The 144,179-nt window shown below is 36.3% G+C and overlaps 5 protein-coding genes, 1 long non-coding RNA gene and 2 pseudogenes across 11 annotated transcripts; 3 read left to right on the forward strand and 5 right to left on the reverse strand.

Moving 5' to 3' along the window:
* Positions 1-1,317: 1,317 nt before the first annotated feature.
* LOC148920894 (uncharacterized) lies at positions 1,318-5,205 on the forward strand. Of its 3 annotated transcripts, XR_016123286.1 has the most exons (6): positions 1,318-2,085; positions 2,180-2,234; positions 2,388-2,446; positions 2,550-2,622; positions 4,368-4,425; positions 4,873-5,205. It is a non-coding gene; the product is annotated as an uncharacterized LOC148920894 (long non-coding RNA). The 3 variants fall into 3 exon arrangements; XR_016123287.1 differs by lacking the exon at positions 4,368-4,425; XR_016123288.1 differs by lacking the exons at positions 2,388-2,446; positions 2,550-2,622; positions 4,368-4,425.
* A 22,118-nt stretch (positions 5,206-27,323) lies between these two features.
* On the reverse strand, positions 27,324-30,803 carry LOC103343746 (Transcription elongation factor (TFIIS) family protein). 3 transcript variants are annotated; one of them, XR_016125975.1, is made up of 10 exons: positions 30,622-30,762; positions 29,241-30,066; positions 29,061-29,129; positions 28,775-28,860; positions 28,603-28,670; positions 28,427-28,476; positions 28,305-28,338; positions 27,916-28,180; positions 27,719-27,812; positions 27,324-27,624 (listed from the first exon to the last, which is right to left on the reverse strand). XR_016125975.1 is itself a non-coding variant. In XM_008247385.3 (10 exons), exons 2-10 carry the CDS (start codon positions 29,598-29,600, stop codon positions 27,503-27,505), a joined length of 1,008 nt encoding a protein of 335 aa, XP_008245607.1. In that variant the 5' UTR covers positions 29,601-30,063; positions 30,622-30,803; the 3' UTR covers positions 27,324-27,502. The 3 variants fall into 3 exon arrangements, 2 of the variants coding, with proteins under 2 accessions (XP_008245607.1, XP_008245606.1); XM_008247385.3 differs by having other exon boundaries at positions 28,056-28,180; positions 29,241-30,063; positions 30,622-30,803; XM_008247384.3 differs by having other exon boundaries at positions 28,056-28,180.
* A 10,970-nt stretch (positions 30,804-41,773) lies between these two features.
* On the reverse strand, positions 41,774-46,131 carry LOC148920895 (uncharacterized; annotated as a pseudogene). Its single transcript, XR_016122597.1, has 3 exons — positions 43,787-46,131; positions 43,538-43,645; positions 41,774-42,275 (listed from the first exon to the last, which is right to left on the reverse strand). The product of XR_016122597.1 is annotated as an uncharacterized LOC148920895 (transcript).
* A 13,612-nt stretch (positions 46,132-59,743) lies between these two features.
* On the reverse strand, positions 59,744-60,394 carry LOC103332528 (chaperone protein dnaJ 20, chloroplastic-like). Its single transcript, XM_008235271.3, has one exon. The coding sequence runs from the start codon at positions 60,367-60,369 to the stop codon at positions 59,848-59,850; it is 522 nt and encodes a 173-aa protein (XP_008233493.3). The 5' UTR covers positions 60,370-60,394; the 3' UTR covers positions 59,744-59,847.
* A 7,712-nt stretch (positions 60,395-68,106) lies between these two features.
* On the forward strand, positions 68,107-68,668 carry LOC148920896 (26S proteasome non-ATPase regulatory subunit 11 homolog pseudogene; annotated as a pseudogene).
* A 23,046-nt stretch (positions 68,669-91,714) lies between these two features.
* On the forward strand, positions 91,715-94,942 carry LOC103332694 (inositol-3-phosphate synthase). The gene is made up of 8 exons (XM_089044022.1): positions 91,715-92,033; positions 92,193-92,261; positions 92,464-92,599; positions 92,710-92,957; positions 93,084-93,310; positions 93,481-93,962; positions 94,162-94,224; positions 94,596-94,942. The coding sequence occupies exons 1-8, from the start codon at positions 91,846-91,848 to the stop codon at positions 94,713-94,715; spliced, it is 1,533 nt and encodes a 510-aa protein (XP_088900148.1). The 5' UTR covers positions 91,715-91,845; the 3' UTR covers positions 94,716-94,942.
* An 8,811-nt stretch (positions 94,943-103,753) lies between these two features.
* LOC103332683 (FCS-Like Zinc finger 5) lies at positions 103,754-105,114 on the reverse strand. The gene is made up of 2 exons (XM_016795606.2): positions 104,641-105,114; positions 103,754-104,218 (listed from the first exon to the last, which is right to left on the reverse strand). The coding sequence occupies exons 1-2, from the start codon at positions 105,015-105,017 to the stop codon at positions 104,047-104,049; spliced, it is 549 nt and encodes a 182-aa protein (XP_016651092.2). The 5' UTR covers positions 105,018-105,114; the 3' UTR covers positions 103,754-104,046.
* Positions 105,115-109,879: 4,765 nt separating this feature from the next.
* LOC148920897 (uncharacterized) lies at positions 109,880-115,549 on the reverse strand. The gene is made up of 4 exons (XM_089041403.1): positions 115,197-115,549; positions 115,035-115,095; positions 114,769-114,913; positions 109,880-110,318 (listed from the first exon to the last, which is right to left on the reverse strand). The coding sequence occupies exons 1-4, from the start codon at positions 115,411-115,413 to the stop codon at positions 110,067-110,069; spliced, it is 675 nt and encodes a 224-aa protein (XP_088897529.1). The 5' UTR covers positions 115,414-115,549; the 3' UTR covers positions 109,880-110,066.
* Positions 115,550-144,179: the final 28,630 nt, after the last annotated feature.

Raw genomic sequence — 144,179 nt, forward strand, 5'->3', positions numbered from 1 at the left:
AACTTGGATATGCAAGATTCCCACATATGGTGCCAACTGTTGGAGCAAGATTTCTTTTAGGAAGAAATGCCTCCACAGGTTCTTCACTAAAGTCTGCACACTTTCTTGGTTGAAAAATAACTTTGGATCGCGTCCCCGAGAGCAAATGATGGAAATGGGGTGAGTACCTGCAAAAGCCATTCCAACGCTCAAGTCAGTGTTTGTGTAGCGGACTCTTAGTGATCAATTGAATTTCTCATACCTTTGCTGGAGGTTTAGTCGGGTTTTTATAGCGTTTTGACTCTTTGGGTTTAGCCCTACTTCACTAGCTTTGTGCATCCTATTCTCCACTTCATGGTAATGGGGTTCAGATGACCGGGTTGTGTCTCCTCGCTCCACACTTCTTTAGTGGGAGAGAAGTTTGATCATTCCACGTTTTTTAATCATAGTGTTTCCTTTTTTTTCGGCTGAGGTGGCCAAAGGAAGGAACTTTTGGTTCTTCTTCTTTTGAGTGCAGGGCATGCCACCATGAAGCCTCGAATTTGGGCTTAAATGGAATGTGAGTATATGGGTGTGTTGCGCTTCTAACTTCTGATCAAATGTTTGATCGGCCAAGCAAGGAACCTCCTCTTGGCCTAGGTTCTTTCACTTCCTTAGGCTCGAGAATTGTTAGGCTTCGTACTGATGTTTTTGTGATTTTTAAGTGAAAATAATGCAATTAAACTAAATGTGCATTTAAATATAAAGACAAGAATTAAAGTGCAACAAAATAAATCGAAGCGATAAGTAAAGTAAGAACGAAATAAAAGCGATAAGAACGATAAAATAAAACAAACTTGAAATTATACTTAATTGAAGTGCGATAACAATGAAAGGTAAAGCAATTGGAATAAAGTTGAATTTAAATGACAAGAAAATATAACTTGAACAAGAATGTAAACTTACACTAAGAAAAGGAAGAACTTGTTACACTAGGTGCTTGAAAAGTAAAATCCTAAGTCTAGGAAAAGAAAAGTGCAAGACGAAAGATAAGTTCGTTTGTCTGATGTTGTGTGTCTATTTCCTTCGTTTGGTGAGGTTTATATAGGGCATTCGTCAGCCCATGGGCTGGCCATTGAATGGCCCGAGGTCAACTCTTTTCAAACTTCTTTTCTTCCGAGGCCCCCTAAATCCGTGGGATTGCATTGATTAAAATATTCTGATATACTTGATTCTTCCTTGCTTTGAAACATTCGAAGTTATTATCAAACTCCTTGATTTCTTTCCTTGTGAGGCCTCCATCACGTGCCCATAATCCCTCTGGAAATCCTGGGCTCGAATAAGTGGCTTGAACTTCACTACAAGAAAAAACCTCTTTCGCGACGAAATCTTTTGCGACCAACCCAAATTTGGTCGCCAATCAAGGTTATGGGAGACGAAGTTTTTTATTTCGTCGCCAATAATTTCGTCAAATTTATCAACTAATTGACCAGAAAATATGTCCGAATGGCGACCAAAAGATTTGGTCGCTAGGGGAGGAATTAGCGACCAATCACAAGATTGGTCGCCTTTAAGCTTGAAAATTATTGGCGACCAAATTATGTTGTCTCTAAGGTTGCCTGTGTCGTCTCTAAATTTGAGATGCCGCGAAAATATTTTGTGAGATACCGCCCAAATATTTCTTGAAACTTGGCGACCAATTTTTTTGGTCGCTGTTCCTGTGAAAAAGAATATAAAGTATTAAAACTGTGTCGTTTTCCTTATTTGACATGTTGGCAACCAAATAGCTTGGTGGCTGATTCTGGAAGACTATAAATTAAAAAAATTTCCCTAACCCGTTACTTCCCCCAATTTACTTCTCTCGTATCCACTCTCTCCGCCGTCTTCCACCACCGATGCCTTCAATTAAGTCCTCCACGGACGCTCGCAATGAAATCTTCCAACGATGCCGGCCAATCTCTTATGTACCCACTATCTCTTCATCCCCCTTCAGATTTCTCATGGCCCTTATTTCTCACTCTCTTTCCCAAAATCATCCTTCAACAATGCCAACCACTTGCTGCTACAGCAACATATACTAGAGATTCTCTGCAATGTGCTCAGGCACATACCAACTCTGATTCAAAGGTGCTTTTATGATTTTTTTGTTTATTTAGCTATTTTTCTGTAATTATTTGATTTTGATTCTGTAAAAATAAAATTTAGTTGGTTTTTGTCTTAGTAACGAGGTGGTCGACGACTCCTCAACCACTTCTCATCTGCTGCCTCTATGTTAGGTATGAAAACTTCTCTAAATATTTTGAGTTACGAGTTTGGAATCATGGAAATGTTAAGATTTACCTTTTTTTATTATTATGAAGATTTCTTGTGCTTGCGTTGCCTGGTGGTGTCTTGTATTTGATACTTAGTTTCTTTGCTGGATCTTGCAGTGATTCAGCATTTTTCAGATTTCTTTGCTAAGCCTTCATTCAAGAACTTAATTCTTAAGGTATTTTTATATTTTATTTATGTAAACTATGAGAAGAAATAAAAGAGAAGCAACCTTGATTGAGCACTGCCATTTGAGAATTTTCCATTATGGATAATTATAGCTATTAAAGACTTGAAGGCCCCTTCAGACAACCAAGAGACCAACGCTAGGCTATGAATCTATTGTTGCAGATGGTAGGTTTGAGCATCCTTTGTTTTCCCTCTTTATTAGAAATAAAAAATTATGCCACCATTTTATTTCTTTCTTGTGCCTTTTAAAAATTCTTGTTTGGCTCATATTCTTTTGAAACTTAATTTTTAAAGACCCTGCATTATATTTTTTTTTCCTTCTCTTTTCATATATCGGAGGACTTCAATGAATTCACTTAAATTGATAAGGTCTCTAGTCTGCAAGAGATATTTTGTTATGTATTGTGAATAAGTATATGTTATTGATGTAATTTTGTATTCCCCTGTTTCCACTTTAAAATATCTTTTTGCTAGTGTTTAAATTTCAACCGAGAAGAAGCGAGTATTCTAAAGGTTGTTGTTATACATTATACGTATGTCCTTTGGGAAAGTTTTTCTAACATGACTAGGATTTTGAAGTTGGACATTTATGTTTTTTGCTTTCTTGCTTGTAGGAAAATGCCTAAGAAAAGATTGGGTCTAACATGACTAGGATTTTGAAGTTGAACTTGCGTATATGATTTTCAAACATCTGAGATGAAATTTTACTCTCATTTTTGGCTAATGGAGATTGTGAATTAGCAATCAGGTTGAGGAGCTATTTAAAAACATACATTGCCTATTTGATTTGGATTTTCTATTTTTCTATTTTTCTATTTTTCTCTGGTTTGATGTAGCAGTAGCCATTTTGATTTGGCTAGAAGATTTAGCTATAAGGAATTGCTTTCTACTTTTTGAAACTAAACCAAATTCTCATTTGAAGCAATAAGTTTCTAAGAATCTGTTATACACGTGAACTTATTTGATGACTGCAAATACCTATATTAATTTCTTGGACATTGATTTGGAAAAGGGAGTGAGGGAGAGTGATTTCTAAACTGATTTTTAAGAGTTATATTCATTAACGAAAAGAGGTGTATCTCATTTTTGCTTAAAATTTTGTTCCCATTATCCAATTGAAACTGTTAGCTAAACAGTGTGTAGTTTGAAGATAAACAAGGTTGATCTTTTTCTCTTTATTTTAGTGTAGTATGGTGCTCCTATTTATGTGTTTGTAAATGTGCAAGATGAACTATAATAAGAAGAAATATTGTTAGGCACTAAGGTCTTCCAGTTAAGGTTGTGATTGATTACAAAATGATGGCAATCTAGTAATCACAGTGATGATTATAGTGATTTAGATTGATAAGGTAGTGTTTTGTGCTTTAACTTTCAAATGATATGGCATTGGCATTGCAGGTGGGTTAGAGTTCTTTCTTTGTAGGAAATGCAATTAAGTCTTAAGGTGCTTGGGTATTGCAGCTTGTTTTCACTTTACCTTGCTGCTGCCCCTTTGGTCCACAACATAATTTTTCTGTTTGAGCAATTAGATATATCATTGTCCTTGTGTTTTTATTAATTTTTAACACTAAAAAGAATTATATTTTAAATTAAAGCTGGTCCTAAACCAAAATACCTACATAGCTCTGCCAAGGACTTCTGCACTATTGTTGTTATTGTTTTTAGTTCACTAAACAGGTTGAATAGAATATGGGATGCTTCCTTTGTGAGAAAAAGCTCTATAACCTCTATGTACTCATATAACCATACCCACTGTCTTTCCCCAAAGATTTCTGATGGCTTAGAGTTATTTTCCATTATGCCCCCTGACCATCTACCCTTCAGTTCTCTTTATCTTATAATGTGTTTAGAACAATGTCATTTAGGTGTCTTTAACTTTACTAGGGTAGTATCCTGTTTTTCCATCTCAGATTTATTTGAGGAGGTGGAAGGATTTGGTTTGGGGTTTTAGACAGAGGACCATTTGAGGTAAGAACCTCTTCTTCCTATTACACTTAGTTCCATTTAACGTGTGGATTATACTTTGGATTTTATGATTTATGTTTTCTAATGGGTTTGTGCCATGCATCATATTAGTCTTTACATTGGTTTTTCGTAACTGTTTTCCTTATTTATTTGTGGTAATTGATGATTTGATTTCTGTTATTATCACAAAGGTATGCTTAGACAGTTGATATTGAGAGGTATGAAAAATGAATTCAATTTTTTTAAGTTGGTTTATTGATGACCTGCAATCAGTTTTCTTATGTCGAACTCTTTTTTGATGGCTTATTTAGTTAAGATTGTGAATTTCAGCTTTGCTCTCTCTCTCTCTCTCTCTCTCTCTCTCTCTCTTTATATATATTAATTTTAATTTTCTTGGTTTTGGCATCTTCTTGACCATTGACATTTCCTTATTTTGTTTCTTTTGTAAAGGAAAATGATGAGTTTGAGAAGATCAAGCAAACAATTGACAGTGTTTGGGAATTCCACGATATTAGATCACAATCCCTATTAAAGATCATGACTACAAAACTTGAGGATACAAAAGGCATAGTATACATGTATTTTGTTTTGTTGAAAATAGTATACAGGCTTGGTAATAGTCTTAGAGTGGAGAAATAATGATTGTAGAACTTGGGTTTACCAAGGGCAAGAATATATGGAGCTTGGCCTCCAGTCTTTCAGTGGAATTTGGATATGTTATGTGTACTTGAATCACTAGGATGCTTGTGTACTTTTGAATGAGAGAAATTTTTATTCATGTAAGTTTCTATTGATCTATTTATCTAAATGTATTGTTTTTCAAAATTACAATATGTTAATGCACAAAAGGTTAATATTATCATAAAATATAATATAAATAAAATAATTAAATATACATATTTTAGTGACCAACTAAGTAAGCCTTAGCGACCAAATCTGGTAGTCACCAAAAACTATTGGCGACGAACCAATCTATTTGGTCGCATACAATCCTTTCTCAGTTCGCGGCAAATTTTGGTATTTTTGCGGGAACCTGTCTTTATAGGCGACCAACTGATCATTGTAAGGCGACGAAACCAATTGGTCGCATAAAGGTTTTGGCGACGAAATTTTTTTTTTGTCGCCTTTTGTCACTTTTACTTTCAGCCACGAGCCTTAGGCGACCAAGCTATGCGACGAAATTATTTCGTCGCTAAAGGGGTTTGGCGACGAATTTACAGCTTTTAGCGACCAAAAGTGGTGGTCGCCAAAAGTGTTTTTCCTTGTAGTGCTTGGACCTCCCAGCTCTCTTAAGGGTCAACCATTTCATTACATATAATAAAACTCTCATATTTCAATTGCCCAAAATCCTTCAATCCAGCCCTATCAAAACTGAGCCGCATATTCATATTTATTTGCTTATATATATATATATATATATATATACATCTGAGAGCTTCCATTGAGGGATCCTCAAATAAGCTTATTTGAGGGACACCCCTTGTAGGGCCTACTCCGGATTGTATTTCACTAATTCATACCTTCTATTTTGTAGATACTCATTCAAAGATCATTTCTACAAAAAATCACTTGAATCCGATATTATTTGACCATTCAATTGAGTTATTGAAATTTTAGTACTTTCTTGAAGCACCGTGTTCATTGATTTTATAGGACACAATTGGATGTCGAAACGGTTTCCGATTTGTCTAATTTTTTGTAAGGATGATCTATGAATGAAGACCTGAAAAATAGATGGTTTGGATCATCGAAATAAAATTGTAGACTTAAAAGCGTCCCTCAATATAGATCACTGTATATATATATATATATATATATATATAAAATAAGGCAAGGAAGGTCCAACTTAAAGAAACTCTAGCCTAGCCCATTCTTGCAAAAACACTAAGCACCACAAAAATCCCAAGGCTCCAGCCACATAAATCTCGCAGCACCTGACTGCCTAAGCTCCCCAAATACTCTAGCCAACAGATTTTAAACACTCGGCCGCAACTCCAGCAAAACCCTAGGCTCTGGCCTGCTCCGTAGCCCTTCAAATACTATAGCCGCCAATAAGCCCAAGGCACTGGTTGCTTCAAATCTCGACCACCATGAGACTCCAGCCTAACAGACCTGGTCGCAGCACTCCTTTGAAAGCCAGCCGAGATCTCCCAACTCTTCCGGCCAGGCCCAACTGTCTCGCAAGCCATGGATTTTCCGGCCGTGCCCAGCTGTCTCGCAAGCCCGGCTTCCCCGACAAACCCCAACCGCATTCTCCAAGCATCAGAATTTGGCCGCAATCCTTCAACCCGGTCGTGCCCAGCCATATCTCGCAGCTCTGTGGTTCAAGTCCGGCAGCGGCTCCAACTTCCAAACCCGGTCGTACCTTTTAGCCACGTTTGAGCTATCCGACCTCACTTGAACAAAGCCCAGCCTCCTTCTTGTTTCCAGCCACAGTTCAAACAAAGCCTGGCCGCATTCAAACCATGCCTAGCAGCAACATTCCAGCAAACCCGGCCACTACACTCCAGTAGACCCGGCCGCTCATCCAGTTATAAAATCGGGCAACATTCTTTAGCCAAGCTTGAATGCAGCCCGGCTGAATTCAAGTCTCATATCCCTTTTGAGCTTCCAGCCATGGCCCACCCACAAGGACTCTAGCCACGCTCGAATTTAATCCGGCCGCTTGTATTTCGTAAAGTGCCCGGGTTTGATGAATTCTCACCCCCCCCCCCCAAAACACATAGCATATGGGTTAAGTCATGACACGTGAGATTTGGTCCCCACAGGTGCTTAATTCTTTGTTGACACATAGCTATGTTCGCAAGTTCCAAAGCAAGAATCCACACAAGCATTTGCTTTATCGCCATTTGAAACAAAAAAATGAAAAAATGAAAAAAAGAGTTTTTTATAGATTGCGCAATAGAAATTTTGATTCTAAAAACACACATAAAAGTTAGAAGAAAGAGAGAATTTACCTGCTGTGATGATGTTGGTACACAAGGAGGCAACACAACCAAGCTTGCAGAAGTGCTTGGGTCCTGTTTGGAAGCCCAGAGAAGAATGTAAGCCGAAGCACTCTTTCGTACATTTGACAGTGTAAGTGGAGGGTTTTTGGGTGGTTTATGAATGCATCCAGCAAAACAAACAAGATAGCAGCCCTTGAACAATGCTGTGGACTTGCCAATGAGCAATCCCAACACCAAACAAGCCACCATTGCAAACCTAACGATTTTGGTCTCCATTTCTCTCTTATCAAAGACCTAGCTAGCTACCATTGAATGCTGAATGGCAAACCTCCCTTGCTCCTAGAATGTCTTATGCAGGGTGAAGGGTGCATGCACTGCATTTTTAACTAATATAAAAGAAACCTGGAGCCATGTACCACATTTTTGTCTAATCATCTAATAGTTGATATTAGTCATTTGTTAAATATGAAAGATGGATTTCCTACAAATGATTGCTAACACTACTACATTTTTCACTTTGCGCGACGAAGAGAATTTCGTCGCGCAAAATACATTATAGTCGCACAAATTTTAGCGCGATGAAACTTCGTCGCGCAGATTCCGTCGCGCAAAGATCGTGGAGAAAGACTTTGCGACGAAATTTTTTATTCGTCGCACAAAGAGACTTTGTGCGAAATATTGGTCGCTCAAAGTGACTTTGCGCGACGAAACATATTGGTCGCGCAAAGTGACTTTGCGCGAAAATATTGGTCGCGCAGCGACTTTGCGACGAAAAATATTGGTCGCGCAAAACTTTGCGACGAAAAACTTTATAAAAAAAATTCCCGCCTCCCATTTTGGTACCCCCAAATTTTTAGAGTTTTGCAACGAATATTAATGTCGCGCAAATATTTGCGCGACGAAATATTTTGGTTTTTGACTTTTTGTTTTATTATTTCTTTAATATTAATTTAATTATATTAATTATTTTGAATTTTTAATTTTTAAATTTAATTTAATTGTATGATTTTTTTCGTTACTTTAATTTAAATTGATATTAATTTAATTATATTAATTTATTCAAATGTTTACTTTTTAAATTTAATTTAATTACTTTAATTTAAATTGACATATTCAAAATAAAATTACATATGAAAAATAGTGATCAAATTATCCAATAAATATATATATATATATATATACAATATTCAAAATGTACACATAAATTAACAAAGTACAATAAAAAAAAAGGGATAATCTCCCCTAAAATTGTTATACCACAAATCCAACCCAAACTTCAATCTCTCCCCTTTACTCAACCCCAAACCCCACACAAACTCAAAACTAACTCCAAAAACACATATTAATGAAAAAAAATTAAAATTTGGAGAGAATCTACCTTTTGGCAAGATTGAGAGTGAGTGAGAATGAGAGAGAGAAATGAGTGTGAGAGAATTAGAGAAGATAGTGATAGAGAGATGAGAGAGTGAGTGAGAGAGAGAGAGAGAGAGATAGTAAAAAGAGAGATGAGAGAGTGAGTGAGAGTGAGAGATAGTGAAGAGAGAGATGATGAGAGATTAAGTGAAAGGAGTGAGTGTGAGAGAAATGGTGGGATTTGGGGAGAGGGAAAGAGAGAGGAGAGGAAAGAGTAGAGAAAGACATTGAGAAAATGGTGGATGAGTTATTTTCATTTTAAAAACCGTATCACTTTGCGCGACGAACGACATTGTTGGTCGCGCAAAGTTTTGCGCGACGAAAAATATTAGAGTATTGGTCGCGCAAAGTTTTGCGCGACGAATATTAGTATATTGGTCTCGCAAAGTCAAAAAAAAATCCCGCCTCCCATTTTTGGTACCCGCCCAAATTTTGAAAATTTTGCACGATTTAATATTAGTATATTGGTCGCGCAAAGTCAAAAAAATCCCGCCTCCCATTTTTGGTACCCGCCCAAATTTTGAAATTTTTGCGCGAAAAATACATATTGGTCGCGCAAATTCTAAAAAATTATATAAAAAATTCCCTGTCCCATTTTTTGGTACCCGCCAAATTTTTTGCTGAAAATATATATTGGTCGCACAAGTCTAAAAAATATTTTTTTCATCCCGCATCCCATTTTTGGTACCCGCCCAAATTTTAGAGTTTTGCGTGATTTAATTGTTGGTCGCGCAAACTTTTGAGAGATGAAAAATTGGTTTGTAGCACGATATTTATAAAAATAATTGTTATGAATAATAAATTTTTTTTTTTTACGATTTAAAATATACATAAGGTTAAAGCTACTTAATAAATGTATATACCAATTTCTTAATAAGGAAATAAATATATATATATATATACACACACCATTCAACGATCCAACCGTCAGACTTGTTTGTATATACTTCAAGATCGTATACCCCAAAAATCGTAAAAAACAAACATTCGGAGACCTAGTAACGGGACAAAAAATTTCAACGGTTCTTAATGAAAAATCATGATTTAACGGTTATTTTAACTCCGATTTTGATGATTTTTTACAGCTACACTCCTTGACCCTATATGAATACAATGAACTAATTCGATCGTCAATTTAAAATATTTACACTAGTGGATACCACAAAATCTTATGTTATATTTAACAAAAGTATAAATAAACTCTTAATTGTTAGTGAATATAATGTTTTGATGGCATACGCATTCAAAAAACTAGTTTCAACGATCCAACCGTCAAACTTATTTGTTTATACTTCGAGATCATATACGCCAAAAATCGCAAAAAATAAACATTCAGAGATCAAGTAACGGGACAAAACTTTTCGACGGTTATAAATGAAAAATCTTGATTCAACGGTTATTTTAACTCCGATTTTGATGATTTTTTACCGCTACACTCCTTTACCCTATATGAATACAATGACTGAATTTGATCTTCAATTTAAAATATTTACACTAGTGGATACCACAAAATCTTATGTTATATTTAACAAAAGTATAAATAAACTCTTAATTGTTAGTGAATATATTGTTTTGATGGCATACGCATTCTACGAAACTAGTTTGAACGATCCAACCGTCAAACTTGTTTGTTTATACTTCGAGATCATATACGCCAAAAATCGCAAAAAATAAACATTCAGAGATCAAGTAACGGGACAAAACTTTTCGACGGTTATAAATGAAAAATCATGATTCAACGGTTATTTTAACTCCGATTTTGATGATTTTTTACTGCTACACTCCTTTACTCTATATGAATACAATGACTGAATTTGATCTTCAATTTAAAATATTTACACTAGTGGATACCACAAAATCTTATGTTATATTTAACAAAAGTATAAATAAACTCTTAATTGTTAGTGAATATATTGTTTTGATGGCATACGCATTCTACGAAACTAGTTTGAACGATCCAACCGTCAAACTTGTTTGTTTATACTTCGAGATCATATACGCCAAAAATCGAAAAAATAAACATTCAGAGATCAAGTAATGGGACAAAACTTTTCGACGGTTATAAATGAAAAATCACGATTTAACGGTTATTTTAACTCCGATTTTGATGATTTTTTATAGCTACACTCTTTGACCCTATATGAATACAATGAACTAATTCGATCGTCAATTTAAAAAATATATTTTCTAATAAAAACCCAATCCAAACAACAATAATATATTTTTCTAACAAAGATTTTAAAAAATAAATTTTTTATTTTATTTATTTTTATAAGGACTTTGCGCGACGAAGTTAATTGTTTCGTCGCGCAAAGTAGCTTTGCGTGACGAATTATTTTTCGTCGCGCAAAGTTACTTAGAGCGACGAATTTTTTTCGCGCAAAATTTGTCGCGAAGACTTTGAGCGACGACGTATTGTCGTCGCGCAAAGTTGGTCGCAAAGTCACTGAGCGACGAATTATTTTTCGTCGCGCAAGGTTTTTCACGACGGTTTTGAGTTTCGTCGCGCAAAAGTGTGTTTGCGCGACGAATAATTTTTTGTCGCGCAAAATTTGGTCGCGCAAGGGTTATTTTGTAGTAGTGTAATGGATTAGGTTTAAAATTAAAATTAAGTTGAGTTAAATTCGTTTCGATAATTAAAGAAAGTAATTGTTACTGTATATATCTCCTTGTCTTTGGAGTATGGAGGTTTAGGCATCAAATTTATTGTGGTATGGCCAATAATAAGAACTTGCACGACATCTTAAGAATTTGGGCTTCTTAAATCTAGGTCCAAAATGATTAGTTGTCATTAAGCTAAGTCCTCGCGCGTTTTGGTTTTAGATGCAGGTCCTTTAACTTTTATTACTTTTTTTATTGTGTCGATTTTACCCTTTGAGGTAAATAAGGAAACACATTGAAAATCCAAATTTAATCCATTATTTCATTGTAATTGAATTTCAGAATTTAAATTTTAAATTTTTTCTTGTGAATATTTACATAATATATGGATAAAATACAATTTAATCAATAAAAATAAAGACCCACATATTATACTAATCGTTGAGGCAAGCACCCACATGAGATTGTGTATTTATGCATAAGGTAAACACCCAAATATTGAAAACACAATATATGTTTAATACTTATCAAGTTGATTTGTGGTGTTTAAGCATAGCAACAAATAAAAACTTGAGAAAAACAAGATAAATAAGAGAATTATTGATGACGTTTTTATGTACCTAATATATAGGTACTATGAGCTAATGTGCTTTATATATTATGTATATATATATAGGTAGAATGCTTTAATGTACCTGGTTACTAGGTAAATATAAGATTATGTACCTAATTACTAGGTAAATGTGAGATTATTTACATGACTTACTAAGTAAATATAGGATTGTACCTGATTATCGGAGGAAATATGAGATAATATATAATCTACCTAACATATAGGTACTTTGTTATTTTCGATATACCTTTTTTTGGGTTTATTCAATTTACCTAATAAAGAGGTCGTAAACAATAAGAAAGAAAGCCAACGATTTTTTTGGGTTAATAGAAGGAAAAAAGAAGAAGACAACGTTAATATACAAAATCATGGCTGCAATTAATAGAATTCATGGATGCAATTATAAGAAGAAGAAAAAAAAAAGGTAAGTAATTAATATACCAAAATCATTATGGTTATAAGCACTTAAATTGTTAATTAATTATGGTTATAAACATTTCTTTCCTATAATTTATACCCGATTCAAGGCATAAAGGGCAGTATTGGAACAAAAAATAATTTAAAATAAAAATAAAAAGATTACATCAAAAAATATTTAAAAAAGAATGTAATCCTATGTGACACAAAAATCAAAACTTGTATCAAAGTCACCAACTCTGAGGATTAAAACCAACTTTTCTATTCTTTTAATTTGTGCACGGTTCAATGGGAAATGGTGGCAGCCACTAAGTAGTTTGTTTGTCCAACAAATTTCATGTCCAACATTAAGAATATTTGACCAACAAGGGCCAACCAATATATTTTCACCATGGCCGGCCCAAAAGCTCCTTTCATTAACCACTAAAACGTGCAGTGAAGCTAAGTTTTTTATTTTTATTTTTTTATTTTTTCTCTTTTTCCTTGGCCTGAGAATGGAAATCTTAGTGGCCTAGAGATGGAATTTGTAGGTTGAAATTTCAGCCGACAACTTGGTTCTTTTTGTGTGTGTGTGTTTTTTTTAAGAGTCATTATTTCCATGCCTGAAGTCATGTGTTCGAATCCCATATTCCCTTTTCAATATCACTTGTATTAAAAATAAAAATAAAAACTAAGAGGAGAGAAAAAAATATGCACGTAGGCAAGACTTACCCTTTGTTGAGAGACTTGGAGAGCATTAATTGGGACTCATTCTATTAAGATAAGATCACTTGCCTTATAATTTTGCAAATACAGAGATTGTCGAATTTTCTTGGTCAGACATCTTGTTCTAGGGATCATCCAAATATACAGAACTTAATATTACAGAAATCCCATTTTCAAGTCCTAGGCCCAACATACCACTGGGATCCTATCAGATATGGATGGATAACATTGTGGGTTTCTATGATTTTCTGAAGGAGTTCAATGTTTCAAGGCATACATCTATCTTTCTAATTTTATTTGCCCTCAGTATTCTTGTGCAAAAGTGTTATGCAAATATGCGTTGTGGACAAGATTACTCAAGGTTCCTAGAAACTAACATATGTACTGTATTAGTTTCTGCATGTATAAACATATATGTACTGTTCTTTATTAAATCTTCAGATAATATCCCCCTTTATATAAAAGCATATGTGCCTCTTCAAATGGTATGTAACTCTTCAAGTACACCCAATTGAATTCGAGACATTGCTTCACGGTTGCAACTTTTCACTCTTAAAATTTTGATGATCAATATAACAGAACCATGCACTTACGTCAAATTCATACAAAATCAAAGTTCATCGACTGGATGTTGGGGGATTGGAGAGCTGCACTGTTGCATCTCCTTGATTATGCATCTCTTCCTGCTTCTGCTTCCATCTGTCCATCTCCTTCAGCAACAAGCCCTTACTTTCCTTCTCCCCATTTCTGCCATCATCCTTCTGCTTATTGAATTTGTATCCCAAATTAAGACACATCTTTAATTTTTCTGATCACAATGGTTCATAGAAATCCAATGCAATGCATGGAAAGTTTAGATCTTCGCTTTTAATTATATATGTTTTGTTTTTCTTGCCTAGAGGGGCAAATAGTAGCTTTTTCGTTCTCTTAATTTGTCTGCTTTTGTGTGATGCCGGGGAATACAAGAAAAATCGTTTCTTTTTTGTTTAGGACAAACAGATGTGGAATCATATCCTTGGAGTAAGTTAACTGACTTGCTTACAAGTGCTAAATTTAAGCTTCTCATGCTTATCATCATCAACATTTCAACTAAGCCGCCACCCAATCCGTAATAGTGTTCATTCAAGTGCTAGACAGGCCGAAGTACAGTTGGAAATAAAATAAAACAAATAAACAACAACAGATCACTCCATTTTAATTAATACTAATCAATAAATTAACAAAATTAACAACACAAGCACAAGTCCAAGAAAGATGAAGACAAAAGAGTGTCGGGAAAAATAGGTTGAAAAATTATGTTTGAGCATCAATTATAGCGGCAAAAAAAGAAGCAAAGCATATTGTTTAGATTTTCGAGTTGCTTGAGCAACAAGCAAAGATGACTTCTCACAAGATTTATATTTACATTTTTATTTGTATTTCTAGAATAAATATTCTATTAGGATATTCTTTTTTTATATTATTTTATGATTAGGATTTTTAATATTTTCTTGTTAGTTAAGTTTACTATTTATGCAACCTTGTGGCGTTGTATTTGTAATCTTTGATCATATTATTAATTAAGTTTAGAGACTTTTCTCTATTTTCTGGTGGATTTCATATGCTCTAGTTTGTCCTTCCAGTTTAAAATTTAGACACATATTTTTTGTTTATTGTGTTTCTCGCTACGTCAGGTTATGAATTATATGTTTGGAACATGATCGTCCCTTTATATTTGTGAAGCTCAGGTCGACTATGTAAATATTTTCTAATAACAATTTCACTGTGAAAGTTTTAGAGAGAGATGTTCTTCTCTTCGTGATCGCCGATCCCTTTCTTGGGTGTGAGCGCAGGTGTTCCTTCTTTTTAACCATCTTTCAAGATTTGGTTCTTCGTGTCTACTATGTTGGTCTCGGCCCGATGGCAGTAGATTTGTAGCGCAGTCATTAGTGGACTATGATTTATGAAAAGGGAAAATTTACCTTTGGACCAGAGTATGATGAAAGTCTATTCAGATATCCTAGTGTTGTAGTAGGCTTATTAGTAGTCTGAATAAACAATCAACAAAGTTTGTTTCCATGCAAGCGTTAATTACATTTTTTATTGCATAATTCTAATTTAGGAGTATAATTAGAAAAATAAACAAATTTTGTTTCCAATTTCCGTATAAACCAAATATGAGAAAGAAAATAAAATGATTTCCACAAAAACATAATCTTCCATCTCTTTTCCAGTAAAAAAAGATATATAGATTGATTTTCAATCAACTTCTTTCCGTCTACAAAAACGGGTGAAATTACTTGAGAAATGCTAATTTTTGAACATATTAAATGCATAAATTTATGCGTTAGTAGAATACACGTGACACAAAATGAATAGGAAGGCAAGAAAAGGAATGAAAAAGGGAATATAGTTGTTTGCCCGTTTTGCGTTTACTCTTGTGATGGAAGGGCAAAGTTCCCCACGCCTTGAGAACCATAGACTGGTCAACAAGTCAGCTTTCTTTGGTGTGCGAGCGTGCCACTGCTAGTAATAAAAATTCTAGCAGACTTAGTTTGGAATAGATAACTTGCGCCCCAAGTTACTGATTTCTGCAAACAAACGATTGTGAATTTGGGTGAGGAATATCTCCCAAGTAAGTTCTTTTCTTGCCTCAGACTGGTGAGGACTTTAACAATTTATCTTAGTATAAAGAGGTTGTTTTGGCCGAATGGTTGATGGAATTTAAATTCTTAGCGCGCCTTTACAAAACTATAACAATAAATACTCATGCTAGAGAGATGAAGATACAGTTGGAACTCCATTTCGAGATGGAAGGTTCGCTACAGGTTGACTGAAATGTCCGGGCTGGATGGAGACGCTTGGGCTAGATCGAACGTTGACAACCTTGACTGCTAAGCTTCAACTATAAATCGATACCAAAGGTTGATTCGCAGAGTTTCAATGTACCTTAAGCTTTTGTGAAGCTTCGAGTGGGCGAATCTGCGGCTTCTTGATCTGTAAGGGCGAAGTGGTTGTTCTCGAGGACTTCAGTGGGCTAGAGACTGCACTGTGAAATTTGTTGAGGTTTTCACGTTTGGGAAAAGCTCAAGCTCTACCTGTCTTGGTCTTTTGCTAAACCAAATTTGTAACGAGAGAAATCTCGTTTTGAATGACTTATTTTCTAAGTCGAACCTTGGGAATTCTAATCTAAAGCTGGGTTTCACTTGGAATTCAAGTGAGCTTCTGGTTGATTTTGAGTTGTTTGTGTTGGTGTCTTGGCTCAATGAGCTTTGGTTGCTTCAGTGTTTTGAAGGTTTTTTGAGATTAAGTGATCATTTTGAGTTTTTGTTTTTGATTGATTTTTTGGTTGTGTTTTTTGAGTGTCCTTTCCCCTGTTTACTCCTTCTCGTATTTATAGTAAACTGTTTCTTCTCTGGAGTAAGGTGATTGTGTTTATTTATTGGGCGGCAAAGATATTTCCCCTTTTCCTCTTCTTCTTCAGTTTTGGCAGATAGGCTCTCAGATAGGCAATCACTTCCCTGATTTTCTTGAAAAGAACTTATTCTCTTTCCCAATTTCAGCTGCCCCTTGTGATATTTTACCCGTGATGGTTAGTTTGATTCCTTTTCTGGACAGCTCCCTGCTTTCCTTCTTATCCCTCTCTGAGCTTGTGACTTGCTTATCTCCTTGGGAGAATTACCTTCTCTGAAAGGACAGAAGAAAAATCTCTGAATATACATATATAAGAGGGATTTAATCTTCAGTTCTTCAGAATCAACTTGATGTCATGAACCCTTCAATCACTTCTTCTATGGCAGTTGTCATTGCTGACTTCCGCCATTGCTGACTTTCTTTATCCCAGAGATGTCACGTGGGATTGTTCCTATTCCTGGGCTCCCTTTTCCTATTATATTGGGCTGTGAGGCCCAATTCACTTTGTTTGCTCGATGAGCCTTTGGACTCTTACGGTTTTTGGGCTTCCATCTTTTTCTGGTGGGTGTGTCAATTTTGGCCCAAACAATGCCCCCTTAAGTCTGAATCGTTTTGGAACGGTTTTAGACTTAAATGACATGGCCATTAAATTACGCGTGGTAAATTTCCGTTAACAGAAAACAGAAGTAGAAGTACAACAAAGGGACAAACTCAAAGTAAATCTAAAACAAAGGTAATTTTGAAAGGAATCAAAAGTTTTCTAGTGTAATCTTGTGTCTATCCCAGGGTCTGTTTGTACAGCCTGCGAATCCCACATGGTTGGATAAACTTTTTTAACCATTTGCCATTGATTGGGGCCGTATGAATTTCTCCATCCCTATCCTGCAACCTTTGTATGCCCCCATTCCGAGGATCTGATTGATTATGAAAGGGCCTTCCCATGTAGGCGATCATTTTCCATAACCAGCCACATGGGTTCCGAGGGCGAACGCTTTCTAGACTATCTCCCTTCTTCAAAACTCTTGTTCTGACTCTCTTGTTGTAGGCCCTTGATACAGCCTGTTTTCTGCCAGAGTTTGTTGAGAGTGTCAAGTGCACTGCATCCATCCCTCAGTTCAGCAGCATGGCTCGGGAGTAGTTCTCTCCTACTAAGTCATGTTGGTGAGCAATTCTGAGGGACTGAACAGCTATCTCCATAGGCATAATTGCATCATGACCGTAGGTTAACGCATAGGAGTCATGCGTTGCTTCTCTTTTGAAGTTCTATATGCCTGAGTTTCTGACAGCTTCTCATGCCATTGTTTCGGATTCTTCTCAAGCATTTTCCTGATAATGTTGATGATCACTTTGTTGCTTGATTCTGCCTGTCCATTGGCTTGGGCATAATAAGGAGTGGATTAGAGCATGATTTTGAATGCCTCTGCCATGTCCAGCATTTCTCCGGATATGAAGGAGGATCCTCTATCAGTTGTGATTGATTCTGGGATGCCAAATCTTTGGATAATCTGCTCTTCTATGAAAATGATGATCTCTTGAGATGTAGTAGACTTAACAGCCTTGGCTTCCACCCACTTAGTGAAATAGTCTGTGGCAACAATGATAAAGCAGTCTGCTGGCTGCTGGCTGGATAGATCTTACCAATGAGATCCATTGCCCATCCTCTAAAGGGCCATGGTTTTACCACTGGATTCATGGGAACTGATGGAGCCTGCTGGACTGGGCCGTATCTTTGACAAGATTCACACCCCTTGGAATAGTTAATGCAATCTTTCATCATGGTTGGCCGAGTAGCCATATCTCCTAATTAACCAGCACATTTTTCTCCCACCTTGATGCGCTCCACAGACTCCTTCATGGGTTTCCCCCATAACTTTCATGTATTCTTTCTTTCCGAGGCACCTTAAAAGCACCTCATCCTTACTCTTTCGGACCAAATCTTCATTCCACATAAGGTAGTTTAAAGCCATGATTCTGACTCTCTTCTCAGAGGGCAAAGTTGGATATCGTAGATAGGTCATGATAGGATTTCTCCAATCATCTTCAGTGATTGTGGCAGAGTTGACATATATCTCCATCCCCCTGGCTAGAACAAATGGTAGGTTTTCTTTCCTATCCTGATGATTCTTTGTACACACCTTCGGGCATTTGTACACTGTTGCCACAGGCCAATTCATTGGCGCAAAATTTTCTTCCCTTGGGATATGTTCCCAAGTGGCTTCTCTGAATTCTGTCAGAAGATTCCTAGCTGCCACCAAGTAGACAGCCAAAGAAGGGCTTAGGCACTTGTATTCCCAGCAATTTGTTTCAAAACCAGCATGGAATCTCCGCATTTCCTGATTGGATTCCTAATTTTACCAGTATTTCTAAGCCAATGATTAAGGCCTCATATTCTGCCTGTTGTTGGTGCATTGGAAATCAATTGGAAAGATGTAGCATGTCGATTCAAGTTGTTCTTCTAAGACAATTCCGCCTTTGAAGTTGTATCGTTTTGATCCATCAAAGTATAACTTCCAAGGTGCAAGATGAACTGAGTAGATAGGATTGTTGAGGCAGGTGTGAGCTCTGGTCAATAGATCTGCATTTGCTATGTCTAAAGAGTCCATATTTTCAATCTCCTCTCCGGGATGATCTGCTAGGAAGTCTGCCACAGCTTGTCCTTTGACGGCTTTCTGAGGAACATATCTGAAGGCAAATTCTGTCAAGGCCAAGGTCCATTTTCCAATTCTGCCTCTTAGCATTGGTCTTGTTAGCATGTATTTGATCAGATCTGTTTTGGCAATGATATAGATGGTGTATGGCAGCATGTAATGTCTGAGCTTTACAGCAGTGAAGTACAAGGCTAGGCAAAGTCTTTCAATTGCAGAATATTTTCTTTCCACTTCTGTCAGAGTTCTGCTTAGGTAATAAACCGCCTGTTCCTTTCCTTCCTTGTTATCCTGAACCAATAAACTTCCAATGGATACTTCTGATGCAGATATATAAAGCTTGAGTGGTCTGCCTCTCCTTGGTGGGGACAGAACTGGTGGATTTGAGAGGTAATGCTTGATTTCCTCAAAAGCTTGTTGGTGCTGTTCTTCCCACTTAAAGGTTTGTTCTTGTTTTAATCTTAACAAAGAAGAAGAAAGGCTGGATCTTTCCTGCAGAATTGGATATAAATCTCCTCAAAAAATTAATTTTTCCTAAGAGACTTTGCAATTCCTTCTTGTTCCTAGGTGGCAAAGCTTCTATGATGGATCTTGCTTTGTTTTTGTCGATCTCTATGCCTCTTTGGTGGACCAAGAATCTTAGGAAATTTCCCGCTTGAACTCCAAAAACGCACTTCTTTGGGTTCATTTTCAGTTTATGTTGCCTCATTCTTAGGAATGCTCTTCTTAGATCTGTCATGTGGTTTCCCTCCTCTGGTGATTTAATCACAACATCATCAATATAAACTTCCAGGGAATGTCCAATCATATCGTGGAAAACAGAATTCATTGCCCTTTGATAGGTAGCCCCTGCATTTCTCAAGCCAAAAGGCATTACAGTGTATTCAAAAGCACCTATATGCCCTGGACACATGAAGGCTGTCTTGTGGATATCTTCTTCTGCCATCATGATCTGATTGTAACCTGCGTTGCCATCCATAAAAGATAGCATCTGGTTGTGGGCAGCTCCATCTACTAGCATGTCTGCCATTGGCATAGGGTACTCATCCTTGGGAGAGGCTTCATTCAGGTTTACGTAATCCACGCGGTCTGATGCCCGATTTTCTTTTAGAACTGGTACAATATTAGCTAGCCAATCAGCATAGATGGCGGGCTGATGAATCCTGCCTTGAGCAGCCTTTCTATTTCTTTTTGACTTTCAGATTCTGTGTCCATGGACATCCTTCTTCTGGCCTGTTTGACCGGAAGGTATCCCTCTTTGATTGGCAGCTTGTGTTCTACCAATTCCCTGTCTAATCCTGGCATCTCATGATAATGCCAAGCAAAACAATCTTTGAACTCTTGTAGAAGTGCAACGAGTTCATTCTTAAGTGGCTCTTTCAATAGTGCGCTGATAAAGGTAGGCCTTGGATCCTCCCCTGTTCCTAAGTTTATTTCCTGCAAAGGATCTTCTACCTCTGGCAGAGAGTCATCCAGTGCGGCTGGTGCAAAATCTAGCACTTCCTCCTGTAGTTCCTCTTCCTCCTGGCTTTCCGTGCTTTCATGAGTGAATTCTGCCATATTGATGGCTGAATTCTGCGCAAAAAACTTTCTTTCCTCCCAGTATATCAACAATCTTTTTGTAATGGACCGGATTGTTGCAGCTCGATCCTTTTCTTGTTGATTGGGACTAGACATTAGTGCTATGAAAATTTAGAACAAAAGGTCTGTTCCAATCCTCCAAGGAATTGGTTAGACCTTCTTCAATGAGCCTCTGGGCCGTGACACCATGGGGGCGGCCGTTCTGGTTGACTCCAAAGAAGGTGAAAGGACCAAGGTCATCATGATAATACCTTGCCTCACAACACATGGCAGAAGGTAGAAATGGCCGTGGATCGGCCTCTATTATCTCCATGTAGCCTTCTTCATTCCATAAAGCTAACTGTTGATGAAGAGTGGAAGGAACACATAGACTCTGGTGAATCCAGTCTCTGCCAAGCAATGCATTGTAAGTGGTAGAGGTAGTTTCTACCACAAAGAATGCAACCTTCAGCTTCTTGCTTCCTACTAAAACATCCACATCTAGGATCCCAAGGGTTTTGGTGATGCCTCCTGCGAAATTGGTGACGGTCAGGCGGGTTGGAATTAAATCCTTTTCTGTTCTGCCCATTTTGCTCGGCATTCGTGAGGCAGAAGGTTGATGGCTGCACCTCCATCTACCATAGTTTTGGGAATAGGAACACCCCCAAAGTTTGCTGTTATAAACAAGGGTCTGAGGTGGTTTGCCATTTCTTTGGTTGGTTTGGAGAAGCAAAGCGATCTGTAGCCAACTTGTGGGTTGTTCATACATCTGGGACTGTTTCTTTGATACGGCCCTTCTTCCGCTTCGCCAACTGCATTCAAAACTTTCTTGGGAAAATACGTCTCCGTCAGTGCTCTTCATCCCTCTACGCCCTGAACTTTTCGGCGGAATGAACACCATATTGATGCCTAGGTCGATGCGTAACAAGTCCTCCACCTCGCACCAAGGCCTCGGTTTCGCATCCATTCTCCGTCATAATCCATCATTCTCCATCATACTCCTCTGTCTATTCTCCTAGTTCTTACATTCCGAGGAGCGCATTACAGTCATCTGTAGATGGTTCATAATCCAGCTGCTCCTCTTCATATTCCTCAACCCAGTCTCCTTGCCCTTATCCTGGAATATGATCGATTTTTTCCTCCAGTGGGAGTTTTAAGTAGATTTTACAGGCGGAGGCGGAATGGATAGAAGGTTTCTTTGAGGATTCTGCTTCTTTCAACTTCGTGGTTGAGAGATTGCTTGTTCTGTCGGGAAATATTTACGGCTCTTTCCTTTTTGGGCAGAATTGGCCTCTGGAAGCACTTATGCGTTTTCTCGTTATTGAGGAATGTGCGATCGTCTCAACCCTCCTCCTTTGGGTTCTTGTCGGCTCCATTGTTGGTGCCACTTTTCCGATAAAATACCACGCCTTCAATGATGGTCGCCAAAGGTTTATCATACAGGCACTCTTATTGATTTTTCTTCCTTGGGCTACTTAGTCATTCTTCTTTGGATTGGACAGGCCTAGGGTAGTTTCTCTGTCGGCCTTATCACAGGCGTGGTTCCAATCCGGTCAAAAACACTTGGAGTGGGCGGATCCGTTTTCCAGGATTACCTCAGCTCGACCTCACACTTGCACCTGCTGCGAGCACTATTCCAGTGAAATGGTTGCTTTTGGTCTTTCCATAGTCTCCTTTGAAACTATTCGCTTCTCTGGAGTCGACCTCTATAGCGTTTCATCCTTCTTTCGCTCACCAATTCAGGTTGACCATATTAACTTGTGGCGGGGAAAAGGATCGTGGTGACGGATGGAGGTTTTCTGCTAGCTTCAGCCTTCCTGCTGTTATCCCTTCTGTATAACATCTCTGAAAACAACACAACTATTGGTAGAATGATTCCAAGAATTGTGCCATCTGCAATACTGTCTGCCCTTGAGTTCTTCTGGTTTGGGCATTCTGTGAGGCGTCTCTATTGCTTTCTGTAGCAACATTTCATCAAACAAAGCATCTACTTTGGTCAGATCGAAAGAATATACTTTGTTCTGCATGGGTTTGTTTGGAACGAACCCTCCTGTGAATGGTGGCGGCTTTTGATCCCTTGGAGGCTTTGTAAGGGTTTTACAACTGATGGGATGCTTTAATTTTGCCATTTCCGCAACTGCAACCTCTCTCTCCTCCGATTCCTCTGCATCTTCTTCTGACTCCACTTCAATCATATGTATTGAGGAAGAAGGGGATTTATATACGTGCCTTTGGAAGAGTTTCTCTTCTGCTGTTCCTCTCTGAGCAATTCCTCGTACTTGTTTGCTTTATCTGCCAGTTCTGCCAGATCTCCAAACAACATCCCATCAAATCTTTTCCTCAGAGAAATTTTGAGGGCAGCCTGAGCCATTTGGATGAAGTGTCTTTCTTCGATGGGGATTCGGCACTTCATTTTGAGCTTCCTGAACCTGTTTATAAAGTCTTGGGCATGTTCATCTTCACTCTGTTTGAGAGCGGCAAGGTCACTGATGGTGACTTCTGGCTGAATCCTGTAATAGTAGTCATGGAAGACGCTCTCCATTTACTCCCAAGTCTGAATAGAATTTGCTGGCAGGTTAGTGTACCAAGTGAAAGCTTGTCCAGAGAGAGAATTCCCAAAAAGTCTTAGCTTTAACAGTGGGTTATTCTCTATGGCTATGCATTGGGTGGAAAATCTGCCTACGTGCTCAACTGATGAAGCATGAGGATCCTCTCCGTTGAATAAAGTGAAGTTTGGTACTTTAAAACACTGGGGACAAGGGTATCTGTCGATGTAATGTGGATATGGCTTCCTATAGGTGGGCCTTTCCCCCCTCCGGCTTCAGGCTCCATCATTTCCCTGATCATCCTCTGCAATGCCCCCACGTCATTTAGAGCATTAACGGGAGGAGGTTTTGTCCACTGGGCCGAGCAAATCCACTGAGCAAATCGTGGTTACGCCCTATATGGTCTAGCGAGAACTTCTTCCTTGTGCTCCTCCGCTCTTCCACCTGGGTGGTTCCTCCGGTTTACCCCACTTGCTGCGTTATTGGCATAAGGATAGTTTCCCCATCTGCCTCTCCTTCCTCTTGCGGTGGAGGGAATGGATTGGGGTCCATCCTACAGGCTGTAGGGTAATATTCTTTGCTGTTCAGTAATTTCCATAGGAGATCTTGTGGGGCCGCTTGTTTGCGAACAAGCCGAGGTTACGGCCGATTCTGCGGGACTTGTCTGGCGCAGAGCTTCGGCCGTATTGGGGCCACACGTTCTTGGGCAGGAACAACCACTTCCTGTGTCGGCTGAATTTCTCCCGTTACGGTATCCCGGCACCGTGCACCGAGAGGATTCTCTTGATATGGCCATGCCAATCGGTGGGGACCATAGGGAAGGTCTAGTTCTTTGGACCACCTCATCGGGATTGGGAATTCGCCATGGCGACCTCCGATCCTTCTGAATTGCTGTTGACTGCCATTGCATCATGGTGTCATATTATTTAGGTATCTTGGCTCCTTTGTGTTGTGACCTCTTGTCGTATACACATTCTATGTCGAGTTCATCCTTCGAGCCGGTCCGCACCTCCCGCTTCTGTCTTTGCCATGTCTTGAATGCCGGGCATCACTTTCTTCCGATTCAGTCCTTCCACGAGGGGCACTTGGTTTATTTCCATGTCGTGGTGTGGGTTCGGCTAGAGCTTCCGGTATTCATGGGCGGTAAAGAACAATGTATCTTGAGAAGTCTGCTGGGCATGCCAAATTGTTTGCCCGTTTTGTGTTTACTCCGTGATGGAAGGGCAAAGTTCCCCCGCTTTGAGAACCATAGTGGTCAACAAGTCGACTTTCTTTGGTGTGCGAGCGTGCCATCGCTAGTAATAAAAATTCTAGCAGACTTAGTTTGGAATAGATAACTTGCGCCCCAAGTTACTTGATTTCTGCAAACAAACGATTGTGAATTTGGGTGAGGAATATCTCCCAAGTAAGCTCTTTTCTTGCCTCAGTGGTGAGGACTTTAATAATTTATCTCGAGTATAAAGAGGTTGTTACGGCCAGAATGGTTGATGGAATTTAAATGTTTTTAAGCAGAATCGCCTTTTACAAAACTATAACAATAAATACTCATGCTAGAGATGAAGATATATTGGAACTCCATTTACGTCGAGATGGAAGGTTTTGTTCGGGTTTGGAAATGTCCGGCTTGAAGACGCTGGGCCGGAGAACGTTGACAACCTTGATTGCTAAGCTTCAACTATAAATCGATACCAAAGGTTGATTCTGAGCTTCAATGTACCTTAAGCTTTTGTGAAGCTTCGAGTGGGAGAATCTGCGGCTTCTTGATCTGTAGGCGAAGTAGCATTCTCGAGGACTTGAGTGGGTTAGAGACTGCATCGTGAAATTTGTTGAGGTTTTCACGTTTGGGAAAAGCTCAAGCTCTACCTGTCTTGGTCTTTTGCTAAACCAAATTTGTAACGAGAGAAATCTCGTTTTGAATGACTTATTTTTAAGTCTGAACCTTGGGAATTCTAATCTAAAGTGGGTTTCACTTGGAATTCAAGTGAGCTTCTGGTTGATTTTGAGTTGTTTGTGTTGGTGTCTTGACTCAATGAGCTTTGGTTGCTTCAGTGTTTTGAAGGTTTTTTGAGATCAAGTGATCATTTTGAGTTTTTGTTTTTGATTGATTTTTTGGTTGTGTTTTTGAGTGTCATTTCCTGTTCACTCCTTCTCGTATTTATAGTAAATGTTTCTTCTCTGGAGTAAGGTGATTGTGTTTATTTATTGGGCGGCAAAGATATTTCCCCCTTTTCCTCTTCTTCTTCAGTTTTGGCAGATAGGCTCTCGGATAGGCAATCACTTCTGATTTTCTTGAAAAGGAACTTATTCTCTTTCCCAATTTCATTTGCCTTGTGATATTTTACCCGTGATGGTTAGTTTGATTCCTTTTCCGAACAGCTCCCTGCTTTCCTACTTATCCTCTCTCGAGCTTGTGACTTGCTTATCTCCTTGGGAGAATTACCTTCTCTGAAAGGACAGAAGAAAAAATCTCGAATATACATATATAAGAGGGATTTAATCTTCAATTCTTGAGAATCAACTTGATGTCATGAACCCTTCAATCACTTCTTCTATGGCGATTGCTATTGCGACTTCCGCCATTCTTGACTTTCTTTATCCCGGAGATGTCACGTGGGATTGTTCTATTCTGGGCTCCCTTTTCCTATTATATTGGTGCATGAGGCCCAATTCATTTGTTTGCTCACGATGAGTCTTGGTGACTCTTACGGTTTTTGGCTTCCATCTTTTTCTTTGAAATTTGGGTGTGTCAATTTTGGCCCAAACAATAGTTAGCACTCAGTTAGAGCATCGCAATTGGCTCATCAAACCAACTCAGTAGACAAATTTTAGGATGAATTGAAAAAATACAACTCCAACCACTTCTTATCCACCTCCTAAAATAGAGAGACTTCTAGTGTAGGAACTCCTAAATCCGAAAAGAGAAAAATGACTCTTAGCGACTCAGTTTGGGATTGCTATCACTTTTTAAAAACGTTGCTTATATTGTACTTCGAAAATAATTAGTTATAAAGTAAAGCAACTCCATGTTTGGTAAACAATACCTTTAAAGGGTTAGTACAAAAAGCAATGTCAAAACCATTTGGTAAATTTTAATATAAAACTATTGTAATTGTAAATAATGACTAAAATAGACATTATATTGAAAGTGTTATGGGCTAATCATGTAATAGTAGTGGTGGTGATGGTAGGGACGTCAGTTGTGGAGATGGAGGTAGTGGAGTTAGATGTGGAGGTGGTGTCATTTTTAAAAATTAATTATGGTATTTTGGGAATTAAAAAAATTCATTAAAGGCTCATCTCTATTTCTTTTGAAAGTAGTTTTGAAAAACAACAAATAACCTACTTTTAAAAGTTGTTGTCAAAAAATCATTGCTTTTAAAATAATCGTGACATTTAGTTTTTACAAAACGCCTTAAACTGCGTAACTTCAAAATTAAACATATTTTTTGGCCAAAAAATAAAACAATTGGGACCTTAATGATACTTTGTTTTATAAATATTTTAATTTTTTTATTAATGTTAACTAGTTTTTAATTTTATTTTTTTATAAAGATGGACCAATTATATTGAATTTAAAAATAATTATAATATTTATAATTCTTTAAACTAAGAAGTGTGATTGAAGTTTAAATTTTTTTTAAAAAAACCCCTAAAATTATTTATGTGTGTTTTTAACTAAATTTTAATTAAAAAATAAAGAGCATAATACTATTGCTATTGGATATAAGTATGAAAAGACAAGCTTGATTGATGAGTTCTTAAAGGGACAAGAAGCTATCTTTGACTTCACTTCTTTCAAAGCTCCACCAACAATAAAATAAGCTATAATAATTATCACTAGTGCAAGTCCAAGAAAGCTGCACCATCCTCCTTTCCACCTACTCCATACAAAGCTTGACAGCCAACACCCCACCCCCTACCACCCGATGGTCCCATGGCACATCTCTCAAACCTTTGACCCTTGAAATGCTCTTACAAAACGAGCATTGATTGGCACCGTTGTCCCCTCCAAATCCCAAAATAAAAGAAAATATAAGAAGACAGTTGGACGCGCACAAAATTGAGAAAATTTTATGTTACTTATTAAGCAAAGGAAATAATAGAAAAATTGTCCTTTACCTGTTTTGCTTAATAAAAGAAAAAAAATGTATTATAAAGGTGACACCCATAATCTCATAAGCCTTTTGTATTATACATGTGGTTATGTGATTCTGTGCGGCCCTGCCCATTTTTGGACAATCACCAATGCCTGCCTTGCTGAGAACCACTTCCTCCTCCACCTTTGTTCTTTGCAATGAAAGAATTCTTTGGTTTTGGTATCTCATGGATGTCCATTACTTGAATTGTTCTCTGCTTTTTGGCTTCACAAAAAACAGCACAAGCACATTCCAATCAGCACAAATTAATCAACAAAAGCTAACAATAAACCAAGAAGTTGAAAGTTATGAAGCAAACCATTTTCAGCTTCTTTGTAATTCGCCTGAAGTCGTTTTCTTGCAGAAGCCAATCTATCATTGTCAAAATTGCTTTCCTTCTGTTCTCTCTGTCTCTGCAAAACCAATTGAGTGACAAAGAAGAATTCAGTGGAAATAATTTACTTCGACTTACGGTTTTACGAATTCACGTTGTGATGCAGTACTGAGATAACTTACACTTGCACTCAACTAAGCTATAAACAGAATTAATTGGCTTAGTTGAGTTCAGTTTCTTATATTTTGGAAGCATAAGCTTCAAAATTTATATTATCTCCCTCCAATTTTCAGCAACCAAACATAGAATTTGGTATCCGTACATTTTGAGGAGCAGAAGCAGACATAGGGATTGATTGTGCTGGTTTTGGTGGAGCTTCTCTCCTAGGAACTGCCTTTGGCTTGCGTTCTGGTTCTGAATTGTTCTTATCTGACCCAGAACTCCCATCTGTGTGAACAATAATAATAACATCAAATTAAAAACAATAAACAGGCCCGCATTAATTAAACTCTAGACGAGTAAATTTTCAGATAAGCTGAAATGGAAGTCTGGAATCTGATTCTATACTTACTGTGAGGATTTGGAGAGTATGCAAAATCAGGAACCTGAAAAACAGAAAGAACAGAATATTAGAAAGCAAGAATAAAAGACAGAATTTTCCACAACTTTACCATAAACAAAGATTTCTTTGACCTGGTGAAGACCATTTTGGGGAATTTTCTGCTGGGGCGAGTCTTCATCAACTGCCAATAACATATGTTGGCATTCACAGTCAGTCGGGTATGATTCCCATTTCTGAACATCATTTTAATTTTTTTCCGAGAGAAGAAATTAAATTAATTAGGAAGGAATAAGGATCTTAATTTTACCCATGGCCGATGAAGATGGCAGTTCTCCATGTAACTTCACCCATTCATCCACAATACCTTTCCATTTCCTGTAAAACAACAACCAAATGAAACAGAATCTTCTTTTTTTCTCACTGTCCAAGGTCAAGAATTCCACAACCAAGAAGTCAACAGCAATACAACATGTTCATACCTGACAACTTGCTTTGCCAATCTCCTAACAACATCACTTGGATGCTGCTTCCGCAATAGACTCACATGCCTTCCAATATCAGCCTCCTGGAAATGCCAAACAACAACTAAAAAATCACAAATTTGATGGAAGTTTGTTTTCTCTTTATTAACTGAGGAGGGGGATTTGAAATTGGAACCTCTTCCAACATCAGAAAAGGAAAAAGATAATACCACAAATCAAGAGATCGTTGGTGCAAGAAGTTTGTTTCTGTTTGTGAAAACAAATATAAGAGCCTCATAAATACCTTGAGTTCTTGGAATGATATTTCCATATCTGCTAGACTTTGAAGCAACTCAACCAAAGAATCCTCAGACTGACACGAACAAAGTTGCACAAACATCAATATAAAAGAAACGAAGAAAAACAAGACACAACCTAACCAAAAAAGGAACTCAATTGAAGATTGACAGAAAAAGAAATTCACCTGATGTGGATCCTCAAGCTGCTTCTTGATTTCTAGAATGTTCTTCTGCTCATCATCGAACAACCCTCCGTATGGATCCAACCCCTCCTTGTCCTCCTCCTCATCGTCATCTCTATCAACGAACTGCGGCGTGTACGGTGAAACTCCTTTAGGTTGGTTCCCATTGGGCCCATCAGTATCACAGTTCGGGCACCGAGGCGGCATGCAAGTTGTGGCGTAGAGGCGCTCAACAATGCCATCCCTCCGGTGCTTGAGCTCAGTGCCATAATCAACCGAAGCTACCACAATGGCGGTGTCAATGAACGTCCACACATCCACACCCGAGGTTTCTAAGATGGTCCGCAAGTCGTCATGGTCCATGGCGTCCGCCTTGCAGTCAAATACAAACGCTGTCGTTCCGATGATGGATTGTTCTCAGATCCTGAGATTGCATCACCGGATCATGAATGCAATTATAAAAGCCCAAGCCTCCTCAACAAAGTAGAGTTAGAAAGGCACAGATCTGTCTCAGAGTTGCAGATTCACCAGTCCAAGCTCCAAAAAGGAATTCCCAGGCAGAAAGACTGAGAAAAATATCAAGTTTTCCAAGCAAATATCAGAGAAAACTGAATTGGATTTCTAGGATTGCGGGGAATTCCTTGATTCTTTTCTTCACTGCCCAACTAATTAGATATCCGTTGAATTTGTTGGACAATCGGAGATGTGATGGGCATATTCTATAAGAACCCTAAACACTGGCTGAAAAACTCCATATTCTTCCCTCTTTCAAATCCTGCCGAGCAATGTTCAATCCGAAGTTCTTTCACTTTACCTCGTTCACAAACTGCTGAAAGAAAAAGAAAAAACAAGCAAGACTAGATTTTAGCCCGAAAAAGAGATAAATTCATAAACCAGAAAATCCATTTTTACAGAGCATCCTAGTTCATGTAGTGCTACAGAAAAAAGTGCATGCAGAGCAGCCAAAAGAAAAAAGCTTACTGAACTAATGAGCAAGCCAAAAGAATAAATCATCCAATTAATAGAGATCAATATGACAAATCCTAAAACCTTCCAAATTTTTTTAAAAAACATTATGGCAACACACAAATTAACAATACTCCAAACAATCCATCAGTGACCTTGAACAATGTTTAAACAGAATTAAATTATTGAGAAAACGCCTAAATTTGAACAAACCTCTAATTTAGAAACAACAAAAGGATTAAAACCCTAATCCTGCATTCAGAGAAATTTAAAACAAACAATAGATTGATGAGAGGGAAAACAATACAAGTTTATGCGAAAAGTCAGAGAAAGTAAGAAGAAAATCAAAGAATTAGGCAGAAGCCCGATTAAACAGAGAGACAATCAGATCTCACCGAAGAAAGAGAAGGAGACATACCAGAGAGAACGAACGAAGAGGATGCACGGAGGAGGCTGGAGGAGGATGTTGCTCTGGAGCTCTGGTCTGGGGGTTGTCTTTACTTCTGTTTTGTGGGGTATTTTTATTTTACAAAACAATTAAATGACGCGAATTTTCTACGGTACGATGCGAATTGCGAACCCACTTTTGGCCTTTGGATCAACTAATTCAATCCAAAGGTCGTCAATAAGTCTTAAGAATAAAAATAAAATAAAACAGAACCAAACATGGCAAAACCAGTCCCTATGTTATATCAAAAATTCCGGGAAAAGTATCAAAATTTTCCGAGAAAAGTTTCCTGGGGTTGTGGGGGAATTCGTTGATTCCTTCTTTCACTGCCCAATTAAATTATAAATGCGTTGAATTTTCTTTGGACAATTGGAAAAAGTGAAGGGTATTATTCCAAATTCCAAAACAAAGTTGGGTTTATTTTTTTTAAGTTATATACTTTGGTTTTTAAGTCTTTACGAAGCACACACACAAAGCAAGCACATTGGTTTGGTTAGGTTTTGGTGCTTCGGATATTGTTGGGGCTTTTGGTCATTGGATTGCTGTCTCATAAATAAGGAGGTTATTTGTTTGTTGTGGTATGGGAGATGAACGGAGAGAGAGAGAGAGAGAGAGAGAGAGTGTCAATCATAATGAGTGAGGTTACTTTATTTTAGAGCGTGATGCGTAAATCATTGGTGGGAATATTGAGTGCGTGTTGTGGGTGGGTTAAGGGAATGGATGCGTCGTATATCCGGCTTGGATTTGCTTCCTCACGAGAAAGAAATTATGACTATCATCCGGACGAATAAATTGGATTTGCAAACGCAACCATCATCCGAATCCAATACTCTATCATCATGTTAAGTTATCCAATCAAATATAGTTGTGTGACGATGATGAATCGGACCTTTTTTTTTGTAAGGATAAAATTTCTCAAAGAAAATTGATTAATTTCGTTATTGTATATTCAGAATTTCATATTTCAAAACCTATATGATGCATGACGCTTCAGTTTGCATATCAAATAATTGCACTATCTAAACCAACGTTTGGCTAACATTTGTACGTTTATCTTAAGCAATACATGAATGTATGTATGTACGATGTTATATACGAATTGATGTGATGTACACAATGCAAACTTCTTACTTAAATAGACATCGGATATACCAGTTTAGTCGAACAGTTGCAATTCAAATATAAAGGAAATGTCTGAATTCGAAAGTTGTAATAATATGAAATTAATTGGGTCACACAACTCAAAGACCCAACCCATTGTCTTTAATAAAATAAATGTTAATTAATTAATCATTTAGCCCAAAACCAAGTCAATGCCTGTTGGAAACAGAGAATAAGCAAGTTTTGGGACAAGTTATCTAATAGAATTGAAATAACTGTGACAGGACTCGATCCAAATTTCACTTTAGAATTTGCGCCGAACCATGTGCGTGTCCGACACCGGGCAGGTGCCGAGCATACTTGACCAAATTGCCCTTCTAACGAAATCCACAGCTTCTTTAGGTTTTTATTTTTGCAGAAAATTTGGCAAAGTCTCCCCTGTAAATTACTCATTTCCCAAACTTTTTCACCAGTACAACAAGCAATTTAAATATCCATAACCGTTCAACATGCACAAAAATAGAATTCAGGCAACCAAACATCAAATCCATATGGCATCAGGCTTCTTTAAATCAAATAAATCGTTACCCCAACTGAAATCGATCCCAACTCTTAGAGCAACATAATACGTTAACAGATTTCAGAACAACTTAACTGAACAGTTTTTCAATCATTTGGTCTCGTGGCTGCACCTAGCAACTCTAGGTTGCCTACGTACCCTTAACAAGGGATCAAGCCACACGTAGTTCTTCCTCTTTGTTTTATTGACCAGTTATGTACTCGACTTTTATGTTTACCACCTGTTTTGCAAAATCAATTATGAAAAGAAATTAAAAAGGGAAAGAAAACAATGAGAGGAGAATACTTTCAAATTGGAAAAGAAACACAAGGAGAACAAAACGGGTATATAAAATCAAGTAACGACATAGTAAAATAAAACTTCACTTAAGAAAATAATCGTGAATTTTACAAAATCCTTAATACTTAGAAAATTCTTAATCCTTGTCTCTTAAGTAGGAAAACATATAACAAAACCTTCGGCCATAAATACCAGGATAAAATCCTCAATATTTAGTTTAAAACATCTCAAAACTTAAATACTCTCCACGTAGGCACACCCCCATTCATGATTCGTCAATTCCTCAAATTTTCCGTCAATTTCAATAATATACCATCAATTCCTCACAAGCCTTGGAAATACGAAGTCAACCCAAGCCACATTCCTCGCAGGCCTCGGAGACACAAAGTCAACCAGAGTCACAATCCTCGCAGAACTCGAGGGACATGTAATGAGCCCGAGAACGCACATCCTCGCACCACACGGTTCAGCGTCCCTGAAACTGGTGGGCATTATGGTAAATGACAAAACTGTTTCAAAGGCAACTAGGGGAGGGTACTCTTGTGGTGGATTTGAAAACTATATTCTGAAACTTATCATAAACTTTACCTTATTCCATAAATCCATTTTCCGACTCTTATATCAACTATCCAAAAATCAGTTCTCAACTACCCTTAAAATATATGCCACATTCTGATAAGAACTAGTGTTTATAATCCATCATTTTCATACTACTGAGTGTATATATATATATATATATATATATATATTTATATATTAAATATAAGCATATAATAAAACATTTAATTAATTTATCTTCCATATCAAAATCTAGTTAATAAGCTGTTCCCAACTTTACACAACCAAACATAGTATAATACCCTTAGAAAATAAATACGATTACCTAATAACTCATAAACATTTGAATAATCCAATATTACCCAGTCATATACTTTAATAATACCCATAAACTTCGAATATCAAGATATAACATAAACTCATAATCCAAACATAGACAAAATAGTCCACAAACAGTCAAGCTTCGTTTACACAGTTGCCTAACACTTCTCAAAGTGAAACTACCTCGGAAGACTCACGTTCAACATAAGGTCAAACTTTCTAAATTGGGTCAACTGGGCCCGCGCAGCCCATGACCTCCCATTTCTGATCCGGGAGTTTCCACGGGTTCAACAAGGTTTACTATACTTATTCTGCAAGTTTGGTCCAAATCGAACTGTCAGATCTCTAACGATCGCACAATAACCGTCCGATCGCATGATTGGACGGTTATCGTTTAATGCAAACTTTAAGTTATTGAATGGGAACATCCGGAGCTCCAATTCACGATCCTAGGGAAGTCTAGATCAACACATATTGGAATGGAGTCGATCTAACGGTACAAACATATCGAACTCGGACAATGCCTACTGTGCAATATTTGATTGACGATCAAACGATAACCAAATTCAAATTTGAGCATACCATCGTACTCGGGACGACGTGGGGATCATTTGAGGACTTAAAGACAGGCCACCAAGTGGCCCACGCGCAGCCCCATACGCTGCCAGAGAGTGGGTGTCCAAAGCAATTTTCGGCGATCGAAAAAGCTTCAAACCGCCGGCCAAGGCCTATATAGCACACTGAGTGGAGCAACTTTTGTTCTTGGGCCTACCTAAAAGTCGACTGAAGTGGCGGAATTGGGGGCTAAAACTTCCATCGCTTATTTAACCACAAAAACGCAGTAATTAAAACTAAACAACACAACCAACAGCTAGAACACCTCGAGAGGATGAGAAAGCATACCGGATCGCACGATTTGGTTGTAGGAAGTGTTTAAACGAGTTTGAGAAAAAATGAGTGGATTGGGTCGGATTTTGCAAAAGTCGGCCTAGGTTCACGGTGGAGGTAGTGAAGGGTGGGGTCACAGAGTCCGGACGGTCGCTTTGGGACCGATCCTAGCTCTGGTTGCTTGGTGGAAGCAACTCCTGAGAACTCGCGGTTGAACCAAAACGAGCCATGAAAGGTTTTCTGCACGAGGAGAGAGAGAGAGAGAGAGAGAGAGAGAGTGTGTGTGTGTGTGTGTGTGTGTGTGTGTGGTTTTTTAAAAGAAAATTCCCTTTTTTGAAATAATTACGATTTTGCCACTAGACTATTTTTTATCGTAACTTCTTTGTTACAACTTCGAATTCTTTCCCAAACAAAAAGTCAACTTTTAAACCATTAAAGTATTCCCGGGGTAAAATCGTCTTTTACTTAAATAAATTAATAATTAAATATTAATTTAGGATCAGGTTATTACAACTGAGTTGGCTACTAAATAGCCTTACAAGAAACTTGAAAACAGAAGTAAGAGCAACCCACGTCAAACGGACTCTAAGGACGTGGTTATTGCCTAAAGAATAGGTCAACAAAAACAAACACTCCCTAAACAATAGGGATTATTAACAAAGTAGTAATCCACTGCCAACACCACGTTTAGAAATAAGAAAAACTAATAACTTTAACATTCTCCCTTAAACTAATTGCTACTTAGCAATTAGTTTATATATGGTTCTAGACATACTCCCAACAATCCACGCAACTTCAAAAATGCATCTAGTCTTAATAGCTTAGTCATCACATCTGCTATTTGATCTTGTGTACCACAATGAACCATCTCTACAATGCCTGCTTTGGTGAGCTCAAGGAGAAAATGAAAGCGAACGTCTATGTGTTTGCTGCACCCATGCATCACTGGATTTTTTGACAGCTTAAGTGCTGAATTGTTATCACAGTAAACAATAGTAGACTTACTTTGAATATGACTTAGTTTTTCTAGAATTCTTCTTAGCCATAGTGCTTCACAAGCACAAGAGGCTGCTGCAATAAACTCAGCTTCAGTGGTGGATAAAGTCACTATTGGTAGCTTCCTTGAAGACCACGACACTGCCCCTGAACTCATTTTAAAAACATACTCTAAGGTGTTCTTCCTGTCTTCTAAATCCCCAGCATAGTCGCTGTCCTTGTAGGCTGTTAGTTACTCTTCTTCTCCATTTTTGTAAAACACACCATAGTCTGCAGTTACTTTCAAATACCTTAAGACCCTTTTAGCAGCCTGCAAGTGAAGCTCAGAAGGATTTGTCATGTACCAACTGATAAGATTCACTGCAAACATCACATATGGCCGAGTAGTAGTTAAATACATTAAACTTCCCACAACTTGTTTATAAAAGGTGATGTCAACCTTCACTCCATCTTCATCTTCTGAAAACTTATAACCAGGAACAATGGGATTATGGACTGGCTTGCTTCTGTCCATTTCAAACCTCTTCAATACCTCCAGTGCATACTTCTTTTGATTAATAAATATTCCATCCGCCCTTTGCATCACCTCAATACCAAGAAAAAATCTCATCTTCCCAAGGTCAGTCATGTCAAATTCACGCATCATAGAATTTTTAAACTGACAAACATAGACTCATCATTCCCTGTGAATATAAGATCATCAACATAAAGACTTATAATCATAATTTTACCTCATGCCTTGTTTTTGATGAACAAGGTATGTTCACAATGACATCTATCAAATCCCCCCTTCGCAAAATAAGACTTTATATGACTATACCAAGCTCGTGGAGCTTGTTTAAGTCATTATAAGGCTCCTTCCTTCATCTTCTCATGACCCTTTTGCTGTTGTTTCTTCATCTTTAAAAAAATCTTCTCCACTCACATAATCTCTCATCCAAATTGGAGGTACCCTGTGTCTTCCTTCATCGGAGCTTGGTGAGTTTTCTTCAATTAAATCACCTAAAGAAGAATTCTTTGTTCTTTCATCTGTAAGATCTGCACCACTTTCTTCTTCATTATTATCAATTTTAGCTGCTATGTCTTCTCTATCACCCCATTCCAAGTCAGCAATAATTTTCTCTTCATGACTCTTCTCCCAATCCCAGCTCTTATCTACATCAAACACAACGTCTATGCTCACTATGATTCTTTGAGACATTGGATCATATAGCATATACGCCTTTGAATTTTTACCAAGTAAAACACAACTCATGCTTTTGTCATCCCAGCTTTTTTCTTTTAATATTAGAAACATGAACATGATAAATACATCCAAAAACTTTAAAATACTCAATTGAAGGTTTGACTCCACTCCATGCTTCTTCTAGAGTCTTATCTTTTACTGCAAAAGTTGGACTCCGATTCAGAATGTGTACAGCCCAATTGACTGCTTCTTACTAAAATGTCTTTGGCATCTTCTTTTTTGAGAGCATGCTATGAACTATATTCATAATGGTTCTGTTCTTTATTTCCGCAACTCCATTCTGTTGTTAAGTATACGCAGCCGTCAACTGTCTAAGTTTGCCATTATCACGACAAAAATTTGTAAACTTGTTTGATGTGAATTCTCCTCCACGATCAGTGTGTAGACTAATTATGTTTGAACCTATCGCTTTCTCAACTAAACTCTTAACATTTTGAAAGTAACAAAAGCTTCTGACTTTTCAATTAAGAAGTAGACCCAAGTGTTGCGACTAAAATCATCAATAAATATAATCAAATACCTCTTCTTGCTGTTTAAAGTAGGTTTAATTGGTCCGCAAATATCAGCATGCACCAGTTGAAGAACATGAGAAGTTCTCCATGTGCTTTTCTGCGGAAATGAATCTCTGTGCTATTTACCCACCAAACAATCTTTGCACACCTTCGTAGGAGTCTTCAGTTGTGGCAAACGATGTACCATCCTCTTGTGTTGGAGAGTTTTTAAGCCTGTGAACCCCAAATGTCCATTTCAACAGTGCCAAAGTTGTGTTGAATCTTCTGTGATTGTGTTGAAGCAAGTAGACTCTTGTGGCTGGGATGCAACAAGCAACATAAACATTTTGTTTGAAGACATCATAGTTTCCATGATCAAGCCATGTTCGGGATGGTAGATCTTCAGCTTCCCACGTTGAATGAGAATTGAAAGCCTATTTCTTATAGCTATCCAATGCTTAATAAATTGTTCTTCAGCTCTTGTACATAAAATACCCAAGTGATAATTTGAACAATCCCATTTACAAGAAGCCTTATGTTGCCTTTTCCCATCACTGTCATACTGAAATTGTTTCCTAGCTTCACAGATTCCCTAAAGTTTGCAGCAAGATCCGAGAAAATTTCTTTTTTTCCATACATGTGATTACTACATCTTGAATCAAGAAACCACACACTTTCACTGCTAGCATTCTAATCATTCACATAGGCCATCAGCAACATCTCCTCATCAGCTTCCACATAGTTAGCCTCCTTCTTTAGCTTAGAACATTCATATTGAAAATGTCCTAGCTTATGATAGTGATAGCACTCCACAGTGGCCTTGTCAAAACTTTGTTTGCCTCGTCCTCTTCCTCTAAAGCTGCCAAGACCTCGACCCCTTCCTCCAGATTGGCTTCCCTAAATGACCTGCAAAGCTTGTTCTTCTTCAACATGAGAGCTCATGTGTTGTTCATGCACAAGCAAGCTGCTTTGCAACTCATCAATGGTGAGGGTATCTATATTCTTAGATTCCTCAACAGAACACACACATAATCAAATTTGAGAGTCAAAGATCTCAAAATTTTCTCAATGATAGCAACATCTCCCAAGGTCTCACCCTTTGTCTTCATCTTATTGGCTATGGTAAGGGTTCGAGCAAAATATTCATTCACAGTTTCTCCTGCCTTCATATGGAGGATTTCAAACTCCTTCTAGAGAGCTTGCAATTGTGCACGTTTGACTCGTGTGGTACCTTGATATTTTCAAAGAGTCCCAAATACTCTTTGATGTGTCTTTGTTCAGGATAGTCTCTAGAATAGAGCGACCAATTGCTTGAAATAGGTAATTCTTTGCCTTCAGGTCCTTCAATGTTAAATCCTTAATGGCCTTCTTTTGTCCGTCTGTGAGCATTACTCATGTGGCTGTGGCAGGAATACCATGCTCCACCAAGTTCCAAAACTCCTTCGAACTCATAAAGTTCTCCCTTAGCATAGCCCTATGTTCATAATGCCCATCAAATTTTGGAATCGCTAGTTGTACAAAGCTGCTGCTTTCTAGCGCCATGGTTGCTAGCATTCCTAGGGATGGCAATGTGTCGAATTGGGGGTGGGTCTGCCATTCCCATCCCCATCCCTGTTAAGTTTTTTTCCCTATTCTCGCATTCATACCCATAATATTCAAATTAGGGATTTCCCACCCTCGCCTTCATTGGGAAACGAGCTCCCTGACCCTCCCCATTACGAAAAATATAATAATAAAAAGTTACTTTGTTAAACGTGAAAAAAGCATTATGAGCACAAGATATGTATCAATTCCATTTTTATTAACTAAAAATCTAGACTATTTAAAAATAATAATACATATTCAAGACATGATCATCATTATAGATGTAGAACCACCATTATACATCTTAATAAAATAAATTACACACACACACACACACACACATATATATATATATGGAGAGGGTTCGGGTCGGGGACTAGAAAACCATCGCTGCCCCTCCCCAAACACCATAACCTAAAAATTCTCCAAACCCAATACTATACCCATTTTTTAGCCTTCATACCCAACCCATTAGGGTCGAATCCCCTCGAAGACCCTTACCTGTGGAGAAAATTGTCCTCCTTCAACATTCCCCATTTAAGATTCTCTCTGACAATTTCATTGACAAAATCCAACCAAATGAAAAATTTGTTCAACCATTTAATTGCTGGGCCAACTGAACTTTGCCATCTGGCCTTGGCCTTGACATTGTTAAAGTTATTAGTTTTTCTTATTTCTAAACATGGTGTTGGCAATGGATTACTGCTTTGTTAATAACCCCTATTGTTTATGGAGTGTTTGTTTTTGTTGACCTATTCTTTAGCCAGTAACCACGTTCTTAGAGTCTGTTTGACGTGGGTTGCTTTTGCTTATGTTTTCAAGTTTCTTGTAAGGTTATTTAGTAGCCAACTCAATTGTTTCAATTTTATTAGATAACTTCTCCCAAAACTTGCTTATTCTTCATAAGAGTTACTCTGTTTCCAACATTTGGTATCAGAGAAAGGCTTCACGTGTTGGGCCCAAAGGCCACACGTGCTCCCATGTCACACATATGTGTTGTCCACGTGTTAGGCTTAAGAGTATTTGTCCCACATTGAAAAGTTAAAGGACCAAGCATGGGTTTCTAAGGAATTGGGCTACGTCCCCCCATTGTTAATTGTTTTTGGGGTGGAACCTCAACTTCCTATCTGGTATCAGAACCCTTCACAGGGCTTAATTGAAATTTGAGAAGTCGCAGTCTTCCAAGCGTGTAGCAGTTACAAAAAAAACCAAAAAACATAACTATATGCGACAATGTAGTCTCATAATATAAGATGAGGAAATTTGGCCCTGACCCTATCCCTGTTCACCCCTCCATTCTTACCCAACATTCACCCATCCTTACTCACCTCTTTTCTAGCTGCCCAATCATAACCAATTCTTACCAAAGGGTTGAAACTTTGAATTTTGAATTTACCCAAACTGTTATTTTGTTAGGGGCATACAAGCCATCTTGTAATCACGATTCACTTACAAATATGATTTCATCCTTTAAGATGCAAGGATCTGGTGGGTCTTCCAATAAGAGCACTTCCACTGTTGCAGTTTGGCCGGGCAGGAGGGGGCCCAAGCCCCATGTCGCACTTCCAGTAGGTTTTAGCATCCCAGGCAGGAGGTGGGTCCTAGTAAACTGGGCAACCCGAGCTCGTGCTCAGGGACTGCTGACTTTAGCGATGACGTTAGCAATGAAATTTTTTAAAAAAAATTCTAAAAAAATAAATAAATACCTAGTCATATTCTTCACTTCCCATACCAAAACTATATACAAATTCCTCTACTCATATCTCATGTGAATAGAGGTTGCATTGGGTTGCCATGACAATAGACAACAAGCCTTTTGCAAGGGCTGCCACTATTCACATGAATAGTAACAACCCTTGCCTTGCCCTTACCTTTTGTCATGGAAAATGAGTGGAAGTGATCTAAGGAAGAAAGGGAGATGGGTGGAGGAAATTGTGTGGAGGGTTGGGTGTGTTGAGAATTTTTCTTGGGATGGATGGGGTAGTGGTGCAAAGGGTGGGTGAGAATGGTGTGTTTGAGAATGGGTTGCACTGGTGAGGAGAGGCTAGAGGAGGGTGGGTTCAGGGTGACAATGGTGGGTGTGGGGATTCGTAAGAAGGTGGTTGGGGAGAGAGGGGTTGAGGGAGAAGTTCTGGGAGATAGAGATAAGATTACTTTTTAAAAAGAAAAAAGAAAAAAGAAAAATATCACTTTTTATTATTATCAAGTATTAGATAATATTACTTGATCCTTTATGTTTTCAATTTTTTTCTTTTCTTTTTTGAACTTAAGGCATAAGGGTAAATTTGGAAAAACAAAAGCTATGTTGTCTTATGTATTAATTACATTGTTTTTATTTTATATGATAAGCAATAGAATATTATTAACGTTATTGTTTGAAGTGTAACAAAAGTAACACATGCTATGTAGAAAAGGGAAAATGTCCAAAAGATATGCCTTTATTAGAACACCATAAGAGTACACAGTGAGGATGAAAACATCTGAAACCCAACATGAAAGCCAAGAACAAGAGCGTAAATTAAAAAGATTCGCGGCTTGAAACAATCACAAGGAAACAAAAAAAAAAAGGAAAAAGATGATTACTGCCCAAAACAATACATCAGTGGAAACCAATGATGGAGCAATAGTGACCTCGTTAAAACCTTGTCTTTAAAAACCCCCAAATGGAGGAAAATCCGGTCAAGGAAAAAGAGTACCACTGTAAAACTTACTCATCAACAATAACTAAAAAGCAAAACTTGAGCCAATGGGCAAAAAAATAAATGCTGCACAAATCGACCCAACAAAGCCCAGTTCATGAATAAGTTGCAAGACCAACTGCAGTGATTGAAGAACACCAACTACAGTGATTGAAGAACACCAACTACTCAGGAACTGCTTCACAGCAAAAACATCTTGTAACTACTAAACTGGCTGCTATGGTACTTCAAGATTGACAAACAAATGAAAGATCCTCGCAACCAACACCACAAAATAAAATAATATTTTGTTTGAATGCTAAACAAGATGGAAACTATTGGCCAAAACGAAACCTCAATAATAATAAAAAGGAAATGAGACATGCAGAAATTAAAAATCTTGCAACTGAACAAAGTGAAGAGAAAATAATAGATGAACATTAATACCACATAGCAAAAAAGAAAAAAAAAACAAGATGCAAGAGCAAGGAAATATGTACTTCCTAATATAAAAGATGGCAATAACTACATATTTATTTTTCAAAAGGCAAAAGAACCTACAAAGATCCATGAAAACTAACCCCAACAGCAACACCATGGGCGATCACTGAGTTCCACACTGCATAGGAGAAGACGACCGGCCATAATCTCGGCATCAATCCTAACAGATTGAAACTCAAGCAACTTCGAAAGCGTGCGATGAAGCGAACGTGACTTCTGAAATGGTGACATGTGGTTTAAGGATTGATCGCGCTATGATGGTGCAGATCACACCAACACTGACTTTCTCTTTGGGTTGCTGTGTCTAGAACTAGGATAAAAGGCTTCAATCTAGTTCTCATGTGTCGCTATTTTTTAGCATATCTCATCGCTCATTACCTGGAACTTCGCTATTTGGGCTGCTGCAGAGTCCAACCATTTGCAAAGCAAGAAGAGAATAGGTATTAAAAACTTTTAAAAAAAATCACTACAAAAGAGAAAGAGTTATATAGTTCCAAAACATACATAGCCAACCAAACAGTACTAGGTAGAAATAAGTACTAATCATTCAAACCGATCCCAAAAGTATGAAGATAATAGCAAAATATCCTAACTCGATTCAGGACGATGAGCTCTCTGATCTGAAGACATTGAATCCTACCAAAATTCTTCATGAAGCATCCTTGAAAATTCTCCAAGAGGATAAGGCATTAGCGGATATGGTTGTGGATGGTATGGTTGGGGATAATACAAGTGAGATGACAGCTGATATAAATAAGGATGATGCTGATAAGGCAGAATCTTGATGTGAAGAGAGTCTCTGGGAAGATGGTGATGCTAGGAGAATGACTAATCTTTGGAAGGGAGAGCGTTGTTGGGAAGAGGCGCTCTGAGAAGATGAACATTGCTGCTGGGACGGTGACCACTCTTATGAGGAAGACTGTTGATGTGTAGGTGGCTAGAATGGTTGTTGATGTGAGGATAATATCATATGCCTCAACTCTTCTATCTTCTTCTGTTGTCTCTCATAATTTTCTTGCAGCTCTAAAAATTGAGACTCCAAACAAGCATAATCTTGTCCTCTACGTGATCGACGGGATGAAGAAGTTGGTTGAGTTTGTAACACCCAAGGCACCATATATGGTGTCACAACATTTTTGCAACCATGAAATCTACCATGACTCTCAACACCTCTTGCTACTATATATGCTTGCAACCTTAACTCTGAAGTCTCCTCACCATGGGTTATAACTAGTTGTGTTAATTCCTACGAGATCTTATTCTAACCAAAATATATTTTACGAAGATTAGTAAGAAAAATAACTAAGTATTGTCTACACAAATAATTGAATGTTGTGTTTTTTTTTTTTTTTTTTTTTTGTCAAAGCATATATGATGATTAAGAAATCTAGACATCTCAGCAGTACAAAGGTGATATACTAACTTCAGGGAAAAACAACATATAATATATACTTTGTACCACTGTATTGAAATTTAAGAAGGTATATTAACCACAACCTAAGAAAATATAAAGATGTAGTCTGTCTAGAAATAGTATAACAGTAAAATTCAATGTCATATTGTTGTCCTTGGTCAAGCATTTTTAATAATTGCAAACTAACAAAATGCAAGGCCTCTCAGCATGTTAGGCTATCATAAAACCAGAATTCAATATCAAACTTACAGTGATTTGCTCTGGTGCATCATCAAATCAACTATTGTTTTCATCACACCGCTTATGCACCCAATAAAAAAACTCAATAGGATCAGGTGCACGACCTTGCTTTTGCTCCTATTAATAAGCAAACAATTAGTTAATTCAATATTTGTGCATCTTCTTAAGCTTGTGTATGGATGCAACTTGAAAAGGATCAAAACATTGAATATGCATAAATCTAGTGCCTAACAGTACTTATAAATTCAATTTACTTACATATCCGGCATGGTATCGTACAAAAGTCTTCGTGCCATGATGGTCCTGCAGTAGCAGCGTCATCAACTAAATGAATGGGTAAGTGGACCATTGCATCGAAGAATGAAGTAGGCAACATTTTCTCCATTTGACACAGGGCCAATATATATAACCCTAGATTTCAGCGGCTTAAACAATGTTTAAGATTCTTTTTTAAGACATAAAATTCTACAGATAGAACTCAAATCAAGCAATACAAGGGTGATTGGTTTAGGCAAAACTCATCAAATTGCAAGTGGAAGAAACTGCTACATTAAAACATGATGGTCGTGGCTGTTCAAACCATATATCTTCTTCATATTTACATTCACACATCTTGCAAGATTTGTCGAATACCCATCAGGAACATGCACTTTCGACAATACTTTTCTTCATTGGTCAAGAAGAAAACTGAAGGAGGTAAATAAGTCCTAACTCCTTCACGAAAAAGATGAAGAGCTTTCCTTATTTTCATTTTTTCAAGCTCTACACGAGCTTCAATGTCATCCTTCATCTTCACTAAGGTCCCCAATAATATCCCCAAAATATTTTCAGATACGTTCTTCTCAATATGCATTACATCTAGATTATGGCACATCAAAAGATGTTGCCAATAAGGTAAACTGAAACATATGCTTTTTTTCTTCCATGGAGTTTTAACACCAATTCTTGGCTTTCTTGTAGTATTATTACCCCTTCTTTGTCTTTTCTTTATTTGTCCAATAACAGGTTCCACAGTTGGCCTTTTTCCAAAGGTAAAAGAAAAATTAGACAATTGTCTTAAACACTTAATTTCGGTTAATGAAATTGAAGTTGGATCTCTCTTGCGCTTGCCATCAAATAGCATTGCATTAGTTCGAAATCTATGCCTAATAGGTAAAAATCATTAATGACCCAAATAGCAATGCTTTTTACTATTCGATAAGCGCATTAAACGTGTTTTGTGATTACAATGCGAACATGCAAGCTTCCCTTTCATACTCCATCCTGAGAGGTTGGCGTACGTAGGAAAGTCATTAATAGTTCATGTTGAACGTTTGATTGGAAAACACATCATACGTTCTGATACCTACCTCCTACAACTCAATTAACTCACCAAGGGCCTCAAATACACATCAATATCATTTCCGGGCCACGAGGGCCAAGAATTAACAACGACATAAACAAATTAGGTTGCTTCATGCACATCCATAGAGGCAAATTATACACATAAATTACTATAGGCCAAGTGCTATAGGAATTGCTCATGTTCCCAAATGGATTAAACCCATCACTCGCAAGTCCTAAACGTATGTTATGAATTTCTGTCTCAAAATCAAGGTATAAAGCATATAAATGCTTCCAAGATGGGGAATCTGATATGTGTCTCATGAATCCATCTTTCAGACATTCAATCGCATGTCATCTCATATATTCTACAATATACCTTGACATATGCAATCTTGGTATTTGTGGAAAATATCGAAGAATTTTAGCTGACACTTGCTTGCCATAACTATCTCCATCTTTATTAACTATATATCTTGAACCACCACAACGAGAGCACACATTCAAGCTCGATGTATCTTTCCAAAATAACATACAGTCATTACAGCAAGCATCAATAATCTTTTTGGCTGGAGAATAGGATTTTGGCAAACACACTCCATCCGGCAACATATCATTACACGCCTCTAAAAACATCGAGAAAGCCATATTAGTCACATTTCCTAAACACTTGATTTGGTACAACTTCACAACGGCTTCCAATTTTTTATACTTCTTAAATCCAGTGTACAACTCCTTATCAGCATCCTCAAGCAACTTATAATACCGTTCAGCCTCAGGGTTCGACCCTTAAAAATAAGTTTATGCCTTGATGAACCCACATTCTCTCCGATCAATGCCTTGCCCCTACTATCAGTCGGATCCATTTACCTTCTTTCATAAACTAGACCATTTGCCTTGCATCAGTGGAATCGATATAAGATTCCTCATGATGCATCCAGCAAGCTGTCATATAAAGGAGATCCATTCCATGCCAAAGAAGATGCCCTCCTACAATAATCTTATCTTCATAATAACGATTGCAACATTTCTTACAAGGGCATATGATCTTATCTTTACAAGCAGACTTGGACAAGGCTTTATTCAAAAATAATTCCATCTTATCTTTGTATTCTTGTGTAGAACGATGCAAATGTACCCAACTGTTATTCATACCTTACCTATTACATAGACAATGCATCAAATATGATGGATAAAATTAAATGTAACAATCCCTTACTCCAACCATCTTTCAATTCCTATCATGTTGATGTTTCCATATCTTGCATGTAGCAATTAAATCTAACAATCCCTAACTTATGTATAATTAAATGTAGTAGTTATATCTAACTATATATTTAAATATAATTCCATAAAGCATCAGTTACTATATTCACAGTAGAAAAGAGACTGCACATATACATACACAATATATCAATACCCTATCTCCAAGATTGAAAAGAGGCAACACATAAATTATAAATTTTTAAAAGCTAATTGGGTGCATCAAACACTTTAATCATATAAACTATGAGAGTCCCATTCATATATCATATATTTCTATATATGACCTACAATAATATATATCAATGAGCATGTAAACACATATAGAATATGTCATTTCAATAACCTATATATAAATAAGAGAAGCAAAAAGACAAATTTTGGGTACCTTCAAGTGCCCCACAAATTAAATTATAATGACATGAAAAGTGGAGACGACTGATGCTATATGAGAGGAAGAGAGATAATTCTTAGATTTTGAGGCATTAAAAGCTGATGTAAAACAAGAAAATAAAAAATTATTAATAATTGGGGCGGAAAGAAAAATTAATAAACATGATATAAATATTAGGGGCTCTTGTTTTAAACCTCTCTTTATTTTAAGTTACGTTTGCCAAAACTTTTGGCACAAAATTTCTCTCCTTAACCAGCCTATTCAATGGGGGCATGTAAAATATCATTAATAAGGGCCTATCGGTTTTCTGCCCTTAATTAAAAATTAATATGGGCGTATCATATTTTCTGCCGCTAAAAGGAAGCCCCTAATACTTCTTTTTTTTGGTAGTGAATGAAAGATATCACAAACGGACAACGTTGGCATACCACAGTTAGATAGGGCGATTGATAGCTCCGTATCTCCTCATCCATCATGGCCTTGTACTCGGCGGCATCACGAGGATGGGTGAGACTTCGTAGAAAAGCATATGAGCGCTTGGGTTATGCCGTAATCCATTGCCGAGGGTGACCAAATTTCCGTATGATTTCCCAAATGCATGCCTCTAAACCTCAAGAGGATTGAAGTCATTCTCACCACTAAAGCTAGCAAGAAGAGGAACATGAGGGATAAGGTCCTGCTGAGGGTGCTTGTGAGAGCGAGTACTCGAGGTGGACTCTGCATTGTGTGAGTTCAAACCCAAAACGACCTTAAGGGCATGATAGGACTTCTTCGTTGATTGCTCGGGTTCCTTTCCCTATGGCCTGGGGGTGACAGCAAATGTGGCGCGAACATGTCTAAATGTTCGGACTCACATGCGTTGTCCTCTACTTCTGAACTCCTGTGCCAAGCTGCCTTAGCCTCCATCTCTTAAAAAATGGCATGGATAAAGGATGTTGAATCCACAGTGCAACAAAGCTCGACATCGACGGAGAAAATATTCTTGAAAAAGCTCTATTCTGCGTAGGTTCAGATCAGCCAATATGAAAGGGAAATAAATTATGTTGTGACTGGCAATAGAGATGTGGACAAAAGGGACCAAGTGACCCGATCCTCATGAATGATGCACCACTTGTTCAGAGGAAGCCCTGCCAAAAGAAAAGGTAGTTTAAACCTCCAAATCGTAATAAATTATATTTGAAAATGCATGCATAAATCATTATACCATGTTTCAAACCAAAAGCCAATGGGATAGGTATGTGAGACATCTCGCATACGATCTGAAAAAGAAAAGGAAGAGTCACGAGGTTTCCATATCTCGATAGAATTCTGGATGCTCGATCTCATGAGCATTTTCCTTTCCTTTCATGCCTAGAGCCAATCTGAGGGACAAAAGGAAATATTGATGGTTTTAAACAATAAAATGTATTTTGACTACCCATCCTTCATAGTAGAGGGTGCAAGCTTGAGAGGAATATATAATAGGAGAATCACAGGAAGAAGTTATTTTCAAGAAAATAATTGGATGAAACTTGGCACGCCCGAATCGGACTTATAAAAGAATCACCTTTGCTTGCCTTGACAAAGGCCTGGTTTGATATGATCAGTCAATATTGTTTTACCCATCGCATGCACTTCTTTGATAGAAAGCTACATGTATTTCTTGAACAGACAAAAGACAAAGGGTGTAGCAGGTTTAAGCAATAAATGGTGTCAAACAATAAGGACCACCTATAGAGCTAAGCTTACCTTTTTTCTCATACAAAAACTGAGTTTTGTAGCAGTTTGGTCCATCCACATGGAATCGGCAGCTCGCCACATGAATTTGAAAGTAGAGGACATTGCATGTGAGTCCAAACATTCAGGCATGTCGGCGCCACGTTCATGTCACTATCGGGCAGTAGGGAAAAGAGATCAAGGAAAGAACCCGAGCAATCTGTGAAGACGAGTACTCCCTCTGACACCCTCGGCAGGATCCTATCCCTCATGTTCCTCCTCCCGTTAGCTTTGAGGGGGTGAGAATGACTTCGATCCTCTTGAGGTTTGGAGGCCTGTATTTGCGAAACCGGACAGAAGTTTGGTCATGCTCGGCAATGGACTATGGCATAACCCGAGCGCCTTTAATGCTATTCTACGGAGTTTGACCTATCCTTATGATGCCGCCGGGTACAAGGCCAAGACGAATGAGGAGATATAGGGCTATCAATCGCCTGTCTAACTGAGATATGCCAACGTTGTCCGTTTGTGATATCTTTCATATTTTTAGTTGTTTAATGCATATTCTCCTCTTGCTTTGCAGATGGTTAGACTCCGCAACACCCAAATAGTGAAGTTCGAGGCAATGAGCGACGAGATATGCAAAAAACTACATTCCTCTAGGGAAAGCATGTCAAGGAATGTGAAGCTGAGCTTGAAGGGTAGAATGAGGAGCTTGAGAATGATCAAGACACCTCATTATCCAAAGTAGATCATCTCAAGAAGAAACTGGAAGATGCTTCATGCAACAGGGACCTTGAGTTTCAGACAAATAGCAAACAGATTAAGGTTGAGGCAGCGAGGCAGTTCGAATATAGTTGGGTGAGCAACTCCTGAGCATCAGTTCATGGTAGGTCCAGATGATTATGATGACGAGTTAGGATTTGAGCTTGCCGACTCTGAACTATTTGAAGGCATGCAACCTGATGACCGCCCTCTGACAGATTATCGGCCTATTGCCATCTGCTTTAGCAGCTTTTCCTGGGTCAGAGGCTTTTTCTTGGCCCGTTGGGACCGATACCTTTGGTGTCGATCCTAACGCTATGTCATCCATTGCCAGCACATGACCAATCCTTGGATTTACGGGTTCTACTTATGAGGGACCTACTTTGAAGGCTACTCTCGATCCCTTGATGATATCCTTGGATTTACAAGTTTCACGTCATCCTACTTAGGAATTTTTATCTTAGTTTATACTTGTTTTATTTCGGCTTTATCTTTGCCCTTTAATTCTTGTACTTAATTAATTAGCTCATGCACTTTGTATCTCGGGTATATTCCCCGAACTTGAATTTTTGAGTTACGCCTCAAAATTTCGGATTCGTTTCACCGGACTTTATAAGATATTCTTCCCGTTTGAATTTGTCCCTAGGATTTATTTTTCAAACCCGACCATGGGATAACACCTTCCCACCAAATTCAAGGTCCTTCCCACTTGAATTACCACTTTCAAATTCAAAACTAACATGGCAGTTTTTCAAACTCGGCCAATGGATAACACCTTCTCAACAAACTCAATGTCACGACCCAATTCTAGAATAAGGAATATTCCCGAATCAGGGTGTGAGTCATACCATAGTCAGAAGAATAAAATCTTACAATAGGCCACAAATAATACAAATTTACTTAATAACACAGAATTCAAGTCGCAGTACCTCGTAGTTAACTACACATTAAGATATTTATAAACGGTTGACTACTTACAAATATAATTTACACAAATCAACAACAAAAGCCTAGTAGGTTGGTTGAAACCCGCTTCCTCAAACTTCGCCTTGAATCCTATAGAATCTATTAGGGTATGAGCATTCTATTGCCCTCAAACCCCTCAAGGTCAGCTATCACAATTAATCAAAGTGTCATGCATCAAACAACATAAGATACATAAATAATGCAACTAGACCAGATAAATAAATTTGCATATGCAGTGATCCCACTAAATCATACTTTAGGGCACCAAGCTTGCATGTCTCATATCATGCATTTTACCATTGTGGTTCTGAATACCCTAAAATATAAACTAGCACCCATTCGTCCCTTACCCCATTTTTCTTTTGTTTACAAATTTCTCAACTTTCACTTTTCATTAAAGGCCCTTCTCCCATCACCTCAATATATTTAAGCCTTGCTCCTGTCACCTGAATATATTCCACATTTTTTTCCACATATATCTAAGGCCTTCTCCCACCCCTTAACTATACCTCGACTCAAACACAAATCCAAAACACAACCGTATTTATGATGCATATGTAATTCAGCTCAAACATCATTTATCTCTGCGGAATAATAATATAAATAATGACAATAACATTTCAAGTTTAATCACATAAATAATAATATTTACCCAACATCAAATAATTTCCACGAAGAAACATCAATAATAATATTCACATAACATCAAATAGTATTTCATCTAACATTAAATAATATTCACCGAGTAAACCAACAATAATATTCATATTTATAGTACTATATATATGCACCAAGATTAAAAGAAACATAGCCTAATCATTGGGAAATCAGGAAACCCTACTTCGTGTCCAGCTAGCTTAACCATGCGCAGGTTCGTCCTCGAAAGTATGCAGAGTAGAACACCAAATTAAGATAATTTACTGATTAAAATTCACTAGAAATAAGAAAACATGCTTGAGTGTCCTACTGGCGCCCGTAGACCTAAAGCCCCATAATACGCTTGACAAGTTGTTCGACTCGATCGTTACTCCCTTAACCACACGTCCAAGCAAGAATAAAACCAAGCGTCAAGGAAAAACCAATCTATTCTCCTCCTATAATAGTTCTACTCTTCAGGATGTTTAAAATCAGGTGGTTTGGCTCTAGACATATAAAGAAAATTTTAAACAAAAACTTCAGTTTTGCAAAACATTTTGGTTGGCACACGTTAACTTTGAAAATTCATTAAATATTGATTTTAAATCAAAATAATGTAAAATTTTCCAGATCACAACTGGACATAGAAAAATTAAAAATGTCAAAATTTTATGGAAATTAGGGTTAAGGAAGCATGTCAAAACAGAAACCAAAATAGACCAGGTTGCACAATGTTCTTTTTTTTCAGGTTTGTACACTTCATTTTGAAAAATCACCAAAATTTCAATTTACAACCAAACTAGATAAAACTTTCCAAATTTGAAGATGTAATGTGAAAGTAAAACATATCAAAATTTCATGAAAATCCAAGTTCAAGAAGTTTTCAAACACATATTCAAAACAGGGTATGCGGCATAATCAGAACAATTCTAACAACATAGTCTCTACTTTGAAATTTTATAAAATAAATAAATTTAAATTCAAATGGCACAAAACCAACTTTGAAATAACCCTTGAGATATCCATTTTGATGTAACAAAATCACATTGAAATAATCTAGAACTTCACATAAACACACTTTGAAAGAGATATATATCATTGAGGCATTCTAACCAACACTTGATTTACAACTAATACTCAAAGAGACAATATGAAGATGAGCTTCATACCTTCAATGAATCATTTACTTGAGATGATAGTGGCTAATTTGATCAATGGAATGACAAGTAACAAGCCATTGAGAGAAAGTACACATCTATAACAAGAAATTCAATATAATCAATGAACAAGTTTTGTTCGTACCAATTTTCAGAGAGTTATAATGGTTGCGTTTTGCTAAGCTTTGGATATGTTATAAATAGGAGAATTTTGGAGTAACTATCATGAAGAAACCATAGTGTTTTTAGCTTTCGCAATGAGTGTTTTGGACTGAAACCGAGGGAAGAAACTAGGGTCGAAGACTATAAATAAGTTGCCCTCTAAACGTTACCAAGGTGGCTATAGAAGTCCAATTAACCTAAACTTTTGATATGTTATAATAGACTGAATTTCGAACAACTTTCATGAAGGAACCAAAGTCATTTGAGTACAGGAAATCATAGAAAAATATTGAAACCAAGCATACTACTGTGAAATTAGGAAATGGTACACATAATGTGATCATACCAACTTTTCGGAGTCTGTGCTAGTTAGATTGAGTTGAAATGGGAGTATGTTATAGAATCACGTAAATGAACAACTTTTATGAAGGAAGTTTTCTCATTTGAGCTTCCGAAATTTGAGTTCTCAGCTGCTCCAAGGAAGTGAGTAATTTTGGATTTTGAAACGGAACAAAAAAAGAGTGAGGATGAAAATAAGGTGAATGAGGAAAAGAGTGATGATACAATGAATGAGGAAGAAGAGAATAAATTCATGATTGAAGAATCTTAGGCTAGGTGAGTCATCAATTTAGAAGAGAGTGATGATACAATGAATGAGGAGGAAGAGAATAAATTCATGATTGAAGAGTCTTAGGCTAGGTGATTCATCAATTTAGAAAAGAGTGATGATACAATGAAATGGGGAGGAAGAGAATAAATTCTTGATTGAAGAATCTTAGGCTAGGTGAGTCATCAATTTAGAATAGGTGACTCATCCTTTGTGAATTGAAGAATAGAGGGAAGGGGGAAAGAATGGTAGGAGAGTGGGTTGCTAGCCTCCACATTTCATATCCTTTTTTCTTTTCTTTTCTTTTTTGCCTATAAGGGTATTTTTGTGTAATTTTCACATATAGGGGTATTTTGGTCATTTTGACCCAAAATTCAGAAACGATTTCCTATGTGTTCGTTGAGTAGACTACTATCACACTACCTAAGAATCATAATGTTCTCACTTCAATTTCTTAAATGTCCTTTGAAACATTCACAAAATATTAAGGAAGAGCATTTTTATCCAACTTGTAATTACACACTTAATCCAATAGTCTCAATCCAAAATCACTTGATAAAATACCCATAATCATTCTTCACTATAATATTTCACTAAAATACAAAAGTTCACCTTTAATATTTCCGGGCATTACATCCTCACGTAGGAAATTGTTTCTGAATTTTGGGCCAAAATGACCAAAATACCCCTATGTGTGAAAATTACAAAAAACAAATACCCTTGTAGGCAAAAAAAAAGAAAAAAAAAAGAAAAGGAATCTGAAACGTGGAGGGCAGCAACCCACTCTCCTCCCATTCTTTTCCACTTCCCTTTATTCTATAATTCACAAAGGATGAGTCACCTATTCTAAATTGATGACTCACCTAGCCTAAGATTCTTCAATCATGAATTTATTCTCTTCCTTCTCATTCATTGTATCATCACTCTCTTCCTCATTCACTTTATTTTCATCCTCATTCTTCTTTTGTTCCTCTTCAAAATCCAAAATTCATCATTTCCTTGGAGCAACCGAGAACTCAAATTTCGGAAGCTCAAATGAGAAAACTTCCTTCATAAAAGTTGTTCATTTACGTGATTCCTATAAAAGCTCCAAATTCAGCTCAATCTGACTAGCCCAGACTCTGAAAAGTTGGTATGATCACAGTATGTTTACCATTTCCTATGAAAATCCAAGTTCATGAAGTTTTCAAACACGTATTCAAAATAGGGCATGCATCAAAATCAAAACAATTCCAGCAGCATAGTCTCTACTTTGAAATTTCACAAAAAAATCTATTTAAATTCAAATGGCACAAAACCAACTTTGAAATAACCCTTGAGATATCCATTTTGATGTAACAAAATCCCAGAATGAAATTGGAACAAAAGAACATCAAAATAATCTAGAACTTCACACAAGCACACTTTGAAATAGATATGTCATTGAGGCATTCTAACCAACACTTGATTTACAACTAAGACTCAAAGAAACAATATGAAGATGAGCTTCATAACTTAAAAGAATCATTTACTTGAGATGATAATGGCTAATTTGATTAATGGAATGATAAGTAACAAGCCATTTGAGAGAAAGTACACATCTATAACAAGAAATTCAATATAATCAATGAACAAGTTTTGTTCATACCAATTTTCAGAGAGTTATAATGGTTGCATTTTGCTAAGCTTTGGATATATTATAAATAGGAGAATTTGGAGTGACTATCATGAAGAAACAATAGTGTTTTGAGCTTTTGAAATGAGTGTTCTGGACTGAAATCGAGGGAAGGAACTAGGGTCGAAGACTAAACAAGTTTCACTCTAAACGTTCCCAAGCTGGCTATAGAAATCTGATCAATCTAAACTTTTGAAATGTTATAATAGACTGAATTTCGAACAAGTTTGATGAAGGAACCAAAGTCATTTTAGTACAGGAAATCATAGAAACATATTGAAACCGACCATACTACTGTGAAATCAGGAAGTGGTAGACATACTGTGATCATACCAACCTTTCTGAGTCTGTCTTAGTCAGATTGAACTGAAATTGGAGGATGTTATAGGAATCACATAAATGAACAACCTTTATTAAGGAAGTTTTCTCATTTGAGCTTCTGAAATTTGAGTTCTTGGCTGCTCCAAGGAAGTGACGAATTTTGGATTTTGAAGAGGAACAAAAGAAGAATGAGGAAGAGATTGATGATACAATGAATGAGGAGGAAAAGAATAAATTCATGATTGAAGAATCTTAGGCTAGGTGAGTCTTCAATTTAGAAGAGAGTGATGATACAATGAATGGGGAGGAAGAGAATAAATTCATGATTGAAGAATCTTGGGTTAGGTGAGTCATCAATTTAGAATAGGTGACTCATCCTATGTGAATTGAAGAATAGAGGGAAGGGGGAAAGAATGGGAGGAGTGGGCTGCTGCCCTCCATGTTTCAGATTCCCTTTTTTTTTTTTTTTCCTTTTTGCCTACAAGGATATTTTTTGTAATTTTCACACATACGGGTATTTTGGTCATTTTGGCCCAAAATTCAGAAACGATTTCCTACGTGTTCGTTGAGTCAACTACTATTGCCCTACCTAAGAATCATAATGGTCTCACTTCAATTGCTTAAATGTCCTTTGAAACATTACCAAAATGTTACGTAAGGGCATTTTTATTCAACTTGAAATTACACACCTAATCCAATAGTCTCAATCCAAAATCACTTGATAAAATACCCATAATCATTCTTCACTATACTATTATTTTTCACTTAAATATGAAAGTCCACCTTTAATTTTTTAGGGTATTACATCCTACCCTCCTTAAAAGAAAATCCGTCCTCGAATTTAAGTACTGTACTCCTCGTAAAAATTAGGTTGTCTGATTCTCATTTCATACTCCTAATTCCACAAGTATTCTTTTTCCTCTGAATCTATATATCTCCAAAATCCTCCATATGTATCATGATCTCTTTAATCTGATCACTTAACGTACAATTTATATTTTAGATATAACCTACTCTCTATCTCAAGACACAAGAATGTACACTATAATACTTGGCAAGCTCCAAATTCATTCCTAGCACCTACTAGTCTTCAAGGGCCTTATACTGTCAATGATATAGTCGTGTCCAAGTTAACCAGAAGAACTAATTATATTCACGCATATTTTTATTTTCAACATTCATTATCATCGGGAATCATTGTACATATTTCGAAGCCTATTTAATCTATAAATACCATCAACATGTTCTTATTACCTCAAGAACTGAACTTTCAAATTTGATACAAATTATCTTATAAGTGATCACCAATGTTTACAAAATGATTTGATTACCACGCCCACATTAAATTGTTTCCCTATCTCTAAAAACCATGCGTAGATCCTACGAAGTTACCTTGTAATCCCATTTCATAATCACTTAAAAAAAAATTTGTAAGCATTCCTTCTACCCCAAAAATATTAATCCTTTCATATCTATTTCAACTTAGTATTATTAATCCCAAGAATTTTCTTTTCCACATACATATTTGTTTCTGGATCATCTCCCCAAATGATGGGGATTGGGGATCGGGACACAGGTCACCAACCATGCCCCTCTTCACTTGAGTCACACAGCAAAGCGCAATAATGAAAAGGGCTATCCCCCTCGTACTCCCCGTCGAGACTCCCACGGCTTAAAGTGTCAATGCGAGCTACTCGGTTCAGATAAGGGTTCACGCATCTCTCTTTGTCAGAACTCTTACCTATTTGGGTTCGAGCTTCGATGCGAGCGACGCGTTCCGTAAGTTGCTTTAGCATCCTCCTAATTTCCTCCATGTCGTTGTAGTTGTCAACACGACCCTCCATCCAAAAACCTCCCCGATAAAGCAGATCTTGAGCCATAGCTCTGATACCAATTGATGGGGATCGGGACACAGGTCACCAACCACATACACGAGCACCGAAATCTAGGGCTAGTGCAAACTCACATATATCGTAGCAAATCCATGCCACAAATAAACTATTTTATTAATCATCAATATTCAATTTTCCTACAACTATTACAATAACCTTATTTATAGGCTTTACAAGACTTGGGTACCAAGACTGCTTGGTCCAAAAGTAAACTAATTAATTATAAAATCACACATAAATAATAAAAGATATCCTAAAACTACCTAAATAAGAAAATAACAATATATCATGAAATAACTAATTAACTTATAAATATCTATCTTGATCCACCCCTATACTCCTGCATCACCAAATCTTTAAAAAAAAAAAAAAATCAATCAATCTTTTATGAAGAATTGTAACAATACCACCCACACAAAATTAAAAACTCAAGTCACTTAATCAACCAAATTTGAAATCATATTCCTAAGTAACTAATCACCAAAACTTACAACCTTTTCTCCAATTGCATCCGAGTTATCTTAATGATTTCATTATAGGTATCCTCCAATTTATATACTTGTTACAACCATAAAATCATATGTTTACATAAATGCATCTCCAAAAGTATTAATCAGACTTCGTTTTCAAAGCCTAATTGCAGATGTACTGACATATGAACATTTTATAGAGTTGGGTGAAACTACCGATGAATCTTGGTTTCAGCTACTCTAAAACAAGCGAGAAACTTGACTTTGAAAAAGAAACATGTTGTATTATAATATTATATATATAAAAAATACATCCATTTCTAGTATTAGTATTATGAAGAAACATATTATAACATGTTTTTTAGAGGGGGAAAAACATAATTTTAGACAGCTATCATTTTCGAAGGGAATTTTGCATAAATACCACCTGTGCACAATACTACTTGGAATTATTTTTTAGTAATATGAATCCCATACTTTGCTTTGTGTTGCAATGTACCACATGACCGTCAAATATTCGGTTAAGTGATGAGATGGCCAAAGCGGACTCCACATTTGCTCCATGTAGGCCTGATCATGCCACATAGTAAAGACTTGTAGGATTGGCATTTTCAACCAAAAACCCCCAAACCAAACTGATCGATTCATTGTTTTCATAGACTTAAATTTCCATATTTCGGCGATAATATCGTTTTTTTTGGGTCCCAATATTTTCGCAACATTCCATTTATATTTCGTCAATTTATCGATAATATCCTCGATATTATCGCCGAAATATCGAGACCGATATTTTCGTTCAAATTCAATATGAAATGGTCAATATATCACGATATTATTGATAATATCGCGATATGAAACCGAAAAAGACAAAAAAATGTTGAAAAGCCTCACCTTGCGCGCAGAGGGATTCGAACCCCCTCCCTTTCTCATCAAAGCCAGCTTCTTCTCCAACTCAGTTGCGGCTGAGTTTGTGTATATACCATCAACTTGTAATATTTATAAGGTCTTTAAAAATTGTCTGCAAGCTAATATTATCTAAGATAAATTTCCATATTAAAAAAATTCTCTAAGAATAAATTTAAGCATATATTTAATGTTATTTATTATTTTATAATGGAGTAGTATTTTGTTGTTATTATATATTATGGAGTTTTATTATTATTCACTTTGAGTTTTAATATTGTTCATTATATGTGATACTAAGTTTGAATTTTAATAGGAATTCTTTCTATGTGGTACTAAGTTACTCATACATTTTATCTTTGTTTTTTTGGTTAAGCTCATATATTTTATCATATGTATCAAGTGTAATATATTGAAGTACATTATTATAACTAAAAAATTATGGTGTGTTTAATTTTCTTTCATTAATTACTACATATTTTCTAAAGTCAACAGTGTTTGTCAGGTCGCTACATAATCAACTTAAATCACTCAAACCCACCATGCCATGCATTTCCTTCCAATTTTTTGTGATAAAATAATAGACAATTGACTAAGTAAACATCCTCTAAAGTTTCAATAAAAATTTCCAAGTTTTTCTCATAATTTCCGTGATTTTTATTCAATTTTTATCGATATGCATATTTTCTCAATATTTCCATTGATATATCCGTGTTTTTGGACCACCGATATTTCCGAAACTCTCGATATTTTAGACCTTGATTGTTTTTGCTCACATTTTCAATTTCAGTTGACAAACTAAACCAAATCGATGAAGAACGATTTGACTCTCGGCTTGATTTTTTCAAATCGTCAGTTCGACCGAACTGAACCGACAATAACATAATAGATTAAATATGTTAGAAGTTCGAGTTAGGAGGTTTTAAACCCTTGACCACCACTACACCAATATGCTTCATTGTTGAAATTGCATGTTGCTAATAGATTTAAGAGTGTCATTCAGAGAAAATTTTAAAAAATATTTAATTGTTAAGAAACCCTAACACTATTATAGCCCCTAAGCCGCCTCTTCTTCCTTATCTCTCATTTCTGTGTTCTCTCTCTGTCTCTGTCTCTCTTCTTTTCTTATGTCTCTCGGGTTTTGCCCTCGTCAAACCATGTTGACCAAAACCGTCGGTTCAATCGATAGTCAACAAGCAGATGATATCAATGTCGGTGGAGGTCTCGCTTGTAGCATTCTGACCAACGTTAGTTCAGTTGCCCGTTTGTGTAAGTAAACCAAACCCACCCTTATTAAAAGAGCGATAATTTTTTATTTCAAAATGTTGAACATCAAAATTAAAATTAAGAATAAAAAGGAAAAATTAAGGGAGACTCCCTCCCCAAGCAGCCGCTCGCCCTCCACATCCCATCGTCTCTTTTGATTATTTTATTTCTTCTAAATTAATTTTTTTATGTTTTCAAGTCCAGATAATGCCTTTGAGTGTTCTTAGTTTCTTGGTTTTGTGGATCTGAAGAGAGAAAGAAGGGGTGGCGTTGAGGGTAAATAAGAGCAATGTAGCAAAAACAGCCTTTTACATATGTAACTTATGCTTTTTGGGCTTTATGCCAAAATATTTTTGCCCTTTTTTCCTTTACTTTCCATATATTTCTAGTGAGCCTCTTTTACATAAATTAACAAACTAAACATCTACGCTTGAAACTTTTTATTTTAACTTGTGTTCAAAATAAGGTAAATATTCAACATAAAAGGTCTTAATTTTTATTTTTACCTAGGACCTCCGAAATCAATGAACCAACTTTGGCATTAATGTTCGGTTTTTCATGTGAATGCCTGATGTCGGTCAACGAGCAGTGTAATTTTTGTCATTCCCAGTCGATGGTTACATGTATTTTCGCATATATTTGGGCCAAGGATGATGTACTGATTTCTTCAGAAATTAAATTATTTTCTCATAAATGAAAAAAAAAAAAATGAGACAAAAGACTTTAGTGCATATGGTGTTATTCAGATTAAAAGAATAGATAAAACTCTAGTGTCCATAGATAATTACAAACAGACAATATAAAAAGATTCAAAGAATTACATACAAATAATATAAAACAAAATTCTACATTGACCGATAGTTTTTCCTTTCCCTTCTGGTTTGAGACCTCTTATGCAATCCACGAAGTTGTTCTTCCCACACCTCCCTTCGAAACATGGATCCCTTTACCTCCATACAAAATCCCTCGACGCCTAACCCTACTGATGAACCAGCCAAACCCAACTGGTAATCATACATTTCACGTGAAATCGGGTCAGAAAGTGTTTCATAAGCCTTTTGAAGCTCAATGAATTTTCTTGTAGACTCCTCTTTTGCTAAGGGAGGGCAAACATCAGGGTGGAATTTGCGAGCCATGCTTCTATAGGCTTTCTTTATGTCATGCAAGCCTATGTTGTTCTCAGAACCAAGAGAAAGTACCTCATAAAAGTTGGGCTTCTTTTTGTGCATTGCTAATCCATCAGCTCTGCAGGAAATGGTTTGAAGTGTAAAACTACGAGCTCTTTGTTTTGAACTTGCTTTCTGCAGCATTGGAGCCATCGTTGCTACCTTAGGGTTGATGCTTTGCAATGGCAAAGACATTTCCATGTTTCTGTTTCTGTTTGAGAGAGAGAGAGAGAGAGAGAGTGAATTAATGAAGAGTTGACAGCTTAGGTAGGAATATATTTATAGTGCAATAGCTGCCTCCTCTACATTTTTAAGTGTAGACACGAAACGGGGTTAGATTTTTTTTTTTTCCCTTGTTGGCAGCAAGTTTATGCCATTGTCTTTGTGTGGTGTTTCCTCGTATTGTAGCTTGCTGTAGTAATTGACCATATCCTATCGATAATGCTTATAATATGTTTGTCTGTCCTCATAAATTATTCAATTCAATGGACCGTCGCCTTAATTAGTGTACAGATTAACATTAAGGGGTCAGAATCGAGCATGCTTATCGTGTTTGTGTTTGTGTCGTATCATTTGGGACTAATGTACATCTTTAGTTGGTTGAACACTAATTAACTTTAACCCTATTGTTGATTGTGTTATTCATGAGCTGATCGTATCAAGTAATCACCAAAATGAACTGTTAACTTCAAGTTAATTAAGTTCAAGTTGTGTTGTCGTATTGGGTTAAAAGTCTTCATCATGTATTAAAATTAGAATAAAAATAATAAACGTGTTTTTTCTAGAAGAAAATTGACATTTTCCACGGGAACTAATTGCTTCATACATACAAGACAACGCTAAAACCAAATTTACCAAAGATTTATATTTGAAAACAAGTGGCGAAGACCATCGATGTTCGGTTACAATTTTTTTTATTTCTTTTGGTCCAATCCTTCTGATTGTTTATAGCTGTGTCCACTCCTCCTTCTTTTCTCTGCTTCTCTTGTTTGCTTGCCAAGCAAGCAATATAAAACTTCCAATGGGGAGAGAAAATATATGATCAATTAAACCTAAATTAATCTCATCATTAACAACGCCCTTCATATTCAAATTAATTAGCCATTGAATTTTTTATAGGATTCATTTTTCGTACAGATATTGTTGCACTGTTTCTGCCGGCCTACCATATTTCTCAATATTTAATTTTTCTTAGTGTCTTTTGATTATAAAAATAAATTAAAAAACAGTAATTTGCCATGAATATTCGTACGGAAATAAATCTTCTGCCAGAAAACAGAAATTGATCAACTTTAATTAAGTATTATTAATTATAAGCCGTTCAACATTTGAATTCCTTTTTTACTATATTCTTAGCCGCCGGGAATGGATTCAATGGACCACAACTAAAATGAATTAGATTTCGTTGTAATTATTTAACATAATTCCTTGTTTTTTGGTAACAATTTTTAATTAATTAGGAATCCATTTTAATTTATGCAATGCATATTATGGACCTCTCTATCTGTCCTGTACTCAGAAAGTCTCTATCTATTCCACCACAACCCAAAACACAGATATATCAAATCTTTTTTGTTCATAATAAGCTGCCCATTAAAACAGCGAAGTTTTGTTTTCTAGGCATAAAATCATAAAACTGTTCCACAAGAAAGTCCAATCATCACATGGTGGTGGTGGTGGTGGTGGTGGTTGTGGTATATAAGATTATCAACAAAAGGTATTTGTTTAATGTTTCGGTAGATTTTTTTTTTTGTTTTAATTTTATATGAGCAGTATTGAGAGAGAGAAGAATCGAACCTAGAACCTCAGGTCACTACAAAAAAAAAGTGGCAACAGTTACCATTTTGTCACCAATTTTAGTGACTGTTGTGGGGATTACTAAAACATTTTGTAACCCCCACAACAGTCACCAAAATTGGTGACAAAATGGTAAATGCTGCCATTTTTTTTTTTAGTGGGTGTAAAGGTGTTTCTTTCTTTTCACATGCTTAATCACTTGAACTACAAACCCTTTACAACTAATATGTTGACTTAAACGGTTTATATTTCAATATTCAAATGTATATTGCCAGGCACCCATGAAGAGCAAAATTGTTAATAGGCCGGCTTCCCTTGGCGTCCAATTGCCAATAAATTACGGTGTGAATACGTTGAAGCAGGACTATTCTCAGTAGAGCAATAGAAAATCTGTTGAACGCTCTAGCTGTCATCTCCTTTTCAAGCATGAAAGAGAAGTGGCTCTGTTACCAACAAATTTTTAATAAGCTTCCAGGGATACAAACATATAATTTGGGGCGGCAATTACCTATTTTTCTCTAGCTACACATATTCCATAAGAATTGTAGTCTTGAAGAGTTCCAGATTCCATATTAATTATATTATGGGTTTTTTTTTAAAGACTATTTTTTAAAAAGATCTATGGGTTTGATTTCTAAGTTTGATTAATTTATTTATTTATTTTATAGTTGGGTAAGTAAAAGAAAGAGAGGAGGTAAGGGAGAAAAGGATGGAGAGAGTTTTATGGTTTTTTTATTGGGAGTTTCACTAAAACACCCAAAATGGAGGTTGAAATTATAAAAAAACCCAAGCACTATTTAAACATATAAACACACCCAAAACCCATCATTACACACACTCAGAACCCATTTATAAACACACCCAAAAAGTTGACTTTGAGGTTGATTTTGTGTGTGTTTCTATGTTTAAATAGTGCTTGAGTTTTTTTATAAATACATGTCTAGGATTTGGTTTATTTACAAATTTTTATTTTTTATTTTATTTTTTAAAGATTTATAATTTTTCATAATTTATTTTATTATTTTTATATAATTTGTGAGGCCTATCTACTGTCACGTCATCAATTAACAAATTTGTGAACAGAAAGACTAACAGTAGGTATGAAAGTGGTATGAAAATACACTGTGTATGTGACCATGATGAAGGAAAAAACGTGATTTATCGAACTTTAAAAGTCAATAAACTTTACCCTAGTGATAAGAGCTTCCATTGAGAGACACCCCTTGTAGGCCCCACTCCGGTTTGTATTTCACTAATCTAAACCGTCTATTTTATAGATACTCAGTCAAAGATCATCTTTATAAAAAATTACTTGAATTCGATATCATTTGACCACTCATTTGAGTTATTGAAATTTTAGTACTTTCATGAATCACCGTGTTCATTGATTTCATAATACGTAATTGGATGTCGAAACAGTTTCCGATTTGTCCAATTTTTTGTAAGGATGATCTATGAATGAAGACCTAAAAAATAGATGGTTTGGATCATTGGGGAAAAAATTGTAGGGTACCTTAAAGGGCGTCTCTCAAATAAAATTATTTGGGGGATCCCCCAATAGAAGGGGATTGTATATATATATATATATATATATATTGCCTCCTTTACTTATTTATTTGTTAATTTCCTTGGATTAAATTGGTTGTTGTAATTGGTTTTGTGAGATTTGTGAAGGAATTGTGAAATATGAGAAATTGAGGTAAAAATGGGCTAGAAGATGAAGATTGGAGATTAATTAAAAAGAAGCCAAATCATTCCTTTTGTTGCAAGGAGTGTTGTCAAATTTCCAAGTTCAAGATGGTTCAAGTCTAACCAAGTTAAACAAGGAGAAATAAAGAAGACCCTATGCTAGAAGGAATCCTATTTTTATAACAATTGTAATTATACCTTAGATAGGTGGGATTTCTAGAAGTATTATAAATAGGGAGTTTCGGCCATTGATCAAAGGATCCTCAACCCTCCACCATCAAATTCCACACATTCATACTCATAGTCGAAACACTCAAAGGAGAATACAAAGAGAGCTTTCACAATCTTGGCGTTCTACTTGGGGAATTCAGTGCCTTCCATGTCTTCATCAACCATCATATTTCTCAATAAGTTTTTCATGAACTAATTTCTTTTACTAGGGCTACGATGTAGCCTGGCTATACTCAAATTCTTTGATATTGTTAATTTTTATTTATCTATACATGTTGAGTGCTTGTTACCGTTCTTAATGCTTTCAATTAATTGACCACTAATTGCATGATTGGAAGAACTGGGTTGAGACCGGAAAGAGATGCCTAATAAATAGCTTCTTGTAACAAGTACCATAAATTACATAGCCGACTCGGGAGGTTAGGTTATGGTTTGTGTAGTCTTTAATGTTCTCCACAAATCTTAATGGGTTCTTTGCTATGTAAATCCATAACTTGGAATGGAATGGGTTGATGGTAAGGTATACAACTAATATAACTTGGAAGATAGTATTGGTGACGTAAGGGAAAATGATTATCAACATGTTAGATAATTAAGATTGACAAACTAAAAGGATTTGGGTGGGATTAGCTAGAAGGGGGAGGTTGCTGCATAATACAGAAAGGAGGGGGAGATCAAGGGAGAGGCAACCATGAGGCTGCACACACCAAAAAAACAAAAAAAAAAAGGCTGCAAAGGAAAAAGATGAGGGCAGAGAAGAGAGAGAACAGCTTGAGGCTGAAGGGAAAAAAAAAGGTGCAATTCGAAAATGAAGAGACCAAAGACAACCAATGAGCCATCTACTGTCCTCTTTTGAGAAATATTTCCTCCATGCTTTTTGAACAATTCTCTTGATCCTCACATGCCTCCATCAAATGGGTCGTCATCCTTCAATCAAATGGGATCAAACCCGCAAAACAAATTCTATGGATGATGAATTCATTTTTTCTATGTTAGGCATAGCATGCCACAAGTATATGGGTGAGAAACCCAGAAATTATTTGGATGTAAAATCCATGGGTGAGAAACCCCGAAATTATTTGGATGCAAAATTCATGGGTGAGTTACCCGAAATTTTTTGGATGCAAAGTCTATCATTAGGTATTAAACTCTGAAATCAAAGCATCGGGTTTTGCACCCCAGAAACGAAGCTTGGGTTTTGCACCCTGAAAACAAATATGGGTTTGCACCTTGAAAACAAATTTGGGTATTGCACCCTAAAAATAAAGTCTAGGTGTTTCAATCTCAATCAGGCTTGGGTTTTGAACCCTGAAAAATATTGGATACAAAATCCATAATGGCTGTGCAACCCTTGAATCAAATTTATTGGATGATAAATCCATGTGGGGTGACAATCCTTCGAATCAAATTTATTGGATGATAAATTCATGTTGAGTGGCAACCCTCAAATCAAATTTCTTGGATAACAAATCCATTTTGGTGAAAACCCCATAAATCAAATATTGGGTATTTAACCCACGAGAATGAAGCTCACTCAAGACTCAACAAGAAAGTCTTTGGCTATTCAACTCACAAGAAATGGATGGGGTGTTCGACCCACTGTTTGACGATCCTAGCAAAAAAAGGAAAAGGAAGCCTGTAAACAAAAAAATGCAAGTAGAAGAAAAGTTGCGGTCGTGGGCTCTATGGTGTTGTGCCTTTGCGCCATTCCCAAATATGACACTCTCAAAATTGCTTTATGCAAACAACAATGAGAAGAGTCAATAAGATTTAAAAACAAAAGGAAGGCCATATGATTTATTGGCTATGAAAGTCTGTTTGTTTGACTTAGCAAACAAAGAAAATGGTTTGCTGCAAGATTTGTTTCGTCAAATTTTCACTCCAGCAAGTCATATGCAAGAAAGAAGGAGAAGTAAGGAAGAATTGGCAAATCTAACAAAGGCTAACAAGCCCAAAACTGTTAGCTACAACCATCTAAATATGCAAAGTTTGAGTCAAAACCAATGCAAACTAAACCAAAAGAAGTGCATGTCCCTCTTAGAGAATCCAAATAATGTGAGAAAGCTTCAAAGTAGAGCAAAGCAGTTCATCGACAAATGCTCAAAAGCATGATGGTTTGAGATGCTCCATTCCTTGTAAAACATATTTTTCTGTACAGAATAATAAAAAAAAAGTATTTGGCTGCACACGAAATAAAAGACACTACTACAAAAAGTGACAAAGACGACCAGAAAAAAATGACGGTTTAAGGGAAAACCGTCATTGTTTTTTAAAAGACGACGGTTCTATAAAACCGCCGTGTAAGAACAACTTAAACACCTGAAAAATGGAGATTCCAATGGTTGTTTATAACAAACGATACACCTAATTAAAAAAGCGACGTCTTATTGAAAAAGGATTTCCGCAAAGTAAAATCTAAGCCAACAAAGAACGGCAGAAGGTATGAATAGACCGACGTAGAAAGTAAACACGATGTAAAAAAAAAGCCACCGTTTTTACTTAGAAATTAGCACGACCAAGTTTTCAAAAAAGGCGCCGTATAATTACAAATAAATCCACGTCGATATAATACAAAATACCACTGTATTAAATTAATGTGCAACGACGACAAAGATAAATTTATCGACGTCTTTCTTGTATAGTTCTACGACGGTATTTTTAACTCTCACCAAGTTGGGGTTTTTCATTTAACGACGTATTATAAAATTTACCATCGTATTTATGAACTTTATATGTCTACCCTGATATCTAAACCATCGTCTTAATAATATTATTTTTTACTATTTATTTATTATATTTTTTTATCCTACGACGGTGGACCAGCTAACCACGACGGTTTATATAGAAAACCGCCGACAGAATCATATTTTTCTAAGATCCCAAAAGATATGTCATGAACTTAAAATTATCGTCGTATTTATTCACTTTACATGGCTTACCTTATATTTAAACCGTCGTCTTAATAGGAATTTTTTTTAACAATTTATTTCTTGGATTTTGTTATCCTACGTCGGTAGATCAACTTAATGACAAGAATTGAAATAACCACGATGGTTTATATAGAAAACCGCTGACATAATCAGATTTTTCTAAGATCCCAAAGGTTACGAAATCTTACCATATGGAACTCTGTTCCTCATCATAATCGAACCACAGAAAGACAATATTTTAGAGGTTAATGATGTATGTGTATTTGTGTCTTTGAGATACACAAACGCACATACACATTAACATCCAAAAAATTGCCTCTGAAATTTGACGACGGCAGCCTCAAATTTGCTATCAGAGAGACAATTTTTTGGAAGTTGATGGTGTGTGTGCGTTTGTGTATCTACACTGATGTATGTGTATTTGTGTATTTGTGTCTTTGAGATACACAAACGCACATACACATTAACATCCAAAAAATGGCCTCTGAAATTTGACGACGGCAGCCTCAGATTTGCAATCAGAGAGACAATTTTTTGGAAGTTGATGATGTGTGTGCATTTGTGTATCTACACAAATGCACACACACATCAACATCCAAATAATTGCCTCCTAAAATTTCACGACGGCAGCCACATATTTGCATTTAGAGAGACAATTTTTTGAAACGTTGGTGATGTGTGTATGTTTGTGAATCAGATACACAAACATACACACACACCAAGATCCAAACAATTGCCTCCTAAGAGGTGAGACAGAGAAAAGGGCAAGAAGAAGTTGAAACCCAAATTGAAAACTAAAACTGAAAGAACTCATGAAAAAAAACTCTATTTATAATTAAAAAATCTAATTCATGTCGGTTATATTACACTTAACGACGTTTAACAAAAAGAATCTACATCGGTCCGTACCAACCCTTTAGATGTATAAAATACTTCCCACATCGGTTATGGTATTTCCACGATGTAGTACAGACATATTAGGGCGGTTTATTAGACACAACATGGCGCGAAACAAATATATTGCATCGTCTTAGTCTCAGAGCAAAAAACCAACGAGAGAATCAATTAAGTAACTAACGTAGAAATGAAAGACGTCGGTAATTATAAACCTAACCGATCTTACTTTAATATACTACGACGACATTTGTAGAACCAAAAAAGACGATGGTAGAACAAAAAACCGTCGTTGTTTTTATATTAGTATTTAGATGCTGAGGCAATTTTATTATTTGATTTTAATAGTTTGGTCTGTTCTCTTTCTGCAGGACTTGGATGGTTCAAAGCATTGACAATGTCTTCATCATATCTCCGAGCAACTATTGATTCGATTGCTCAGGCTTTAGAGGCCAAAGCCCCATCTAAAGCCATTTCTATTCTTTATCGCATTCTTGAAAACCCATCTCCTTCTTCTGAAGCTCTACGGATAAAGGAACAGGCTATCACAAATTTGACGGATCTTCTTAGACAAGAAAATCGAGCAGAAGATCTTCGTAACCTTCTCACCGAGTTGAGGCCTTTCTTTAACTTGATTCCCAAGGCGAAAACTGCAAAAATTGTATGGAGTATTATTGATGCAGTAGCTAAAGTACCAGGCACATTTGATCTTCATATTTCCCTTTGCAAAGAAATGGTGCAGTGGACCCATGCTGAGAAGCGAACTTTTCCTTCGACAGCGAGTGAAGGCCAGGCTTGTATCTCTTTTGATGGAAAGCAAGAAGTATTCAGAAGCACTAAGTCTCCTATCAGGCTTGATCAAGGAAGTGAGAAGGCTAGATGACAAGCTTCTTCTTGTGGACATAGATTTGTTGGAGAGTAAGCTCCATTTCTCTTTGAGAAAGACAATGTGTCTTTGAGATACACCAAAACGCATACATCATTAACATCCAAATTATTGTCTTGTGAGAGAGAGTGATGATGCATGTGTGTCTATGAGAGAGGAAGACGAGCCTCCAGAAGAACTTGGAACCCTAAATGAAAACTGAAACTAAAAGAAAGCGTCAAATTTATACAATAAATCTTTAAAACCCATGGCGGTCCTTACACACAAACCACCGTTTAATTGTAAACATCCACGTCGGTTATTCTTTAATGGAATCCACGTCGTATATTATAACATAATCCACGTCGGTATGTTACAAAAACACGACGTGTTAAATCTATGTACCATGACGTGAGAGATTAATTTATCGACTTATTATTTTGGAGTGTACTACGACGGTACTTACAATACTACTGTCGTATTTATTTACCACGTCCTAAGTTCAAATTACCGTCGCAGTTTTTCTATTTATACGTCTGCCTTTTCTGTAAACCGATGTCTTATTTTTATTGCTTTTTAAAATTAATTAATTTTTCTTTTATTTTGGTAATATCTTTCTTAATATCTATCACGGCACTATATTAAAAAACCGACATTGAAGAAAATATCATCATGGAATTATATATAAACACGGCATTTTATGAAAACTAAGGGTCGTTAAAACAGTTTACTAGGGCGGTGGAAACATATACCGACGTTTAATATATAATACTAGGGCGCTTTCTATTAATCGCGTCGTTTTATGAAACAGTTTGTGAATATATTCAACTTTTCGTCTACCTGACTTACACTTGCATTGTTTCCAAACCCGAGAAAAAATTTCAATCTCCGAGAGAAAACTTTCCTTCTTTTTCCTTCTCAGAGCATGTGTATCTCATCGTCTTCCTCTCGTCTTCGTCATCATCTCTGAACTTAAACACGAAACTTCGAGAGAAAGCTTTCATTGCACGCAAAAGGTAAACATTTCTCACTATTTTTGTTGTTGTTTTGCATGCTCATACGATTTTTGTTTTGAAAATCTTTTTCCCTTTTTTCCAAGTTTGATAAAATATACAGACAAAGAGGGAAAGTTTCCAACTTTGAACACAACTCTGTTTATTCTACTTCAACTAAATAAGACGACGGTAGCTTCTTATTTACGTGGTTAGATTTATAGACCACGACGGTTCGTCAGTCGTCCTAGCGTCGTTTGAAAGTTGTTCTAAGTTGTTTTTAAAACGACCGTAGTTTTTTTATTTGATTGTCTAAGATATATTCATTGAAAGTTTGATTTCTCTGAACCAAGGTTTTTGTTTTTCTTAATTTGATAAAATACAAAGACAAAGAAAGAAGGGTTTCGAACAACTTCACTATTTTTGTTTTCCATCTTATATAGACGACGGTATCTTATTATTCATGTCGTGTGAATTTTCATACCACGTGAATTTTCATACCACGACGTTAAAGTAATATTAATGTCGTTTGAATTTCAATATCACGACGGAATATAAATATCGTCATAATAAAGTCTTATTACGTCTTCTGTTATATTGTTACGTCGTGTGAATAGAAGTACTATGTCCAGAATTTGTAAAAAACGTCGTTGTTTGAAATGAAAATCTAAAACATTTTCACCTGAATGTCTGAATCTGGAATCACTTCTCTATTTTTTGTAATTATATTATAAGACGTCGGTGGTTTAATATTAACGTCGTTTTAATGTATTAACCACGTCGTTGTTTAAGTACTATCGTTTTAAAGATATATTACATCTGATGTTATGTTATTGCGTAGTGTGAAATGTTATCATACGTCGTGTTTATAAATAACCGTCGTTTGTTTTCTTAATTTTTTTCCTGAAATAATTTCACTTGCAGGTTTGATTTGTCTGTAACCATGGTTTCTCAAGACCAAAGTAAGGACTTTGGCTCGAAAAAAAATGGAGGTAAGGAGCTTAGATTGGTAAATCCTCAAGACAAGTCCTTGAAGAAGATGAAGTTTGTTTCATCTGCTGAGACTGAACCAGGCAGCACGACAACATATTCTGAGGAGCCAAAGTCAGGTCGAGGTACAAGCACAATAGCTCGTGTTGTGAAGAGAAAATATCAGAAAATCATGTCAGTTGTTAAATACAATAAAAGGGGGAAAGCATGTGGCCCTGCACATACTGAGATGCAGTCCTACATTGGTGTGTTGGCACGCTCCAGAGTCCCACTTGTGCACAAGAAATGGGCTAAAATCCCTAATGATATAAAAGAGCAGATTTGGGAAGCCATTGACATGGCTTTTGTGGTAGGTCAGGGGGGCAAGAAACTGGTGTTATCTTCTGCTGCCAATAAATGGAAAGATTTCAAGTCTACACTAACGAGGCATTATATCCTTCCATTCATCAAGGAGAAGGAGAAATTAAGCCAACCCCCTAAACTATATAAATTCATAGAGAAAGCAGAATGGGATGCCTTTGTAGCTTCAAGGTTATCTGAACAATTTGTGTCTATGTATTTTGAACAATCACAGAGGAGGGAGAAACTTGAGTACAATCATCGATTGTCTCGAAAAGGATATGCTAGTTTGGAGGATCAATTGGAGGAAACCATGCTCGGGGTAGAAATTGATTGATCTACCTTATGGAAGAAAGCTAGACAAGACAAACATGGTAACATCCCGGATCCAAAGGTGGCAGATAATTTTTATTAAACTGTGTATTGCCGTGATAATTCTTATTACGTCTTCTAATATATTTTTGCATCGTGTGAATAATATTAGTACGTCGAAATTTTTTAAAAAACGTCATTACAGGTCTGAATCTGAAATAAGACGTCGGTGGTTTATTTAAACCGTCATTAGTTAAGTACCGTTGTGATAAATTTATGTGACGTCGATTGCTATGTTATTGCGTCGTGTGAAATTATATAATACATCACTTTTTTAATAAATAACCGTCGTGTGTTTTCTTGTGCTGACTTTTTTATATATCTTTGTTTTAGGATGAATTGCAAAAACAAGTCTCTGAAGGTAGTCTTACTGTATCTAGCAGTAATGATGTGTTGACAATGGCTTTGGGTCCCGATCATCCAGGGAGAGTTAGAGGGGTAGGTGCTGAGATTTTTCCTAGGCAATACTTCAATTTACCTAGACAACAGAGGGTAAAGTTTGCCGATCAATTAAAGGAAAGTGTAAGACTTGTCCTTCAAGAAGAGACTTTAAAGATGGAGGCTAGAACCAAGCAATTGGTAGAGGTTGAGAGGGAAAATATTCTGAGTCAGCTTTCCCAACTCATCCCCAATTTTGATCCAAGCATGCTTAAACCGAAAACTAGCCCCTGTCAAAACCAAGGTCAAGGGCAAAGTCCCAAAAATCCAATGTCTGACAAAGAAAGTTGCTCTGGAGCTTTTGATAGGAGATCCTTACATTTAGAGGATGATACTGCCAAGAATGGGGAAAAGCAGGATGAAATGGTAACATCTCTGAACTTTGAATTCTCTGTTTTTTAAAAAAGTTATTAGACGTCGTTATTTTTAATAAAACAGTCGTGTGAAATACATACCACGACGATTTTATTAATAAACCGTCGTTTTGGTTTAAATACCACGTCGTATTTAGTTTACTTGTTTTACACGCCAATAGACGTCGTTATTTTTGAAAACTTTTATGGTGATTTAGACGACGGTTTTAGTCCTTACCGACGTAATAGATAAATCCCATGACGTTTATTATTTACCATCGTTTAATGATTTTAAGACGTCCGTAATTCTTACATACCGCCTTATGTTATGCCTTACCACGACGTTTTAATTTAATTTTTTTACTTTTTGTACAATTTGTCTTATATATATATACATATATATATTTCGTTCTTTCTTAAAACAAAAATCTAGGGATTTAGAAAAGTAAGATGAAGAAAAGAAAGATGAAAAGCAAGATGAAAAGGTAAATTCTCATAACTTTGCCTTTTTTATTTGTTTTTCAAATTTCAGACGTCGATATTTTCTTTAAACCGTCGTTTGTTTTAAATTTCCACAGCAGTTTTGTTTTTAATTGAATATTTAAATTGTTGTACAAGCTTTCTTATATATCTCTCTTTATTTATTAAAACAGAAATCCAGTGGTGGAAAAAAGGAAATTGTGGTAAATTCATTATTTATGAATTTTGCATTTTAATTAGACATTGGAATTTGTTTTCTATGACGTAATAAATTATTCACCACGACAGTGTTTTGTTACCGTCGTTTAAATTATTTATTAGACGACGTTGTTTTCTTTAAACCGTCGTGTTTATTGAATTACGATGTCATTTTATTTTGCTTTATTTCTTTAAACAGAATATTGAAGTAGTTGATTATTCAAAGCTGGAGGTGCCATCTTCTTTACAATCCCTTTGTCGTTATGTGGAAACGACACTAAAGCCTCAAGAGAAGATTATGACCTTTACAATTGAGAAGGAGTTGTTTGGTGAAGATCGTAATACCTTCATCTTGCATGAAGATATTACACAGTTTGCAGGCATGGAAGAAATTGGGGCTACTGTGGTTGCAGTATATATGAGGTTTGTCCTTATCAAATATTTATTTCACACTCTCCTTTCTGTTGAAAAAAAAGAGTCATGTGATCATTTCATATATATATATATATATATATATTTAGGTGCCTATTTGATAATTTGAAAGCTGCAAATATGTTGAACATGGTTGGCTTTATCGACCCGCTCAAGTTAGTGTCAACGCTGGGTCATTAACTGAGAGATCACGTTTGGTAGCCAATCGACTTCAAAAGACAGATGGTGAACAAATTTTCATGATGCCTTACAATCCAGGATTAGTCTCCTTAACAAGATTTTGTTTGTGTGATGCACCGCGTATAAAACTGTTTAACCTTTATATTAATTTTGTGCAACCGTCATTGGGTCTTGTTCATTGTGAGAGCAAAGAAGGAAACTGTCTATTTTCTGGATCCTCTGCCCGAAAATCGAGTGGTTGATGAGGAGGCCAAAAACATATTGAACAATGCTATCAAAATGTATAATTCACACATAGGCAAACAAGGCCTTAAAGCAACCATATGGAAAACTCTACCAGGCACACCAAAGCAACCAAGCAGTGTAGAATGCGGCTATTATGTCATGCGCTTCATGAGAGACATCATCATGGACACTTCCCTGGAGTTTGAGATTTATTTTATGTGGTTTTTTGTATTATCAACGACAGTCCTTTAAAATTACCGTCGTTGCATCGATATACTACGTCGGTTATGAAAAATAGAGTCGTCTGTGATTGAATTTTTGTTTATTTATAAAGCTTAATAATCATTGTTTATGGATTGCAGTTTGCGAAGAGAAAAGATCAAGCGCCATACCCCTAAGCAGCCATTGATGAAGTCAGGAAAGAATGGGCAGAGTTTGTTTGCCTTCATATGGAGTAGAGGATTTTTAGAAAACTTGACATTTTTATATAATGTACACATTTTGTTAGAATTAGTGAAGTTTTTGTACAAATTTTGTTAGAATTAGACAAGTTTTTGTACAAATTTTGTCTGTGATATACATCCTTTTTTTCCCAGAAAGTTTGTTGAGGTTTTCGTAATTTTAAAAAAAGAAATTGCATAACCGATATGTAATAACGTTCCAACGACATAATTATGTCAAAAATCGTCGTCTTATGGAGTACAAAAGTTTGTAAAAAAATAAAACGAGAGGAGTACATTACAGATGACGTCTAAAGGAAGTATAGGTGACGTTTAATGCATATTCCATTTATTACAACAGACGTTGTAAAAAATAACAACGTCATCGTTTGAAACAAATCCGACGTAAAAGGATATTTAGACGACAGAGATGATGTGGTAATTAAATTACACGGCGACACCTTTTTAGTTTAAGTCGTGATATACCGTTTGTACGACGTCGTTTGAGTAAAACTTTCGTCATGGTTTCGCTTTTAAACGACGTCCTTTTTAAAAGTAAGTCGTTTATTAAATTTACAACGTTGTTACTTTCTTAACGCCGACGTGGTTTGTTCGTGTTTGTAAGAATATTTTATTCTATTTAATTCAAAATATTCATAATAAATTTAAAATAGATCAAAAAAATGCAACGTCAACTCCTATGAAGTCATTGATATATGTTCTTCCCTCTAAAGCTTAAAAAAATGCAGTTTGAGTAATACAAATTTAAAATGACCACCCAAAAAAAAATTATTTTGATGAGTCATAACATCACTTATAGTTTGATGGTTTATGGTTTAGGGTTTAGGGTTTAGGGTTGTTATATATTAATGTTTATGGTTAAAGGATAATTTTTGGGGTTTAGGGTTTATGGTTGTTATATATTAGGCCGTAAAACCTTAAACCCTGAAAAAATTATTTTTAAAAAAATATATAATTTATGGTTTAGGGTTTAGGGTTTAGGGTATTATTTTTTAACAACAGTGTTTATGTTTTCAGTCGATGATTTACGAAGTGCGCTTTCTAAACCAGCGTTCCTTTAAAATGATGTTGTACACGAATAACAACGTCATCGATTTACAAGAATGTAAAAGGTTATTCAAACGACGATATTAGTTCAACATACGACGTGGTTGGTTTGAAAAAAACGGCGTTATGTTCAGTATCTGAGTCGTGGAATAATGATGTTACGTTGGTTTTTGTGAAACGTCGCCATGGTTTCGCTTTTAAATGACGTACTTTTTAAAAGTAAGTCGCTTATTAGGATTTGCAACGTTTTTAATTTCTTAACACTGACGTGGTTTGTTGTTGTTTATAAGAATATTTTATTATTTTTAATTCAAAAAATTCAAAATAAATTTAAAATAAATCACCCATCGCGCACGAGTTCGAATCCCAGCAAAACCAAAACCCACTTTTTTAATTAGTTTCTTATATGTCTTTTTTTTTTCGCATTGTAAGGAGTTACCACGACGCATTTCGTGTAATAAGCGTCATATTTTGTTTTTAGTTGTGACGACGGTTTTTTTATTTTTGCGTCGTACATAGTTTTATCACGACATCTTTAATGTAATAAGCGTCATGTTGAATGTGAAATTTTAACGACGGTTGTTTTTTTTTTCGGTCGATCTTTTAAAGAGCGCGCTTTCTAAAAAATTTCTCGACGACCTAAAATGTTCAGATTTCGCTCTAAGTCTTATACTTGTAACCCTAAAATTTTCATATTTCTCTCTAAATCCCTTTAACATTTCGCTCTCTCACTTCAACTCTAATTCAAAGTTGGGCTCTCTAGGCTCCGTCGAATCCAAGTAGGCCATAATTTGTGAGCTCTACCTACCTGTAAGTACAAAACCTTATCTTCCCTTCGTAAATTCATTGAATGATATTCAGTTGTTTTATTAAAGGGTTTTAGATATATGTTTCGCGAGCTTTTAATAATGTTGTCAAAGGTATGGGTTCATGGATTTTCTGTTTAATGTTTTCATGATCAATCGGGAATGGATTTAATGTTGTCGGATCTTTTAATCACTCTCTGTTATGTTGAATCGGAAATGGATTTATTGTTTTCATGCTTAGTATATGTTGGTTTCACGCTTAGTATACGTGTTCTTAATACCCAACATAAAAATTAATGTATATGTTGTGTTCTTAATAGGGTTTTGGGTTCTTGAAAATAAACTAGGATCTCGACGCTTTTTTAGGCATACGACGACGGTTTTTTAATAAACCATCGTCTGTATTATTATACACGACGGTTTTCTTTAACTAACGTCGTAGTTAGAATTAGACAACGTTTGTTGAAAACCCGTCTTCTTTATATGTCCAATACGTCTGTTTTTGTTTAAAAACTGTCGTCTATATAATATATTACTTGCTATTAAAACTTTATATAATCTGCTATCGTGATGGTCATTGCTTTTCTTTTCACTTTATTATAGATAATATGGTATAGTGTCGGAGATGGATAAGTCATGGATGCACTCGGATAAAAGATCGAAGGCAAATGAGTTAGGGGTGGAATCATTTTTGAACTTTTCTATAGAAAATCTTCTAACTACAACACATATCCGTTGTCCATGTGTTAAATGTGTGAATTTGAAATTGTTTGGGGTTGGAATTATAAGGGATCACTTATACTTTAATGAAGTTGACCAAAGCTATAAGAATTAGACATTTCACGGAGAACCCATGCTAATAGAAATGTTGAAGAAGATGATTACCATAGTAGGTACAGTTTTGTGTCTGAAGAAATAGAGATGGATGATAATGATTTTGGTGATTTTGGATCCGATCCTTATGAGTTTGCCAATGTGATTGGGGATGGAGATCAACCATTGTACCTTGGTTGTAGAAAGTACATGAAGTTATCGGCATTAGTGAAGTTGTATAATTTGAAGGTAAAACATGGGATGAGTGATGTTTGTTTTACAGAATTATTGATACTTCAAGGCGATTTGCTTACATAAGGAAATACAATACCGGCCTCTATGTATGAGGCAAAAAAGACTTTGTGTGCATTAGGGCTGAATTATGAGAAAATTCACGCATGCCCTAATGATTGCATCTTGTATAGGAAGGAGTATGAAGATTCAACTAATTGTCCTACTTGTGATATCTCATGGTGGAAGGAAGACAAAGATTCAATCTTAAAAGAAGGCGAGGCAGCGAAGGTGGTGTGGTATTTTCCTCCAATTCCAAGTTTAAAATGATGTTTTAATCAGATGAGACAGATAAGAGTTTGACTTGGCATGCCGTTAGAATATCAATTGACGGTCCGATGTCTCATCCGGCGGATTTCTCGTCTTGGAAACTTCTTGATGATAAATGGCCCGAGTTTGGTAATGAGCCGAGAAACTTGAGATTAGCTCTTTCATCTGATGAATTCAATCCCTACAGTTTTCTAAGTAGCAGATATAGTTGCTGGTCAGTTATCTTAGTTACATATAATCTCCCTCCATGGCTGTGCATGAAACGAAAGTTCATGATGTTGACCTTATTGATTTCCGGTCCTAAACAACCCGAAAATGATATAGACGTTTACTTGGAGCCTTTGATTGATGATTTAAAATCTTTGTGGGATGGGATTAGAGGAGTGTATGATGCACATAATGGAGAATGTTTTACACTCAGAGCTGCATTAATATGGACAATTAATGATTTTCCCGCCTATGGAAACTTATCTTGTTGTGTTGTTAAAGGATATAAAGCTTGTCCAGTATGCGGCGATGATACACCTAGTCACAGGTTGAAAAATTGCCACAAAATTTGTTACATTGGGCATAGAAAATGGTTACCAATCAATCATCCATATAGGAGGCAACGTGCAGCTTTTAATGGGAAATCTGAATATGGAACGCCTCCCAAGTCATTAACTGGAGAAGAAGTGTTGCATATGGTTGAAGATGGTGACATAGTTTGTTGGAAGAAGAAATCAATATTCTTTTATCTCGAGTATTGGAAATACCTTCCTGTGAGGCATGTCCTAGATGTTATGTACATTGAGAAGAATGTTTGCGATAGTATCATTGGTACATTGCTGGAGATCCCTGGAAAAAAAAAGATGGAATTGCTGCTCGATTAGATTTATTGAACATGGGGTCAAAACTGATTTGCAACCCGAGTATGGAGAAATACGTACTCGTTTGCCTCTCAGGCCTTGGAATTTGTCAAGAGCAGAGAAGAACGAGGTTTGCAATTCTTTATATGGTATGAAGGTCCCTGAAGGTTATTCTTCAAATATAAAAAATCTTGTATCTTTACAAGATTCAAGACTTTTTGGCCTTAAATCACATGATTGTCATACCTTAGTGCAACAATTGCTCCATGTGGCAATTCGTTCTGTTTTGGAGAAGCCTGCAAGGTATGCAATAACTCGTTTGTGCTTCTTCTTCAATGCTATATGTGCAAAGACGGTTAATGTTTCCAAGCTAGATAAGTTGGAAGAAGATGTAGTAGTTACTTTGTGTTTGCTTGAGAAGTACTTTCCCCCTTCATTCTTTGATATCACGGCTCATCTAGTAGTACACCCTGTCAGAGAAGTTCGTCTATGTGGGCCAGTATATTTTAGATGGATGTATCCGTTTGAAATATATATGAAAGTGTTAAAGGGGTATGTTCAGAATTGTACTCGTCCCGAAGGTTGCATTGCTGAGCAGTATATAGCTGAAGAAGTTGTAGAGTTTTGTACCGAGCATTTATCTGATGTTAGTACAGTTGGAGTGCCTTCAAGCCAAAAGATGGGAGTTTCAAAGCCATTATCAGGTTGCACAGTGAGCGTAGTTGATCGGGACCTGTTGAACCAAGCACATCTATATGTCTTAGAGAATACGGAGGAAGTCCTACCTTATATCGAGTATGTATGAGTTTTATTCTTTAAGTTTCCATTTTAAATTATTTCTTATGTTTATCTTATATGTTTGGAACCGTAATGCTTGAATTTTTCATGTCATGTAAGCAACATATGATCCACATCAAGACCGCTTATCCAAAATTTAGAAAGAGAACAAAGTGGCTACAAGATAAGCACAATAGCACTTTCATTCAATGGCTACGCTTCAAGGTATATGTTATTGAATAACATATTGGACTTTTAATTTTCTTCTTTCTATGTTAGATTTAATTAAGATATGATTAATTTGCAGGTTCAAAGTGAACTTAATGAGGAAGACAATCATGGCGTATCAAAAAATTTAAGGTGGCTAGCAGCTGGTCCAAACACGGCAGTGCCATCATATAGGAGCTATCTTATTAAAGGTATTAAATTTAACATCAAGGCACAAGATGATGTGCGGACAACTCAAAATAGTGGAGTTTATTTACTTGCACATACCATGCAAGTTGCTAGTGCCAATGATAAAAACCCAATTCTCTCAAATATGGGTTTCTATGGTGTCATTCAAGAAATTTGGGACCTTGACTACCAAAACTTTACAAATAGATAGTACTTCTGGTCTTGTAGTCGATGAACTTGGATTTACCCTTGTAGATTTGAGTAAAATTAGACATAGGAATGACCAATTTGTTTTGGCTTCTCAAGTCAAACAAGTATTTTTTGTTGACGACCCGATGCATCATGGTTGGTCGGTAGTGTTATCAATGTCTAATAGAGAATATAATGATGTTATTGGTGATGATGTCTTAGGTGATGTGAGAATTGAGTGTGAGCCATTTACTAGAGGGATGCCAAATGTTGACACATTTGATGAACCAGTGGGTGAGTTTGGGAGTCAAAATATTTGAGATGGGTGTGAAGATATATGGATTAAATGATGCTTATGTAATTTATGAAATTACTTATGCCCTAAACGACAGTGTATGACATTAATTTTGTAATATATTGTAATGTGATTTCTTCACTTTCATTATTCAGGTTTTGGCCACAAAACAATCAGTACAAAAAATACTGGTACAAGATTACAAACACGACGGTCTTGATAAAAATGTGAAAAACATACGTCTGTTTTAATAAAATTGTCATAAAAAACGACGTTTTGGAGCATTCAACGACCGCAATATATTTACCGACGTCTTAAAGCAACGTAACAATGAAGAACCACGACGCTATTGTAAAACAGTTATTAAGGATATCACGTCGGAGAAGCATAAAAAGCCGCCATGTAATTCCAAATAACATGACTCCAATCTCATAATACCGACGTCTAAAAGACAAGATATCTAACTTGAACGTTACAAAAGACGACGTCTTAGATTATGAACTCGTCCGTATCAAATCAAAAATCATCGTCTTAATTTTACCACATCCCATGTTCTTTCATAAACGAAGTGGAAAAGGATTAATTCACGACAGTATTTGAAATTCATTGGTAAATTTGTCGACGTTAAGATATATTTGGATGTCGTTCCTTTACAAAAACAACGTTATATGAATGTATCCGCGTCTCTTTTCTTATGATCATGTCGTTAAAATGACTTTACACGGTGAATATAGGATAAACTACGTCATCTCATATATATTAGACGACCGTAATTTTAGTAATGATGACGTATAAATTTTGAAACACGGCTATCTTTTACATGATAACGACGTTGTATATTGATGACAACGTCCTCTGTATAAATGAATGTGTCGTAAGTAATGACCCCAACATATTTTCCACGTCGTTTATTTTCAGATCATGTCATAAAAATAGTTTTACACGGCGATCGACTGAGAAACGTTGCTGTTTCAGATGCATTAGATGACGATTATATTTTAAAAGATGAAGTATAAATTATGTAATATGGCTCTCATTTATTTGGACCCGACGTTGTTTATTGAGTACAATGTCGTCTGTAGAAATATATGCGTCGTAAGTAATGACCCTAACATCTATTTCCACGTCGTCATTAATGGAAAAATCGAAGTGGAAAATTTATTTCACGACAGTTGTAGAAACTCTGGTGACGTAGTAGGAATCAATAACGTCGTCGATTATGTATTTAAAGACGTCATAGCTGTATGTGTTGTGAAAGGTGTATTTAACGGCTGTGGGTTTTAGTTCTCGTCTTTGTATGTATCTCTTGTGGCCATGTTATGTTAAAATATGTCATATGTTTCCTTTTAAACGACGTTTGTTTGTTAGAATTGATCGTCTATTCTTATCATTGACTGTTTTTTTAGCTCATTTTTCAATACACAGATGTCGATTGTTATTTGTTAATGATGTTGTTTGTTTTAACAACGACAGGGATTTATTGTCGTGGTTTGATTTTGGAAAAGATGTCGGTCGATTTCACAACCATTTGAAAACTGAATACACGACGGTGAATTCCCGTCGTCTTTTGCCTTTTTTTTAGTAGTGAGATGAGGTAAAGGCAACGTCACCAGTTTTAAAGACAAGGCACAAGAAGTCCAAGACTTGTTGACTCCAACGTTACTAATTGTATGTCAAAGAAAGTAAGGATGGACAGCTAGAAGGTCATCATATGCGATCCAAGAAGAAAGATTGTAAGCCATGAGACACTACTTGCCAAGAGGAAAGTATCGAAACGTGTCAACGAAGGTTCACGATAACTAAATAAGTTGGCGGTCAAAGAGGCTCAACAAAATGCTCATGGCATTCCTGTCTATGTGCCTCGATGTTCCCACGAATAGAAGTAGCAAGAGTTTTCTCAAAAAACACGACAACAAAGCCCCGATAAAAACCAAAGAGCAAGCTCAAGCCTCTCAAACCTTACTGTCAGCACCAATATCAAATTATGAAGTGTTTAAGTGCAGTCTAAAGGCTAAAACGATATCAATCCAAAGTGAGGCGGTTCAAAGAACACTAGTCTAATTCCACACTCAAGTCAAGATACGAGTAAGGGTATGCAGGAGGCATAAACCCACAAGGAGTTCATGCGGCCTTGCTCTTCCAAATTCCACTGTTGGGTCATACTCTGAGCATTAAGCTCATTCTCAAAAGATACCAAGGGAGCATCAATATGGCTTAACGGGTTTGTTCATCACAAGAGCCCATTAATCCCAAAACCTCAAAACCATGTTTGAGTACAAGTGTCAATGATCGAATTGAGTTAGTGGGTTCATCAAAATAGCTCATTAATTTTCTTTGACATTGACAATAAAAATGGTACAAAACCATTCCAAATTTTCTCATAGGTCAGACCATGGAAATTTCAATGAGATCAAATTCAAATCTCTCAAACAGAAATTTTAAATTAGTGGGCCACACTTACCCATTAATTTCCAAATAATTGAAACTTTGTCGGTTTGATTCAGTCAAGGGTACGTAGATAGTCTAGCATCCCACTAGACGCAACAGCAGCCAAATTTGAATCCCTGGTTTATCTTAACCAAATTCGCCCAAACACTTTCCCAAATGCAAATGTCAATTGTAGAAAATTAGTGGGTTCATCCAAATTGCTCATTATTTTTCTTGGACATTGACAATAAGAAAGATGGTACAAAACCATCCAATTTTTTCCCATGGGTCATCTACCCATACAAATTTCAAGGAGATTAAATTCAAATCTCTCAAACACAAATTCTCAATTAGTGGGCCACACTTACCCATTAATTTCCAACTTTTCTCATGGGTCATACCAAATGCAAATGTCAATTGTAGAAAATTAGTGGGTTCATCCAAATTGCTCATTCTTGGACATTGACAATAAGAAAGATGGTACAAAACCATCCAATTTTTTCCCATGGGTCATCTACCCATGCAAATTTCAATGAGATTAAATTCAAATCTCTCAAACACAAATTCTCAATTAGGGGCCACACTTACCCATTAATTTCCAACTTTTCTCATGGGTCATACCAATGAAAATCTCCAAATCTCCAAATTGTCTCAAAGACACAAATTCTCAATTAGTGGGTCACACTTACTCATTAATTTCCAACTTTTCTCATGGGTCATCTAATTATGAAAATCTTAAAATCTCCAAATTATCTTAAAGACACAAATTATAAATTAGTGGACCACACTTATCCATTAATTTTCGAATTTCCAAACTACGTTGGTTTGATCCCTTCAAAAGGGTACGTAGGCAATCTAGAGCAATCTAGATGCAACCACCCAAATCTTAAATCCAAACAGAATCCCTGGTTTATTCTTAGCCAAATTAGCCCCAAACACAATTCAAAATTGAATCCCTGGTTTATTAAGCTAAATTCACTCAATACAATTCAAATCAAATTTCCCTTACAATGAGTCATTTATTCATTACGATTCTTGAACTACGAGTGGCTTGATTTCAGCAAATGATACATAGGCACCTTGAGGTTCGACTTAGGGGCAGCCGCTAAACCAAACACACACGTTCTGTTTCTTTATAATGAAATCAAAGAGTGTTTTCTTGAAGTAAGGAATTGTAATTAAAAGACACCACGTCTCGAATGGGTTATCATAAAATAATAAAACCCCATTATTTAATTAGTGGTGGTGAAATTATGTTGGGAGATTCACATTTTTCTTCAACAGATTTTAATCATCATAATTCTTTTATCATTTAAATTCAAATATAATTAGAAATAAATTACTCTATTATTTGATAGATTAACGATATTCTATTTACTACTGTACTAATTTGAGCGATATTGTCCACTTGTAATTAATCACATCACGTAGTAAAATGAAAATTACCCTAAATGATAAGTATGCCAAATCTTCGTCCTAGAACACATGCATCAATTCATAGAGACTCATTTTATTTGCGCGCTCTAATTCTGAGATGCTAATTAAGCACATTGGTTCTGCAAAGAAACAGATCGGCAGAGCTTTCATTGAAGGCATGCAATTACGAAAATATTCAAAATACAATACCGTAGGGCCTTTGGTTCAACTGAGCCATCAGATATATGAGGCCCAGAAACTTGCTGTAAAAAAATTCGCTTGAAATAGACATGTAATTAAGAAAGAAATCACTATAGAAAGAAAGACTAGAAAACCTGAGAAAGACGTGTTACAAATTAAACCACATGATAATTTTTGTACACTAATAACTCATGTACCCCGATTGTGTTTCATGACAACACTTTTCTTGAAGCAGCTTGAAGCAAAAAAAAAAAGGGCATGAAAAGTTCACGGGATTCTATATGCTTCACCAAGCTTTGTGGAGTTGTCAAGAACATTCCGAAAACAAGCATGTCAGTCCTGCAGTTTCTTTTATCCACTTTACCCATATAACCACAATATTCGAAAAGCACTTTTTGAAAAAGTTCTGCTCGAAGGTACTTCCCCTTTCAAAAATTGTTATTGGTGTATGTTTGCTTGAGCTGCAGAAATAACAGGCCATTGAGATGCCACATGGTGAATTCATAGCATTCCTTTTTGTTCTACACCAACCATCTTGAGCATTTTCTTCCTGACAGTTCTAAAGACAATTGTATTATGTGTGCGCTTTCTTTTTCATTGGAAATTTTGTTGAAGTGCTATTATCAAAGAACCAGGATTGAGGCCCCTACGATATCCAGACATTTCACATCAACAAACTTCCTTTCCATAATATTAGCATGCTACCCTAGAAATGTTAAAAATTCGTCATTCATTGCGTAATGATTGGTGTCGCGATGAGCCTCAAGAAAATTTGCAAATTATAAGAAACAAATGTGGAAATTAAGAAAAAGAACCAATTACTTCAATTTGATGTAGACATTATAAAAGAGGTGGTCCAAATTCAACCAAAATAATGCCATGTTCAAAAGGCCACTCTAGAACTTTTTCCACAGTAGAAAGCAAGGAAGAACTAGTAGTCGAGAAAATTGTACAAAGAAAGAATATTCACGTCACTTGGACTCCTTCAACCCCAAGAAAGCAAATGTGGTTTACCAGCACGGCATTGGGGGGTTGACGGTGGGCTCTCTCTCTCTCTCTCTCTCTCTCTCTCTCTCTCTCTCTAGGGTTTTATTAGGGTAGAGATGCCATTTCCATGTACGTTTTGGCCACTCGATGTGCATGGTGCTCATTTTACCACAAACCCTTTTTGGGGGCAAGTGGCTTGCGTCTTTTGGATATATGTATACCACGTGATCCTGACAATTCTAATTGATTGCATGGCCTTCATTTCATTGCAACCTACTGCATTATTGGGGCTCACACCTTTTATACACGAAAAGAAAATGCATCTGATTTCCTCTTGTATTGTCTCTTTATCTCATCATGGTAAATTTTATTTTATTTTATTTTAATTTTCCTTCGGATAAACTTCAACACTTATCAGTAAGTACACATATTCTATGTAATGTCGGGTTGTAAAAATAGAGTAAATAAATAGTGGTATAGATATATCAGAAAACCTTTCTCTTACGTACCGGGGGATCGGGCATTTTGTGCCAACTGCCACCAATAATTTAGTAAGTTGGGTTAATTTCCAGCAAATGACTGGTTCATGCACTTGATAAATTTTGACTGGTTGTTAAAGAAAAACACATTTTATTAAGTTTCCAAGTGTCATATATATTCTATATTGTTGAAGATGGTTCGAGAGGTTTTCTAAAATAAGATAACCATTCCAGCTGCAAACTTCTTGTATTATAAAATTTATTATTAACAAATGATTTGAGTGTTATAAAAAATAATAATAATAATAAATAAAAACAAAAAAAACAAAACAAAACAAAACAGTTGTAAGAGCAACTCATCTATTTGCTTAGCCATGGGGAGTTAGAGCCACTATTCACGTGAATAGTGGTTGCAAAATCAATTTTGTGTTTCCACCCATTGCCCTAGCTAAGGGAGTTACTATTCATTTTTTTGTTTTATTCACAATTTTATTTACCTTAATAATTAATTTGGATAATATTTTCGGATAAGATTTACGGGTTCCTACGTGTCAAGACTATTCATAATCGGATAAAATTTCGGGATAAGATTTTTTGGTTCAAATTTCGGATGAATTTCAAAATTCAAATTTCAGATAAATTTTGGGTTCAAATTTCGAATGAATTTCAAAATTCAAATTTCGGATGAATTTCAAAATCAAATTTCAGATACATTTGGGTTCAAATTTGGATGAATTTCAAAATTCAAATTTCAGATAAAATTAGGTTCAAATTTGGATGAATTTCAAATTTCAGATAAGATTTTCATCCAATCAAATCAAGCCACGTGGCATCTTTATCTTGCCAAATTTTTCTATAAAACCGAAGGCTCACCTCATACATCTCACACCACATCTTTCAATATTTTCATTTCTTAGAGTTTAGAATTCATACTCCATTCATTCTCAATGGAAGAATATAGGAGATGCTTGGAGAGGCATGAGAGAGAAAGAAGCCATAAAAATAAAAACTAAAATTACAAGGTGAAAGAGATGAAAATGTTGAGTGAAGAGTGAAGAAAATGTTGAGTGAAGAGTGAAAAATATGTTGAGTAATTGTAGAAGTAGAATAAAATGTATGAGAATTGGTGTTGAAAGTGAAGGGTATTTATAGGTATTTATAGGAAAAAAAATCAGAATTTTTTAGGATTTTTTAGTATTTTTTTTAAAAAAAATTCGATTTTTTTTCATAATTTTATTGTCCAAAAATCGCCACCGTTGGATTAACATTTGGAATCAAATCGGAGCGCTGGGAGTGCCACGTGGCTTCCACCGTTGCACGCGCCAACGGTAAAAATTTGAAACCGCGTGGACGACGCCACCGACGTCGTCATGACGTCACCCCACCGCGTTTTGGACACAGGCGAAAGTTACCTTCGGGCCACCAGGGTTAGTGGGTCCCACACCCCGGCCCGGGCCGCATGGTCGAACGAGATTTTTGTTTTCCCCCTCCCTCGGGCTGGGCTGCATGGCTGGAATAGCTCTAATTAAAAAGGAGTTTCCATTTTGGACCCTCTGAAGCACTTTTTCCAATAAGAAAATTCAATTGCTGACTTTGGCAGCCACGCATCTATGGAAGAGCCAACTAGTGCGCAGTGCAAATGGACAAATTCCAAGCGTGTGTAACATGCGCAACTACGTGCGTAAAGCGATTGGAGAAACCATTAAGTCTCCGTCACTCATTCGGTTCACTCACGTGCCACTGTCATCGTCGCCATTGCACTTCGAGCGCCTTCAGAGTTCGGATCCTTCCTACCTGGCAACAATTGGGTCCATCAGATTGCGCCACGTGTACAAATTCAATTTCAAAACATCTCTCTTTTCTAATATTTACCCAAATTCAATTTCAAAACATCTCTCTTTTCTAGCCTCAATATTTCTTTTTGTATGAAATTGGATAATTTATTAATTTTCAAGCCCAAAAAAATATATATATTCAATTGAAATTTGTATAAAAAATTCATTTGAAAAAATAATAATAATCTGGTTCAAAATTGAATCGGACCGAAACCAATTCAACCCAAACGGTACAATTTTTCAAATTTTTTTGGTTAAAATTGGACTGAATCAAACTGGGTAAATAGTACCGAATTCGGTTTCAATTTGAGGCAAAAACTGATCCAAACCGAGTCGTGCCCACCCCTAGTCCTAGCATCTGTGTAGTATGTGTGAGGTTAGTACATTATTTCCCCCTCTCAATAAGAAACGTCCTAAAAAAGTAACATATCATTACAAAACGGGCCGATACATAACAGCTCAGGTCCAACATATTACAACATAAAAAATAAAAAAAATTTGAATCCAACCCAATATTACCACAAGCCCTAGCAACCATACCAAAAAAGATTATAAAACACTAGTCGTAGCCCCTGATCATTGTCGGCACTGCCAAGTTCATCACCACCCTAACCACAAGAACATGGGTTCATGAAGACACCTGAAAGAACCGACCGGTGAGAATGCGGTGAAATTGCATCATACTCATATGGACAAAAAATAAATGCACAAGGATTAAAAACTCCTAAAAACCAACAACCACATCACCCATGTTGTGATGGAGGACAAACATGAGGGAGCTAAAGTTGGTAGAGAACTCAGCAATAACAAGGGAAGCAACAAAAGCATGGATATGAAGGAGGGTTTGCCAATTTAGGCTCCAAGAGAAAACACCCATGAATAATGGGAAGGAGTCGACCACAAAAACTCTCACAAGGGAGAGAGAGATATAGCTCTCACAGAGGAGAGATAAACCTCTCACATAGGAGATAGAAAACTCTCACAAAAGGAGAGTAAAAAGAAGAACAAAAGTGTTGAAAGGAGAGAATGAGAGGAGATGGGAGGAAAAGAGGGGTGAGGAGAAATGATATCCTCCCCCCCCTCAAAGAGTGTTACAACTAGGGGTAGGAAAGGTCTGATTCGGTTTGGTTCTCACCCCAAATCGGAATCGAAACTGGCAGTATTTATCCGGTCTAATTCAATTTGGTTTTGATGAAAAAATTATCCAGACCGGTTTGCTCATAAGCCAATTCGGTTTCCTGTTTAGGACTAAATTATTATTATTTCTTTTTTTTACAAAACCAAACAATAATATATATATATTTTTTTTTGGCTTCAAAATTCACAAATGGCCCAATTTCATGCAAATGAAGTTGATTAGGCCTAGAAAAGAGATGTGATTTGGAGTTGCGCTTGGGAAAAAATTAGTTATGTGCTTAAATATTTTATTAAAAAATTATAACATACACAGTTGGTACAGTTCAGTCACGTCTCTATAAGAACTAGAATCAAAATTGGACCAAATTGATCAGGTCTGATTTTTGGTCAACTTGGTCCAATTTTGTTTCATCCCGATTTTTTCCCCTTTTTTTAGGCCCAATTCGACTTGGTTCTCCGGTTTGAATACCACCCCTAATTGCGGCGATGGAGGGCTATTTGGGAGAGGGGTAGGGTTCTCACTTTTTAGGAGCAACCAACAACATCAAATAAAATTAGAAATGGTTGAAATAAAATCAATGTCTAATTATAATTTAGTATGACTACACGTAACTAACCAACTCTTAGTACAGTGCTACTTTTCCCCATATTATTGAACATGTAGCAAGCTCAAAATTTTCATAATATCACTTGGTAAAAAAAAATTGGACAATGAAATTAAAATTTATTTTTTGTACGGAAAAGTGATTTCTTATCACTAAGAAGGTTAATATTTTCATAAAATTACCTTTCATTTGAATTTTGCTTGAGTGGTTCTAAGTTTTTTTTTTTTTTTTTTTTTTGTGGACAGGATATGGGTCTATTTAAACCACTATTTCTTTTTTTTTCTTTTTTTTTAATACCTTTTAAAAATATTTTATTTTATATAAATTTTTCTCTCAGGAAATGAGAAAATAATAATAATAATAAAAATGACGGCAATGGACACTTTCAGTGGCGGAGCCACCCAAGAGTGAGTGAAGACTAGGGGTGGCATTTTAGATCGAAAAACCTCAAAAACCAACCGACAATTTACCACAATAGAACTGCAATCGCGGGAAACCGAACCGCATTTGCTGTATGAAGAACCGAACCGCATTTGCGATTCGGTTGCGGTATTTGATTTTCAAAACTTTGCGGTTACCGTAAACCGCGACTATATTTAAAAATAAAAATAAAAATTGCATTTTGTAGATAGCATTAGTGCTCAAACAACACAACATGGTCCTTCAAATCACTCACCGCCACCAACACTTGAGGTTGTAACATTGGTGCATTGCATTTTCCTTTTAGTTTGTAACTTAATTAACTTTGAATTGGATTTTTCCTTTGGGTTGTAACTTTAATTCATTTTGCATTGCATTTTCCTTTTGGTGTGTAACTTTAAAGGATTTGGAATTGGAGTGCTTGAGAAGTTGAGGTTGTGAATGCTTGAGAAGTTTAACTTTAATTGGAATGCTTGGAATTGTAACTTTAATTTTCTTTAGGTTGTGAATGTTTGAGAAGTTGAGGAGGTTGTAAATTTATATATGCTTGAGAAGTTGAGGTTGTGAATTTATATTTTTGGGTTAAAGTATGCTTGAACTCAAAAGGCTTCAAAAGAAGCATCAAAATTAGGCCTAAAATGTGGAAGATTGGATTTTTATGACACAAAAAGAACTTGTGATTTTAAACAGCTAATTCACGGTAACCGACCGCTTTTTGCGGTTTCAAAAATCACAATACCACAAATAGTCGATCGATTTGCGGTTTAGGCAAAAATTCGCGATTACCAAACCGCAACCATCCCTAATGGAGACTATAACCTCCACTCGCCTTTTTGATACATGTGAAGTCCCTAATATTATCTCTATTGAATCTTTGTTTTAGTATGGTGCCATGGAGGCAAGGTGTTTGACAAAAGTCCATACGGAGGGATAAAATCTTATATATATTGGTCGAAATCTTATTTATATCTTATGTACACAACATGTTGGTTGTCTGGTTTGGTGTTCGCGGTGTATCAATTGTTTGATTATTTCAATTTTGGATTTTACTGATCTACTTTTTGGTTTACCATCTTTATTTTCAGTATAGAAATTATAATATACATATGATAGGTGGTGCCGTTGCAGGTTGATTTCGCAAAGGATATTACTTATACAAATTTATAAATAAACCCAATTCTAGACATGTATTTATAAAAAAACCCAAGCACTATTTAAACATAGAAACACACCCAAAATCAACCCCAAAATTAACAATTGTATATTTTTTGGGTGTGTTTATAAATGGGTTTTGAGTGTGTGTAATGATGGATTTTGGGTGTGTTTATAAAGTGTTTTGGGTGTTGGGTTTTTTTATAATTTCAGCCCCCATTTTGGGTGTTTTAGTGAAACTCCCTATTACTTATCTCTTTATCTGTAAGGAGATACTCCTGTTTTTTGCAAATCACAATTTGATACATATACAAAAATAATTCATAAAAAACACATAAAAAAAAACTTATGCACACATGTTATACTGCTATTGATAGGAATATAGAAGCTCTTAGAGCATCCACAATGGCTCCTTAAACCACCTTATTGGACAAATTTTAGGGAGGTATTGTAAAAATACAACTTCAACCATGCTCCCTATCCACCTCCTAAAATAGGGAGACCTTTAGGAGCTCCTAAATCTGAGGAGAGAGGAAGGATTCATAGTGGCTCTCTATAATTTAATGCTGCTTTATTTAATGAGTATTTCAAATCTTTATTTAACTAACTATTTTTTATTTTATTTTTTAATAGAGATGGACCAATCAAAAAAGAGTTATAGCATTTATGACTCCCTAAATTAGAGAGCATGATTGAAGTTTAAATTTTATAGAGAGCTCTTAAAATAACTTTTATATGTTTTTAATTAAAATTTAACTAAAAAATAGAGAGCATGATTGTGGATACTCTTACTTACCTTGTAAGGAGGGAAGTATATTCCTTTGGTAAATACCTTGGGGTTTAGGACCTTGGATTTTACATTTGCCCCCAAACATGATAAGATCTTGATTCCGCAATTGAACGTTTTCGTGTAACGAAGAAGCGTCAATAATACATATTCTTGCAAAAAGAGGCATTACGAAAGGGAAGAAAATGAAATTTTCTTTTAAGAGTTTTTCGTATCAGTTTTGCCTCTTCGATTATGCCAAATTGGAAAATTTTATATTTTGAACTTACAAAAATAATGTACTATATGGGGAAAATTAGAGGTCTAAATAGAAGCAACCTTTTCTCTTCTCTCTTTTCTCTTTATTCATATTTTTTGGGTTTTTCTGTATTTGCATGGCCAAGCTTCTCCAAACCAAGAGCCAATAATGCTGAGGCACTAGAAGCCACTCAGTTGAGCCACGTGTAGCTGCAGTGTCGCATCTCCTCTATAAATACAGCGCATTGGAGCAAGTTGAAGGAGCAGTACAAGCCTAGGATTGAGAACTGATAAGTAGTGGCACACCTTAATCTTTATCTTCTCTCCGGTCTTTGTTTGGTTCCATAGAAAATCTAATTTTCTCGGGGAGGAAGAACAAAAACAGAGATTGAGAAAATGTTCATCGAGAGCTTTAAGGTAGAGTCCCCTAATGTAAAGTACACAGAGAATGAGATTCATTCAGTGTACACCTACGAGACCACTGAGCTTGTCCATGAGGACAGGAAGGGCACATACCAATGGATTGTCAAGCCCAAGACTGTCAAATATGAATTCAAGACTGATATCCATGTCCCCAAACTAGGGTTTGCATCACTAACCCAGACCGTTTTGTTTTGCCATTTCAAAATTAAAAATGAAATCTGTTTGTTGGGTTATGATTTTGTCTTTCATAAGTTTTCTGGGTAAGCCTTAAAGTTTTGATTTTTATTGATTTGATGTGTTTGTTGATTTTTGGGATACAGGGTAATGCTTGTGGGCTGGGGTGGAAACAATGGCTCAACCCTCACTGCTGGTGTCATAGCAAACAGAGAGTGAGTGCTTCAATTTCTTCATTTCCACCTGCATTTTAGTAACAATTTTTATTTGGGAATCAAATTTAAGCTTTAATCATTGTGATGGTTGTTCAGATTGTGTTTGTGCTTTAAAATGTTGATATATATTTTTTAAATGTTCCACTTTGTCTGTACATGAATTTTTTATTACTTGTAAGATATGGGTATTGTAAATTATCAGAGGAATCTCCTGGGCAACCAAGGACAAGGTGCAACAAGCCAATTACTTTGGCTCACTGACCCAAGCCTCCTCAATCCGTGTTGGGTCTTTCAATGGAGAAGAGATCTATGCCCCATTTAAGAGCCTGCTTCCAATGGTAATTTTATACTTTTGATTTCTTAATTGGTGTTTCAGTTGCTTCTGGTTTAATTAATTATGTAAAATTATACATTAACATTAATTAAGACCTAAAAATTTGGTTTTCAGGTTAACCCAGATGACATTGTGTTTGGGGGTTGGGATATAAGTGATATGAACCTAGCAGATGCTATGGCTAGGGCCAGGGTCCTGGACATTGATCTGCAAAAGCAACTGAGGCCATACATGGAGTCCATGCTCCCACTCCCTGGAATCTATGACCCTGATTTCATTGCTGCTAACCAAGGTGCACGTGCCAACAACGTGATCAAGGGGACCAAGAAGGAACAAGTCCAACAAATCATCAAAGACATTAGGTACTAGTTAATACTAAAATCTAATTAATTAACACAAATCAACAGTGTTAACTGTCAAGTGTTTGTCCTTTTAAGGAAAGAAAGTTTGGTGCTAATTAGTGCTTTATGTATGTGCTAATTAAACAGAGAGTTTAAGGAGCAGAACAAAGTGGACAAGGTGGTTGTGCTGTGGACTGCCAACACTGAGAGGTACAGTAATGTGGTTGTGGGGTTAAACGATACCGTGGAGAACCTTTTGGGTTCAGTGGACAAGAATGAAGCTGAGATTTCTCCTTCCACCTTGTATGCCATAGCTTGTGTTCTTGAAAACGTTCCTTTCATCAATGGAAGCCCGCAAAACACTTTTGTCCCAGGTAGCCTAGCTAATTAGCTAATAGCCCTTTTTATGTTTTCTTTCTTTTGCAAAAATTTTGGCTAATAAATACCCTTTTCTCATTTCTTTCTTATTTTCCAAAAATTTTAGCTAATAACCCTTTGCTCCAATCAAGTGTTTGATGTGATTGAATGTGACTATTATTGGCAGGGCTGATTGATTTGGCAATAAGGAGAAACTGTTTGATTGGTGGGGATGATTTTAAGAGTGGTCAGACCAAGATGAAATCAGTTTTGGTTGATTTCCTTGTTGGGGCTGGCATCAAGCCAACATCCATAGTGAGCTATAACCATCTTGGAAACAATGATGGCATGAATCTTTCAGCCCCACAAACCTTCAGGTCCAAAGAGATTTCAAAGAGCAATGTTGTGGATGACATGGTCTCTAGCAATGGCATCCTCTATGAGCCTGGTGAACACCCTGACCATGTTGTGGTCATCAAGTATGTGCCGTATGTGGCAGATAGCAAGAGAGCCATGGATGAGTACACTTCTGAGATTTTCTTGGGTGGGAAAAACACCATTGTGATGCACAACACCTGTGAAGACTCCCTCTTGGCTGCTCCTATCATACTTGATTTGGTTCTCCTGGCTGAGCTCAGCACTCGCATCCAGCTCAAATCTGAAGCAGAGGTATATTTGATTTTGTAACAATAATAATACAATTGGTCACTTTAGCTTAATTGTTCACAATTGGAGCATAACTAGCTTTTGATGTGCTTGTGCAACAGTTATTATTTAGAAGCCACATTATATTGGTCATAGTAGCATTAATAATGACTTGTCATTAGAAATTATGCTAAAATGTTTTTCTGTCTCCTTTTGTTTATAGGGCAAGTTCCACTCTTTCCACCCAGTGGCAACCATTCTCAGTTATCTCAGCAAGGCTCCTCTTGTAAGTCTAATATCAATGGTTTTGTCACTGTCATTGGTATACATCAGTTGCTGTCATGAATTTATTTTTGCACATTAATGCTCTTGAGAGGTATCCAGAAATGAAAGACAGAAAGAGGAATTTAGAATTCAAATGGTTGATTTGACATTTATGTTTTCTGGTTAAGATTCCAAAGTGGCTTCACAATTAATTGGGTCATGGGGGAATTGGGCTTCAAGTAGTTGATTTGACATTTATGTTTTTTAGTTAAAAAAACATGGTGGCTTGACATGAGAGTGGGGAAGGAGGTTCGAAAATATTAATTGGGTCATGTGAGTCTTGAAACTACTGAGTGATTTATAATAATCTGGTGTGGTTTGTTGGCAAAACAGGTTCCACCAGGCACTCCTGTGGTGAATGCACTGTCAAAGCAGAGGGCAATGCTGGAGAATATCCTGAGGGCTTGTGTTGGTCTGGCTCCTGAGAACAACATGATTTTGGAATACAAGTGAACCAAAGAGATGGAAGATTTGATTCAGAAAGTTCAAGAATCACTCCCTTCCTGTTTAGTTAATCTGGTGTTTGCAGATTGTGTGAGTAGTCTTTGTGCTTGATCTTTTACTTTTCTATTTCTAGGTGATCCCAAAGTATGTAATGCAGTTGCTTCTGGCTCATTCAGACGCAAACAATTGTAATGGAATTAGAAATTTATAATATTGGACAGTAGTTGTGTGCCTAATTGTGCAATGTCATTATGCATATTTAAGTTTTAAGCCTGCCCTTTTTCTATTACCCTGTTCTGTTGCATAGCATTTCGAGAAAGCTTAATTGCCAAAAAGTAAGCGTACAAATTTGTTTGGTTCTTGAGGAAAACCAGAAAAGAGGAATTTCTCAAATCAACTTTCAAAAAAAAAAAAAAAAAAAAAACATTAACCCTTCAGTGCATTCTTCACTGGTCTCAGTTTCTTAACGTCAGAACCATTCTGTACTGATGGAATTGGCAGGTGGCCATGGCAGAGTTGAATAATTTGAGGACCATAAAAGATGAGTAAGGAGTAAGTTCCAATGATCCTCTTGGGTTTTATTTTCCTTCTTTACGGAAAGTTTGGAAAAATGAACCAACATTAAATACACATTTTGCATGATCATATTATCCCCATTAACAATTTAGAATTACAATATAGCATAAAATGCATGCTTTTTTTATTTGATTTCATATGGATATAATTGGAAAATTAAACGAACTTTGTTTTACATTCCTACACAAACTAAATATGTGAAAGGAAATAAAGTGGTATTTCTTGATTACTTTACCAGAATTACCAAATATAGGAAAAGAATCTCAATTTCTCATCCCTTGAAAAATAATATAGAAAGTGATTTCCTCTCAAATCCGTTCCATGAACCACACGTAACCTAAAGAGGGCTAAAGAACTTTTGGGACATGGAAAATCCAAATGGACCAAACTTTGTCCGCAACTTTGTTCAATAATTCACAAGGTAAGATTGTGGTCCCAGTGGGTCTTTTCTTTTTTTGCCCTGATAATGAAATGCACATCAGTATGGTGTCTTTTTCTGCATAGAATTGATTGCCACACCTAACTCTTATAGTAGCTAGCTGGTTTCTAAGACCATCTCTAGTCATATAGCTAAATGTAATTAAGAGCTAAAAATTTAGTCCTCTAAAATATTAATTTTTTAAAGAATAGTGTAAGGCTAAATTTTTCCATCTCCAGTTATGCAGGGCTATATTTTAAGGTTCTTCATATTTTATTATTTTGAGAAAAACAATAGTACAACACATACATTCCACAACTATGTATTGTTTAATTTAATTAAACTACTATTTAGAGACAATATTCCATGACTAAGAATTTTTTATAATTTTTTTAAACAATACTTAAAACATTTGAAAAGGTGACTACATTTTTTATTTATTCAAAAGGATGAGTTTCAATGGTTTGACATCCACATGCATGGAGCCCACAAAAAATTTGGCCTAGGACTATGCCAAAGCTGATCTAAATGTGGCGGTTGGAGGGCTAAAGGGCCAAATGTGGCCCTCCAAATTTGGCTAAAATTTTGTTTAGCTCATGACTGAACATGAGTTTTGCATTATTTTAGAGCTATATTTGGGATATAGCCCATGACTGGAGATGGCCTAAAACGGCTAAAGAGCCTCCATGGAAAGGTCTACTTCTATGTCTTTGTCTTCAAGTCTATGTGATGAGCCATTCTATGTGGTTCATGTTTGATGGGTACAGAGGCAATCATTGAATGAACACCATTTCAATTGGAGAAGCTTTTCTGGATCCAAAATTGATTCATACACTTAGTGAGGTGGGAATTGGTTCAGTTATATTTTATTACAGATTCGATGGTCATCAACTTGAATATATATATGCATTGAAATTGAAGGTAGGTAAGTTTTTTTTGCCTCCCGTAGGGTTTTGCTTTAATTTAAATTTTAATATAATTGTATCCGAACAAATTGATGAAGGACATATGACTATTGGTATGCCAAAGTTGAGTTACAAACGGCTAAAGTTCGTGCCAAAGTTGAGTTACTATTGGTTTTCTGAAATAACACTATTGTCGTTGCAAATAGTCTAATTATAACAAACAGTCTATATGACATAAATAAAATATCAATATTATGCCGACATTATCGATTTGGTATAAAAATAATGCTATTCAAGAATTCTGTTAATAATAAGGCTACAATTATATTAATTCTGCAACAAATAGTCTTATTATATAGATATCATCTTGATAAGCTATTTATATTGGGTGCTGATTTTTCCACTCTTCTTTTGTCAATTTACACTCCTTTTTTTTTTCAATATTTTTTACTATAACAAAAAAAAGAGGGTAAGTGAACAAAATGAGAGTCGAAACATACAATTTCCAACAATGGAGTGTAAATGGACAAAAGAGGAGTGAGAAAATCAGCTCCATTTATATTATCCCGTTAATTTGATAGCAAACAATCCCAAATAATCTTGATACGACATAATTAAAGCATCAATATTGTGCAGATATTTTGGATTTGTTACATGAACAATGCTATTTGAGAACTTTGTTATAATGATAATGCTATTTGAAACTATTTTCCGAAGAAAAATTTAAGCGTAACTAGTTGGATAAAGTTAATGAGAGGGAAGTTCACGGTAGGCCAACATGTCTCAGGACCACAGTACTCTTTGATGTATACTCCACATGTACTATCTATTTGATATCTGTGAATAAAACAAATGTAAAGAAACTCAAACCAATATGCCCTGTATAACTCAAGTGGAAGACATCAAAGACCAACTGGCCAGGGTGTTATTTGGTGGGGAAGGTCTAATATTAGCCCAAATAAATATTGGACCTTAAAATTTATGCCCAATATGTGCATCAAGACCCGTCAAGCCCCAATTGACTGGAATGAACAATTGAATTCAATTAACCACCAAAGCCGAAGATAATTCATTCACTAAAATATAAATAGATGGAAGAAGACCAAAGTTATTATGTACAGAGAGAGGGACTTGTAACTTAAGTCGTTATGAGCATTTATTTAGGTACGAAGTTTAATTTTTCCCTATCCTAATATCGCTGGTATGATGACACCAACTAAGATTAGTAACGCTGCTTCTCTTATGCCTAATTTCTACACAAATTATATTCTTACTATTGATATCAAATATGAACTAGGCATGCCAAAATGAGTTCATAAACAAGTCCTCATCACTTAAGGAGGTGGGCGGGCCCAAAAGGCCAAAAAAAAGCCCAAAAACATTTTATTCGCGCCTAGGGAGGCTCTTAGGATAGGAAATGCATTGCATGATGGGAAGGAAATGCATCGCATGATGGATTTAACTGATTTAAATTTATTATACAGCGAGCTGACAAACATTGTGAGTAGAAAATATGAAGTAATTAATGAAAGAAGATTAAACACATATAATCATTTATATATAATGATTTATTATAATATTCACTTTATACATTGCATCGTAAGATACATGAGAGATTTAATACCACATAGAATTCTTATGAGGTTCAAATTTTTCACTATCTTCATCATCTCTATGTGTAGAGGAAGTATATTATGAAGAGTAGTCATCAAATAATAAATCCCCAAAACAGTTTTGCATGTAATTGTTAACATGCCATCCATATGAATCCGAGATTGGTTGACGTCGTCCATAAGCAAAATCATTTGAAGATTGGGTCTCGAATTCTTTCTATGAGCTGCTCGTTTCTATCCCAAAAGGGAAAGGTCAAAGACTCATATTCTCTTGTGAAAATTTGATTTTTGCAAAAATAGTTCAAAACAAAACAAGAAAAGTATACATATTTTAGCATATTATCATAAAAACATAAGCAACATGGTGGTTAAGACGTTGGAGGAGTGAAATGGCAGGGGTTTGAATTCCCTTTGCGTGTGTGCTTTGTGGTTTTTTTTTTCTTCATTTTTTCATTACATCGATAATTTCGATAATTTTGATATTATAGCGATATTTTGACAAAATATTGTTGAAGTGTGAGTAAAATTATCGACATCAATATTTTTAGATATTATCGTCGATATTGTTGATATTTAAACGATATGTGTATGAATACGTTCTGAAATATCTATAACTCGAAAAAAAGATGCATAATTAATGTTATAGGAATGTATTGCTCATAATTTTGTTGCAAGTTTTACTCTAAAATTAATTGACAATGAGTAGAGTAGTCCAGCTCATATAAGCCCTGATGCAGCACGTATTGCTCATAATTTTTTGTTTCAGTTTGACAGGCGTAAGATGCATAATTAATGTTATAGGAATCTGTTTTAGGCAAAAAAAAAATTTCCTATTTCAATTAAAATTTGGAGTTTGGTTTAGGAACTAAGTTTGTTTTCCTATTTCAGCTCGGGTTTGGAGTTTGGTTTGTTTTCCCTAAGTATAAAAGTCATCTTATAGCTAATTGTAAGATAGTTTTTGACGTTGAATATTAGACGTAGAGAATTCTCTCTATTTTCCTATCAACTTTGTATTCCGCTGGAATCAACAAGGCATAGAACCCCTTTGTTCTTAGTTATTCTCATCTATAGAATCAACAAGGATTGAATGTTTATTGTTTTCTTTTGTATTCTTCATCATTCATACTGTCACGTACTGCATCAAACCCTTACATAATTTCTTAACTTTACAATGTAAGACAATTCTTCGCATGCTCACATTTTTTTACCGTTGCGCTTACTCTTATATGCATCAAAGAACATTTAAATTTAGTAGCAGTGTGGCTTTTGTCACACCATTGGAGGTAGATGTTCTTAGCTTGGAGTCATGTCTGGTGTCACAATCTTTAGGGCGTCACCAGTACCCACTTGAACTAGTTGTCTACAAAAAATAAAATTGATTTTGGTGCGTATATACATAATATACAAACAAAATTGTTGGGAGGATCTTACAAACAAAGTTACTCATAAAATCCAAGAGAGCGTCATGTTAAAAAAAAAAAAAAAACAAGAAAAAGAAGAAGAAGCAAATGACGTTTAAAAATTCACTAGTGGAAAGGCTTTCGCAGGAAGCATGGGAATGGCTTGACACCTAAACCCCAGCACTGGCTTATTTTATTTAGTCTTGAAAGCAACAAAAACAATGACCCCCTTCCAATTCCCATTTGCCTAATTTTAAAAAAATACTAATTTACTACACATTATATACTTAAAATTTACGCTTTAAGTTGAATAAGCATTTTATTATTTGCATTATTGGGCAAGCATGAGCCAATTGAGATGCCTAGAGCCTTATAAATACATGCCTACATTCAACACACAAAGTAATATGAAACTCAACTCGAAAACCCTACTCACTCTCTCTCTCTCTCTCTCTCTCTCTCTTGCCGTGTCCCCTCTCTCCATATTTTTCTGTCACGACTCCGGCCACCCGGTTCTCCTTATAGAGAAAATTCCATACTTTTTTTTTAGGTATTGTTTCTCAAAGATTCAATCGAAGTAACTTAGGCATTAGATGGTCTTTGGCCAACACCTCTTGGGTATGATCTTTTACTCTTGTTTGATTTTAAGGAATCGGGGAAGAGAGAGAAGGACGTTCAAAAGTCGAAGAATCTTCAAGCGAATATTCTTCCTCGAGATATTTGCATAAACAGGTGTCACAATCTTTAGGATGTCACTAGTACCCACTTGAACTAGTTGTCTGCAAAAATAAAATTGATTTTGGTGCGTCTGTATATAATATACAAACAAGAGGATCTTAAAAACAAAGTTACTCATAAAATCCAAGAGGGCGTGATGTTAAAAAACAAGAAAAGAAGAAGAAGAAGCAAATGAAGTTTAAAAATTCACTAGTTGAAAGGCTTTCCAATCCTCAGCAGGAAGCATGGGAATCGGTTGACACCTAAACCCCCAGCACTGGCTTATTATATTTAGTCTTGAAAACAACGAAAACAATGACCTCCTTCCAATTCCCATTTGCCTAATCTTTTTAAAAAATACTCATTTACTACACATTATATACTTAAAATCTACGCTTTGAAGTTGAATAAGCATTTTATAACTTGCATTATTAGGGCAAGCATGAGCTAATTGGAGGGCCATTGACTCCTATACAAAAATCACAGCATATCTTCCGAGCTCTGATGTTGAAGATTTGGTTTGTATTTTAAAACAAGCCGAAAGAAAAATGGGCCTAAATTGTTTGTACTTCCCTAGAGTCTACAATCACCTATAAGAGAGAATTGAGACACTAAAAAAATCATTGTTCTGCAGTTGATTAAGTATTGGACAGTTGGAAGTTCCAGAGAAATTGAATGAGTCCATGGAGGAGCATAATAAATTGATTTTGAAAGGAGTCTATGATGTACTCTCCTTTGTTTTTGGGTGCAAGATTTGTTTTAAAATAATGGTGATGTAAAAGGTTATATAAAAGAATAATGGTGATGATGAAAGCACTTTGTAGGTTCTCAAAGATGGAGCAGTAGACCCTATAATTGAGTATTATTAGTCCTACATTATGTTGTCTTCCATTGTGATATCAATATATAGTTTAGATTTCTTCTTGTCTTATGGTCAAATTCGAAGGAAAAGTATGGGCACTCTGCTATTTTTCTTCAATACAAGTTCTCTTTATAATATTTTTTTAAGAACAAGCAGAATTTCATTAATATATGGGTAAATCCAGGAGATTTACAATAAGAACACACCCTAAATATTCTGCATTAACAGGGAATCATAAGCACCAAAAGTGAAAAGGTCTAACCGCTGACATCCACCCGACCAGAGAAAGCTACAATACCTCCAACATCCCACATGATCCCACAACACCTAGTAATGAAAGATCTACCCAAATCTAACAACTCCACCTCCACAACACAAAGGAACCTTAAAAGTCAGTCCAAAAATACTTGAAAGAAACAAAATTCAGTACAAAACTAGGAAGAAACAAAACCCAGCATAAAATTGAGGAAACGTTCTCTACAACATGACGGGAGAGAGAGATGCCCGATTTATTAGCCGAAGAGGTTAGTTCTAAGGGAAACCCCTTGAACCAAAGAGGGGTTGCACAGAAAGAGAGACGAAGAAGAGAGAAAAAGGGTTGGTTCCACATGATTTGGTTGGTAAAGTGTTTGCCTTTTTTTTCTTTCTCCTTTTCTGGGTGCAATAAGTGCTTTTTCATTGTACAAGAGTCATCAAAGTTTGAGAAATTTTCCAGGGTTAAGATTAGAATAAGCTAAAAACCCTAACAAGAAATTTTTTGAGACTTTTGGGGAAAAAGAATAGTTTCTTATTTGGTCAAATTATGATTATTTTGATCGGAGATTGTTACTTTAAATTAGATTGGATTTTCACGAAGAAGTCCATAAATCCAATTATTTTACTTTTTGAATTTAGAGATCCAATCCAACATGTAAAAATTGCGTAATTATAAAATTAGATTCAATTTAGACAGTTAACCACAAACCTATTACAAGAAGAAGAAATAAAGAAATATTTCATTTGCACCACATATGCTTACAATATCCAACCTGAAACCCATTGAAATCATATTAATTTATGCATCTTGTGTATAAAATGTATACATGAACCCTGATTAGATTAAACCCCAGGTTAAATCCTCTTCATTAGGTTAGATTTACTAGGAATATGCATATGATTCTCCCAAATGAATTTCCTAATAAAATATCAAGATTCACCACCTTAACCACATCCAATCATAACTTTAGAAATTACCAGTTATAAATTATAATCGAGGCTGAGGTAGATCAGCATTGAGTTCCAAGTGGGTGGTCCCAGTGTGACAAAAAGGATGGGAGCTTTATGTGAATGTCCAGGGTCCCACAGCAACATACCAACCCATGTCAATCAACACAAAACTCCAAATGAATCTCTTTCAATTTTATTTAGGAGACGTCCATTCTAAGCTGACGCTGCCACAGATTCCCCCAATTCTTTCTTATTCACGAAATTATAGTGTAATGCTAATATTTTATTTTTATTTTTTAGGGTTTAAAAAGAAAACGAAAGAATAAAATTATGAAAGTGAGACTTTGTAAAACACCAAGATGACCGCCACTCGTAGTCTGTTTGTTTTTGTTTTGGTTTTTGGGGAAAATACAAGACCTGTCGCTAGATTTCGCAAGTACCAAATACCAATAGGTTAATATGGATTGAGGCCTCTGGCACAATCCAAAGAAAAAGTAGTGCCAACCCTAGAGGACTTTTTCCTTTTTGTGTTTTGGCATACTTGATTTAGCTTTAACCAAATACATATTTTCAAATTCAATGTACATACGTGGTGTAGTCAAGTGTGGAAATTTGTAAATTTTGGAAATTTCAAGTATGGACAACCTTTTCTTGGCCATCCGAAAACTAAATATACACAAGACGACGACGACGATAATAATAAAATGATTAAAGTTCTTTTTATTTGATTTGATTTATTTTTATTTCTGCAAAGAAATGAACGATTCTGATTAGTGGACAATAAATTCGAAGAAAGACATCCGTGAATGTCACAATATTTGACGGTCCATTTTAGAGAATTATTATACATATGTATATATCATATATGTATAGTATATACGTGTGTGGATGAATGTGAATGCAGAAGCCTAGAAAGGTCTAAAAATATAGAGGCCCATTGAAATTTCATTTTCATGAACGGCACTTTCTGGGCTGGAAGACAAAAAGTTCTGCGCTAGGCAGCATTTAGGTAATAATTGAGGTGGGACAGAGGAGGGTTTGGGATTTAGAAGTTTAGAATTATGATGTGGTCACAAAGAATTGAATTTAGAAAAGGGAATTCATTACAGAGAAACACCGATGACTGAAACAACCGACAAATAATTTCTACTAGATGTAAAATCCAAGTTCATGGAAACTAAATCTTCCAAGCAACAATCCAAAAGACAGTGCTCCGAGTGCTCAGCTACTGATTGAAACTCTAGGATATGCTTGAGAGTGCTTATAAAAAGAAATTCCGACAATTAAGAGCGCTTCTGATAATGTTTAGCATCGACACTTCATTTTGGTCTTATAAAGCAAAATGTAATCTAAGAAGCTAAGGTTCGAAGGTTAGAACCACATATATATATAAGAAAACTCTGGCCAATAATGTCCATTTGAATCCATAAAACAAATGCACTCCACCGACCTTTTACAATTAACTTTACATAATCATACATTCATCAGCTAGCGATCGTAGCTAGCAACACACCCTGTTGTACTATTATGTAAATAACGTCAATGGGGAATTGAGGAAAAAGGGGGTTGCACCAGCAGTGCAATATTGTGTAACTGACGTTTGATAATCTGCCAACATTCTGGCTTCATCATTTGTTGTTTAATTAGGCGGCAGCCACCGTCTGGCTCTTACCGGAAGCCTTGGAGTTGGTCGAGGTGGATCGCGAGGCGTGGCGGTCGTCCTTCTTTGAGGACGCGGCCTTACACTTCTCTACTCTCTCATCTTGCTTCATCTGTTGCTCTCTGCATTCTAGGCTACAAAATGCGGTGTCTCCCCTGTACAAATAATTCAATTACTAGAAAATAAATAAAATAAAGACATCATTAATTCTAAACTTATTTTTTCCTTACATTATGAATGATTGAACTCTTAATTACGATTGAATTCTTAACCTATCCTAATCCTATCTCATTTTTCCGCACTTTCTGTCTCATATCTAAGATATTTATGCAGGAGTTGTGTCATAAAGTTACTAACAACATATCAAACTTTATACATATGATTAATTTAGTAGTGGTATCTAGATGAATTTGGTATCAGTTGCCTGCATGTACATCCAAATCTAACAGTACACCTTTGAAATCCGAAAATAAAAAGGAAGAAAAAAAATCCATAAATTAAACAAAAGAAAAACAGCAAGAGAAATAATAAGATAAAAGCATAGATAATTCCAACAAGGGGTAAATTAATTAATTACCTATACATGTAGATGTCACGGCCTGAAGCCAAGTGGCGTTTGCAGAGGCCGCACGTGCGGAGAAAGTGAGCGGTCTCAACGACGTCATGAGCAGCCGAGTTTGTTCGGTGGTTGTTTCTGGGAGACAACATGGCCAGGAAACGGTGCTGTTCATGGTACCCAAAGTTGTTCTTCTTCATGTCCATGCTCTCAATATTATTATTATTATTAACAGCAGCAGCAGGCCCTGGTTGTGGGCCCACCACCATCGCTGCTGCTGCTGCTGCTGCATGCACATCCGTCGGTTCCTCGCCTTCCACGTTGTTCAGATCAACGGTGATCCCAGTCATGCTTGTTGTCCTCCTCATCGGAGGGCGGGGACGCTTCCCTAACAACATCTTTTTTAATTCGTTCTAAACTAGTTCTGATGGCTTCTGCAGTTTTCAGAGAGAGAGAGAGAGAGAAAGAGAAGAGAGAGATTGGGGGAGTGAGAATGGAAGGTGGGGAAGGAAGATAAATGAGATGGGGGAAGGCTGAGATTGAATCTGGACCGTTGATTGAGACCATTGAGTACAACAAATCTCCACGTTAGCATAACTTAATGCTCTCTCTCTTTCTCTCTCCTGTTTTTTGTCTCCTACTTTAGCTTTGCTTTTTCTCTCTGTACTTTTCTAAATTTAGGATTTAATAATTTATTGATTCTCTTTGGGTATCTAACCTGTCAGGTCTTCCTTCAATTTGTAATTAAATCAGTCTCAGATAGCATGAAATGAAACCTAATTGGTAGTACGTGTACGTCTTTCTTTCCTTCAATAAGTATTCCAGGTATATTTTTTTTGTACTAACAGGTGTGTTTTATAACCCTGCAACAGTCACAGACCCAACGTCTGCGTCTCGGATTCTAATCACAGCTTGATGGGGCATGGAAAAATAAGATCCATCATTACTGTTCAATGTTTGGTTTTCCAGCTTATACTGTTTAGGAAATTAGAACAATCGGATAAGCAGTAGTGACAAGCACACACTTTATTACCAACTGATGCGGTTTGATAATTGCTTCCTCTTGCTATATAGTGGTATTTGTCTTTCTCAATTTCAAATTTATCTTCGGTTAACAACAATGTGACATGGCATCTCGATTGTGTGATGCATCCCGCCAATATCAGGTGCAGTTGTACAGCCATGAATTTATGTTAGAAGAGACACTTTAGAGACTATTTGAAAGAAAATATCACACTGTAGAAATTAGAGACTATTTGAAAGAAAATATCACACTGTAGAAAACTGTAGTGAGATTATAGTAGGAGAGGAGGGGGAAAAGAATAAGAACGAGGTAAGATTTCTCAATTATTCAACACATCTATTGTATACGTGTCTTGACTATTCTCCCTAGTAATAGGATTGTATTCTAGAAAACAAAAAATGTCAAAAAGAAAAAAAAAAAGAAGGGGCCTGGCCCATTTCGACCTTATATGGGTCCGCCGATGGTCAGGTAGACGGTCCCAATGCTGCCACGTGTAACATTTAATTTAATTTATTTAAAAAGGCTACCTGCTCATAATCACTTCTAATTTTTTTACTTCAACCTCTATTTCTTGAAATGACCTCGAAGTTTTTCCAGATCATTCTTTTTCACGACTTGATTTGAGATAATTGTATTTTGATGACAAAAGCAACAAGAGGTGAGACCATTTTTCTGTTTTTTCCTGTGAGTTCTCGTAATTTCTAATGCTGTGCGTTCTGCTATACTTTAGTGGAATAATAATTTCTTTTCTTTTTTTTTGGTTGTCGTTGCATTATTAGAAGATGGAGTGCGTAAGAACACTGAACAAGACAGACATCATCGATTGCGAGCTGAACCTAGACAAATTAAAATGTACACTGGTGGGTGGACAATGTACATCAGTGGGCCAACCACCTTCAATTTTCTTTCCCTTTCATCAATTTCTGGCATTTTTCATATATATATATATATATATATTTGTTAAGGAACTTCTATGTTTGTTTTCAATAACATTGCTCCTTAATAATAGGAATTTAAATATAATTTTTCTTTTTAAATGTTGAAAGAGATCACAAGTTTAAATTCCTTCCCGTCGATCAAAACACAGAATAATATCGTTAATAATTAAAATATTTGTATTCAAGACAGTAAAAATGAATCCATCCAAACCCTCTATTGGTTAGGTCTCTATTTCAAGATCAATTGATAAGAAATCAACCAAGTCCACTATCATTTGATCATCTAACCATGAACAAATTATTTTCAATAAATAATGAAAAATTTGTAATGATAATAAAATGGTTAGATGATTTATGACTTTGATGATATTTTCGCATGGATGGTTCTCCTCAAAAGACACAAAGAGATCTAGAAAATGAGAACCGCGATATATTGGAGATATTTTTGCTCACCACTTTAACTCAAGATGTATGTTCACCACCTTTCTCAATACTTCACACGTGTCTATAGGCATAATAATGCTTAACTTTTTACTTTGATTTATGTAACTATAGTTATATTATGGACACATATCAATCAAGTATTGAGAAGGGCGGTGATAAAAAATACTCCCTATATATTATAGTTAAATGATCTGAATTGGGTAATTGTTTATCTATTCATTCAAAGATTATTTTTGCACAAATTAGTCAAATGTATAACCACTTAACGATATGATTATCATGATGATATTTCAATGTCTATTACAAGCGCTATATATGTATGTTCATTTATGATCACAATTTTGGTCAAGATTTTTTTAATTTTTTTTATAAGGATGATCCTTTGGAGACTTGAAAATTGGGCAACTACGATCATTGCTTTAAAGGATTAGTAGAGCCTTAAACAGTGTGCAATAAAAATCATACATCGTTGTACACTAATCTTTGTTCAGATAATTGATTAGTGGATTAGCATGTGTTGGTGTGTCCGTATATGCAAGCCCATTCGTAGGAAATTTTTTGACTATAAAGGTAACACTGTTACGTGGTGTTATCATTTGAGTATAAAGGTAACATAGTCACGTGGTGTTATTATAAACGATAAGTTCATTTTTAAGAATCTAGGGTATAGGATCTCAATGATTTACAGGCCTATACAAGCCCAAACTCAATCCAAATTCGAGCTATATCAATCCGATTACACCCAATATTATATCAAGCTGATTACACCCATATCAAGCCCTATGACGGCCGGACTTTTTATTTTGGTGCACATTGGCTGCCTAGGGAACTATAGTTTTGTGGTTTACTTAAAAAAAAATATCTAACCATGATTAGTATTTACTCATCGTGTGGAAACTTTAATTCCACACTCTAGTTGAAAATGGTGAACAAAATTGTCCTTGATGGAAAAGTGTGTTGTATTGTCAGATGAACCTTCTAACATATTTTATTATAGTTTAATATACAAGTGATAATCCCTTTCCACCTTTTTTTATTCATTATTTTGTCGTGATTTGATTTTATACCATCATCGTCAGTTCTCATTACTAATCTGGATGTCTATATTAATCCAATTTGTATTGGCCCCACGTTTCTCTTGAGTTATCCTTTCTTATTGGAGTAATTATAGTGTAGTACAATAGTATTTAGTACAGTTACGAGTTATAATATAAATGGATATTTATTAATATTATTTTATCAACTACGTCGTTCACATATATTATAATATGTGTACACGCTATACAAGGTGGCCGTACTCTTGGGAAGAAAATCATCTGAGCAAAATTTGTGGTGCCATTTAAATCTAGAAGGAACTTTAGCTCAGTGCCATTTTTGTCTGGGCCAAAAGTTCTCCCTCAAACAATGCATTTCAGTGCTACCAATTGTTACAAGCGTTCTCTGGTTTTACTATAAGAACATCAATTACTGTTTTTAATCTTTGTATTAAAGTAATATCTTGCTTTTTAAAGGGAAAGTTTGAGGCTCAATCTATGGGGAAAGGGTGGACTTTGATGGAGAAAACTACTTTTTTTTGTTGTAGGTGTAGTTAGGCAATTGTCTTTGATGGTGCTTATGGTTTTGATTGTGTGTTATCAGTTGCTTTTCAAGAGAATCTTCAAAAGAGAAGAAGAAAAAAAGAAGAAAAAAAAGAAAGGGGATGCTTTCCAAAAGCATTTACAGTGAATTACCAAAACACATCATGTCTTCACAGAATGAGAAAATAGTTCTCAACACCTGAGAGAGAGAGAGAACCGTGAGCCCCAAAACCCCCGTGCTTAGGTGTGCCCACAAATCCACAAAAGCTCAAAACGTGGTTGTGGAACAAGATATTCCATTATATTCACAAGTAATAATTGATGTTTCCTAACAACTTAGAAAAAGAGATGGAAATGGAGGGCTAAGTTATGATGACTGCATAAAGGACACACAAACCCTAATACCAATGAGTCCACTTTGATATTATGTGGAGGATAAAGGCACCTGCACTCATCAACCACATCATTGGGAGCTTGAAAAGGGGTCCCCTTGCATCAATTGGAGCTCCCAGGCAAGGAAGCTATATCTGCATACTCAACCAGAAAACCCTAAAACCCTAAAACCCAGTACTCTAATTAGGGTAAATTCAGATGAATGAGCCTAGATGGCAGCTTCTCGATCTTAGAGAAAATGGAAAGTGGTGATGTCTTAGTGATATTGAATCTTAAATGGGCTTATGAGATTGATAAATGTTAATAAAAGGTTTGCAGCAGATTTGTAATGGGAATTAAATTTTGGTATTCAAAAAAGTTGTTGCTTGCAAAGACTCAAGCATGCAACTTTTGGAAAAAGTTGTTTTGAAAAGCTGTGTGATGGGAGCTTTAGAGGCAGGAGGGTCGCACAATGCACTGAAGCTTTAAGGCATTTATTGTCAGAAGTGTACAATATTGACTTCCTATCTCAACTTGCACAATTGATTTTTTAGGAAATCAAAGCTAAGAACTCTTTTTATCTCTTCCTAGATTTCTTCTCCCTGAAGCTTCTACTTAGAATCGGTATTCTCTTTGTATACTCAGACTCCAATCTTACCATCCTTAATTCAAAATGTCCTGGAAATCTAAGCAAACAGTAAGAAAGAAGCCCAACTTGTTAGAATTAAAGTTAAGTTTTACTGTTGCAAGAGCATGTTGAAATGCACTTAATTCAGGGATAGGTTTAGACCTTCCCCTTGTGATTCTGCCTTTTGATTAACACCTGCTTATTTTCTTAGAGGAAAGGAACAGAAAAAGGGGTTTCCAAAAAGCAAGATGTCCAAGGAAGTCCAAGATCAGATGGGTTCAGCAAAACTATCAAGCATAATATCTTTATCGACGCAGAAAGTCCAAACTGACAAGCAAATGCTCAACATCAAGGTAGTAAAGGGCTTTTAACAAACAAAAAAGAAAGATAGAATACATAAGAAACAAAAGGAGAAAAAGGAGAAAAAAATGCATATTAATGGATCTTAAGACGTACTCAGCACATCAAACACTCCCACTCGCCATCAAGAACTCGCCTTCGCAGACCAAGTCACATCCGACGTATGCCTTACCCTCCATCTTTGCTATTCCAAATCGTTTTTGGAACTTAACTAGTGTCATTCTCATTACCAAAGTGTCTCCTGCAATCACAGGCTTTCTAAACCTCACTTTATCAATTCCTGCAAAGAAGAAACTGTCACGAGAGCCTCCCACTTCGGGTTGCAGCATCACCAAGCCACCCACTTGAGCCATTGCCTGAGCCCAGAAACCACTTTTGTCAGCACTTAGCAAAGTGCATGCACCACATTGAATATAAATTTGGGGCAAAAGAGGGCATAGATGATTATTTGCCTTGAGGTTTTGAAAAATCTCTTCTATTCTGTCTTTGCCCCACATAAGAAAGAGAATTGATAAGGAAAGAAACAAAGAGATTGAAGAGGTTAAAAAATGGGTAGCAATTTGTGCACTCCTCTTTTAGCCATCTGCACTCCAAAATAAATATTTTACAATTTTGTTGCACTCACAGGAGGAGTGCAGGACACTAAAAGAGGATTGTTAATTAACGTAAAAAATTCAAAACATTAACCAATTCACCGAAGAAAATTTAATCAACTTTGAACATTGTATAAAGAAATATCAGCTCTAGAAGATGGATGAAATGAAACCATCAACATGATACACCAATCATGGAGACCTGAACTGAATTGAAATTCAGTAACATTTCAAAAAGAAGAAGATTCTTCTGTTTTCAACAGCCAAACGATCACTTGAAAATGTGTCTTGAATCAGCTGGAATCAGAGTGGTCCTTCAATTAATTTCAATTTTCCTGATTCAGCAACGTAGTTATCATTGTGAAGTTCAGCACTGTAGTTACTAACTTACTATTGTTTTATGTTCATTGTGTATAGTCTTCCTCTGCATTATGGGTTACCCAGACACCATCTAATGGAACTAATCCGTAACACCGAAACACAAAACTTCTCTATCCATTGCACTGTGCATGCCTATTTCTTTTTATTACTATCTTTTGTATCTTTCTCGCTTTCTCTATGGATTATCATAATTTTACTGGAAGTTTGGAGCTGAAGTGCAAATTGCATCTTTTAGAAAACAAAAGGAGGTGGCTTAACCCGGAAAACAAAAACAAAATAACAAAGGGAAAAGAATTATGGCAATACTACTATTATTATCTTGAGAAAATTATGTTAAAACCTTAAAAGGAAATCATAATGGCTGGATGTTCAGAAGACATTTTGCCAAACTACAGAAAGGAACATGTAGCAAACTCAGTTAAACACCAAAGGTTGATTGATTTGATCAGCATGCACCATTTGAAGTTTAAAACTGCTTGAAATGACCAATGCCACGGGAGAGATAACTTATTGGTGTTACTGTTCCACAATTGTTTTGGAACAGACAGACTAGACAGAAAGATCCTATACAAAATAACCAATGCCATAGGAAATAGATAACATAAATATTCGTGATACTGTTCCAGTTTGCCTTTATCTTCTCCTCATCATAGGAAAGGGGATTAAAGTCAAATGCATCTTGAGAAAATTATGTTAAAACCTTAAAAGGAAATCATAATGGCTGGATGTTCAGAAGACATTTTACCAAACTACAGAAAGGAACATGTAGCAAACTCAGTTAAACACCGAAGGTTGATTGATTTGATCAGCATGCACCATTTGAAGTTTAAAACTGCTTGAAATGACCAATGCCACAGGAGAGATAACTTATTGGTATTACTGTTCCTCAATTGTTTTGGAACAGACAGACTAGACAGAAAGGTCCTATACAAAATAACCAATGCCATAGGAAATAGATAACATAAATATTCGTGATACTGTTCCAGTTTGCCTTTATCTTCTCCTCATCATAGGAAAGGGGATTAAAGTCAAATGTATCCTACACAACACAAAACCCCACTGCCCTAGTCCCATCCCATGGTACCCAGAATAGAATGCAGCAAATAGGCCATTGCCAATCAAATTATGGGGAGGTTGGACCCATTGCCTTCCTAAAGGAGCCAAACTAAAATTCCATTTGCTAGTCCATCTATTCACGAATCCAAGCGCATCTTTTCCAATGGAAAAGTTTCATAGAGCAGAAATTGTCTGTGAAGTTTGAAGGGCTTTTTCTTTGGAAAATTGTTACATGTAGGCTGTAGTAGTGAAATAAAACTACGAGGTTTGAGAAGCTGAATTTCTAATTTGGTCTAAACTATTGAGCCAATGGGTCTTGCAAACAGCCCTTTATATCATTCAAATGGTCTTAAATATTTCTTGAAACAAAATCGAGGAGACTAGCTCAGTTACTCTAGCAAAGGCACAAATGCTTCATCATGACAAAATATCTGGAGAATCTCCATGATTCCATAAACACAACATTTATTTTACCTTGAAAACAGACTCTGAATTTCTTTCAGAAATGTCTATAGCAATCACGAATTGCCCTCTAACCTGACAACTATTACTAATAATTTCACACAAAAAATCATTTCGTAACTTTTCTGGACGCTAAAATATGAGCATGAAAAACTTCAGATTTAAGACCAACCCAAACCTCTGCCACATGAGCCAAGGCCCAATGACAAAGCACTAGTTTAAATGGAATTTTTTTCTCTCAAACATGCTTGCTCATTTATGATAAGCATCATGCTCATATGCTCAAGACCATCCATTACATTCATTAAACAAGAACAGGGAAGGGGAAAATGAATCAATCATGAGTGAAAATTCACAGAATTCCAATTAATCCTCTGCATTGGTTTTAAAAAAGACCACCCCTTTAACTTCCACTGAAAGAAAAATTAAACCAACTTAGCATGGCTGAACATCCACACAAATTGAGTTCAATAACATGAATCTTCTTCTGCAGACAACTCCATTTGCACTTTATTTAGCTGTCCTCCGAAAGAGTTTTGAATACATATACCCACCCACGCATGCAACCATACAACGATGACCAATTTATGGACTTCACAAAAATAAGGCAAATGAATCTATGGATAGGTTTACAGATACCTAGACACAATGAATGACCTCTCGATACATTTTCATTGAGCTGCATACCTTAAGAGCTGGTGGCTCTCTCTTTCTCTTCTTCTTTTCTTTAATCTACTTTGTTTTGTTTTTTTTGCTCTGATTGTTCAATCCTTTCTCAGCATATTACCCATATTCCCCCAACCCAACCTACCAGGAACTTTATATATTTGTTGAACTTGGTTTATTATTCATGTACAATATATATGTAATATAATATACTTTAAAACATTGTTTGGTATATGAGAACTCTTGCATTATCATTTTTTAAGAATAAATTCTCCGCAAAAAAAATACAAATACAGACTGAAGGTGGACAAGTAGTCCACAGCAGAATACGAACAAAACAGCTAAATACTAAACAACACTACTTTCTCGGCTTGCAAACTTACAGCTGCCAACCTATCTCTAAGAGTATTATACCTCTAAACTCAGATGAAACAGATGCCCATAGAGATTACCAAAATCTAACTCTTTCCCACAATTCTTCCAGACCCAAATCGTTGCACAATTCAGAAATCGTTCTATGTCTTCCTATCAAAATTACCCAGGTAACTGCCAAGATACTACAGCCCCATAGAATTTCTGCCCTCTTCCCACACCAAAGCCCTTGAACCTCTCACTTAATAAAGCGTAACAACCTCATGGGATAACCAAACTCAACCCCTCCTCCCTAAAAAGCTTTCTCCATCCATTTAAAGCCACTGGACAGTGAACCATTAAATGATCAGTGTTTTTTCTAAAGGTAAAAAGCTACTTGCACTAGCAAATTCACTCCTGTGCAAGAGAATTAATGTCAACTTCTCTTTTAAACCAGTCCCGATGTGTATCCTATGGGTTGAACTAGAAACATTTGTCCCTGCTCCCTTCTGCCCTGCTAACTCCTTCAAATTAATTATTTCTTATTCAGCCAGAAGTCACAAAAGCACATCGATTAATCATTCAGGAAAGTTTCATCTCTTATCTAAGTTGATGCAAAATCAATCCTTTTACGAACATAAAACATTTGCTCATTGGAAAAACATTGAAGTTTGCATTATTGGATTGGCACCATTTTAAATTGAAAAACAATTTCAATTGGCAATACAGCATTGTAAATTTCAGAGCTTATATTAAGCGCAAATATATTATAATTATAAGACAATGGCTAGTTGATGCAAAATCTAGCTTAGACAAAAAAGCATCATTCCTTACATCAAATTCACAAACAACCATGCTGAGAGAATGTTAGATTCTAAAAAAGCTTACATCTTGGTATTTTAAAGCATTGAAAGCCCCACATAAACCCTTGCTAAGCTTCCTATATCAATCAATAGTCTAAATTCGCAGAGCCCTTAAAAGTGCGCATCTCTATTTCACTCTCCCTGTATAATTCTACGTCCTCATCCGCTAACTACAATGTCCAAGTTCAGACACCACACACGTACACCAATGAAATCCAATTCAAGAAATTAACATAGATATCCACAACCGGCAAACGAAAAACCGCTAGAAATGCAAAGGCATTTACAAATTTGAGACAAACACCATGTGGGAGTTGTTATAACTTGTGACATTGGGCTTTTTTTTTTTTTTTTTTCTCCCAAAAGAATGGTTGCAAATGTCTATTACCAAAATGCATAAAAATCTTATGACAGTATGAGAATAAGTAGTGTACCTCAATCATGAGAACTCCAGGCATAATAGGCCTCTCTGGGAAGTGCCCAGGGAAAAAGTTATCATTTATAGTCACATTCTTTATAGCAACAACTGAAACCCCTGGATTGTACTCAATCACTCTATCCACTAAAAGAAATGGAAACCTGTAACACGATCCCACAACCAAAAGTAATCACTAAACACATCAACAACAGAAAAATTAAAATTAAAATTAAGAAGAAAAAAACAATCACAAACCCACAAGTAAATGAGCTAAACACTAACCGGTGGGGCAAGATTTCACGTATCTGATTAATATCCATAACTGTAGGAAATGCTGGGTATCCTGTGAAGTCCCAAACCAACATTTTCAGAATCAAACATTTGTTTTGTGAGAACAAAGGAAGCAAGCAAATCGAATACAAGGATGTCTGAGAAAAACAATACTCTTTTCAATGGGTGTGTCTTGGCCGGCGCTGTCTTGTACATTTAGGGAACAACATGCGAAGAGATTCCGTTGGTGATTTGATTTAAGGCAAAGCATACGAGAAATTGGGAGAGAAACTGAAAGAGAGGTCGGAGACTGAACGAGTTTTACTCTTCTGGGTTGACTCAGAGACTGAGCTGGAGCGAGAGACATGAGGGAACTCGAGGTAGCCGACATTGTTAGAAACAGAGCAACAGCACACTGCACTACAACAGCGAGGGATTTTAAATGAATTCTGAGGGGTTGGTGACTAAGTTGTTCAACTGCTTCCGTCTGTTTATCTTGTGAGTTTGCTGAGAACAACTCCAATGCAATGTTGTAAATTTAGGATGTAAAAATCATATTTATATCCCATTTGCATTTACAGAACGTAAATATGATCTTTTATTTAAATTTTTTTATTTATCTTTGTTCCAACGGAAAGATGTAAATTTCTTTTTCCGTATTTTACATTTATCCTCTTGCTTTATCTTTTTTTTAGTTGATCTCGTCAAGATTCAAGAGATTGGATGGTGGGTGGGGAAGGAGAAAGGAGAGAGAAGCCATGGGAGAGGTGGCCCGTCGAATTTTGGGGTAGGTTTATGCTGAAATAAATTTTTTAAAATTTACTATGAAAGGTATGGTTGAATTTTAAGGTTTTGAAAAAAATAGTGGGAGTGAACTTGGATGTTTGATTGTGTAAATAAAAAAATTCAAACGAATGCAAGTTTTGTTCTTTGTTCTTTGACTTTTTATAGCAAATAGTGCTTGAGGTTAGTGAAATTATCATATTTCGTTCTTAATTTTTGTGTGTGACATTAATGATCCTTAATGTTACTCTCTATATATCAAATTGGTCCCTACCATTAGCTTCGGTCAATTTTTCTGTTAAAGTGCTGACATGACAAATATATGGAGTCCATACATCCAATTATATAAAATCAAGTGGATTTTGAATAAAAGGTACCATAAAAATTAAAAGAATAATACTAGTCTTGTCACATTTTTTATACCACAATTTTATACCACATGATGTGATAGCTGATGTGTACCACATAATGTAAAATACTAGTTTCTGTTTTTCTAATTTTATTTATTAAAACACTTCATTCATTTAATTGATGTGACATATGATATGGATATGCCACATCATGTGATATAGAAATATGGGATAATAATGTGGCAAGTGTAGCATTACTCAAATTAAAATCCATAAAAGAAAATATAGATAAAGGAGATTAAAACTTCAATTTAAAAAATAAATTTGCAGCCATCTCTCTCTCTTCCACGACCCAATAACCACCCCCCAACCTTAGCCCCACTCGCAACCCACCCACCAACCCTACCAACAACCAACCCGAACCCCCAAATCCCTATACCTTGTTAGATATTCAGTCCTTGTTTTGTATTGTTAATAATCCCTATTTGTCAAGGACTTAGTTAGCATTTGATCTATTCTTTTAGAGAATCCCATAAGTCTAGGATTGTTAGACGTGGGATATTGTTTTCCTTGTTTTCCTCTTCATTTGTTTTTGTTTGCCTATTTAAACTAGGCCTCTGATTTCATTCAATAACAAATCAATTTTCACAAGCTGTCTACACTACTGTATTCGAAGTTTTGACATTCAACATATGGTATTAGAGCTCCATCAAGGGGTTGATAATCAAGGAAGCCACAGTCTTCTCACTTGCAGCAACAAGATCACATGGCGTCAGAGAACAATAGTTTTGTCCACCCAACAATCCCTCACTTTGATGGTCACTATGACCATTGGAGCATGCTGATGGAGAACTTTCTACGATCTAAAGAGTACTGGGGTCTTATAGAGAATGGGATTACTAAACTAGTAGAAAGTATAGTTTTGATTGATGCACAGAAGAAGGTTCTCGAAGACCAAAAGCTGAAGGATTTGAAGGCAAAGAATTACACGTTCCATGCAATAGATCGTGCCATCCTGGAAACCATCCTCGAGAAGGACATTGCCAAAGAGATTTGGGACTCCATGAAAAAAGAAGTATCAAGGCACGACAAGGGTCAAACATGCACAACTTCAAGCTCTTCGTAAAGAGGTTGAGACTCTTCGCATGAAGGGAGAAGAGTCAGTGAATGATTATTTTCCATGAAAATGGGAGATGTTGCAGTCATAGAGAAAATCCTTCGCTCAATGATTTCTAAATTTGATTATGTGGTGTGTTCCATTGAAGAATCAAATGACATTGATAGTCTTTCAACTGATGAGTTGCAAAGTTCATTACTGGTACATGAGCAGAGGATGAATAGTCATGCTGTAGAGGAGCTAGCCTTGAAAGGTACCGTTGATGGAGAAACATCTACTAGGAGAGGCAGAGGATGTGGTGGATTTCGAGGAAGAGGAAGAGGTAGATGAGTAACATTTGACAAGGCAAGTTTGGAATGCTATCATTGCAACAAGCTTGGCCATTTCTTATATGAATTTCATGACAAGGAGAAGGAAACAAAGATGAACTATGCTAAAATTGAAGAAGATATGCTTTTGATGGCCTACATCGAAAAGAAGGAGATTAACTCAGGTGATACATGGTACTTAAGACTCTGACTGCAGTAATCACATGAGTGGTAACAAACTCTTATTCTCTTATTTAGATGAGACTTTTAGGGAGGATGTGAAGCTTGGAAACAATACTAGTATGTGTGTCATGGGGAAGAGTAATATTAAAGTTTTGATGAATAACAGCATGCGCACTATTACTGGCGTGTTTTATGTTCCAGCACTCAAAAGTAACTTGATTAGTCTTGATTAGTTACAGGAGAAGGGTTTTGCCATCACCATTCAAAATGATTCTTGTCAAATTCATCATCCATATAAAGGCCTTATTGCACAGGTCAAGAAGATAGGAAATTGGATGTTTCCCTTGCACACTCATACTAATAAGATATGTCACAAATCAATAGTACAAGATCCCACATGGCTATGGCACTATCAACATGGGCATTTGAACTTTAATGGGCTAAAAACCTTGCAACAAAAGAAAATAGTGAAAGGACTTCCACAAATTCAGTCAAAGGTTTGTGAGGATTGCATAATTGACAAGAAGCATCGTGACTCATTTCCTAAAGATAGCACATGGAGAGCAACACAACCACTACAGCTAGTCCATTCAGACATTTGTGGGCCAATTAGTCCCACATCGAATAGCAACAAAAGGTTCTTCATTACCTTTACTGATGACTATAGTAGAAAAACATGGGTTTATTTTTTGGGAGAAAAGTTTGAGGCTATTGCTGTATTTAAAAGATTTAAAGCTCAAGTTGGAAAAGAAACTGGCCAATTCATAAAAGTTTTTTGTACTAATCATGGAGGTGAATTTACCTAACATGAATTCACTAACTTGTGTGACATGAATGAAATTCGTAGACAGCTTACTAAACCCTACACACCACAATAGAACTAGGGTTGTGTGGTTGAACTGCAAAACCCACAAGTTGTTAGTACCTGACCAAAAATGCCCAGCAGTAAACCAATTGAATAAAAATTCAACGCACGGTTGCGGTTGAACAACCGAATCGATCAGCCATGATACCGATGGCGGTATTCGAATACCAAATTCGTCAGCTACCGCAACCGATCGACAGTGAGAGAGAGAAGCGTCGATGGAGGAAGCCAAAGAAAAGAGGAGAGACGGAGGAGAGAGAAAGAGAGGCAAGGGTGGAGTAGAGACCTAGAAAGACGTGACTCATGAGAAAGGAGAGAGAAACTAGATGGAAGGAGAATAAGTAAAAGAGAGATGTTGCAGAAGAGGGAGAAGGAAGAAGAAAATAAATAATAAAAATTGAAAAGAGTTGGTTTTTTTTTTTGGTGAGAAAAAAAGTGTGGTTCCCTTTTAAAAGAGAGAAAAACCATTAAAAATATAGAGATATTTGTGCCTCTGTAGGTTAAGCAAAGAGAAGCAAACTTGATGACAAAGGGGTGAAATGCGTGTTAGTTGGTGTCAGTGAAGAAGCCAAAGCATATAGACTATTTAATCCACTCACTCAGAAAGTAATCATTAGTCGTGATGTTGTGTTTGATGAAGATATTAGTTGGGATTAGAGTAACACAAGAAATAAATATGTTTTGATCTAGATGCCAATTATGAAAGCAAGATTGAAGAGGAAGAGCAATCCCCTGGAGAAGTTTGTCAAATGCTCCATCAAATGAGCCAATTGAAATTGAGCCCTCAATTGTAGATGTTCAACGTCCAAGAAAAAGACCCTAATGGATGAAACATTATGTAAGTAGGGATGAATTATCTGATGATGAAACTATTGCTCATCTTGCTCTATTTGCATATAGTGAACCTATAGTATTTAATGATCCTGTGAAGAATTTAAAATGGAGGAAAGTCATGGATGCAGAGATAGAAGCAATTAAAAAGAATGATGCTTGGGAGTTAACTAATCTTCCTGAAGGAGGAAAAACCATTGGTGTTAAATGGATATACAAAACAAAGCTAAATAAGAAAGCAGAGGTTGATAAATTCAAGGCTTGGCTGGTGGCTAAGGGATATACACAAGAATATGGTGTGGATTACGCTGAAGTTTTTACACCGGTTGCAAGACATGTCACCATTCTTTTGGTGGTTTCATTGATAGCACAAAATTCTTGGCCTATTTATCAACTTGATGTAAAATCCACCTTCCTTAATGGTGAGTTGAATAAGGAAGTCTTCGTTGATCAACCTTCAGGTTATGTGCATAAAGGGTGTGAGCAGAAAGTTTATAAATAGAAAAAAGCTCTATATGGATTGAAACAAGCACCCCGGGCTTGGTACAGTCATATAGATGCTTACTTCTAAAGGAAGCTTCCAAAAATCTCCATATGAGGATGCATTGTATGTCAAATCTAGAGAGGGAGGTAATTTTCTACTTGTTTGTTTGTATGTAGATGATTTTGATATTCACTTGAAATGATGAAACAATGTTTGTTGAGTTCAAAAAATCTATGATGGATGAGTTTGATATGATAGATCTAGGAAAGATGCGTTACTTTGTTGGTATTGAGGTGGTGCAATCACTAGCTAGAATTTTTATTGGCCAAAGAAAGTATGCTCAAGAAATTTTAGAAAGGTTTCAGATGAATGATTGCAATTTTGTTCAGAATCCAATTGTTCCAAATTGTAATCTCACAAGAGGTGAAGGAGTAAGAATTAACAGCACTTTTTACAAAAAAATTGTTGGCAACTTAATGTATTTATCAGCTAGACATGATGTTTGTGGTTAGTCTCATTAGCAGATTCATGGAAGCTCTAACTGAACTTCATCTTCAAGCTACAAAAAGAGTGTTTTGATATTTGAAAGGTACTGCTGATTATGGTGTGTTGTTACAAGAGGGGAAAAGGAAATAAATTAATTGGTTTTAGTGATAATGATTATACCGGGGATTTGGAAGATAGAAAGAATACATCTAGTCAAGTTTTTACGCTGAGTTCAGGAGTTGTTTCATGGTCCTCGAAGAAGCAGCATGTTGTTACTTTATCCACAACTAAAGCTAAATTCATAGCAACACTGCTTCTTGTGCTTGCTAAGCTATTTGGTTAAGAAGAATTCTTGAAGAATTACATTGCAATTAGGTTGGGCGAACATTGATTTATTATGATAATAGTTCAGCTATTAAACTCTCAAAGAATCCTATGTTAAATGGGAGAAGCAAACATATAGATGTTAGGTTTCATTTTCTTTGTAACCTTAGAAAAGAAGAAGTTGTTGAGGTGGTGTATTACAGAGTCAAGGCCATATTGCAGATATATTAACCAAACCATTGAAGCTGGAAATGTTTGTGAAGTTGCGAGGACTGCTTGAGCAATATTCACTTTAAGGGAGAGATTGTTAGATATTTAGCCGTTGTTTTATTTTGTTAATAATCCCTATTTGTCAGGGACTTAGTTAGCATGTGATCTATTCTTTTGGAGAATCCCATAAGTCTAGGACTGTTAAACATGGGATATTGTTTTCCTTGTTTTTCCTTGTTTTCCTGTTTAGTTTGTTTATGTTAGCCTTTTTAAAGTAGGCCTCTGATTTCATTCAATAACAAGTCAAATTTCACAAGTTGTCTACATAATTGTATTCGAAGCTTTGATATTCAACATATCCAAGTTTTTTAAATTAAAGTTTTAATTTTTTTTAAGGGAAACCATTGACAGTTTAAGAGCCCTTTCTTCTGCTCTCACTCAACTCAATGCGCGTGACCAATTTTGTATTTGCTGCCATCTTCTTTTCTTGATTCTTTCTTGGAAAAGAGAGAGAAAGAGAGTAGGTCGTGTTGCAGCTCTGGAGAGAGAACATAGAGAAAGAAGGCATAGGGGGAGAGAGAGAGAGAGAGAGAGAAGAGGGGGATACAGAAATGAGGGGAGGGGGAGGGAGAGGGATGATTTCACTTTATTTATTTATTGAAGTTTTAATCTCCTTTTTCTTAAAATTTTACTGGATTTTAAATTTTATGATATCTTTTATTTAAATCCACTTAGCTTTATATAATTGGATGTGTAGGCTCCACACATGTGCCAGCACTCTATCAAAAAAATTGACAAAAGCTAATGGTAAGGACCAATTTGATTGATAGAGAGTAACCTTAAGGACCATTAATGTCACAAAAAAATATTAAGGACAAATTGTGATAATTTCTTTTACGTCAAGGACCATTTGTGATAAAAAGCCTTGTTCTTTTGTTCTTGTGGCGGTGGAAATGGTGGATTTGGGTACAAAGTGGTGGTGGGAGTGCTGGATGGTATGGGTGACAGGACTTAAATTTGAAGTGACAATTTTACCTCTTAATTTAACATAAAATTTAACAAAATCTAATGGCAAGAGCAACGTTGCTAACGAGAGTGGCGTTGAGGGACTACAACAATCATTTTGTGCATTCAATGACTAAAATGAAAATCGAGTAAGTTCAGGGACTAGAAGCTCGTTGGTTGCAGATGTAATTGATGTTTTGTTGCGCATTGAAGCTGTTGAACTTGGGTTCATATTGGTTGTAGTAATGCACGTCTATGACTATGCCATGGAGGTTTTAGGGGAATGAGAGGAGCTCATTCGGATCACGATCTCCCAATCTGTTTGATAAGATCGCATAGGCGCTTGGACTGTACTTATGCATTGTGTCGTAACCGGCTTTGTAGTAGCTCTTTAGGCTTTCTAGAGAGACACATGGTGCTAGAGGCTCATTCATTAACTTAATTCCTCCAAGAGTTGGACTGTTACCAAATCTGCATATAGATATATATATATATATATTAAAGTTTGGTATCATCTTGTAATTTAGACTATCGCTTGTATATTAAAGAAAGTTTGGCATCAACCTATCAAGCTTAGCTTCTCATTAGCTTATGGATTGATGAAATTTTCTTCTATATCATTTGTTGGATTGTGAGCAGTAATAAGTAAATTCCGTGAGCATCGATAGAAATTGAATGAAATCAAACCTTCGTACCAAAAGATCATTGTTGGGTATGGCATCAAAGAGAGAAGATTTCATCCAGCCCTTAATAGCAAGCCAATTCCCAAGATTCACAGCTTTCAGTGGTGTTTATACCATAATCAACCGAGCATATTTAATACTGGAGGACCAACACACGGACGGACCCACAACATGTCGAAGGTAGTACACTTATGAGAAAGTTTAGGTACCAGTGACCCCATTTTCATAGCTAACAAAAACACCTTCCTCTGATGTAGAAATTACCTGCTTAAGGTTATTGCCGAAGCTCTTAGTTATAGAACCTAGAACCATGGACACTGTAGGGATTTGCACAAAGTCCCACATCGAAACTTTGTGCAAACTCTTACATTCACTTCTCTATAAAAAAAAAAAAGAAGTAATAATGCCCAGGTAAAAAGGGTAGCTACTTTTTATCCATGCTGTTATTTTGCCAAAATTACTACACATCCCACACTCGCCAACCTAAGCATCGGAGAGCCTTCGGTAGGTACCACACCAGTTTCCGAAGTTTGACGATTACTTCTTCTCTATTTCTTTTGCATGATCTCTCCTTACTGAAGGTCCACAACTCTATCGCACCACTGAAGACTTCACACTTCTTCCACCTCAGTTGAACCTCGATTTTGGGCATCAACAAATGGCAACTTGAAGTTTTGTTCTAGGGAAATAGAAACAAACATGACATCAGGGAAAAAACCAAAAGATGCCAATGATTAAAGTAATATGCCATATCTTAATATCAATCTTTCAATGAGAAATGAAACGAACTCAGCTACATATATACATTATGGATGCTTGAGTTTGCCAAACTGTGGCAAACTCAAGCATCCGCAATGTACTCTATCTACACTTCAATGACTTGTTTGGCAAACTCAACATTCATAATGTATTGAATCTATACTTCATTGACTTGTCCAAGTAATTGGTAGGTCTTCCCCTGTCAAGGGGGTAGAAGGAGTTATTAGACATACTGTCCTTTCCATTCTAGCTAATAAATAATAATTCAGGATCTGTTTAGTTCAAGGTTTAGAAGCTTGGGAATGGGTATGAAATTTCATTTTCATGTTTGGTAAGTGCACTCTTCTTTTTTTTGGGTCGAAGGAATGAAGATTTCATTACCTTACAAAATACAAACAAACCCAATACAACAAACATAACAATAAAACAAAAACACAACCAAACAAAATACAAGCCCAACCATAATACACATAATTTAGGCCCAACACAACAAAAACTGTAAGAAACACACAAACCTTAAAATCACACCCAAGAACGAAGTAGCAGCCGCTGCCACCTGATCTGTCATCACCGCTAGTAAAGGAAGGTCCATGAGAACCGACAAAGGAGATCTGAAGAGTGTTCCATAAATCGAGCCATCCTATGCACATAAGAGGTCTACCAATTTAAAGCCTTATGTGTATTATGTTATCATGAGGCGCATAGGAGGTCTACTAACTTTCTTAACTGTTATTTGAGTTATTTTGATTATATTGGGATTATGAGATTATTTTATTATTTTAATTGTGGGGTTTGATTATGAAAGTGTTTTATGGATTGTCTTGCATATTTACATACTTTGGATTATTTTGATTATTGAGACTATAAATATTTTGGGTCTTTATGAAATTTATGCTTGTGAGAGTTTATTTTCTATACTATGAATAAATATTTGGGTACATTGGAATATTGAGAATTTGGGAGGCTATATTATTTTTATATTATATATATATGGGTTGTGAATCTCACCATCATATGTGCCTTCCTTGGTTACTATATCCACACATGGCATTGGATTTTCCTGCGTGTGGGCTCCCTTGGATATTAGTTACTTTACCCACACGTGGCGTTGGATTTTCCGGCATGTGGGCTCACTTGGTTATTAGTACTTTATCACACGTGGCGTTGGACTTTCCGGTGTGTGGTCAAGGTTCGGGTACGTTTGGTCGGGTGTGCCCTAGGCCTTGGGTTCGGGCACCTATGGTTGGGTGCCCTAGGCCTTGGATGAGAAGTCTACGCTTATAGGACATGGTTTCCAGGTTGGGGTTTTTTGAGAATGTGCATGGTGAGTGCTCTGCATAGGTGTGATCATTGTTATAATGTTTGGACAGTGTTGTTTTACAATATACACCTTGGAGAGGGTATGGTTGCGGGAAAGAAATGATTTTGGAAAAGTCATTTGAGTTTAGAGTAAACGGTTAGTTTTAAGAGTTATGCATAGTACATGTGAGTTTTTACAAGGAAATAGTTTTTAGTTATGAATCATGGGAAGAAAAGAATTTATTACATATTTAGTTATATGCTATGTGGTAATTGAAGTTGAGAATGAATCTAAATTTAATTGTTGGTTTTTTTTTAATGAGGAAAAGAAAAATTACAAGACAAAGCCTCGCAGACAAGAGCGCCCGAAGAGATCAAAATAAAAAGGGGTCCTAATAGATAACGGGAGTCCAAGCTCCCATAAAACTTGATTAGAAAAACCATGACCTAATTTTGCAATCGCATCCGCCGTGAAGTTAGCCTCCCTAAAGACGTGTTGAAACCGGAGGCTTGCAACAGAAGAAGACAGGGCCCAAATATCTTGAGTAATCTGTTGGATACACCAAGAGGGGTTAGCTTTACCCTGGATACTGTCAATGATGAGTTTAGGTTTTACTTGGATAATATCTATATATTTTCCGAATTGTAATCTTTTTTATTCGAAAGAACTACGTGTGGCTTGATCCCTTGGAAAGGGTACATAGACAACCTAGGTTAACCTAGGTGCAGCCACAAATTGATTTGTTTGAGTTTTGTTGATCTGTTCCAGTACTCTGTATTAAAGTATTGTTCTTTAGGTCGAAGGCCTATTTTGTAATTTCTATGTGCTACTGCATTATGTGTGCTGGCAGTTGGTTGTTATTCTGTTGTTTTTGACAGGTGGAAAATTTGGTAAAGTCCATTTTTCAGGAGAGACTCACGTAATTTCGGTAGGAGTCTCGTTCCCCTTTTTTCTTAGTTTCGGAGAAGGGGACTATTTTAGTAAGTGGGTCTGTCATAGGTTAGTTGTCAAATGGAAAGCAGGGTTTCTCACAAATTTTGAAGGGGAATCCGGGGCTTTTCCTGTCACTCGGTTGGATTACTTATCCCTAGTCACTGGGTAATGTGTTGCTATCTTGTGGTCTTGTGAAACAATCCCCGATTGGATTGTTTCCCCCGGTACATGATGATGATGTGTTGATTTTGGGTGAGTGTATATTTGTATTTATATGTATATGTATATGGGTTTTTGTGTGGGTATATGTGTGGATTTATTTCCAAGTTGAGGGTTCTTGAGCATGTGTATTGAGGGTACTCTACACATGTGTGAATATTTGACATGAATTCCAGATTTGACAATGGACTTATGGTGCATTGCAACATATGCCTTCAATAGGGTATGGTTGCGGGAAAAAAAAGGATTCTGCTTAATTAGTATGAAAAGGATTTAAGGTTGAGAAATGATTTTTGGAGAAGTTTATGAGTTTGAAACGGCTTGAGTAAAAGGGTTTTACTTTGAAGGTTTTCAGTTTATTATTTTACAATGTTCTCCAAGAAATTTAGATTGCATTTGATATATGGTTTTAATTATGGTTTGTTATGATATGAGTCTATTGAATTGAGGTATTTCAAGTTTCGGATTATATATATATATGATTTTATTATATGGTATTATTTTCTAAAACGAAGGGGGTTATTTATGTTGAATATAATTTATGTTTAAAGCTTTGCTTTTTGTCTACTCACATTTTCTGTTTTGTGCCCCCAGGTTCTAGATATCTGAGGTCGAGACCACCACGTCGAGACATCATCATTGTTCGCTCTGTAAGCTTGTAGCGTAGGAACTTTCCTTTAAATAGGTGATGAGGTGGAGGAGTGAGGAACGTTGTAAACAATATATGTAGTAAAAAGAGAATAAGTATATCAAATTTAAGGCCTTCATCTCAAAACTTTGATTTAGTTTATTCTCAAGTATTTTTCAATATCAAATCAATTACACAATTAATTGAGAGACTAAGTTATTCTTCTGAAGAAGGAGAAGTTGCAGGGTAGAGATATTGTGAGAACCTCTTAGCGCCTAATATCAGTGTAGCTTCTTCGCTTCTAAGGCACTTAAAAAAGATATAAAAAAATGGAATTTTAAAAAGGAGACGGGAACTCTTTGACAAAAGGGTGTTTTCCCGTGTTTTTTGGTGTGAAACGTGTTTTCACCAGCAAACCCTTGTTTTTATTGAAACATTGAGTCCAAATTTCTTCGCTCTTGGTCAAAGCAACCGACTTGTTTAATTTGGCAAGAGGGCCCGACAGAGCTTTGTTCACTAATGCAATGTGGCATGATTGACCCATTAACACAAGCTCCGCGCAACAACTATCACTAATAGACCATTCCTTAATTATTGTAACGACTATTTCTTTTCCACACCAGTCATGAAGCCTTGATTTGCATTCCTCTAGGAACTTAAAATTTGAAGGGGTAGGTGCTAGGGTTGCAAGTCCTGGCGAAATCATCATTGTTGCAATCACGAAAATCAAGACTGCAGAAGTTTGATAACTGGTGAAACTTGCCATTTTTTATTTATGAAAATATACTTTGTGCCAATGAAGCTATAGAATGGTGGAAAATTTATAAGAAGTTTGTCTTTTTATAAGTCTAGTGTTATTGATGATGTGAAACGCATTTACAATGAGAAACATATTTAGTAGGATAACTCCAAACTAAACGGTAGATTAATTCAATCTCATTCATTTTAGATATTAATGGTTTGCACATGCGTTTTATCGATTTATGAATTAATTAATTTAGATTTTTTTTAAAAGTTAAAAAACTATCGTTGTCGGTTCTTGTGCAACTAAAGAATAACTCAAGCTTGAAGTAAAGCTATTGGTTAAATGAAAATATTTAATTGGAAAGCATCTATATTTGACTAAAAATCTTTGGAAATTTTGTTACTTTGTAAATTGTGAAGTCTCATTTTACACAAAAACTTATATTTATTGTTTTATGGTATATAAGCTAATCGCAATTGAATGCTAGTTCTATTATTCAACTTAAACAAGTCATACAAATTTGTTCACCCTGAGAATAAAAGAAAATGAATTTGAGAAAAGTAATGGGTAATTATTATTTCATGTTTACGTGCGTGCACACATAGAGTAGCACTGAATCGCTAAACCAATTGGTAAGATAATATGGCGCTAACCAATTGTTTGGAACAATGCCACAATGTAAACTCATGATTTGAACTGTTCATTTTTAGAACCTCATACAAGGATTATGCTTGATTTTCAGACAGATCAGGGTGTTTGACACACTCTTATTAGTGGTGCGACAAAAAGAAAATTCAAGTTTTAATTATATATCAAGACGTTGGATAAACGAAAATATTTAACTGTACAACCTCTATATTTTATTGAGAACCTATAGAATTTGTGTTACTTTATAAATCGCGAAGCCTCATTTTACTCAAAACTCATATTTTTATCCCTTTAAAAAAAAAAAAAAAATCAAAGAAGACTTTCATTAGATAAACTTCAATAATACAAACTAAGCCCAAAACGGCACTGAAACGAACATACTAAAAAAGCAAAACTAAAGCGGACAAACTTCGCACCAACAACTACTATAGCCCACATCACCACCATTTACAAGATATTATAGTTATAAGTAGAAATATATCTTGTTTAAATATATCATGTTTAAGTGATCATAAAATAATATAATTCATAATACACGATATAGTGTTTCCTATAACCTCTAAGAACTAAAAGTCACAATATTTAAATATGATCTAGAAGTATTTATTTGTTGGAGAGCCTTGGCTTTTGTAACTAAATTGAAGATAAATATGAAAGTGATTTCATCCATTAAAACATACGTTTAACACTAATCAATAAATTTAGGCGATGAGGTGGAGGAGTGAGGAACGTTGTAAACAAGATATGTAGTAAAAAAAGAATAAATGTATAGAATTTAAGGCATCTGTCTCAAAACTTTGATTTCATTTATTCTCAAGTATTTTTTAATGTAAAATCAAATACATAATTAATTCAAAGACTAATTATTCTTTTGAAAAAGGAGAAGTTGCACGAGATAGAAATTGTGAGAACTCAAAACATTGATTCCAAATTTCTGCACTCTTGGCCAAAGCATCCGACTTGTTTAATTTGAAAAGAGGACCCGAAAGAGCATTGTTCAATGCAAAATGGCACGATTGACCAATTCATACAAGCTCCATGAAACAACTATCACCAATAGACCATCCCTTAATTATTGTAATGACTATTTCTTTTCTACACTCGGCATGAAGCTATGATTTGCATTCCTCTTGGAACTTAAAATTTGATGGGGAGGGTGCTAGGGTTGCAAGTCCTGGCAAAATCATCATTGTTGCAATCACGAAAATCAAGATTGCAGAAGTTTGATAACCAGTGAACCTTGCCATTTTTTAATTTTTTGAAAATATACTTTGTTGCCAACGAAACTATAGAATAGTGGAGAATCTATAACAAATTTGTCTTTTTATAAGTCTAATGTTATTGATGATGTGAAACGCATTTACAGTGAAGAACATATTTGGTAGTTTAACTCCAAACAAAACAATAGATTAATTCAATCTCATTCATTTTATATTTTAATAGTTTGCACACGCATTTTATGGGTTTATGAATTAATTAATTTATATTTAAAAAATAAGTTAAAAAACTATCGTTGTCGGTTCTTGTGCAACTAAAGAATAACTCAAGCTTGAATTATTTATGAAGCTTTTGGTTAAATGAAAATATTTAATTGGAAAGCATCTATATTTGACTGAAAACCTTTGGAAATTTTGTTACTTTGTAAATTGTGAATTCTCAATTGACACAAAAACTTATATTTATTGTTTTCTGGTACATAAGTTAATCACAAATAAGTGCTAGTTCTATTATTCAAAATGACCAGGTCATAGAAATTTGTTCACCCTGAGAATAAAAGAGTATCAATTTGACAAAAGTTGTGATATCCCGTTCCTAAATTAATATTCAATTATTTAATTATTCAAGTAAAAGAAATTTTACCTTGAGAGTATTTTAATGGGTTTAAAGTTGACTTTTTGTTTGGGAAAGAATTTGGGGATTTGAGTAGTACTATTGCGTAAAGCGCGGTGATATGAATTCATAGACACGTAGTGGGCTCAAATCGGAGTTATAACGAAGAAGTTACGATCAAAGGAAGTCCAGTGGAACAACCGTAAATATTTCGAAGTCAGATTTTTTTTAATTTTTTTTAAAAAACCTGGTCTCTCTCCCTTTCTCTCACGCGTCTCTCCCCTTTCTCTCTCCTCCTCCCCGATCTCTCTCCTCTTTGGCATAGCCGACCACTGTTTTGGCCTACAGCTTCCTCCTCCAACCACAAGACCAGTACCAAACCACTAGCCCGGCTTCCTATCTCCGACCCGCACCTTCTTTGCCGCAACTACCGCTTGTGCCGCTGGGAATAGCTCAAAAACAACCGGTTTTTTCAAAACTTTCCGTCATCATTTCCGACGATTCTGACTACCAAATTTTGTCAATCCAGGTATGCTTTCTCATCCTTTCAACGTGACTTAGCTAATGGTTAGGTTGGTTAGGATTGATTTTGAAGTTTTGAAGCTCGATTTACGATCTAAGTTCTTGCCAATTTTCAGCTCGAATTTCGGACAAGGTCCGACCACTTTTTGGACGTGGCCCAAGAACAAAAGTTGCTTCACTAGTTGTCCTAATTACGTAGGTATAGGTATTGTTAGGTGTTTTGAGAATTTTCCTGTAGTCGAAATTTTCTCCAGCCACCCACACACTGCCGGCGTGTGGGCCAAGTTTGGGTTTCTCATTTGGTCTTAAAATTATCCCCATGTCCTTCCGAGCACAACGGTATGCTCGAATTCAAATTTGGTTATTGTTTGACAGTTGAACTGATTTTTACATATTAGGCAATATCCGAGTTCGATATGCTTGAACCGTTGGTTTGACTCCATTTCCAAATATGTTGATCTAGGAACGTCTAGAATCGTGTAGGAACTCACGGATCGAGAATCAGAGACCTGGAGGCTCCAATTCAAAGATTCAAAGATTACGTAAAACGATGACCGTCCAATCGTGCGATATGAGCGCTCCAACCACTCGATCTAGACCAAACTTGCAAGACATGTTTAGTAAAGTTTGTTGAACCTGTAGGAACTTTCAGATTATTAATCGGAGATCGTGGACCTCACGGAGGACTGGGTTGACCAATATAAGTATTTAATCGTATATTTAATCTCTGGTCTTTTGAAACCATTCCAACTATGAAAACTGTTGAAAATGTGCCTTGGAACTTTCTTAAGTTACGCACACACACTTTAAGGTCGGGGTTCAGGGTTTTGACTAAATATTTGTGGTTGAGTTATTCTTAAATAGGTACTCAGACTCTACCAAACCCGCAGGAAGGACCCTCGAAGGGTCAAGTGAGCTCGGACGCACAGTGAGTGGACATTTGTTTTATAAATGAATTTTACGCAGTAAAAGTTTTATTAATTGATAATGAATGAATTATTTATGAGCATACAGTTTGAATTCAAATGCTTTTATAAAATTTTGTTATGATTAAATGTAAATGGCTTGGAAAGTAGAAAAGGAAATGGTGACCGGGTTTAAGGATAGAGTGATAAATGGTATTATAATTTTTTAAGGGAATGTTTTTAAACTACCATAGGTACCCAAAATATTACCTTCGAATGTAATGATGTCCATGGACATCCTAGTTGCCTTCGATTGAGTCAGCGCACGTTTGACAGTTGCCCCACGAGTCCTAGGGATACGGCTCAGGTTGACCAAGTGTCTCCTGAGTTTTGAGAGGAATGTAGCTCATGTTAACTTTGTGTTTTCGAGTTCTGCGAGGAGGTGTGGCTTATGTGACACTTGAAATTGACGGTATAATGTGGGAAATAAATAGAAAAATCATGGAATTGACGGATTTATGAAGGGTACACCTAGGTGGAAAGGAATTATTATTTTTCAATGCTTTCAAATGGTTTTGATGAATTGATTGAATGTATGAATGGTTATATGAATACAAATATGCATGCTTGATTTTGCTACAAATATAGAACATGGATTAAATGAGTCTTCAAATGGTTTTTAACGGTGGGGTTAGTATGTTGATATTATATTTTGCAAAACTTTCGTTTGTCCACTCACTATTTTAATGTTTTGCGCCCCGATTCAGTAATCGAGTACCGGAGCACCACCACTAGGCATTCATCACCCACCACTCGTCCACTTCCTTTATGTAGGATATCCTACTGTAACCGTACTATTTTTGTAAATTAAATTATTCAATATGCTCTGATATTTCCCTAGGATTTCTGTAAGGCCTGAGGCCACACAGATTTGCTGTTGGATTGTGTGTGCTCTAACATTGTGCATGTGGAACGCTTGTGGATATAAGAGTTGCATGTTGTACAGGTGTAAATTATTGGGAAACGAGCAATTTACAGGGAGACTGCCGATTTTTCGGCAGAAGTCAAACTTTAAAAGAATTTTTTAATTTTAGTTTAAGGGCAATTTGGTCGAATGTGTCCGGCACCTGATAAAGGAAATATGCATCTAATGCATAGGAAATGAACTTTAGCCACAACCTATACAACAAAAACATTCTAAAAGGCGGATTCATTTTGTTTATATTAGTTGGGCTAAACCTTTTTCATTTTAAACTAGTATCTTAGCCTGGTCCTTTGAACACAAATAGAAAATGGAAAAAGGGAATAGATCTTTACTCTCGATGACCTTTTCTTGATTTCCCAAGAATGAACACCTTTGTTGGAAAGGCCTTTTATTTCTCTTGATTTTGATACTTTCACCTTAAATCTTTACCCTTGACGACCTCTTCTTGATTTTTCAAGAATGAACACCTTTGTTGGAAATGCCTCTTGTTTCTCTTGATTTTGACTCCTTCACCTTAAGGCTCCAAGATTGGAGTCCTCTACCTTACCACACCAAATGCTCCTAGAGATGAAGAGAAGGCAATCAAGAAGTATGGATGCTACCCTACCTCTTGATTGGACCAATTTTTGGTTTATGGAAGATGAGATGCAAAGATGATCACTCATCAACCAAAGTAGGAAATAAAAAACCCTATCTAGGTTTTCTCCAACACTTAACTTATTGTATGGGTATTAGGGCCCCATTTGGTCCATGGGTCATGTCATCTTATGCCGCTTATCACTTGGGCCCAATAGCTTTTTAGGCTATTTTGTCCATTTCCTTTTATATCATATTTAGAAGCCCAATCCAATATTTCCATATGTCAATATTAATTCCATAATTAATCTTTTAATTATAATTTTACTATTAAATTATAATTATAGTCTTACTTAATTGACCCGGTCCAACTATTTGACTTTGGTCAATTGCTCCAGTCAACATGTTGCCTTTTGACCGTTGACTTTGACATTTGATTATCAACCATTGACTTGTGTCTCCCCATTTGTACCTCTAATCACATTCTTTGGGTATGCAGATCCATAGGTTCCTTTAGCAAGATAATGGGTTAACTCAACTCCTCAGAGATGATAATAAAGGTTAATTGAAACCTTTTAGGACATCCACAAACCATGATTGTCACCTAGTAGCAAGTCATGGTTATCTGAGCTAAACGAGACGTTGTGAAATAACCTATTCAAATTGGAATGACCATGCAATTGAATCCTTCTCTTATATCAATACTTCTTATTCACATTATTAAATCAAGAAATCCGATTGTTAATATCCTAATGCGAATCATTCCTTTTATATGATTGTCCTGGTAAGATTTGAAGACTTCTTCTTTCAAGTCTTATAGACTATTATGCGCACACATTTGACCAATCATATCTTGGAGTATTCTCTCTCCTTTACTGAGAGTAGAGATTCCTTTTTGTACATTCATTTGCTTCTATGACTCTATTGAAAATCCTGATGAGCACTTTTAAACTATGCCTAATTTAGCATGACTGTATAGTGCCCTCAAAGATTAACAACATAGCCACAAAACATCTATGATGCCTCAAGTCTAAGGATTAGTTTGCACCATTGCAATTTATGCGTTCCAACTTGACATGAGAGTAAAGACTTGCATGCTATAACTCATATGTTGGATTGCGTTCAGTGTACTGATTTTTTAACAAGCACCTACACACATATCGATGTGTCTCCACTGTAACATCTCACATTAACTAACGGAGAGGGGGTGATGTGCCTTATTTGTACATGCCCGCATCCATCTACCACGAGGTCTTTTGAGAGCTCACTGGCTTCGGAGTCATGGGAACTCCGAAGTTAAGCGAGTTGGGACCAGAGCAATTCCAAGATAGGTGACCTACTGGGAAGTTGCTCATGAGTTCCCAGAAACAAAACCGTGAGGGCAAAGAGGAGGGCCCAAAGCAGACAATATTGTGCTACGGCAGAGCCGATCCAGGGATGTGACAATTTGGTATCAAAGCCACTCTGCCGTGTGGTGCAAGTGTGTCGACGAGGACGTCGGACCCCTAAGGGGGGTGGATTGTAACTTCCCACATTGACCAACAGAGAGGAGGTGATGTGCCTTATATGTACATGCCCGCTTCTAACTTGACATGAGAGTAAAGACTTGCATGCTATAACTCATGTGTTGGATTGCGTTCAGTGTACTGATTTTTTAACAAGCACCTACACACATATCGATGTGTCTCCACTGTAACATCTCACATTAACTAACGGAGAGGGGGTGATGTGCCTTATTTGTACATGCCCGCATCCATCTACCACGAGGCCTTTTGGGAGCTCACTGGTTTCGGAGTCATGAGAACTCCGAAGTTAGACGAGTTGGGACCAGAGCAATTCCAGGATGGATAACCCACTGGGAAGTTGCTCGTGAGTTCCCAGAAACAAAACCGTGAGGGCGGAGAAGGAGGCCCAAAGTACACAATATCGTGCTACGGCGGAGCCGATCCCGGAATGTGACATCCACACTTAATGACTTGAGATATTTCCATTCCCTACACATAAAACAACCTTTCTTGCCCATTGATAATATAATATATCTTTTATTAAAGATGTCCTTAACTCTAACTATTACATAATTAGTTGGGATTTGTAGGAGGATTGGTAGACCTCCTATGTGCCTCTGACCATAATATACATAATTTAGGCCCAAACACAACAAAAGAAACACACAAACCCTAAAATCACACTCAAGAACTAACTAGCCGCCGTTGCCACCTGATGTCACCGCCAGTAGAGGAAGGTCCATGAGAATCGACAAAGGAGATCTGAAGAGCGTGGATTCGAGGAAACAAGGCACCACCATGCATCAAGCTCAAACAATCTATGGATTGGTCTAAATTGACCATTAAACTACAGAGTCCACTCCTCTAGAGCAAAGACTCAGATATAAGGATAGGTTGTAGGAGATGAACAACAGCAAGAAAATCCTATGGAAAAGGAAAGGGGTTTAGGGTTAAAGAGTTCATGGGTGTGGAAGAGAAATGGGCTGAAATGAGGTGGGTGGATGAGAGGAGAAGAGGGAGAGAGAGGTGAAATGGCTGTAGAGGAGTGGGAGAGAAAAGATTGAGGAGATCTGGGGTCAATATCAAGAAAAAAAGAGTAGAAAAAGCACACTAAAATAAAAGACAGAAAAGGAAATAAAAGCCACACCAGGGGGTGAAAAAGAAGCCACACCAAAGGATGGCAGAGAGGCCACACCAGAGGTGGCAAAGAAGCCACCCCGAAGGGTGGCAACGCAGCCAGAAGTTCAGAAAAGAAAGATGGGAAGGAAATAAATTCTAGAGAGAAAAGGGAGCCTCTCTCTCCAAAGTCTTCTAACTTCATTCCACTGTGGTAAGTGCACTCTTAGAAATGCAATTCTAGATTCATGGGTATGGACTTCCCATGTAGAGGGGAATTTCATACCCTTTGGCTCAGATTTTGAATTTTCCCCCGACCTGGGAAAGCATTTAATGCAAATTTTTATGACTAACTTACCTATATTCTATTTTAAAATACTATGTTCTACCCTTACAAAAACTCTTTGTATCTCTTTCTTTTTTTTAATTGTTTATTTGTGTTAACCTACGCTTCCTCTTCTCTCAAATGTTCCTTTTTTTTTTCAATTCATCAGGGCAAGGCAACAAGGGGCATACGACTTCCTCAGAAGAGATTTCTCTTGACCCTTCGTTCCAAAATTCACAAAGGATCAGAGCTTTTGTTGGTTGATTACAATTTTTCATGTTACTTTTCCTGCTTGATTAGTAGAGATGTCAAATGGACCAGACTGGCTTGGGCACGACCCTCTTAAGTAAGGCCTAGCACGACATGACCCGTATCTTTAGGCAGACTGGGACATTATAATTAGGCCCAATTGATTGGGTCGGGCCATAGACCGTTGTAGGCCATGCCAAGCCGAAACCAAACGAGTCGTCCTATTTAAAGCCCACTTATTTCTTAAATTCAAGTGTATTGCTTTTGTCTAATAATATGTTTTAAAATTTAATGTTTTCTTTTCTAGATAAAATAATGATTTTAATTGTCAAGTGTCAATTTTAAAATCCAAACATTAATCTAGTCATTTTCTATTTAAATGTACTTTAAATAAAGTTATTGGCCTCTTTTTTCAACAAATCACAAATCTTATTTGTATATACATAATTGTAAAAAAGATTTAAATGAAGTCAATACCTAAGTCAAATTTGGCGTTGGCCCATATTGGCTATTTTAGTGGCTCAGTATGAGCATAGCTCGAGCCTACATGGGTTAGAGCCATAGGCTTGTCCCGAGATTGATGATTTTCATAAATGAGCAAGACCGACACGACCTTTTATTAAATGGGATGACTTTAAGTGGTCTGGACCGGCACGGCCCATTTGACACCTTTATTGATTAAGAATGTATATAATGAAATGAATTTGTTGTCCCTTTTAATTATGTAACTTTGAAATCCTTAGAGAGAGAGAGAGAGAGAGAGAGAGAGAGAGAGAGAGAGAGAGAGAGAGAGAGATCGCTTTCATTGAGAAATTCCTCAAATAAGCTTAATTGAAGGACACCCATCCTCATATTAAATTTCTTCAAACACAGAACCTAAATCCTCATATCAAATTCTTCAAACACAAACCCTAAATCAAATTCCTCAAATTCATATCTCCACATACAAACCCTTTTATCAACCCCTAAACATATCCTTTTATCTTACCCTCAAATCCTTCCGCTGCCATGGATGTCATCTCGTCTTCCAAAACCACCGACTCCACTCCACCATCCTCCCAAATTGTTACTATTCACAGTGACAAAGCTCCGTTCCCTACCAGCTTCACCTTGACTGGGTCCAATTATGCCTTATGGTCTCAAGTCATGGAGATGCATATTGCTGCCCGCGAAAAATTGGGGTACCTAATCGGCGACCCTCTGCAGCCTTCTAAGCTCTCCTTTACCCACAACAAATGGTGTACAGAGAACCTTCGGGTCAAGGGGTGGCTCATCGACTCCATGTCTCCCCACTTGATGAGTCGCTTCATCCATTTGAGTACCGCCAAAGAAATCTGGGATGCAATGAAGAAAATCTACTATGATGGTGGGGATGAAACTTATATTTTTGATCTTAACAAATGGGCGTTCACCATTAAACAGAGCGGTCCACCCGTCCACAAATACTACAGCCAGCTGTAGCACATCTTTCAGGGAATTGATCATTGCACTCCCAAACGCTTGCACTGCGACTCTGAAATGACTGAGCGCCAGATAGAATCGGATCGTCTTCGTGTTCACATTTTTCTTGCCGGGCTCGACCCTGAGTTTGATCAAGTCCGAGGGGAAATCCTACTCAAAGATCCTAAATTAGACCTTGACCAAACCTTTGCATATGTATGTCGCGAAGCTCAACAACGACTGACCATGGCCAGTGTTCCAAAACTGTTGTCATGGTCACTCAACGTCAACGGGGCCCTCAAATATCTACCGATGGTTCTTCTTAGACTAAGGTCATAGGCCCTCGTCTGGAGCATAAATTCACTCACTGTGGTGGAAGCAAACATACCCGTGCTGGCTGTTACAAATTGATCAGGTACCCGGATCGGTGGGATCACTTCGAAACTCCCTGCAAGAATAGGAGCAAATCACTCAACACATCTTCTGACTCGGATCTTGTAAATCCTACTGTTTCAACTACACCGGCTCCCGCCTCTACATCTGTAGCCACAACAGGTACCCAAGGTTATGTTTTACATAGTTCTTCAAAGAAACACACATGGATCAGTGACACCAGAGCCACTGATCATATGACCTTTGATCCTGGACAAATTGCCTCTCATGCACCGCCTCCTCCATCGGTGGTGTCTAATGCCAATGGTACCGCATCCCCCATAATTGGGGAGGGTTTACTCTCTCTCTCTCTGACCCCTTCAATTTAGATTATGTGTTGATTGTTCCATCCTTACAACATAATCTCTTGTCTGTTTCCTAAATTACTACGACATTGAATTGCACTGTAACCTTTTAGCCTCATTGTGTTTTATAGGACATTCTCAACAGCAAGATGATTGGTTGTGGTACTAGTAGGAGCAAACTCCATTACCTAGACTTGGCATCTGACAGTGAAGCCAACATTAGTCAAGCTTACAAATTTGGGTTGCTAGTGTTAAGAAGCACATTGCCGAAGTATGGTTATAGCATCTGCATCTTGGACATGCTTCATTTGGATATTTACAAAATCTATTTCCTTCCTTATTTTTAAATTTAGATCTTTCCAGTTTTAAGTGTGACATTTGTGAACTGGCCAAGAGCCATCATGTTCCTTTTCCCTTAACTTGAAATAAACATTTGGTTTCATTTTCTCTTGTTCATTATGATGTTTGGAGCCCATCTAAAATTACCACTCCCAGGGGAGCTTGATGGTTTGTCATGTTTATAGATGATTACATCTGCATAACCTGGGTTTTGCTTCTCAAAACAAAAGGGGAAGTCAGTTCCAAGTTTCAACATTTTTATCAAATGGTGGAGACTCAGTTTCATGCTAGAATTCAGATTCTTCATTCTGACAATGGCAGAGAATTTCTCAACCATAATCTTAACAAGTTCTTCCAAGATCATGGAATCATACATCAACGCTCATGTCCCTACACTCCCCAACAAAATGGAGTCGCTGAAAGAAAGAATAGAAATTTATTGGAATTAGTTCGTGCCTATCTCTTTGGTGCCAATATGCCTCGATCTTTTTGGGAAGAAGCCGTCATCTTTGCAGCATACCTCATTAATCAGATTCCCTCCAATATCCTAAATTTCCAAACACCACTTCAAACACTTCATCATAATATCCAAATACCTCCTACCCCAAACCTGAAACCCCGGATTTTCGGCTGTGTTGTATTTGTCCACTTACATGATCACCATCGAAGCAAATTGGGACCCTGAGCCGAAAAGTGTGTTTTCATTGGCCATGCCCCTCATCAGAAAGGATACCAATGTTGTCATCCTCTTAGTCAGAAGGTCTATACCTTCATGGATGTTGTGTTCTGGGAACATGACTTATATTTTTCAGCAGCATAGGAGGAGAATCGAGAATCCACCACTTCTCAAATTCTCAATTTTTTCCCCAGGACGTCACTCCACATTGTATTTCACTAATTCAAACAATTTTTGTTGTAGATATTCATTCAAAAATTATCTCTACAAAAAATCACTTAAATTCGATACGCAAATGTGTTGTTTTAAACACTTCTCTTGCATCCAACTATATGTTTAGATAACTCACAACATACATTAAATAAAGGAAGTTGTACCTTGGAAGCCGAAAACAAAGACATGTGTACAATGGAAAACCAAAACAAAGGCAGCTGCTAATGAATTGGTTGGATAGAGTAATAGAAATGGTGGAACATGTGTTTATACTTCCTATGCACTGATATACAATGATATGCAAGTTCTTGAGTTGATTTGTTAGCAAAAAAAATAAAGATAACAACATATCCTGACATTAAAAATGCCACAGACGTTCTCATTAGAGAACTGTATAATTCCTTCTTTAATCTTCTTTTATGGATAGGAGCACTGGGGCTTGTCCTTCGTTGACTATTTATGCATTCAATTTCTACATGCTTCCTCTTCCTGCAAGCTTCAGGGATTTGGTCACAAGCAAGGCACTGATAGCTAAAGTTTATTACACATACATATTGATTTTGTTTGGGGTCCACCCTTGCAAGCAATACTGTTCTACCTGCTCATAATCTCATTATAGTCCTCGTGATCAATTTGTTCCAAGTTTCTCTTCATCTGGCCACATGATTAGAGCTTTGTTTTTGTGTTTTTGCTTTTACATGTCTTTTAAATAGAAAAAGATTGTTAAAATATTAACAACCCCCACCTGCCTATGGTGTAAAATGAATGGATATTTCTAGGAGCAAAAATTACTCCTCAAGAAATTAATCTACTCACACCTTAAACTTGGGGAAGTGGAGTTACAATCAAGAAACATGTTTTATTTTTTTTATCCGTGATCACACAACAATGAAATCTTGGAATTACAAGATTGATGGCTAAGGCCTATGTTAGTATGAAAATTGTATTGTCATTTTCTAGACTCTAGCATAGGTTGGGGGTTAGCGTGTGAATATCGTTTACTAGAAGTTTTGGCCCAACATATTCAATCCCAGATTTCCAAAGTATGACTTGATCAATACGAGGAAACTGATTTCAGGTAAATCATGACATAATCATGCATTCATTATAGGATTCCTAGTTGGAATTATTTTCACTCAAGTAGTTTTATGTTAATCCTATTTGTAATAGGATTATATTTTATCTCTTAATATTATTTCCTACTTGATTGGTCTAATTAATTTGTTTAGGTAGATATTGTTTTAAAAGATTAGCTATAGTTGAAAGTCATTAGGTTTCCCCACAACTTGCATTAGTTGGCGCATCACATATCATGTGAATGGAATTAGAATTTAAATTGATAATTGGATAATTGTTTGGCTACTGTTTTGGCGTCTCATTGAAGAGACCTTTTTGCATGACGTTTAGAAGTCTAAGTTGAATTGGTTTTGTGAATCTTTGTTGCATAGGAAGTGTAGTCACGTGGGTTTCTCTCAAGTGAGAGAAACCTGCATGGAATGAAACCATCGTTGTTTCTTTTGATCAGTAGCTTTCAACGTATTGAATTTTCTTTGAATATATTGAATCTGTTTTGAGAATGGTGCTGTGCTTGTTTTCTTAGATAAGTCATCAAGTATTCCTTGTTTACTTGGTGATTTATCAAATCCTTTCTTCATTCGTATTGCATTCATATGCATGTCGGTGACTCATACGGTTGAGGGCACCAAGACCATGGTGGCGATTTTCCTCCGACGAGCTTGAAGCTATCGTGACTAGTATTGCTTTCAATATAAAGAGTGTTGAAGATCATCCCGTGATAGAAGTTGAGTCACGAAGAAGTCGGAAAATATTATCTAGAATAGGTCTAAGATAAGTGTGCGAGTACTTCTTGTGATCATCGTTCTATAGTGGATTTGTGTTGGACTGAGGAGTCCCGTGGATTTTCCTCAGAGGTGGGGTTTTACCACGTAAAATAATTCTCTGCGTGTTCTTTTATTTTATGCCCAACGCGTTTCAGGATAGATAAGCCGTATCAATCTTGCTACCGAAGTTTATTTTTATTTATTTGATTATAATCTTAAATTCATTCACCCTCCTCTAGGCATTTTTAGTCATCCTACACGTATTTTCTTCAATTGGTATCAGAGCAGGTCACTGGACATACTCAGCAAGTTCTAACATACCTTAGGACGGATCGTGTTGCGAAGTCTGTTGCACATCCCCCATATTTTGATGGCAGCAACTATGGCGCTTGGAAGGCCAAAATGAAGTCGTTTCTTTGGTCCTTAGATGAACGTGTATGGAGTTCAGTGGTTCATGGATTTCCTAAACACACAAAGAAGATCGAAAAAGGAGATGAAGAAACCACAGTCTTCAAAACTAGAGAGGAGTGGACCATTGCAGAAGTCACACACAACACTAATAATCAAAAGGGGTTAAATGCTTTATTTACTGCTGTCTCTTCCGATCAATTTGAATATATATATCTGGTTGTGGTACTTCTAAGGAAGCTTGAGATATTTTGCAGGTTACTCATGAAGGAACAGATACTGTCAAGGGAGCCAAGTTTCAAATGCACACTTTACAGTTTGAGAAATTCATGATGGATGAGAATGAAACTTTTTCTGAATTTTATGCTAAACTTTGCGTAATTGTGAATGCTTGTTCAGGTTTAGGTGAAAAATTCCAGAGCATAGGGTTGTGAAAAAGATTTTGAGATCCTTACCTCAACGGTTTCAACCAAAGATCACGACTATTGAAGAGATCCTTGACTTGAATACCTTGAAAGTTCAAGAACTCATAGGATCCATACAAACCTATGAGATGAAACATATAGCTCCTAAAAAGAGCAAAAGTGTTGCTTTCAAATGATGAAGATGATGGGCATTCAAATGAAGATTGCAGTTGTCACAAGACGATTCATGAACTTTCTCAAGAATCAGGATCCAAGGAGTCGAGATTTAAAAGGTATAAATTCTAAAAATAGGTTTGTTAACTATACTGATGGTGGGTCTAAATCTCGCAACTCAAATGAACGAAAGAATCTAAGAGAAAAGGTCCAATGTTTCGAATGTGAAGGCTATGGACATATATCTTCAGAATATGCCAACACCTTAAAGAAGCAAAAGGATGGGAAGAATAAGCCACCACATACTATGTGGAGTGACAGTGATTCTGACTCTAAAAATAATAAAAAGGCCATTGCACTTATCACGACCGTAAGTTTGGATGAACCAATGAAGAAGGATGATGATTGTGAAGATATGAATATTGAGTTTATCATGAACAAATATGATGATTTGTTGCCTGCTTCTCAAAAACTCAGCAAACAAAATGAAAAGCTCATAAAATCCATCGCCGTGATGAAGCTAGAAAATTGCAGGATTGCAAACGAGTTTCAATCCCCTGATGCAGATTTCGAAAAGGTAAGGGCAGGTATGAACGAAAAATTGATGTTTTTGCAGAAAAAATTGACTGATCAAAATAAATTAATTGCATCTCTAACTTCTGACAACAAAGCCCTTGAACTTGAACTAAAAATTCAAAGGAAAGGATTGTTTCTTTGACCATTGGTGCAGAAAAAATTGACAAGATGAGTAGCATGGGAAGAAGAGATGGTGACAAACGAGGCTTGGGATGTAAACCAAGTAATAAGTCTTCCGCTGTGTCTAAAACAATGTTTGTCAAATCCTCTTCACCTATTGAACCTTCTACCGCTCTTGACTTCAAGAAATTCATTCTAATTTGTCACTTTTGTGGAACTCGTGGCACGTAAGACCAAGATGTAATAAGCTTCGAAACGAATTTGTTCGTTCCAATTCTCATGTCATGGGTGGAAAAGTAAGTATCCAACATAAGATTTCAAATCTTACGAAAGAGGTAAACCGCTTATCCAAACTATCTTCTTTTCATTGTTCGCCGTTAACTAAGACAAAGTTAGTTTGGAGGAAAAAGGAAAATCATAATTGTGTGTTTTCCTCCACCAATGCTGTGCATGAACCCGTTGCTTTAGAAAGTTTGGATCTTAAATGTCTTGTTGGAAGACCTCTGGATAATCTTCGATTTGATACTCTTAGAAAGTCTTTAGGTATTTGTTCTTTTGAATAATTGTTTGTATGCATGCCGAAAGACTCCTGCTATTCTCTTCTCTGTTTTTGAAATTGGTTTAATTCTAAGTATTTTTTTTTCAGCACATGCAGGGATTGATAAGGGATATCAATCCTACTGACGTCTGGAAGTTTTTGCTGATCTTAGATTGGATTTTTGGCGTTGGATCACTTTGGGCAGATTAATATTGGGTTTTTTTGGGAATGGTTATCAATTGTCTTTGTTTTTCATAAAGTCAATTAAATGCTCTTTTTATTAAATCTAAAGTCTCACATATAGCACATACACTCTAATCTTGCTTAATAATTTTGAATAAATCCTCACGTTGCCCTTGTCTTGATACTAGATGTGCATTGTACTTTTTGCTACTGAGCTCACAAATTTATAACATATCTTTAATTAAAAACAAAGTAAAATAAGTGCTTGATCGTGGCGAAGTAACTGGGCCTCTTGTCTAACCAATTTTGTTTGTTTTCTTGATTCTTTCTTGGAAGAGAGAGAAAGAGAGTGGGTCGTTTTGCAGCTCTGGAGAGAGAACATAGAGAAAGAAGGCATAAGGGGAGAGAGAGAGAGAGAGAGAGAGAGAGAGAGAGAGAGAGAGAGAGAGAGAGAGAGAGAGAGGAGAGGGGAGGGGAGGGAGGGAGGGGAGGGGAGGGGAGGGGAGGGAGAGGGATGATTTCACTTTTTTTATTTATTGAAGTTTTAATCTCCTTTTTCTTAAATTTTTACTGGATTTTAAATTTTATGATATTTTTTATTTAAATCCACTTAGCTTTATATAATTGGATGTGT

Source organism: Prunus mume, linkage group LG1, assembly GCF_029339155.1.
Source record: "Prunus mume cultivar Tortuosa linkage group LG1, ASM2933915v1, whole genome shotgun sequence".
Classification (NCBI taxonomy): Eukaryota; Viridiplantae; Streptophyta; class Magnoliopsida; order Rosales; family Rosaceae; genus Prunus; species Prunus mume.

What these genes read in the sequence shown, in the direction of transcription:
- LOC103343746 (XM_008247385.3), bottom strand. Translation starts at nt 29,600, where the DNA reads ATGGACCATGACGACTTGCGGACCATCTTAGAAACCTCGGGTGTGGAT. An exon ending in AGCTTGAGGATCCACATCAG is followed by an intron (nt 29,130 to 29,240) that starts GTGAATTTCTTT and finishes TGTTCGTGTCAG; the next exon opens with TCTGAGGATTCTTTGGTTGA. An exon ending in ATACTCTCCAAATCCTCACA is followed by an intron (nt 28,181 to 28,304) that starts GTAAGTATAGAA and finishes TTGTTCACACAG; the next exon opens with ATGGGAGTTCTGGGTCAGAT.
- LOC148920897 (XM_089041403.1), bottom strand. Translation starts at nt 115,413, where the DNA reads ATGTCGGCTACCTCGAGTTCCCTCATGTCTCTCGCTCCAGCTCAGTCT. An exon ending in AGACACACCCATTGAAAAGA is followed by an intron (nt 115,096 to 115,196) that starts GTATTGTTTTTC and finishes GGGACTTCACAG; the next exon opens with GATACCCAGCATTTCCTACA. An exon ending in CGTGAAATCTTGCCCCACCG is followed by an intron (nt 114,914 to 115,034) that starts GTTAGTGTTTAG and finishes ATCGTGTTACAG; the next exon opens with GTTTCCATTTCTTTTAGTGG.
- LOC103332694 (XM_089044022.1), top strand. Translation starts at nt 91,846, where the DNA reads ATGTTCATCGAGAGCTTTAAGGTAGAGTCCCCTAATGTAAAGTACACA. An exon ending in CAAATCATCAAAGACATTAG is followed by an intron (nt 92,958 to 93,083) that starts GTACTAGTTAAT and finishes CTAATTAAACAG; the next exon opens with AGAGTTTAAGGAGCAGAACA. An exon ending in ATCTCAGCAAGGCTCCTCTT is followed by an intron (nt 94,225 to 94,595) that starts GTAAGTCTAATA and finishes TTGGCAAAACAG; the next exon opens with GTTCCACCAGGCACTCCTGT.
- LOC103332528 (XM_008235271.3), bottom strand. Translation starts at nt 60,369, where the DNA reads ATGGAAATGTCTTTGCCATTGCAAAGCATCAACCCTAAGGTAGCAACG.
- LOC103332683 (XM_016795606.2), bottom strand. Translation starts at nt 105,017, where the DNA reads ATGTTGTTAGGGAAGCGTCCCCGCCCTCCGATGAGGAGGACAACAAGC. An exon ending in CGTGACATCTACATGTATAG is followed by an intron (nt 104,219 to 104,640) that starts GTAATTAATTAA and finishes TTATTTGTACAG; the next exon opens with GGGAGACACCGCATTTTGTA.